Consider the following 144,179-nt stretch of genomic DNA (forward strand, 5'->3'; position numbering starts at 1 on the left):
GTCTCTAGGAAGTAGTTTTCAACCATGTAATAATTTCAGGAAGGAAATATAAATGCATGCTAAATTAATGAATAAGTGGGTAAGGATCATGATAAAATCACGCAATTAAACACAATATAAACCATAAAATAGTGGTTTATCAGGGATCCTGTGGGGTCCACAGATCCTGAGATGATCCTGTGGGGTCCACGGATCCTGAGGTGTCAAGGATTTACATCCCTGCACCCATTAGGCGTGTAAAATGTATGCAATTCTGGCGTTTAAATGCCAGAGTGATGCTTGTTTTGGGTGTTCAACACCTAATTGCACCATGTTTCTGGCGTTGAACACCAGCTCCATGCTTGTTTCTGGCGTTCAGCGCCAGCTCTCCTCAGGGTATGATTTTTCTTCTGCTATTTTTTATTCTATTTTTAATTTTAGTATTTTTTTCGTGACTCCACATGATCATGAACCTAATAAAACATAAAAGAACAATAAAATAAAAATAAAAATAAGATAAATAAAAATTGGGTTGCCTCCCAATAAGCACTTCTTTAATGTCAATAGCTTGACAGTGGGCTCTCATGGAGCCACACAGGTGATCAGGTCAATGTTGTAGACTCCCAACACCAAACTTAGAGTTTGGTTATGGGGATTCAACACCAAACTTAGAGTTTGGTTGTGGCCTCCCAACACCAAACTTGGAGCTTGATTGTGGGGGCTTTGTTTGACTCTGTACTGAGAGAAATTTTTCATGCTTTCTTTCCATGTATACAGAAGAATACCCCTGGGTCTTAAACACAAGGTAGTCCCCATTCAATTGAACGACTAATTCTCCTCTATTAACATCTATCACAACTCCTGCTGTGGCTTGGAAAGGTCTTCCAAGGATGATGCATTCATCCTCCTCCTTCCTAGTGTCTAAGATTATGAAATCAGCAGGGATGTAAAGGCCTTCAACCTTTACTAACACGTCCTCTACCAATCCATAAGCTTGTCTTATTGACTTGTCTGCCAATTGTAATGAGAATATGGCAGGTTGTACCTCAATGATCCCCAGCTTCTCCATTACAGAGAGTGGCATAAGATTTATACCTGACCCTAGGTCACACAGAGCTTTCTCAAAGGTCATGGTGCCTATGGTGCCGGGTATTGATAATTTACTAGGATCTTGACTCTTTTGAGGTAAAGTTTGCTGAACCCATGTATCTAGTTCACTAATGAGCAAGGGAGGTTCACCTTCCCAAGTCTCATTACCAAACAACTTGGCATTCAGCTTCATGATGGCTCCTAGATATTGAGCAACTTGCTCTCCAGTTACATCTTCATCCTCTTCAGAGGAAGAATACTCTTCAAAGCTCATGAATGGCAGAAGGAGTTTTAATAGGATCTCTATGGTCTCTACATAAGCCTCAGATTCCTTTGGGTCCTCAATAGGGAACTCCTTCTTGCTTGAGAGACGCCCCATGAGGTCTTCCTCATTGGAATTCACGTCCTCTCCTTCCTCTCTAGTTTCGGCCATGTTGATTATATCAATGGCCTTGCACTCTCTTTTTGGATTCTCTTCAGTATTGCTTGGGAGAGTACTAGGAGGAGTTTCAATGACTTTCTTACTTAGCTGGCCCACTTGTGCCTCCAAATTTCTTATGGAGGACCTTGTTTCACTCATGAAACTTAAAGTGACTATAGACAGATCAGAGACTAAGTTTGCTAAATTAGAAGTGCTCTGCTCAGAATTCTCTGTCAGTTGCTGAGAAGATTATGGAAAAGGCTTGCTATTGCTGAGCCTATTTCTTCCACCATTATTAAAGCCTTGTTGAGGCTTTTGTTGATCCTTCCATGAGAAATTTGGATGATTTCTCTATGATGAATTATAGGGGTTTCCATAAGGTTCACCCATGTAATTTGCCTCTGCCATGGCAGGGTTCTTAGGATCATAAGCTTCTTCTTTAGAAGATGCCTCTTTAGTACTGTTGGATGCATTTTGCCATCCATTCAGACTTTGAGAAATCATGTTGACTTGCTGAGTCAACATTTTGTTCTGAGCCAATATGACATTCAGAGCATCAATTTCAAGAACTTCCTTCCTCTGAGGCGTCCCATTATTCACGGAATTCCTCTCAGAAGTATACATGAATTGATTATTTGCAACCATGTCAATAAGTTCTTGAGCTTCTGCAGGCATTTTCTTTAGGTAAATGGATCTACCTACAAAATGGTCCAATGACATCTTGGAGAACTCAGACAAACCATAATAGAATATAATCAGAATGGTCCATTCTGAAAGCATGTCAGAAGGACACCTTTTGGTCATCTGCTTGTATCTTTCCCAAGCTTCATAGAGGGATTCACCATCTTTTTGTTTGAATGTCTGAACATCCAATCTAAGCTTTCTCAGCTTTTGAGGAGGAAAAAACTTAGCCAAGAAGGCCGTGACCAGCTTATCCCAGGAGTCCAGGCTATCTTTAGGTTGTGAGTCCAACCATGTTCTAGCTCTATCTCTTACAGCAAAAGGGAAAAGCATGAGCCTGTAGACTTCAGGATCTATTCCATTCGTCTTTACAGTCTCACAGATCTGCAAGAACTCAGTTTAAAACTGATAGGGATCTTCTGATGGAAGTCCATGGAACTTGCAGTTTTGTTGCATTAGAGCAACTAATTGAGGTTTCAGTTCAAAATTGTTTGCTCCAACGGCAGGAATTGAAATGCTTCTTCCATCAAACTTGGAAGTAGGTGTAGTATAATCACCAAGCATCCTTCTTGCATTATTGTTGTTGGGTTCGGCTGCAATCTCCTTTTCTTGTTCGAAATTTTCAGCAAGGTTGTCACTGGATTGTTGTAATTTAGCTTCTCTTAGTTTCCTCTTCAGAGTCCTTTCAGGTTCCAGGTCAGCTTCAACAATAATGCCTTTTTCCTTGTTCCTGCTCATATGAGAAAGAAGAGAACAAAAAAGGAAGAAGAATCCTCTATGTTACAGTATAGAGATTCCTTTATGTTAGTAGAAGAAGAAAGGGAATAAGAGTGAAGAAGAATGAATAATCCAAACACAAGGGTGAGGATAGGGGCAGAGATTTTAGATGAAGAGAAGTGTTAGTAAATGAATAAATAAATAAAATAAGATGAGAGAGGGAAGTTTTCGAAAAAAAAAATTTGAAAAGGAGTTAATGATTTTCGAAAATTAAAGGGGAAATAAAATTAAAATTTAAAATAATTAATTAATTAAAATAATTTTTGAAAAAAGAGGGAGATATTTTCGAAAATTAGAGAGGGAAGAGTAGTTAGCTGATTTTGAAAAAGATAAGAAACAAACAAAAAGTTAATTAGTTAGTTGAAAAAGATTTGAAAATTAATTTTGAAAAGATAAGAAGATAAGAAGTTAGAAAAGATATTTTAAAATCAAATTTTTGAAAAAGATAAAATTTTGAAAAATATATGATATAAAAGATATGATAAAAAGATATGATTAAAAAAATTTAATTTTTAAAATTAAAATTGATTACTTGACTAACAAGAAACTAAAAGATATGATTCTAGAATTTAAATATTGAACCTTTCTTAACAAGAAAGTAACAAACTTCAAATTTTTGAATCAATCATATTACTTGTTAGCATAATTTTCGAAATTTTTGAATTAAAGATAAGGAAAAGATTTTAAAATTCAAATTAAAAATTTTCGAAAAATAGTAAAAAAAAATGAAAAATATTTGATTTTTGAAAAAGTTTTGAAAAGATAAGATTTTTAAAATTGAAAATTTGACTTGACTTATAAGAAACAACTAATTTTTAAAAATTTTTGACTAAGTCAACCCAAATTTTCAAAAATTTGAGAGAAATAAGAAGATATATATATTTTTTTATTTTTGAATTTTTAATTATGAGAGAGAAAAACATAATTATGACCCACAACATGAAAATTTTGTATCAAAACACATGATGCATGCAAGAACACTATGAATGTCAAGATGAACACCAAGAACACTTTGAAGGTCATGATGAACATCAAGAACATATTTTTGAAAAATTTTTGATGTAAAGAAAATATGCAAGACATCAAACTTAGAAATCTTTAATGCTTAGACACTATGAATGCAAAAATGCACATGAAAAACAACAAAAGACACAAAACAAGAAAACATCAAGATCAAACAAGAAGACTTGTCAAGAACAACTTGAAGATCATGAAGAACACATGCATGAGCTTTTCGAAAAAAATGCATAAATTTTTAGAGAAATGCAATTGACACCAAACTTAAAAATTGACTCAAGACTCAACCAAGAAACACAAAATATTTTTTATTTTTATTCGATTTTATATTTTTTGGATTTTATTTTATATTTTTCGAAAAACATATAGGAAAAAGAAAATGAGAAATTCAAAATTTTTAAGAAGAATTCCAGGAATCTTTCAATGTTTAGCCTAAAGCTCCAATCCAGGGGTTGGACATGGCTTAATAGCCAGCCAGCTTTAGGATATAAATCAGACATACAACAGCTGATATTCCAATTAACTTGCCTCTATGTTGATGGTTGGAAGCCTCAATCCAAAAGAATTTTGGATATGGCTTTATAGCCAGCTAGGCTTCAACACGTTACCATGAAACTCTAGAATTCATTCTTTAAAAATTAAGAATAATTTTCGAAAACAAAAGGAAAAGAAAATTTTTTTTTGAAAGATTTTTGAAAATTTTTTCAAAAATTAAACAAAAAGAAAATTATCAAATCTGAGCAACAAGATGAACTGTCAGTTGTCCAAACTCGAACAATCCCCGGCAACGGCGCCAAAAACTTGGTGCATGTTGCCGAATTAAAAGCTTGGCACAGTCGTGGTCTGAAAAAAATTGTGAAATTGTTGTTCGAAATTGATTCCCCGGCAACGGCACCAAAAACTTGGTAGCGCTCTTAAACGTGAATCACACTTAGTCACAACTCCGCACAACTAACCAGGAAGTGCACTGGGTCGTCCATGTAATACCTTACGTGAGTAAGGGTCGATCCCACGGAGATTGTTGGTATGAAGCGAGCTATGGTCATCTTGTAAATCTTAGTCAGGCATATTATAAAAGGTTATGGAGTTTTCAAATAATAATAATAAATAAACAGAAAATAAATATAGAAATACTTATGTAGACCATTAGCGAGAATTTTAGATAAGTGTTTGGAGGTGCTTTGTCCCTGTTGGATCTCTGCTTTCCTACTGCCTTCCTTCAATCCTTCTTACTCCTTTCCATGGCAAGCTGCATGTAGGGCATCACCGTTGTCAATGGCTACATCCCATCCTCTCAGTGAAAATGGTCCAAATGCTCTGTCACAGCATGGCTAATCATCTGTCGATTCTCGATCATGTTGGAATAGAATCTATTGATTCTTTTGCGTTTGTCATTACGCCCAACAATTGCGAGTTTGAAGCTCGTCACAGCTATTCAATCCTTGAATCCTACTCGGAATACCACAGACAAGGTTTAGACTTTCTGGATTCTCATGAATGCTGCCATCAATTCTAGCTTATACCACGAAGATTCTGATTAAGGAATCCAAGAGATATGCGCCCGGTCTAAGGTAGAACGGAAGTGGTTGTCAGTCACGCGCGTTCATAGGTGAGAATGATGATGAGTGTCACGAATCATCACATTCATCATGTTGAAGTGCAACGAGTATCTTAGAACAGGAATAAACTGAATTGAATGGAAAATAGTAGTAATTGCATTAAAACTCGAGGTACAGCAGAGCTCCACACCCTTAATCTATGGTGTGTAGAAACTCTACCATTGAAAATACATAAGTGCTGAAGGTTCAGGCATGGCCGAATGGCCAGCCCCCAAAACGTGATCAATAGTCTCCTAAGATGAATAATAGAATAAAACTGAGACCAAAGATGTCTAATACCTTAGTAAAATATCCTATTTATACTAGACTAGCTACTAGGGTTTACAGAAGTAAGATATCCTGTTTAACTATACTATACTAGACTAGCTACTAGTAAGATATCCTGTTTATACTAGACTACACTTTTCACAACTCCGGTACAACTAACTAGCAAGTGCACTGGGTCGTCCAAGTAATAAAACCTTACGCGAGTAAGGGTCGATCCCACGGAGATTGCCGGCTTGAAGCAAGCTATGGTCATTCTGTAGATCTTAGTCAGGCGGATTCAATTGATTATGAGTTTTTATAATTGAAAGATAAATAAGATGCAAATTAAAATAAAGATACTTATGTAATTCATTGGTGGAAATTTTAGATAAGCGTTTGGAGATGCTTTGTTGCTTCTGAACCTCTGCTTTCCTATTGTCTTCATCCAATCATGTGTGCTCCCTTCCATGGCAAGCTGTATGATCCTCTCGGTGAAAATGGTCCAGGCTACGATTTCTGTACGGCTAATCAACTGCCAGATTTTTTGTCTCAGATGAAAAATACCAGGCACAGCACCGCACGGCTAATCATCTGTCAGTTCTTACTTGTGTCAGAATAGGATCTCTCTATCCTTTTGCACACTATCACTGCGCCCAACATTCGTGAGTTTGAAGTGCTTCACAGTCATTCCGTCCCAGATCCTACTCAGAATACCACAGACAAGGTTTAGACTTTTCGGATATTAGGAATGTTGTTAATTGGTTCTAGCCTATACCACGAAGGTTCTAACCTCACGAAATCGGTCCGTGGATTAGAGACCCAAGAGATTATACTCCGGCTGTCATCCAATGACTATGTTGAACATCATGTAGACCGCTTGTGGTTGTCAGGCACGCGGATCTTGGCTAAGCGAGTAACGAGGATAGTGGGTGATTGTCACGGGTCACCCCTTCATTCTGACTTAACTGAATTAAGTACGAGAGTATATCTTGGAGAAGAATTAGCGTGAATTGAAAGAAAAATAATAGTACTTGCATTAATTCATGAAGAACAGCAGAGCTCCGCACCTTAATCTATGAGGTGTAGAAACTCCACTATTGAAAATACATAAGAGAGATAGGTCTAGGCATGGCCGAATGGCCAGCCTTCCCAAATATGAAAAATGGCATAAAAGCCTAAGGTTCTAAAAGTCTTAAAAGTTGCGTGTTGAATACAATGAGAAAAGTACTATTTATACTAAAACTAGTTACTAAAGATTATAGAAAATGAGTAACTAAGTGCAGATAGTGCAGAAATCCACTTCTGGGGCCCACTTTGTGTGTGCTTGGGCTGAGCTTTGAAAATTCCACGTGCATAAACCTTTTTTGGAGTTAAACACTAGCTTGGATGCCAGTTTGGGCGTTTAACTCCAGTTTTGGTGCCAATTCTAGCGTTTTGACGCCAGAAAATGGTCTCTGACTGGCGTTTGAATGCCAGTTTGGGCTATCAATTCTCGGGTAAAGTATGAACTATTATAAATTGCTGGAAAGCCCAAGATGTTAGATTTCTAACGCAATTGAGAGCGTGCCAATTGGGCTTCTGTAGCTCCAAAAAAATGCTTTCGAGTGTAGGGAGGTCAGAATCCAATAGCATTGCAGTCTTTTCTCAGCCTCTTAGTCAGATTTTTGCCCAGGTCCCTTAATTTCAGCCAAAAAATACCTGAAATTACAAAAAAACACACAAACTCATAATAAAGTCCAGAAATGTGAATTTTTCATAAAAACTAATAAAAATATACTAAAAAGTAACTAAAACATACTAAAAAGTACCTAAAAACAATGCCAAAAAGCGTATAAATTATCCGTTCATCAAGGACCGTGCTAAATTCTAAGTGTGGGGAGGTCGTTCGACCGATCTCCATGGGTAATGATCTCTTTCTTGCAACACCATGGATTTTCTTGATTAGTTAGTAGATTGCATGTTAGTTAGTCTTGCTTGTGAATACCTCCTGCATGATAGTTAGTTTTGTATTTCTACTTGGTTGAAGTAATAATATCCTTTTCCGAGAAAATGTGTTTTTAGGGCATCCCACCAGTTTTTGAAGAAAAAATTTTTTGTGACAAACTTGCTTGAAGGATGTACTTTAGAACATGATTGTTGAGTTAAGAACACAAGCTTGTGAGACTTGAGCCTAATGGCGTGGTCACATCTTATGACCACTTATTTTCCTTCTTGTGTGCAAACATTCTCTTTCCATGATTGTAATCCTTGCTTTGTCTGATTCTATATGTCCTTTATTTGGTGTATGAATGCATTTACATGATTGAGACCATCATTTCAATAGTCACTTTCCCAAAATAGCCTTAACCCTTTTATCTACCGTTGCTAACCAACTTTGAGCCCATGACAAACCCTTTTGTTCTTAATTGTAGTGCATCAACACCCCTAAGTGAAAAACAATGAATGTCCCTGGATTTGTATACTTGATTAGTTTAGGTGAGTGAGGGTGTGTGTTATTCAATTGGGAGGGAATAAAGGTAGGTTTTTGTAATTGTAATGAAAAATTTTGGGGAGTGGGAACATACTTATGTATTGAATGCTTGGACCACATGCATTGGCACTTTTGTACATAAAATCCCCAAAAAGGAGGGGACAAGTAAAGAAAAACAAAAAGAAAGAAAAAGAAAAATGTAAAGAAAAAGAAATAGAAAAGCAAAAGAAACAAAAACATAGAAAAAAGAAACAATAAAAGGGGACAAATTTCCCCAAGGCAAAGCCAATGATCACCGATGCATGTGGGTGGTAAACTAAAGAGAAATACATGAGCATGTGAAAAAGTGGATAAATGGGTAGCTAGGTTATGTGATAGAATTGCATAGGTTGTTGTATGTGTTAGGTAAGAGTCTAAGCTAATCAAAGATGCAAATTTTAAGCTCACCTGGCCATACATGCATCCTTACCCTTACCCTAGCCCCATTACAACCAAGAATAAGATCTCATGATAATTGTATGCATGCATTAAATAATTGTTGATTGTTAGACGAAAGAAAAATTTTGGAAAGCATGATTAGGAGATAATTGAGCGACGAACCCTATACACCTGAGCAAATAGAGTGGATACACTTCCGGTGAGGGTTCGATGCTCAATTCCTTGTTCCCGACTTTCATGAGCTTTTCTTCTTGTAAGTCTATTTGTGCTTTATTTTGATATTCAAATCGGTAGGATTCATGAATCATCATACGACTTAGCCCTACATGTGCATATGTGTTCTTGGGGATCGATTTACCTTTAACCAAATAGGTAGAATCATTTTGCATTTAGCGCATTCATATAGATAGGTGCATATAGTTTATTTGCGTTGAATAAATGTTCATACCCCTTTTCTTGTCCTTCTTTATTCTTAGCATGAGGACATGCTTGGTTTAAGTGTGGGGAGGTTTGATAAACCCCAATTTTTTTGTTTATCTTGTGCTTAAATTGGGGGGGGGGGTTTATCAACTTTTCTCACATTTATCCAATGAAATAGCATGGTTTTGTAATTCTCCCTTGATTTGTGCTTAAGTGTGAAAACATATTTTTTAGGCCTTAAAAGAGCTAAATTTAATTCATTTTACTTCCATTCGATGCCTTGATATGTTTGTTAAGTGATTTCAGGTTTAGAAGGCAAAGATTGGATTGAAGGAATGAAAGAAAAGCATGCAAAGTGGGAGAACTCATGAAGAAATGAAGGAACCGTAAAGCGGTCAAGCCTGACCTCTTCACACTCAATTGACTATAACTTGAGCTACAGAAGTCCAAATGAGATGGTTCTAGTTACGTTGGAAAGATAACATCCGGGGCTTCAAAATGATATAAAATTTGCCATAGTTGCTATGCGTTTAGGGACGCGTACGCGCACTGTATGCGTACGTATTGATGTTGCACGTGATTCACTAAAAAAGCAACTCGTGACCAGTGATTTCTAGCTCATTTTGTGCCTAATCTAACTCATTTCTGATGCTATTGAACCCAAGGATTGAAGGGAAAAAGAACCAAGTAGTCATAGTGGATTTTTTATCATGTTTTAGGGTAGAATTCTAGAGAGAGAAGCTCTCCCTTCTCTCTAGAATTTAGGGTAGTTTAGGTTTAATTCTCTCAAATTCACCTTTTAATTCTTATTTTGATTTAGTTTTCTCTTTTAATTTCTTGTTGTTACATCTTTGTTCTTCTAGTTCTTGTTGTTAATTTCCCTATTTTGCCATTTTTTATGTTTATGAACCATTGTTGAATCTCAATTTATTCTCATGCAATTTTATATTTCTATGACTCTTTGATGTTCATCTTCATTGTTATTGTTGATTTCTTGCTTATGTTAGTTATGGGTTTTGTTAATTCTTGTATTTCATGATGTTTACTTATATTGCACTCTAGGTATTTGATAGAATGTTTCCTCTAGTTTTTTAGTAGTTTTCTTTACTCTTGGCCTAGGCTAAGGGAATTGAGTGACTTTGAGTCATTGGGTCTCAATGAATTGGTGATTTAAGAATCCTTGGTGATCAATTTGATATCCATTGATACCAACCCACTACTAATCTAATTAGTAGATAGGTTGGGACTTATGGGTTGATGTTGATCAAGCCATTTGACGTACTTCAAGCCTAGGAGTAGATATTACGTACTTAAGGCTTTTGGAAGTAGACTTAATGAGCTTGGTTCCTCATAATTGTCAATATATAGTTTGTAGACAAGGATGGTGATCTCAATTACCTATATCTAGCCAAGAGTACTTTTCTTTTATTTTATTAGTTCTTGTCATTCTACCTTCTTGTCATTTATTTTTCTTGTCAATTGAAAATTAAACCCCATTGCATCTTCATAGCCAATAATTGAGCACTTCATTGTAATTCCTTGTGAGACGACCCGGAGTCCAAATACTTCGGTTAATTCTTATTTGGGGTTTGTACTTGTGACAAAACCAAATTTAATTTGATGTGAGAGTTGTTTGTTGGTTTGGAGCTATGCTTACAACGAAGTTGTTTCTAGACCGACAACAATTTCCACTATCAACCAACCACATTTTGTGTCTGCTTTCCTCCAAGCTGTTCAAATGGCCGAAGTGCCAAGAGGGGTAAAATATCCAAAGATAGTCACAAAGTTTGCTGGTGAAGTTGGAGAATCCACTACTGAACATGTTGCTCGATATTTGGTCAAGATTGAAAACTTAGCCAATGATGAAAATTTGAAAATGAAGTTTTTTCCTTCTTTACTAATGAATAATGCATTTGCTTGGTTTTTAAATCTCAGACCAAATTCGATAGCAACATGGAATCAGTTGGAAACTGCTTTTCACGCTCAGTTTTACCGAGGGAAAATGAATATGGCAGTTACTGATCTAGTGGCTTTGAAACGTGAAGATGGTGAAACCATTGATGATTATTTAATACGTTTTAAAAATGCTAAGAGTAGATGCTATGTGTCATTACCTGAAAGTGAGATAGTGAAAATAGCAACCATGGGGCTAGAATTTTATATGCGTAGAAAATTGCTTAATGTGCATATTTTTGATTTAGCCCATTTGGCTGAAAAGGTTCGTCAGACCGAACTCATGAAAAAAAAGAAAGAGAAGTACAGGAGTGAGCAAAGATCGAAGAGTAAACCTTTTACTCGAAAAGAAAAGGTTGCATATGTGACCATGGAGTCTTCAGATGAGGAAGTCGATTTCGAAACAGAAGTCGATTTGGCCGAACTTAAGAAAGGCCCTCCATATGTTTGTTCTTTACTTAAAAAGCTTCCGAGTAATGAAAAGTCGAATGATTCAAAACTAAAAAGTGGAAAGAAATATAGTTTTGATATTTCAAAATTTGATTAGATTTTCAATGTGTTGCTTAAAGATAAACATTAAATTCTGCCTGAGGGTAGAACTTTACTTTCGGTGAAAGATTTAAAAGGGAAACCTTATTGTAAGTTTCACCAGGCAACAAGTCATTCGACTAACAGTTGTGTTCGTTTCAGGGACTTAATTCAGGAGGCAATAATGGAAGGACGATTGAAATTCGATGATGGCAAGAAGGAAATGAAGGTTGACGTTGATTGATAAACTATTATTTTATGGTTTATATTGTATTTAATTGTGTGGTTTTATCAAATCTTTACCCACTTATTCATTAAATTAGCATATATTTACAATTCCTTCCCAAAATTGCTCCATGGTTGAAAACTGGCTTCCTAGAGACTTTTTATTATGTATTTTAATTCTCCTTTATTCTATTCGATGCCGTGATCCGTGTGTTAAATGTTTTAGGCTTCATAGGGCATGAATGACTTGGAGATTGGAGAGGAAGCTTGAAAAAAAAATGGAAGGAACACAAGAAATCAAGGAGATGACCAGCGAGAAGTGACGCGGACGCATGGCTCACGCGACCGCGCGAAATGGAGAAATCGTAGTGACGCGCTTGCGTGCCTGACACGAACGCATGGTCTGGAAGCTGCGCAAGTGACGCGAACGCGTGGACGACACGCACGCGTGGCAAGACAAAACGCTGGATGACGCGAACGCGTGGACGACACGATCGCGTGACGTACGCGATCTGCAGAATATGCAGAATTCACTGGGGCAATTTTGGGCCATGTTTTGACCCAGTTTTTGGCTCAAAAAAGCATATTAGAGCCAGGGAACATGCAGAGACTAGAGGACAACATTCATTCCACATAATTTTAGTTTTAGATCTGATTTTGCTTCTCCTCTAGGTTTTTTTCTCTCTACACATTCATAGTTCTTAGGATTTTGTTTTCATTGATTTTTGGATTGGGATATTGAGAAGAGTTATTACCTCCGTCAAGACTTCATCATTCTAGTTAGTTCTCCTCACTTGTCACTTACTCTTTCATATCCTTAACATGTTCAAAGTTACTATTGGATTATTATTTGAATTTATTAATATAGAAATATTTTTATTTTATTATCTATCATGTCTTCCCCTATTCCCCTTGATTATTTTGTGAAGTTTACATTTATAATGAGTGAGTAGTTCCCTAACTTGATTGGGAGTTGATTGAAAGGAGGACCTTGAGTTGGAATGCTCAAGAGTAAAATTGTAATTGGGTTTATTGTTGGATCGCCCTCTAATCACTGACACTAATCCTTCCCAAGGGAGAGGATTGGAACTTGTGAATAGAAACTGACTTCCAACTTGCTTTACTTTCTTCTATCTAGTGGAGGATAACTAGGCAAAGTAACTTTCAATTATCAATTAATCTTAGAAGGACTCCAACAAGGATAGGATCTCTGACTAATCTACTCCCGATCAAGGCTTTTATTTGAATTACATAAATTCTCTGATTTAATTTCCTGTTTATCAAACTCAAACCCATTTTTGAAAAACCTCTGATTAATAAAATAGCACATCTTTATGCAACTCATTGGGAGACGACCTGGGACTCATACTCCCAGTATTTTAATTCTAATTTTTGTGACAACCCTTCTAAATTGATAAGGCGGATTCTTGGCTGGTTGAGAACTGTACTTACAACGCATCCTCTTACAATAATTTCTTAACTCACCAGTTTTCGCCGCCGTCATTGATCCCTTCGATGTTGATGCCAGTTATGTTGAGCCATGTTTTGGGGGTGAATATGGTTAGCATGTCCTATGATTTTGATGTGACTTTGGATGATTTCGAGTCACAAGTGCGATCTGTTTAACCTAGAGCAGGGGATGGTTCAACAAAAGAACAAAGACCGGGGTGTATCTCTGTGTCCACGGTGTAATGCTGTCTTTGATGCTGAAACGGTAGCAATCTTTGAGAAGGAAAGAATGAAGAAAGAATTGGCTCATAGAGAGGAGCAGGCGCGCCAAAGGCAACCGATACGGCATGTAGAGGGTCAGAGTTCTAAAACCCCTCAGCCAGGTGTAATTGCATCGTTAAGCCGTTTCGAGGCAATAGGTGTTCAGTGGATTCAGAACTGTCAGTAGTTCCAGAGATGCGATCATCTGTATCGACACAATCTACAATGGGGACATTGAGTACCTCCTCGAAACCAATACCCTTATTATCGTGGTCGGGCTAGAGCGTATCCCAGAGGCAGAGGGGGAAGGAGAGGTTTCAATCAGAATAAGAAACCTCAGCCAGAAGTATGCAAAGAAGTGAGCAAGGGAGCAACACCTTCTGTACATTCCCGAATAGTCTTTCCTTCTGATGGAGAGACTTATCCAAAGGGGATTCCATCTCTTACAAAGATGGAAAAGGCAAGGCAGTAGCCCAATCTTCAGGAGTAAAAACAAAGAGGTCAACGTTGACGAAGAGTACTTTGAAGATGGGGATGATGATATGATCGAAACTATTTTGATCATTCCTACTGAATATCTGGGTGAATATGAAGGTGACCTAGAGGAAGATTACGACATGGAGGATGAAGAATCCTTTTCCTTCATTAGAATCGAGGATGAGTCGGGGTACTTCCCTAGGCCTACTAAAAAATAAATGTCTCATTTACGTCCACTTCATGTTACTACCATTTTGAATGGGTTCAAGATAAACAAAGGCTTGATTGATGGTGGGGCAGCAATCAGTCTTCTGCTTGAGAGGATGTTAAGGAAGGTGGGAAAACACCCTGATGATTTAGTTCCCATAAATATTGCGGTAACGGACTTCAGTGGGACTTCTACGCCAGCAAAAGGACTGGTTACTTTGATTGTGAAGGTTGGGTCATCGGAGAGACATACTGTGTTTGTGGTGGTTCCTCCAAGGCAAGTTATAATGCTTTATTGGGGCGAGATTGGATCCATAGTGTGGGGGCCGTACCTTTTACTATGCATCAGAGTGTGCTTCTGTGGACTAAAGAGGGTAAACCTGAAATCGTCAAGGCAGACTCGAATTTATATGTGGAACAGCTGCATGTCGATTTCAGGATGTATAATCGAAAGTTAAAGCCCTTAAATGTTGATCGATCACTGAATCCTTATAATTGTGAAGGGTGCTACTTGTCTTTGGAAGGCCTCTCGGTGAAGCTACGTTACCCAGAGTTGGGTTTTAAGCCAACTGGTTGGGATTGTCTCTCTTAAAGACTGTGAAAAAAACTGCTCCATGGATCAGGTTGAGGAGGTTTCTGATTACCTAGTAACATTACGTAATTATTTAAGTAATTTCTATTCTGTAGAAAATAAAGATGATCTTTCTGATGAAGTTGGATCACATAGGGTTAGTAGTCTTACTAGTGATGATAATGTCAATTCGATGTCTCCAGTCGAATTTAGTTATAACTTTTCTGCTTATTATAATGCAAATAATGATGCAAGCCAGACTGCCGATTTAATAGCAGAGGCTCATTGTGTAGAAAGTCAAAGTAATGTTAATTTAATCAATGATCAGGTTTCTTCTATTTCTGATAATTCTATTGATTTCACTTTTGATTGCATCTATGATTTAGAACCATTGGGTTTTGAAAAATACTCAGTAAAAGACAATGATTGTTACAAAGGGTTTGAATCTCAAGATCCCTTAGAGGAAATTAATTTGGGAACTCTTGATGATGTTCGAATTACATACATTTGTAAAGATCTTATTGATCCTTTTCGAACTGAACTCTTTAATCTTTTACATGAGTTTAAGGATTATTTTGCTTGGGATTATCATGAGATGCTTGGTCTTGATCGTTCACTTGTGGAACATCGATTAGCGTTAAAACCAAATGCTCGACCTGTAAAGCAAACTCCAAGACGTTTCGCTCTAGAAATCAATGAGAAGATTTAAGAAGAAATAGAACACTTGATTAAAGCGAAATTTATTCGAACTGCGCGTTATGTTGAGTGGGTTTTGAATATTGTTCCTGTAATGAAGAACAATGGGAAATTAAGAGTATTCATTGATTTTCGAGATTTAAATAATGCTACTCCGAAAGATGAATATTTTATGTCAATTGCAGATATGTTAATCGATTTTGCAGCAGGAAACGAAATACTTAGTTTTATGGACGGTTATTCATGATATAACCAAATCTTCATTGCAGAAAATGATGTATCCAAGACTGCTTTTCGTTGTCCTGGGGCATTAGGCACGTATGAATGGATAGTAATGCCTTTTGGTTTGAAAAATGCTGAGGCGATGTATCAGCGGGCAATGAATGCTATTTTTCATGAGTGCATTGGAAAATTTATGGAGGTGTATATCAATGACGTTATGGTCAAATCGATTTCAGTAAGTCAGCACATTGACCATTTAAGAAAAGCGTTCATTACCATGAGGAAGAAAGGATTAAAAATGAATCCTTTGAAATGCGCCTTCGGTGTGTTTGCCAGAAATTTTTTAGGTTTTGTTATTCATAAAAAGGGGACTGCGATTGATAAAAATAAGGCTAATGAAATTTTAGCTCTGTCTGCACCTAAATCGAAAAAAGAAATACAGTCTTTTTTAGGCAAGGTAAATTGTCTTCGGAGATTCCTTTCGAATCTTTCTGATCGAACTCGAGTGTTTGCGCCCTTGGTAAAACTAAAAAATGATTCACAGTTCGAATGGACGGTTGAACATCAGTCAGCATTCGATTCGATTAAGGCTTACTTGTCTCAAGCTCCAATTATGGCAAACGTTCGTCCACATGAGCCCTTAAAATTATACATTGCAGCATCAGAGCACACAATTGGGTGTATGTTAGCCTAAGATGATGAAAACGAACATGAGCGGGCTGTTTATTACCTTAGTCGAGTCTTAACTGATATCGAAACAAGGTACTTGATAAACCACTATTTTATGGTTTATCTTGTGCTCAATTGAGTGATTTTTATCAACTCTTTACCCACTTATTCATACTAATTGCATGGTTTTACATTTTTCTTCCTAATCTTATGCTACAATTGAAAACATGTTTCTTGAGACTTTAAATTGCCAAATATTAATTCCCTTTTATACCATTCGATGCCTTGATATGTGTGTTAAGTGATTTTAGGATTTATAAGGCAGGAATGGCTTAGAGGATGGAAAGGAAGCATGCAAAAGTGGAAGGAATACAAGAAGTTGAAGAAATTGCTAAGTTGTTCAGCCTGACCTCTTCGCACTCAAACGGTCATAACTTAAGCTACAGAAGTCCAAATGAGATGGTTCGAGTTGCGTTAGGGTTTAGAGTTTATATACCAAATCGAAGCCTGGTGCACGAAATCGTGATCACTACAACTTCGCACAACTAACCAGCAAGTGCACTGGGTCGTCCAAGTAATAAACCTTACGCGAGTAAGGGTCGATCCCACGGAGATTGTTGGTATGAAGCAAGCTATGGTCACTGTTCATACCCTGACCGAGCTCTCCAAACTCGGTAATGCTGATAGAAGGCCCGACCTCGACCCAAGGCCCACGTTCGAGGTCGGACCTCGGACAAACAGGCCAAAGAAAGGCCCATCAGAAGGAACTAAGCCCAAAACCTAAAGGCCGAAAGGGCCTGGGAAAGGCGGTTCCGCAAAGATAGAGATGAATCTCCCAAAAGATAAGATAAGATAAGAATATCTTATCCAGGGATGATCGCAGCCAACTACTATAAATACACTGGAGCACCCAGGTATAACTCATACTCTAATTCTACTTGATATCTGCTTGGACCCATGCTAACTTAAGCATCGGAGTGTCATTGCAGGTACAACCCCCCGCCGTTCAGCACAACCAGCTCGGGTCACAGACCCCCCACCTCGGGCCTTGCCAGAAGACCGAGCTACACGTTTCAGGTAACCCTCGGAACATTGGCGCCGTTGCCGGGGAACCTGGAAGTCATCCCTTTACCATGGCGGACGACCCTCCCAACAATAACCACGCTACATCAGAACAAGAAGAGGAAGTTGACACCGGAGAACGGCCGGACAGCCCTCTATCACCACGCACTCCAGGAGGAAACAAACAGAATCGCCCAAAGACATCACCCCCAGACAAAGATCCACAAAATCCCGAAAGAGAAAAAAGTTCGGAGATTCTGGAAACAGTTCGGGCACAACAAAGCCGGCTGAGACAACTCGAAGAGGACGCAAAGAAGCAGAAGGAAACTGAACAGGATCTGAGAAGGGAAGCTCGCAAACGCAGAGAATTGGAAGAAAAACTGCGGAAGATAGAGGCCAACCTAAAAGATAGGACGGAACACGGCACCACTCCCGAAAGCAACCATGATCCCTTCACACAAGAGATCATGAAAGAGAAGGTACCGCGAAACTTCAAACCACCAGATATGGACCTCTACGACGGCACCACCGATCCAAGTCATCACCTCAGCAATTTCAGAAGCAGAATGTACTTAGTCGACGCCTCCGACGCGATTCGATGCAAAGCCTTCCCCACCACTCTCACTAAGTCAGCCATGAAGTGGTTCGACAACCTGCCACCAGGATCAATCTCCAGCTTTGAAGACCTGACCAAAGAATTCTTAACAAGGTTCTCTATTCAAAAGGACAAGGCAAAACATGCCCCCAGCCTACTCGGGATCAAACAAGGCAACCGAGAAACTCTCAGAGAGTACATGGAGCGATTCAACAAGGCCTGCCTGGACATACAACACTTGTCCACGGAAGCAGCCATCATGGGACTAGCAAACGGCCTAAAAGAAGGACCGTTTAGCCAATCCCTATCCAAAAGATACCCGACTTCCTTATACGAAGTACAAGAACGGGCAGGAAAGTATATCAACATGGAAGAAACCTCCCAGCTGAGAGACTCTTCCAGGAAGGAGTCAACCTACCCGCCCCGAGATCAAGATCGGGAACAGAAAAAGAAAGAAGAATCCAACTCGGACAAGCCACAAAAATACCACAGCTACATTCCCCTCCGAGTCTCCCTGGTAGACGTCTACAGAGAAGTATGCCACACCGAGAAGATCCCACCACCCAAACCTCTGAAGCACAAGAGAGCAGGAAGAGATCGGTCCGAGTACTGCGAATATCACAGACTCTACGGCCACTCTACTAACGACTGCCACGACTTAAAGAATGTTATAGAAAAGCTAGCCAGAGAGGGAAAACTCGACAGATACATAGCTGAGAAAGGAGAAGAAACCAGAAAGAGAAGACGGGGAGATAACGAAGATCGGGCCGAGCAAACACGAACCCCGCGAACTCCTGAAAGGCACATACACATGATAAACGGAGGTTTCGCAGGGGGAGGGACATCCAAATCCTCACGGAAGAGACACCTCAAAGAAGTCTACCATGTCCGAGAAGACAGCCCCTTACCCGAGTTACCTACTATCTCATTTACCCGAGAAGATGCTCTTGGAATAATACCCGGACACGACGACCCTATGGTGATCACCATCATCCTAGCCAACGCCAACTTACATCGAACCCTGATCGACCAAGGAAGCTCAGCAGATATCCTGTTCAAAGCAGCCTTCGACAAGCTCGGACTCGAAGAAAAAGAGCTAAAAGCCTATCCCACTGACCTGTTTGGACTAGGAGATACCCCGATCCGCCCCTTGGGATACATCTCATTACACACTACCTTTGGAAAAGGCGAGCAAACCAAAACACTAAGCATCGACTACATTGTAGTCGACGTCACTTCAGCATACAATGCCCTCATCGGACGACCAACCCTAAACAGACTAGCGGCTATAGTCTCGACCCCACACCTCTGTATGAAGTTCCCTACCGCAAAGGGAATCGCTACCCTAAAAGGCGACCAAAAACTAGCACGACGATGCTACAACGAAAGCCTGAGCCTAAAAGGGAAAGAGGTCAACACAATAGAACTCGGGCGAGTCCAAGCCCGAGAAGATCTTCGGCCACAACCAGAAGGAGAGACCGAAAAGATCCAGATCGGGAACACACCCGAGAAAGTAACAAACATAGGGGCAAACCTCGAGGCAGGCCTAAAGGAGGAACTCACAACCCTCTTAAGGGAGAATTCCGACCTCTTCGCCTGGGAAGCCTCCGATATACCAGGCATAAGCCCCGACCTGATGTGCCATAAGCTATCAGTATACCCGGGATCCCGACCTGTCCAACAAAGACGCAGGAAGCTCGGGCCCGAACGCATGCAAGCAATAGAAGAACAAGTGCAAGCACTACTAGATGCAGGGTTCATTAGGGAAGTAAAGTACCCCCTATGGCTCGCAAACGTGGTCCTAGTGAAGAAGCCCAATGGAAAATGGAGGATGTGCGTTGACTACACGGATCTCAACAAAGCCTGCCCCAAAGATCCATATCCACTACCGAACATCGACGCCTTAGTCGATGCCGCTTCGGGCTACAGATACCTCTCCTTCATGGATGCATACTCGGGATACAATCAAATCCCGATGTATGGACCCGACCAAGAAAAGACCTCGTTCATAACCCCAAGGGCAAACTACTGCTACGTAGTAATGCCCTTCGGGCTGAAGAACGCAGGGGCAACCTACCAGAGGCTAATGAACAAAGTGTTCTCAGAACACATCGGGCTACAGCTAGAGGTGTACGTCGACGACATGCTAGTAAAGACACAAGAAGACAGAAACTTGGTGGCCGACCTCAGCAGTATCTTCGACAACCTCCGGAAACACAACATGAGACTTAACCCGACAAAGTGCACCTTCGCCGCAGAAGCCGGGAAGTTCTTAGGCTTCATGCTGACTCAGAGAGGCATCGAACCAAACCCGGACAAATGCCAAGCAATACTCAATATGAAAAGCCCGACGTGTGTCAAAGAAGTACAACAACTAAATGGGAGACTAGCCGCCCTATCAAGATTCTTGGCAGGATCAGCGATAAGATCACTCCCTCTCTACTCACTCCTAAAGAAAGGGAAACCCTTCTCTTGGACCCCGGAATGCGAAAAGGCCTTCCAAGAATTCAAGGAATTCCTCGGGCAGCCACCAATCTTAACCCGACCTCTAAAAGGGGAAGAGCTCGTACTATACCTGTCGGTCGGACATCGGGCAGTCGCCTCGGCACTAATACGAGAAAATGAGGAGGGGCAACACCCCATATACTTCGTAAGCAAAGCACTACAAGGGGCCGAATTAAACTATCAGAAAATAGAGAAATTCGCCTATGCACTAGTGTTCACAGCTCGGAGACTCCGCCCCTACTTTCAAGCCCACACCATCAAAGTCCGGACAAACCAACCCATGAGACACATCCTACAAAAGACAGACATGGCAGGACGAATCCTACAATGGGCGGTGGAATTGTCCGAGTTCGACCTCCACTATGAAGCCCGGACTGCCATAAAATCTCAATACCTAGCCGACTTCGTCGCAGAATACACTGAGACCCCGGGAACCCCACTCTCATGGAATCTGTATGTCGACGGATCCTCAAACAAAACAGGAAGCGGGGCCGGTGTTATACTCGAAAGCGATCAAGGAACACGGATTGAGCTATCCCTAAAATTCGAGTTCCAGGCCTCAAATAACCAAGCCGAATACGAAGCCCTACTAGCGGGACTAAAACTAGCCGAAGAGGTCAGAGCAAAGAGGATCACGATCTTCAGCGACTCCCAGGTCGTCACATCACAAGTAAATGGAAGCTACCAGGCCAAAGACCCTACTATGAAAAAATACCTGGACCAAACACAGGCGCAATTACGACACTTCCCGGAAATACAAATCCAGCACATACCCCGGGAGCAAAATGCCCGGGCAGACGCCCTCTCAAAACTTGCTAGCACCAAGCCCGGAGGGAACAACAGAAGTCTCCTCCAAGAAACTCTACAATCCCCCTCCGTGTTAAGGGAGGAAGAAATACTAAATATATCCGGGCAACAACAAGGATGGATAACCCCCATACTCAACTATCTGAAATCGGGAACTCTCCCCGCCGAAAGAAAAGAAGCTAAAAGGCTTACAAAAGACGCCCAGAACTACACGATTAATCCACGACGTATTATACAGAAGAGGATTCTCAAACCCCCTCCTTAGGTGCGTCCCGACCTCAGAAACGAAGAGCGTCCTCGAAGAAGTCCACGAAGGCATGTGTGGGAACCATCTCGGAGCTCGGGCACTATCCAAAAAAGTAGTCAGAGCCGGGTTCTACTGGCCGACCTTGCAAAGAGACGCAACAGAGTTTGTGAAAATATGCCCCCCCTGCCAAAAAAACGCCAATTTTCACAAAGCACCGCCCGAAGACCTCATAAGCATCACCGCACCATGGCCCTTCGCAAAGTGGGGACTCGACCTACTCGGCCCATTCCCACAAGGACCGGGGCAAGTCAAGTACCTCATAGTAGGGGTCGACTACTTCACAAAGTGGATCGAGGCTGAACCCTTAGCCACTATTACGGCTCAGAAAAGCCGTAAATTCCTATACAAAAACATTGTCACGAGGTTCGGAGTCCCCTACTCCATCACAACAGACAATGGAACACAGTTCACAGACACAAGTTTTCAGAACTTGGTGGCCGAGCTAAAAATCAAACAGCAGTTCACATCGGTCGAACACCCGCAAGCCAATGGACAAGCAGAGGCCGCAAATAAAGTCATCTTGGCCGGGTTAAAACGAAGACTCCAAGAGGCCAAAGGGGCATGGGCCGATGAACTCCCCCAGGTATTATGGGCATATCGGACAACCCCGCACTCTACAACAGGAGAATCCCCATTCCGACTAGCCTACGGAATGGAGGCAATGATTCCCGTCGAAATAGACGAAGGATCACCCAGAACCATCTTCTACAACGAAGGAGGCAACCCTCAGGCACAAAGGGAAGAACTCGACCTCCTACCCGAGGTCCGAGAAAGAGCCCGAATCAGAGAAGAAGTCTTAAAACGACGAACGGCCCTCAGATATAACCGAAAGGTGATAAAACGAAGCTTCTCCACTCACGACCTGATTTTAATCCGAACGACATCGGAACACAAAAATCGGGAGAAGGAAAGCTAGCCGCAAATTGGAAGGGGCCCTACAAAGTAACAGAAATCTTAGGGACAGGCTACTACAAGATATCCGACCTAGAAGGCAACGAGCTGCCCAGAACCTGGCACGCCTGTAACCTAAGACGATACTACAGCTAGAATAACTTAACCCGAGGTGTACTCTTTTTCCCCACGAGGGTTTTTTAATGAGACACCCGGTTAAGTAGGACACCCGACCTAGTCAAAAGGGTAAACACTTTGTACATATTCTTCTTTTTAATACTAATCAAATTTCTTTATTTTCTCTTTCTCGTTATAAAGCATATCCTAAAAAGTACCCCACCAAGGCGCATTAATTTATGCTCGGCAAAACGCAAAAAATCATTTGCCAAAGGCCATACGAGGTCGGCAAAGATGAAGCGACGAGGTTCAAATTAATGTGAGAAGTTATAAAAGTAACTCTGAAGTGGCTCAAAAAGCCAAATAGAAAAGAAGTTACAAAAATAACTTAAAAAAGGCCGACCAAACAACGAAGTCGGACCTGACCAAAGGGGTACTCAAGGATCCCGATGTCCGAGAGTAAACTCGGACCCAAGAAAGAAGCTGGCAAAAGAACCAGGACTTCGAGAAACGCTAGCTAAAAAGTTGTTACCCAAAAACAACTAAAAAGCAAAAAGCGAGAAAGTCAAGGCGCTAGCTAAAAGTTGTTACCCAAAAACAACTAAAAAGTAAAAAGCGAGAAAGTCAAGGCGCTAGCTAAAAAGTTGTTACCCAAAAAACAACTAAAAAGCAAAAAGCGAGAAAGTCAAGGCGCTAGCTAAAAAGTTGTTACCCAAAAACAACTAAAAAGCAAAAAGCGAGAAAGTCAAGGCGCTAGCTAAAAAGTTGTTACCCAAAAACAACTAAAAAGCAAAAAGCGAGAAAGTCAAGGCGCTAGCTAAAAAGTTGTTACCCAAAAACAACTAAAAGCAAAAAGCGAGAAAGTCAAGACGCTAGCTAAAAAGTTGTTACCCAAAAACAACTAAAAAGCAAAAAGCGAGAAAGTCAAGGCGCTAGCTAAAAAGTTGTTACCCAAAAACAACTAAAAAGCAAAAAGCAAGAAAGTCAAGGCGCTAGCTAAAAAGTTGTTACCCAAAAACAACTAAAAAGCAAAAAGCGAGAAAGTCAAGGCGCTAGCTAAAAAGTTGTTACCCAAAAACAACTAAAAAGCAAAAAGCGAGAAAGTCAAGGCACTAGCTAAAAGGTTGTTACCCAAAAACAACTAAAAAGCAAAAAGCGAGAAGTCAAAGCACTAGCTAAAAAGTTGTTACCCAAAAACAACTAAAAAAGCAAAAAGCGGGAAGTCAAAACGCTAGCTAAAAAGTTGTTACCCAAAAACAACTAAAAAAGCAAAAAGCGGGAAGTCAAAACGCTAGCTAAAAAGTTGTTATCCGAGAACAACTAAAAAGCATAAAAGCGGAACAAGACAAATCGAAACACAAAGCATGGCATAATAAAGCTACAAGAGTAGCTAAAATAGCAGAACAGGTGTCCAAAATGTTTGCAGAAAACATCCAAAAAACAAAAAGCCCACAGGTCGGGCAAAAGCACAAAAAGTACAAAAAATTACAGAGGATCAAGGCCCTTTCCAGACTCCGCATCAACACCTGGCTGAAACATGGATATCGGGACTGCAGGAACAGCACCATCGCTTGGAACCTCCATACCAACTCTATCCTCGGCCAAAGGTGAAGTCGGGTTCACGACCGGAGCCTCGGGTCGGACACCGGAGCCTTGGGGTCGGACATCGGAACCTCATCCTCAACAGGGGCAGGAACAATCTTCCCCTCCACAACCATGTTATCCGTACTGAACAAACTGAGATCCAATTCGGGAGCAAGAACCCGGACCTGATCCCTCAAATTCACAAACATAGCATCCATACCCTTGGCCACATTATCTTCCAGCTCATAAAAGTCATCCCGAGCAGATTGCAGCTTCTCCTTCGTCTCCACAAGCTCAGCATACAGCTTGGTATAGTTCTCCGTCGCCACCCTCGCCATCTCCTCAGACGTCTTCGCCACCGCCACAGCCGCGGCAGCCCTAGTCTTCTCTTCCTCCAAAGACTCCTCCAGCTCGGCAATCCTAGCATCCTTCAGCTGACTAACCTTATCAAGCTCGGACCGGGCCTTCTCAAGTCGGGAGCTGGTCGCCCCAAGGGGAGCTTTCTTAAACTCCCGAGCAATGGCGCATGAAGGCTAGCCATCCGAACACAACTCCGCGCCATATACTGAAAGTGATGCTCCATGGACGCATCATCAGTAGAAATAAAAGTCTGAGGAAGAATGTGCTGCTCAACCCAACCGAGAGCATCGAAATCCTTGTCATTGAAACCAGCAGGCTCTCGGGAAGTCTTCTGTTTCTTGGGGGGAGGACCCGAGGTCGAGGTCGGGGAAAGCTGACCGGGTCCGGAGGTCGGAGGATCCTGAGTTATAGCTCGGAACTGAGGGACCGGAATGGTCTTCGACCGAGTCTGAACACCAATTGTAGTCTTCTGCGGAGAAGGTCGGGGAGAAGCTTCAGCCTCGATATTCCGAGATGCCGCAGATTTCTTCGCTCGACGGAGAAACTTCATAGAATCAGCCTGAGAAGACATCTCTGCAGAAACGAAACAAAGAGGTTATCAAACAGAAAGATCAAAACAAAGTCAAAATATGAAAATGAAATCTCAAAAAGAGGTCGGGAACTACCTAACTCGGAACGGAGAAGGCTTGGATCTCCCAACATTTTCTTCGTATCCAAGTGAGGTGCCCGACCCCATAGACTGCTCAACACACCAACGAAAGCCTGTTCCACCTCATCTAGACTCTCGAAAGTGTACTTAACCGACACCACACTCTCTTGCCAACAAAGAGGAAACGAAGGCTCCCCACTCTCATCTAAGAAAAAAGGTCGGACATCTCCAACAGCCCGGACTTTGAAGTAATAGTTTTTGAAATCGTGAAACGACTCATCATACAAAGTGCAAAATTTCCTACCCTGGTTAGCCCTAAACGAAACCCAGGACACCTTCCCAGCACCCGACCCGGCTTCGTCAGTACAACAGATAAGAAAAAGAGAAACAGAAGGGGAGACGCCTAAAATCTGACACAAAAGTTGGAAAAGCTTTAAAAACGCCCAAGAGTTCGGATGGAGTTGTGTAGGGGCAAGGTTACAAGACCAAAGGACCTCGGATTCCAGGTCGGTGAAAGGAAGACGGACACCTAGCTTGGAGAAGAAACAATCATAAGCATAGAAGAAAAGTTTCTCGGAACTCTCTAACGGCGGAAAACATACCCTCTCCTCGGACTCCGGGGCTGCTAACTCGTAATCCCGCTCAGACTCCCTGTTCTCACAAATACTACACTCCCTACGGAACCTAATCAGATACTCAGAATCTACAACAGACGGGACCCTTAAAGGAGCAGGATCTACCCAACCTAGACCACTCGGAATCTTGGTCGACATTGCTTGAAACACCTTTCGAGACATAAAAAAATCTTGCCTACAAAGAAAGAATACAACAGCAAGACAAAAATCACACAAAGGCAGAAAAACCAAATTCAACAAAAACAAAAGAAAGCAAAGTTCTTTTACAAACAAGAAGGCAGCAACTCGAATAACAAAAATGGATCGGAGAAAAAAGTTCCCCCACACACACACATACAAAGCAATAGCGGCGCCTCTTTTCGGGGCAACCCGGGCATAGAAGATATCAGAAAAAAGAAGCGTACGAAGAATAAAAGCGAAAAAAGCAAACCTGGAAAAGAAGAAAGCGACGAGCTCCGACGAAAGGAAAAACGGCGGCGCAGAAAAGAACTCTGAAAAAAACGCACAAAAAATGGAAGACGAAGAACAGAGAGAAAGAGAGAAGATGCTCGAAAAGAAGTGATGAATAAACAAAGAAAAATGAAGAAAGGGGCAAATAAATAAAGCCTCCACAGAGCGCCGCACGGAAATCGAGGAAGAAAACGGTAACAAGCAATAAATGCTGAAACGACCGTTTTCAAATTTTGAAAAACTACTATGCCCGAGCTCGACCTTCTGAAAAAAGACGAACTCGGGCAGGGGCACTGTTCATACCCTGACCGAGCTCTCCAAACTCGGTAATGCTGATAGAAGGCCCGACCTCGACCCAAGGCCCACGTTCGAGGTCGGACCTCGGACAAATAGGCCAAAGAAAGGCCCATCAGAAGGAACTAAGCCCAAAACCTAAAGGCCGAAAGGGCCTGGGAAAGGCGGTTCCGCAAAGATAGAGATGAATCTCCCAAAAGATAAGATAAGATAAGAATATCTTATCCAGGGATGATCGCAGCCAACTACTATAAATACACTGGAGCACCCAGGTATAACTCATACTCTAATTCTACTTGATATCTGCTTGGACCCATGCTAACTTAAGCATCGGAGTGTCATTGCAGGTACAACCCCCCGCCGTTCAGCACAACCAGCTCGGGTCACAGACCCCCCACCTCGGGCCTTGCCAGAAGACCGAGCTACACATTTCAGGTAACCCTCGGAACAGTCACCTTGTAAATCTTAGTCAGGCAGACTCAAATGGGTATAGATGATGAATAAAACATAAAGATAAAGATAGAGATACTTATGTATATCATTGGTGAGAGCTTCAGATAAGCGTATGAAGATGCCTTCCCTTCCGTCTCTCTGCTTTCCTACTGTCTTCATCCAATCCTTCTTACTCCTTTCCATGGCAAGCTTATGCAAGGGTTTCACCGTTGTCAGTGGCTACCTCCCATCCTCTCAGTGAAAACGTTCCTATGCTCTGTCACAGCATGGCTAATCATCTGTCGGTTCTCGGTCAGGCCGGAATAGAATCCAGTGATTCTTTTGCGTCTGTCACTAACGCCCCGCCTGCTAGGAGTTTGAAGCACGTCACAGTCATTCAATCATTGAATCCTACTCAGAATACCACAGACAAGGTTAGACCTTCCGGATTCTCTTGAATGCCGCCATCAGTTCTTGCCTATACCACAAAGATTCTGATCTCACGGAATGGTTGGCTCGGTTGTCAGGCGATCAACCATGCATCGTGTATCAGGAATCAAAGAGATATTCACTAGAGCCTTGTTGCTTGTAGAACAGAAGTGGTTGTCAGTCACTTTGTTCATAAGTGAGAATGATGATGAGTGTCACGGATCATCACATTCATCAAGTTGAAGAACAAGTGATATCTTGGACAAAGATCAAGTGGAATTGAATAGAAGAACAATAGTAATTGCATTAATACTCGAGGTACAGCAGAGCTCCACACCTTAATCTATGGTGTGTAGAAACTCCACCGTTGAAAATACATAAGAACAAGGTCTAGGCATGGCCGAATGGCCAGCCTCCCAAAGAGGGTTCAATCATAAAAACATGATCAAAAGATCCTCATATTGAAAGATGAAAATACAATAGTAAAAGGTCCTACTTATAGGGAACTAGTAGCCTAAGGATTACAAAGATGAGTAAATGACATAAAAATCCACTTCCGGGCCCACTTGGTGTGTGCTTGGGCTGAGCAATGAAGCATTTTTCGTGTAGAGACTCTTCTTGGAGTTAAACGCCAGCTTTGGTGCCAGTTTGGGCGTTTAACTCCCATTTTGGTGCCAGTTCCGGCGTTTAACGCTGGAAATTCTGTAGGTGACTTTGAACGCCGGTTTGGGCCATCAAATCTTGGGCAAAGTATGGACTATCATATATTGCTGGAAAGCCCAGGATGTCTACTTTCCAACGCCGTTGAGAGCGCGCCAATTGGGCTTCTGTAGCTCCGGAAAATCCACTTCGAGTGCAGGGAGGTCAGAATCCAACAGCATCTGCAGTCCTTTTCAGTCTCTGAATCAAATTTTTGCTCAGGTCCCTCAATTTCAGCCAGAAAATACCTGAAATCATAGAAAAACACACAAACTCATAGTAAAGTCCAGAAAAGTGAATTTTAACTAAAAACTAATAAAAATATACTAAGAACTCAACTAAAACTACTAAAAACATACTAAAAACAATGCCAAAAAGCGTACAAATTATCCGCTCATCACAACACCAAACTTAAATTGTTGCTTGTCCTCAAGCAACTGAAGATCAAATAAGATAAAAAGAAGAGAATATGTAATGAACTCCAAAAATATCTATGAAGATCAGTATTAATTAGATGAGCGGGGCTTTTAGCTTTTTGCCTCTGAACAGTTTTGGCATCTCACTCTATCCTTTGAAATTCAGAATGATTGGCTTCTTTAGGAACTCAGAATCCAGATAATGTCATTGATTCTCCTAGTTAAGTATGATGATTCTTGAACACAGCTACTTCATGAGTCTTGGCCGTGGCCCAAAGCACTCTGTCTTCCAGTATTACCACCGGATACATACATGCCACAGACACATAATTGGGTGAACCTTTTCAGATTGTGACTCAGCTTTGCTAGAGTCCCCAATTAGAGGTGTCCAGGGTTCTTAAGCACACTCTTTTTGCCTTGGATCACAACTTTATTTCTTTCTTTTTCTTTCTTTTTCTCCTTTTTTTTCGTTTTTTTTTTGTATTCACTGCTTTTTCTTGCTTCAAGAATCATTTTTATGATTTTTCAGATCCTCAGTAACATGTCTCCTTTTTCATCATTCTTTCAAGAGCCAACATTCATGAACCACAAATTCAAAAGACATATGCACTGTTCAAGCATACATTCAGAGAACAAAAGTATTGCCACCACATCAAAATAATTAAACTGTTATAAAATTCAAAATTCATGCAATTCTTATCTTTTTCAATTAAGAACATTGTTTATTCAAGAAAGGTGATGGATTCATAGGACATTCATAACTTTAAGGCATAGACACTAATGATCATAAGACACAAACATAGATAAACATAAGCACTGAAATTCGAAAAACAAGAAAATAAAGAACAAGGAGATTAAAGAACGGGTCCACCTTAGTGATGGCGGCTTGTTCTTCCTCTTGAAGGTCTTATGGAGTGCTTGAGCTCCTCAATGTCTCTTCCTTGTCTTTGTTGCTCCTCTCTCATGATTCTTTGATCTTCTCTAATTTCATAGAGGAGGATGGAATGTTCTTGGTGCTCCACCCTTAGTTGTCCCATGTTGGAACTCAATTCTCCTAGGGAGGTGTTTAGTTGCTCCCAATAGTCTTGTGGAGGAAAGTGCATCCCTTGAGGTATCTCAGGGATCTCATGATGAGAGGGGTCTCTTGTTTGCTCCATCCTTTTCTTGGTGATGGGCTTGTCCTCATCAATAAGGACGTCTCCCTCTATGTCAACTCCAACTGAATAACAGAGGTGACAAATGAGATGAGGAAAGGCTAACCTTGCTAAGGTAGAGGACTTATCCGCCACCTTATAGAGTTCTTGGGCAATAACCTCATGAACTTCCACTTCTTCTCCAATCATGATGCTATGGATCATGATGGCCCGGTCTAGAGTAACTTCGGACCGGTTGCTAGTGGGAATGATTGAGCGTTGGATAAACTCCAACCATCCTCTAGCCACGGGTTTGAGGTCATGCCTTCTCAATTGAACTGGCTTCCCTCTTGAATCTCTCTTCCATTGTGTGCCCTCTTCACATATGACTGTGAGGACTTGGTCCAACCTTTGATCAAAGTTGACCCTTCTAGTGTAAGGATGTTCATCTCCTTGCATCATGGGCAAGTTGAATGCTAACCTTACATTTTCCGGACTAAAATCCAAGTATTTCCCCCGAACCATAGTAAGCCAATTCTTTGGATCCGGGTTCACACTTTGATCATGGTTCTTGGTGATCCATGCATTGGCATAGAACTCTTGAACCATCAAGATTCCGACTTGTTGAATGGAGTTGGTAAGAACTTCCCAACCTCTTCTTCGGATCTCATGTCGGATCTCCGGATATTCACTCTTTTTGAGTGAAAAAGGGACCTCGGGGATCACCTTCTTCAAGGCCACAACTTCATAGAAGTGGTCTTGATGCACCCTTGAGATGAATCTCTCCATCTCCCATGACTCGGAGGTGGAAGCTTTTGCCTTCCCTTTCCTCTTTCTAGAGGTTTCTCCGGCCTTGGATGCCATAAATGGTTATGGAAAAACAAAAAGCAATGCTTTTACCACACCAAACTTAAAAGGTTTGCTCGTCCTCGAGCAAAAGAAGAAAGAAGAGAGTAGAAGAAGAAGAAATGAGGAAGAAGGGAGTGGCTTAGTGTTCGGCCAAAGAGGGGGAAAAGTGGTGTTTAGGTTGTGTGAAAATGAAGGGGTGAAGAAGGGTATATATAGGAGAGGGGGGCTCATGGTTCGGTCATGTATGGGTGGGTTTGGGAGGGAAAGTGGTTTGAATTTGAAGGGTGAGGTAGGTGGGGTTTTATGAAGGATGGATGTGAGTGGTGAAGAGAAAGATGGGATTTGATAGGTGAAGGGTTTTTTTGGGGAAGAGGTGTTGAGGTGATTGGTGAATGGGTGAAGAAGAGAGAGAGTGGTGGGGTAGGTGGGGGTCCTGTGGGGTCCACAGATCCTGTGGTGTCAAGGAAAAGTCATCCCTGCACCAAATGGCATGCAAAATCACGTTTTGAGCCATTTCTGGCGTTAAACGCCGGGCTGGTGCCCATTTCTGGCGTTTAACACCAGGTTCTTGCCCTTTTCTGGCGTTTAACGCCAGTCTGGTGCCCCTTTCTGGTGTTAAACGCCCAGAATGGTGCCAGACTGGGCGTTAAACGCCCACCTGCTAGCCTTACTGGCGTTTAAACGCCAGTAAGTTCTTCCTCCAGGGTGTGCTGTTTTTCTTCCTGTTTTTCATTCTGTTTTTACTTTTTCACTTGATTTTGTGACTTCTCATGATCATCAACCTACAAAAAACATAAAATAACAAAAGGAAATAGATAAAATGTAACATTGGGTTGCCTCCCAACAAGCGCTTCTTTAATGTCAGTAGCTTGACAGAGGGCTCTCATAGAGCCTCACAGATACTCAGAGCAATGTTGGAACCTCCCAACACCAAACTTAGAGTTTGAATGTGGGGGTTCAACACCAAACTTAGAGTTTGGTTGTGGCCTCCCAACACCAAACTTAGAGTTTGACTATGGGGGCTCTGTTTGACTCTGAATTGAGAGAAGCTCTTCATGCTTCCTCTCCATGGTGACAGAGGGATATCCTTGAGCCTTAAACACAAAGGATTCTTCATTCACTTGAATGATCAGTTCACCTCCATCAACATCAATCACAGCCTTAGCTGTGGCTAGGAAGGGTCTGCCAAGGATGATGGTTTCATCCATGCACTTCCCAGTCTCTAGGACTATGAAATCAGTAGGGATGTAATGGTCTTCAATCTTCACCAAAACATTCTCTACAAGTCCATGAGCTTGTTTTCTTGAATTGTCTGCCATCTCTAATGAGATTCTTGCAGCTTGCACCTCAAAGATCCCTAGCTTCTCCATTACAGAGAGAGGCATGAGGTTTGCACTTGACCCTAAGTCACACAGAGCCTTCTTGAAGGTCATGGTGCCTATGGTACAAGGTATTGAAAACTTCCCAGGATCTTGTCTCTTTTGAGGTAATTTCTGCCTAGACAAGTCATCCAGTTCTTTGGTGAGCAAAGGAGGTTCATTCTCCCAAGTCTCATTTCCAAATAACTTGTCATTTAGCTTCATGATTGCTCCAAGGTATTTAGCAACTTGCTCTTCAGTGACATACTCATCCTCTTCAGAGGAAGAATACTCATCAGAGCTCATGAATGACAGAAGTAAATCCAATGGAATCTCTATGGTCTCATTTTGAGCCTCAGATTCCCATGGTTCCTCATTTGGGAACTTAGTGGAGGTCAGTGCACGCCCACTAAGGTCCTCCTCAGTGGCGTTCACTTCCTCTCCTTCCTCTCCAAATTCGGCCATGTTGATGGCCTTGCACTCTCTATTTGGATTTTCTTCTGTGTTGCTTGGAAGAGTACTTGGAGGGAGTTCAGTAACTTTCTTGCTCAGCTGTCCCACTTGTGCCTCCAAATTTCTAATGGAGGACCTTGTTTCAGTCATGAAACTTTGAGTGGTTTTGATTAGATCAGAGACCATGGTTGCTAAGTCAGAGGGGTTCTGCTTAGAATTCTCTGTCTGTTGCTGAGAAGATGATGGAAAAGGCTTGCCATTGCTAAACCTGTTTCTTCCACCATTATTGTTGTTGAAACCTTGTTGAGGTCTCTCTTGATTCTTCCATGAGAAATTTGGGTGATTTCTCCATGAAGAATTATAGGTGTTTCCATAGGGTTCTCCTAGGTAATTCACCTCTTCCATTGAAGGGTTCTCAGGATCATAAGCTTCTTCTTCAGATGAAGCATCCTTAGTACTGCTTGGTGCATTTTGCATTCCAGACAGACTTTGAGAAATCAAATTGACTTGTTGAGTCAATATCTTGTTCTGAGCCAGAATGGCATTCAGAGTATCAATCTCAAGAACTCTTTTCTTCTGATTAGTCCCATTGTTCACAGGATTCCTTTCAGAAGTGTACATGAATTGGTTATTTGTAACCATTTCAATTAGCTCTTGAGCTTCTGTAGGCGTCTTCTTCAGATGAAGAGATCCTCCAGCAGAGCTATCCAAAGACATCTTGGATAGTTCAGAGAGACCATCATAGAAAATACCTATGATGCTCCATTCAGAAAGCATGTCAGAAGGACATTTTCTGATCAGTTGTTTGTATCTTTCCCAAGCTTCATAGAGGGATTCTCCATCCTTCTGTCTGAAGGTTTGGACTTCCACTCTAAGCTTACTCAATTTTTGAGGTGGAAAGAACTTTGCCAAGAAGGCATTGACTAGCTTTTCCCATGAGTCCAGGCTTTCTTTAGGTTGTGAGTCCAACCATATCCTAGCTCTGTCTCTTACAGCAAAAGGGAATAGCATAAGTCTGTAGACCTCAGGGTCAACCCCATTAGTCTTGACAGTGTCACAGATTTGCAAGAATTCAGCTAAGAACTGATGAGGATCTTCCAATGGAAGTCCATGGAACTTGCAATTCTGTTGCATTAGAGAAACTAATTGAGGCTTAAGCTCAAAGTTGTTTGCTCCAATGGCAGGGATAGAGATGCTTCTCCCATAGAAGTCGGGAGTAGGTGCAGTAAAGTCACCTAGCACCTTCCTTGCATTGTTGTTGATTTCGGCTGCCATGGGTTCTTCTTCTTTGAAGATTTCTGTTAGGTCCTCTACAGAGAGTTGTGCCTTAGCTTCTCTTAGCTTTCGCTTCAAGGTCCTTTCAGGTTCAGGGTCAGCTTCAACAAGAATGCCTTTGTCTTTGCTCCTGCTCATATGAAAGAGAAGAGAACAAGAAAATATGGAATCCTCTATGTCACAGTATAGAGATTCCTTGAGGTGTCAGAAGAACAGAAAAATAGAAGGAAGAAGGAGAGAATTCGAACTTAATCAGATAGAGTTCGAATTGTGCATTGAGGAGGAGTGGTACTCCATAAATAGAAGGATGTGAGAAGAGGGGAAGAGCTTTTTCGAAAATTAGTTAAAAAGATTTTAAAAACATTTTGAAAAACTTTTAATTTGATTTTCGAAAATCAAGAGTGAAAAAGAGATCAAGTAATTTTTGAAAAAGATTTTGAAATTAGAAATTAAAAAGATATGATTAAAAACTGTTTTGAAAAAGATGTGATTAAAAAAAAAAGATATGATAAAAAAAATTATGGGTTTAAAAAGATATGATTGAAAAGATATGATTTAAAAAAAACAAACAAATTAAAAAGATTTGATTTTAAAAATTAATGACTTGCCTAACAAGAAAAGATATGATTCAAACATTAAACCTTTCTCAACAGAAAAGGCAACATACTTGAAATGTTCAATCAAATCATTAATTGTTAGCAAGTATCTTTGAAAAAGGAAAGAAATTGATTTTGAAAACATTTGATTGAAAAGATATGATTTGAAAAAGATTTGATTTTGAAAAACTTTGAAAACTTGAAAAAAAAAATTGATTTGAAAACAAAATCTTCCCTCTTGTGCCATCCTGGTATCCATTCTGGCGTTTAACGCCCAAAATGCTACCTTTTTGGGCGTTAAACGCCCAACCAGGTACCCTGGCTGGCGTTTAAACGCCAGTCTGTCCTTCTTCACTGGGCGTTTTGAACGCCCAGCTTTTTCTGTGTAATTCCTCTGCAGTATGTTATGAGTCTTTAATTCTCCGTATTATTGACTTGAAAAGACACAAATGAAAAATATTTTTGGATTTTTAATGATAAGGAATAATCAAGATGCAACTAAAATCAAATAACAATGCATGCAAGACACCAAACTTAAAATTAGACACTAGACTCAGACAAGAAACATAAAATATTTTTTGGTTTTTATGATTTTGAAATTTTTTTTTGTGCTTTTTTCGAAAATTATATGAAAATGGAAAATAAAGGTTTCAGAATTCTTAATCTGGATTCCAGGAATCATTGCAATGTTAGTCTAAGACTCCGGTCCAGGAATTAGACATGGCTTCACAGCCAGCCAAGCTTTCAAAGAAAGCTTCGGTCCAAAACACTAGACATGGCCAATGGCCAGCCAAGCCTTAGCAGATCATTGCTCCAATAGCAAGATTGATAGAAATCAACAAACTATTGTGATGATTAGTTGAAACCTCGGTCCAATAAGATTAGACATGGCTTCTCAGCCAGCCAGATTTCAACAGATCATCATGAAACACTAGAATTCATTCTCAATAACTCTGAAGAAAAATACCTAATCTAAGCAACAAGATGAACCGTCAGTTGTCCATACACAAAACAATCCCCGACAATGGCGCCAAAAACTTGGTGCACGAAATCGTGATCACTACAACTTCGCACAACTAACCAGCAAGTGCACTGGGTCGTCCAAGTAATAAACCTTACGCGAGTATGGGTCGATCCCACGGAGATTGTTGGTATGAAGCAAGCTATGGTCACCTTGTAAATCTTAGTCAGGCAGACTCAAATGGGTATAGATGATGAATAAAACATAAAGATAAAGATAGAGATACTTATGTATATCATTGGTGAGAGCTTCAGATAAGCGTATGAAGATGCCTTCCCTTCCGTCTCTCTGCTTTCCTACTGTCTTCATCCAATCCTTCTTACTCCTTTCCATGGCAAGCTTATGCAAGGGTTTCACCGTTGTCAGTGGCTACCTCCCATCCTCTCAGTGAAAACGTTCCTATGCTCTGTCACAGCATGGCTAATCATCTGTCGGTTCTCGGTCAGGCCGGAATAGAATCCAGTGATTCTTTTGCGTCTGTCACTAACGCCCCGCCTGCTAGGAGTTTGAAGCACGTCACAGTCATTCAATCATTGAATCCTACTCAGAATACCACAGACAAGGTTAGACCTTCCGGATTCTCTTGAATGCCGCCATCAGTTCTTGCCTATACCACGAAGATTCTGATCTCACGGAATGGTTGGCTCGGTTGTCAGGCGAGCACTCGGTTGTCAGGCGATCAACCATGCACCGTGTATCAGGAATCAAAGAGATATTCACTAGAGCCTTGTTGCTTGTAGAACAGAAGTGGTTGTCAGTCACTTTGTTCATAAGTGAGAATGATGATGAGTGTCACGGATCATCACATTCATCAAGTTGAAGAACAAGTGATATCTTGGACAAAGATCAAGCGGAATTGAATAGAAGAACAATAGTAATTGCATTAATACTCGAGGTACAGCAGAGCTCCACACCTTAATCTATGGTGTGTAGAAACTCCACCGTTGAAAATACATAAGAACAAGGTCTAGGCATGGCCGAATGGCCAGCCTCCCAAAGAGGGTTCAATCATAAAAACATGATCAAAAGATCCTCAGATTGAAAGATGAAAATACAATAGTAAAAGGTCCTACTTATAGGGAACTAGTAGCCTAAGGATTACAAAGATGAGTAAATGACATAAAAATCCACTTCCGGGCCCACTTGGTGTGTGCTTGGGCTGAGCAATGAAGCATTTTTCGTGTAGAGACTCTTCTTGGAGTTAAACGCCAGCTTTGGTGCCAGTTTGGGCGTTTAACTCCCATTTTGGTGCCAGTTCCGGCGTTTAACGCTGGAAATTCTGTAGGTGACTTTGAACGCCGGTTTGGGCCATCAAATCTTGGGCAAAGTATGGACTATCATATATTGCTGGAAAGCCCAGGATGTCTACTTTCCAACGCCGTTAAGAGAGCGCCAATTGGGCTTCTGTAGCTCCAGAAAATCCACTTCGAGTGCAGGGAGGTCAGAATCCAACAGCATCTGCAGTCCTTTTCAGTCTCTGAATCAGATTTTTGCTCAGGTCCCTCAATTTCAGCCAGAAAATACCTGAAATCATAGAAAAACACACAAACTCATAGTAAAGTCCAGAAAAGTAAATTTTAACTAAAAACTAATAAAAATATACTAAGAACTCAACTAAAACTACTAAAAACATACTAAAAACAATGCCAAAAAGCGTACAAGTTATCCGCTCATCAAAGCCCCGGACGTTGGCTTTTCAACGCAACTGGAACCGCGTCGTTTGGACCTTTGTAGCTAAAATTATAGCCGTTTGAGTGCGAGAGGGTCAGGCTAACAGCTTTGCAGTTCCTTCAACTTCTTGTATTCCTTCCACTTTTGCATGCTTCCTTTCCATCCTCTAAGCCATTCCTGCCCTGTAATCCCTGAAATCACTTAACACACATATCAAGACATCTAATAGTAATAAGGGAGGATTAATAATTAGCAATTTGAAGCTCAAAGAAGCATGTTTTCAATCATAGCACAAAATCAGGAAGGAAAATGTAAAACATGCAAATCATATGAATAAGTGGGTGAAAAGCTTGATAAAACCCACTCAATTGAGCATAAGATAAACCATAGAATAGTGGTTTATCAACCTCCCCACACTTAAACAATAGCATGTCCTCATGCTAAGCTCAAGAGAAACTATAAAGAGATGAAGAGGAATGATAGAATGTATGAGATGTAACCTATGAATGCAACTAAATGCAAAAATGTTTCTACCTACTTGGTGAAAAAGTAAATAAATCTTTCAAGAATAAATATGAACTGGATTTCACTAATTCAAATCACAAAATACAATACAAATAACTTGCAAGAAGAAGATAGCTCATAAAAGCAGGGAACATAGAATTAAGCGCTGAACCCTTACTTGGTAGTGTATATCACTCTAACTCTCAAGTGTCTAGGGTTAATTCTCTCAATTCTCTACTAATCTTGCTTTCTCTAGCTTGCTCTTCATCTAACAATCAACAAAAATTTAATGCACCAATACACAAATCAAGAGGTCTTTTAAGGGTTATAATGGGGTTAGGGTCAAGGTAGGATTGTATTTGGCCAAGTGGACTAAAATTTGAATCCTTAATTAACATAAACTTCCCACCTAACTTAAGACAATCCATTTAATTAAAATGCAAAATCTAACTTCCCATTAACTGTGCTTTCCACATGTTCATGCATCCTAACATTGAGTTTAGTACATATGCATTAATACAAACACTTACTTTGGGGCATTTTGTCCCCTTTTATTAATTGCTCTTTTCTTTTTCTCAATGCATATGATTAAAGTATTGAATGCAATAATATGTGCTCAACTATTATTTTGCACATTTTCACTAAAATATACAACACCCAATTATTCAAACCAAATAATTTCAAATCTAACATCCCCACACTTAAATCATGAGAACTTTTACTAGTCTAAGCTAACCAAGGATTCAAATTAAGGACATTATTGTTTTCCGCTTAGAGTTAGTAATGAGCTAAAGTAAAGAACAAACGGGTATATTAGGCTCAAATTGGTTTGCAAAGGATAATGAAAGGGTAAGGCCATATGGGTATGTAAGCTTAGTGAAACAAGGCCTCAATCATATAAGTGCATGCATACATCAAATGATGGAAATATAGAATTAAGCAAGACAAAGATTACAATTTTAGAGAAAAAAAACACACATCAAAAATAAAATATTGGTTGATAGAATGCAACCAATCAAATAGGCTCAAAATCTCACTGGTTTTGTGTGTTCGAGCTCTAAGCTATGTTCCAAAATAATATTTCTTCAAATAAGTTTTTCAAAAAGTTTTATTAAAATTAGTGAAATACTATAAAAATTTCTTGAAAAAGAAAATATTACTTTAACCAAGTGGTGAAATATGCACAAAAAAATAAACATGCAATCAAACATGCAAATGCAACAATGAAAAACAAAAATTGGTGTTGAGAAGGGACTAACTAACCCGTGGAGATCGGTATCGACCTCCCCACACTTAAAGATTACACCGTCCTCGGTGCATACTGAGATGTGCAGGTGGATGGGGGTTGTAGTTCCTCAGCTAGTGCTCTTTTGTGTTTCTTTCCTTGCCGGTGGTTTGGGAGTAGCTTTCTCTCTTTACCCTTCTTGTTGGCCATCCTGAAAGGGGAAAAAGGAAAGTAACAAGTAAAGCTAGGGGATCCAGGAAGGAAGAGAGCGGGAAAGGTGGTAATCAATGCACAGTAAAGAAGAATGATGTTAACACATGGTCATGACTACATGTGAAAAGTCATCAATGGAAATATAGTAAGTGCATGTGATGACAGTTAAATGCAAGATGTTTATTGGCATGCTGGCAAAGGCATGAGTAGCATAGATCAAGCATTCAATGTCCAAGTTAGATTACCAAGTCTTTCAAACTAACAATCCTGTTTGTAATAACAATTATATTTAATTAATAAAATATAAAAAAGGGCTTTGTGAAAAGCAAGCATTTATAGTAATAGATTAAAAGAAATCTTAAAAATAGTGCACAATGCCATACGGGCATTTTCACAAACACATAGCATGCATGGTAAATAAGCTATTTGAAAGTATTAAATTGAACATGCAAGCAACCCTTTAAAAAGTAATATATAATTGTCAAATAATCCACAAAAATATAGAAAAAACAATGACCCAAATAAAATTCCAACACCAATGAAAATAATGCAATGAATGAAAGTATGCAATTAAGTAAAAGAAAATGAAAGATAAGAGAAATCAGAAGGGATAGAAGGGAAGAAGAAGTAAGTTAGAAAGGAGGGAGGAAAAATTAGGATTGAGGAAGAAAAGATAAAATATTTTGGCATATTAGGTTAAGGTGTGCGACGCTGGCGACGCGGACGCGTGGGTGACGCGGCCGCGTGGTGCGCAATAAGGTCAGGCAACGCGGACGCGTGGGTCACGCAATCGCGTCACTTGATTTGTGCTAGTGGCACGAGTGCAGCCTCGCATTCGCACAACTCTCTGTTTGAATTGCATTTTGCCAAAAATCTGGGTGACGCGGTCGCGTGGGTGACGCGGTCGCGTGGGTGACGCGATCGCGTGGATGGCAATTTTTGAAAGATGACGCGGCCGCGTGGGGCACGCGTTCGCGTGGGAGGGCTTGGGCTTCTAGCACGAGTCCAGCCCAATTCCAGCACAACTTTCGGCCATGTACCTTTTTGACGTCGATTTTCATGGCATGCGGCCGCGTGGGTGACGTGGTCGCGTGGGATGCCAAAGTTCCACATGACGCGGTCGCGTAAGCGACGCGGTCGCGTGGGGTTAAATTATGCTAATGGCGTGCCTCTAGCCACGCTTTCGCGTGACTCTCTGTTCGATTATTTTTTCCCCCAACGCACTAGTGACGCGGACGCGTCAGCGATGCTGCCGCGTCATGTGCGATTTATTTATTTATTATTTATTTATTATTTTTTTATTTTATTTTTTTATTTTTGATTATGCAGTATGCAGAGTGCAATGCTTAATATGAATGCTATGCATGATTCCAGGTTCAGTAAAAATTCAAAAACAAACAAAACATACTAGAATTAAAACTGAAAAGGGACGATCATACCGTGGTGGGTTGTCTCCCACCTAGCACTTTTAGTTAAAGTCCTTAAGTTGGACAATTGAGAAGCTTCCTGTTATGGTGGCTTGTGCTAGAACTCATCCAAAAATCCCCACCAATGTTTGGAGTTCCAGTAGCCTCCAGGGTCCCAAACTAGGCGCAGAAAGCCTTCAAGTAAGTTAAAGCACGTGACAAGGCCCCAAGAGTGTTGATTTCTAGATTGAATTCCGGGGTCCCAAATCTTGCTTTTGCACCCGTCTTCTTGTTGAGCAATATTGTTCCAGCCGGGTGGTAAACAGTCTGAATTCTCACTGAAGCAGCCAGACAACTTCCTAGACCCATTCAGTTGAGCTCTACACCAACCTTTGCGTTTAAATGTGGAGCACACAACCATGTTGAACCTTGCAGGATAAATCTTATCACTAACCATCTTCTTCTTACTCTTAATGCCACAGAGAGCTCTAAGTTGACCATCCATCTCCAGTAGCCCATATTCAAGTGGAATTAGAAAGCTAAGGGATACGAATTTTACCCACTTCAATGTTGTGAAGGATGATGGCAACTTAGGGGGAGGTGTTTCTAATGAATGTGCAAGCTCCACTCCCTTGTGCTCTTCTTTGACAACTACCACCTCTTTGCAAGCTTCTTTAATATCAACCTCTTCCTCTTGGTAGCTTTCTTCTGATTCAATTTCCTCTTCATTGTTCACCAAGGGCATGGAAGGTTGTGCTTTTTCTTCTTGAATCTCCATCTTTTGATCAACCTCTTCCAAGTCTTCAACTATAACATGCCTTGGGGGTTGTACACCCTCCTCAACAACAAATTCAAACTCCTTAGAAGAGGGTTCTGTGACTTGAGGTTCCCGTGGAGGTTTTGCATCTCCTAAATCTTCAACCACTTCTTCCTCTGCAACTATTATGGCTTCCTCCACTTGTTCCAGTACAAAGTCATGCTCCTTATTGTCCACTGGAGTCTCTAGTGTCTCCTTCATGCTACGTTCGTCATTAGATTCTCCACATGAAGCCATGGGGGTTCCTTGAGTGTCCGAACGTCCGGAAGGTAATTGACTTATTGCTTGCTCAAATTGATGAAGGGTTGCATGAAATTGATCTACTGTTTCCTTGAAATGATCCCGTGACTCTTGCTCCAGTTCAATAGCATAACTGGGATCATCTTGCTCTTCGATTGATGGATGTGGGTCCTCTTCCATGGATGGTGGTGATGGGATGGGTGGTGATGGAATGGATGGATCATTATATGGTTGAAAAGAAAGTGCACTAGAGCTTGAGGGTTGATTGTTGAAGGTATTCGGTGGTCCGATTTGGGTGACGAGAGCTTGTATAGTAGAGTTTAGATTGGTAAATGCTTTTTCCATGGAGGTTTGGGGTGGATAGGAGGGTTCATTTGTTGGGAGAAAGGGTTCATGGTAGGAAGGTGGTTCCTCTTGATAAGGATATGGAGATGGTGAATATTGAGGTGGTGGTTCTAAGTATGGCTCGTAGGGTAGTTGGTGTGGTGGATAAGGAGTAGGGTCATATGAAGGTGTTTGGTGGAAAGAGGCTTGTGAGTATGGTGGTCCAAAGTCATGTTGAGGATATCTATCTTTTTGGTATGCATTGCAGAATGGTCTTCGTCCATGATATCTTGGAAGGTGTTGTTGCCTAAAGGGTTAATCAGATCCTCTTGGCTCCGTCCATCTTTGATTACTTTGACCTTGATGCATATTTCTGTTCTCATTATAGTGTCCATTCCTAACAATAACATTGGAATCACACTACAAGATTTTTGTTTATTTGTGGAGGTTTTTTTTCTTATTTGTGGAGGATTATAACTCCCACCAAATAGTTTGTGGAGGTTTCTAAAACCCCCAAAATTTGAGGTACCACGAGGACTTTTGTGGGGGTTTTGTGAGTGTTTAGTGGGGGTTTTATTTTGGACTTTTGTGACGGTTTTAAATGACTTTTGTGGCCGTTTAAAACCCCCACAAATAGATTTTTTAATTTAACAAGAATTAACTATTTGTGTGATTTTCAAACCTCCACAAATCCTGTAATTAATTATTTATTTTTAATTTCAAATCATTCATTAATCTCATCTCATTCATATACTCTCAAATTAGAAATTTATTTTTTAATATCAATTTAAAAACTAAATGTTTTATAACACAGTTTCTCAATATAAGACATAACTCTATATATAAAAAAATTCTTAATGTCAATAGTTCCAAACATAATTCCATATGATATTATTCTACATAACTATTATTGTTTTTCTTTAAAAAATAAAATAAAACAACAACTTTAATATTTCAATATCGTCTAATTACATATAAAGTCTCAAAATAAAAACAGCATAGAAGTAGCACCATCTAATATATAAAAACAGTAGCATAGAAGTAGCACCAACACAAGGGTTTACCCATCTTGCATGAAACAGGCAATCTATCATTTACATTAAACTAAAATGGGATTACATACTTGAGGTACTGTGGAAAAACAACCTTGAGGTCATGTGGGATGTCATTTCGGTGAGCAATATCTCTAACTCGAGTCAGAGAAACAGATGCAGTGAATTCAGCCTTGAAAGATGGCAAACATGGATGAATCTTACGGATGACAAGAACTTCCTGTATATCAATGAAAAGGGATGACAAGAACTCCCTATATATCAATGAAAAGTTATGGTAAATGAAAGAAGCAAGGTCCAAATTCTATTAGACAGCAAGACACAATATGTAGCAAATAAAACCAAACATTATATTAATTTATTTGACAATTGGAAAACTTCCATAACGATTTCCAATCCTAGGAATTATGCGTAGAATGTAAATTTTCCTTAAAATTACAGAACGACATTTTAGTACAAAATTGAAGTCAGAACAACTCTAGTTGACTGAATGTGAACTGTGGAACCAAGCCTGAAATGTGGCCAGAATTCAATCACCTTCATAACTAGCATCATATCTCCACATCAAAATACATAATCATGGATAAAAGGCGGAAGAAAAAAGGTGTCACGAAAGAACTTATTGAAGTTGTAACTCAATTTTACCTCCTGCACTAGTATATGATGGAAACTTAGGGAAATGCATATTTACAATACATACACTTGCACAGAGGTTAGTACTAACCTGTTGTGATATATCATACTGGAACTCAAAGCACAAAGTAGTAGAAGGAATAACAATTATTAAAGGAAGCCATTCATAGTATACCTTACAGGATATACCTTATAGGAAATTAAATAACAAATGCATGCAGCACACAAAAAAGCTCAATAGCAACAAATAGTATTAATTAAAAAGGGTAATAGTGATAACAATACCTCTGGTAACAATTCCAACTTTAGTACAAAGCTCTGCCTCTGCTATTATTATTAGTGGTTGTTTTCCCATATGAAATCTGCTTCAATAAATAAATACTATTAATTAATAACATCATCAACATTTGGTAAAATGTCAAGCACATAATAAATAAAAAGTTTAAAATGTTACCTTTGGTAAAATTTTGTACAAATTTTCATTCAAACATATCCCTTGCCAAGTTAGTAGCTACATTATCTTCAATAGCATCGCTATCTAATAAATTGGACACGGACATATTATCTTACTATTCTCAATTGCTCCATGTTAAAATGCAAAATCCAAGAAGTTTTCTAGACCAACTATATATTTATCTGAGTTTCGTGGCTTAGCAATCCAAGATTTATTCATTGTTGCTAGTTAAACTTTAAGTAGGAAAAAATAATTACTAGACATGTGTACTACTAAATATATATGGGACTTCTAACATAATAAACTAACTATAAAGCTATAATAGACTTATAACATATTTAAAACAAAAAAAAATATAATTATTATTTTACCTCAACAAGCATTTGTTCAAAAGCAAGAGCAAGAAACTGGTGAGAGAAAAATCAGTATCCACTTTAATCCCAGAAATAGAAGAAACCCAAGCAAATGCCTAATAAAACCAGAAATTAAATCCATGAGTGAGTTTAATTTGTAAAATAAAAATAAAGAAATGAAAGAGAATAATTAATAAAGGGAAACAGCAATACCGAGCCTCCTCTGCAAATTAAACTCAAATAGCAAAACATAATAATTAAAGAGAATAATTTAGTGTATTGGTATTTTTATTTAGTGTATTGGTATACTTTACTCTCTAACCAAGTATATGCAAGCACATTTTATGCAACATATTGGATTCTATTTGCGCTTAATCTTTACCACAAGATGACTTATGATTAATAAAACCCAACACACAGTTGTATACAAAATTATTAAAAAATTTTACACGAGAGAATATGATATAGTCCCTTTTCAAATTATGAACTTGACTTAAATCTTAAGCTAATTGTAAGATATCTTTGGATACATAAGATCGAATCTTCAGTTTCAATTCAAGGAGGATTACTGAATTCAAACTCTAAAATTAGTTTTATTTAAGAGTTTGTGGTTAATTAATGAATTAATATATATATATATATATATATATATATATATATATATATATATAAAATTTAAATTCTTTTAATATTTATTTAACTGAACCAGTAAATTAAAATTATTTGACTAGCCTAAATTGATTACAATCAAATAAGACTAATTGATATATTTAACTAAAACGATGGAATTAAAATATGATTAGATAAAGGTTTCTTATTACGACACTAGCTAGGAATGCAATTAAGTAGTTTATTAGTCTTATCCCAACAAGAATATGGAGCACAGACCATAATGGTTCTAAAATAACCTTGTGGAAAATATTGGAATGTATGATCAGAGAGAGAGTTTTATGTTAGTACTTATTGGCACTTATTATGGAATAGTAAGAACAGGGAATTATTTGATTCAAACTACACTAGACCTCCTTATCAGCAATCACTAATTCTCAATCACGTCACAACATTAGAGACACTTCATAAAAGGAACATGAGCATAGTTTCTAAGGGCAAGACAGAGTAAACCTCCTCTTATTGGCAGAGTTATCAGGAACTGGAATGAAAACTGGATCACTAGATTCAAACAACTGAAACAAGAAAAAAAAGGTTGAGATATGTGACGCTATGCTAACCATAGCCACTAATCAGCAGAACAAAATTTCAATCCAATCATTAACAGGATAATGGAATTCAAAAACAAAATTTGCAAGCTAAAATGAAGACATACCTTGCAATGTTCAACACAAGTTGATGCAAGATGAAATTAAAATGCAAGTAAAAAGGAAAGAAAAAAAAAAGAAAACACAGATTCATTTACACTTGTTAAGGCTCAAAGACTTTATTTAAATATTATTGCTTATTAGTGATCCAACAAATATCATATGTACATCAGAATCTTCAGTACTTTCAAGACAAGTTTCATATGTCAATCAAAGAAGTACTCATGTTAATACTAGTAATCAAGAAGCAAAATGAATGTGAATTAATGAATGAAAAAAATAGAAACAAAAACTAACAAAAAGAAAATATTTTGAAAAAGATAAGATTTTGAAAAAGATAAGATGGGATTTTGAAAAAGATATGATTTTTTTTTTGAAAAATATTTACAATAACCAATAATAAGGCACATGTTTGCAATTCCCCGGCAACGGCGCCATTTTGACGTTAGGATTTTTGCTAGTAAAGAATTTTATAAAAATAGTCGCGTTGTAGATATAGATTCTAAACCAACAGAAATCCCTTCGTGCAAACGTTTTGGTTGTCACAAGTAACAAACCCCTTTAAAATTGATAATCGAGTATTTAAACCTCGGGTCGTCTTCTCAAGGAACTGTAGGGAGGTATGTTCTTATTATTGGCTATGAAAAAGGTAAAATTGGGGGTTTTGGAAATAAGGAGGAAGTATGACAAGTAATTCAAATGACAATTAAAATAAATAAATAACTATAAAATAAACTCTTGGCAAGATATGAGAGCTGGAAGTCCTATCCTAGTTATCCTTATCAATTGTGATGAGAATTTGATTTTTCTCCCATTTTGTTAACCTCTAACTATGAAGGTAAGTTAAGTTAATGAATTAATTCGAATCCTCAAGTCCCAGTCTTTCCTTGGGAAAAGTTAGAGTTATTAGATCTCGAATTAATTCTTGAAGAATTCCAATTTTCAGTCAACAATGAGTTTGATAACTCAAGAGTTACCAATTAATCAACCAAGGCCAAAAGGGAATAAAATCTACTTGAATGAAAATAATTTGGATAGAGCCCAAGCATCAGTGACATATAAGTCTGAAATATCTCAATTATATTAATAAAATAAAATCAATCCAAATATGAAGAGTCATAAGCCAAATAAGCAACATCAATGATCAACAATTAAGAGAAGTCGAAATAAAAAGATATTGAACCTGATAAAAAGATGAGATAAAAATATTTCTAAGTTCTAAAAATCCTAATCCTAATCCTAAGAGAGAGGAGAAAACCTCTCTCTCTAAAAACTACATCTAAAACTAGAAATTGTGAATTATCAAAGCATGATCTGAAGTGTCTCCTTCATTCCTCCACTTTGCAGCCTTTAATCTGTGTTTTCTGAGCTTGAAACTGGGCCGGAAATAGCCCAGGATTCGCTGTTTGCGAAATCTGCCACGTTGATTTTCGCAGATGCGACGTGTCCGCATGGATGACACGTTCGCGTCGCCTATCTGTATGGCCACTATGGCAAATTATATATCAAATGGAAGCCCCAAATGTTAGCTTTCCAACGCAATTGGAACCGCGTCGATTGGACCTCTGTAGCTAAAGTTATAGCCGTTTGAGTGCGAGAGGGTCAGGCTGACAGCTTTGCAGTTCCTTCAACTTCTTGTATTCCTTCCATTTTTGCATGCTTCCTTTCCATCCTCTGAGCCATTCCTGCCCTGTAATCCCTAAACTCACTTAACACACATATCAAGTCATCTAATGGTAATAGGGGAGGATTAATAATTAGCAATTTGAAGCTCAAAGAAGCATGTTTTCAATCATAGCACAAAATCAGTAAGGAAAATGTAAAACATGCAAATCATATGAATAAGTGGGTGAAAAGCTTGATAAAACCCACTCAATTGAGCATAAGATAAACCATAGAATAGTGGTTTATCATAGACATCCAGGGCTTTCCAGCTAGTCCATACTTTGCTCGAAGATAGACAACGTAAACTGGTGTTTAACGCCAGCTCCATGTTCCATTCTGGCGTTAAACGCCAGAAACAAGCTGCAAAGTAGAGTTAAACGCCAAAAACAGGTTACAATCTGGCGTTTTACCCCAGGAACAGCCCAAGCATGTGGAAGCTCAAGGCTCAGCCCAAGCACACACCAAAGTGGGCCCCGGAAGTGGATTTATGCACTTAGACTTATCTTTGTAATCCCTAGTAACTAGTTTAGTATAAATAGAACTTTTTACTATGGTGTTAGGATCTTTTGGTCTCAGTTTTAATCTATTGTTCATCTGAGGAGGCTATTGATCACGTTTATGGGGGCTGGCCATTCGGCCATGCCTGGACCCTGTTCTTATGTACTTTCAACGGTGGAGTTTCTACACACCATAGATTAAGGGCGTGGAGCTCTGCTGTACCTCAAGTTTCAATGCAATTACTACTATTTTCTATTCAATTAATCTTATTCTTATTCTAAGATATTCATTCGCACCTAAGAACATGATAAATGTGATGATTATGTGACGCTCATCATCATTCTCACTTATGAACGTGTGATTGATAACCACTTCCGTTCTACAAGCAACAAAGGCTAGAGTGTGTATCCCTTGGATCCTTTAAACAGCATCTTCGTGGTATAAGCTAGAATCCATTGGCAGCATTCCTGAGAATCCACAAAGTCTAAACCTTGTCTGTGGTATTCCGAGTAGGATTCAAGGATTGAATGACTGTGACAAGCTTCAAACTCCTGAAGGCTGGGCGTTGGTGACAGACGCAAAAGAATCATGGGATTCTATTCCAACCTGATTGAAAACCGACAGATGATTAGCCGTGCGGTGAAAGCACATTTGGAACATTTTCACTGAGAGGACAGACGGTAGCCATTGACAACGGTGATCCCCCAATATACAGCTTGCCATGGAAAGGAGTAAGAAGGATTGGATGAAAGCAGTAGAAAAGCAGAGATTCAGAAGGAACAAGCATCTCCATACGGTTATCTGAAATTCCCACCATTGATTTACATAAGTATCTCTATCCTATTTTAATTATCTTTATATTTTCGAAAACTCCATAACCATTTAAATCCGCCTGACTGAGATTTACAAGATGACTATAGCTTGCTTCATACCAACTATCTATGTGGGATCGACCCTTACTCACGTAAGGTTTATTATTTGGACGACCCAGTACACTTGCTGGTTAGTTGAGCGGAGTTGTGAAATTATTTTTAGACCATGGTATTGAGCACCAAGTTTTTGGGGCCATTACTGGGGAATCAATTTCGAACAACAATTTAAGCATAAATCACAATTTTGTCCACCAAGTTTTTGGCGCTGTTACCAGGGATTGTTTGAATCACAATTACGTGCAACAACAGCGCCAAGTTTTTCTGATCCGGCAACAACACCACGTTTTTGGCGCTGTTGCCGGGGATAGATGAGTATGGACAACTGACGGTGCATCTTGTTGCTCAGATTAGGTAATTTTATTTTAATTTTAAGTTATTTGTTCATTAATATTTTCGAAAATTAATTCTAAATTTTTAAGAATGAATTCTAGAGTTTCATGATGATATGTTGAAGTCTGGCTGGCTGTAAAGCCATGTCTAATCTTTTGTACCGAGACTTCAACCCATCATCACAAGAGCAAGCTAGCTGTTGCTAATCCATCTGCTGTTGTATGACTAATTTGTATTCTAAAGCTTGGCTGGCCATAGGCCATGTCTAGTGTTTTGAACTGAAGCTTTTACTAAAAAGCTTGGCTGGCTAGTAAGCCATGTCTAATTCCTGGACCGAAGCCTTAGATTATCAGTGTATGATTCCTGGAACTCTTCTTAAAAATTTTGAATTTCTTATTTTCTTTTTCCTTCATGTTTTCGAAAAATAATAAAAGAAAATACAAAAAAAATTAGAAAATCATAAAAACAAAAAATATTTTGTGTTTCTTGTTTGAGTCTTGTGTCAAGTCATAAGTTTGGTGTCAATTGCATGTTTTAATTTTGCATAAAATTTTCGAAAAATTCATGCATTCAGTGTTCTTCATGATCTTCAAGTTGTTCTTGATGAATTTTCTTGTTTGATCTTTATGTTTTCTTGTTTTGTGTTGTATGATGTTTTTCATATGCATTATTACATTCATAGTGTCTAAACATGAAAGATTTCTAAGTTTGTTGTCTTGCATGTTTTCTTTGCTTTGAAATTTTTTTAAAAACATGTTCTTGATGTTCATCATGATCTTCAAAGTGTTCTTGGTGTTCATCTTGAACATTCATAGTGTTCTTGCATGCATCATATGTTTGATCCAAAAGTTCCATGCATTGAGTCATTTTTTGTGTTTTTCTCTCTCATCATAAAAATTCAAAAAAAATAAAAAAATATCTTATCTTTTTAAAAATCTTATCTTTTTAAAATCTTTTTCAAAAATCATATCTTTTCCATTTTTTTATCATTTTCAAAAATTTCAAAAATCTTTTTGAAAATTTTTCAAAGTCTTTTTCTTATCTTTATCTCATATTGAAAATTACATCATCAATTAATGTTTTGATTCAAAAATTTCAAGTTTGTTACTTTCTTGTTAAGAAAGATTCAAACTTTAAATTCTAGAATCATATCTTTTTGGTTTCTTGTGAGTCAAGTCATTAATTGTGATTTTTAAAACTCAAATCTTTTCAAACTAATTTCAATCATATCTTTCAAAACCATATCTTTTAAAAATCAAATCTTTTTTTTATCATATCTTTTTTTATCTTATCTTATCTTCCTCTAATATCTTTTTCAAAACTACCTAACTACTTTTTCATTATTAATTTTCGAAAATCACTAACCTTTTTTTCAAAATTAATTTTCGAATTTTTCTCTCTCTTAACTCTCTATTTATTTATTCACTAACACTTCTTCTCCATTCATCAAAAATTCGAACCCCCTCTTCTCCTCTGTGTTCGAATTTTTCTTCTTCTCCTTCTTCATTCTTATTCTTCTTCTCTTCTACTCACATAAAGGAACCTCTATATCTGGACAAAGAGGATCCCTATTATTATTTTCCGTTCCCTTCTTTTTCATATGAGCAGGAGCAAGGACAAGAACATTCTTGTTGAAGCAGATCCTGAACCTGAAAGGACTCTGAAGAGGAAACTAAGAGAAGCTAAAACACAAAACTTCATAGACAACTTTGAGGAAATTTTCGAAAAAGAATAAGAGATGGCAGCTGAAAATAATAACAATGCTAGGAGGATGCTTGGTGACTATACTGCACCTAAACCCAACTTCCATGGAAGAAGCATCTCAATCCCTGCCATTGGAGCAAACAATTTTGAGTTGAAACCTCAATTAGTTGCTCTAATGCAACAGAACTATAAATTTTATGAATTTCCATCTAAAGATCCTTACCAGTTTTTAACTGAGTTCTTGCAGATCTGTGATACTGTTAAGACTAATGGAGTTGATCCTGAAGTCTACAGGCTTATGCTTTTCCCTTTTGCTGTAAGAGACAGAGCTAGAACATGGTTGGATTCACAACCTAAAGATAGCCTGGACTCTTGGGATAAGCTGGTCACGGCCTTCTTGGCCAAGTACTTTCCTTCTCAAAAGCTGAGCAAGCTTAGAGTGGATGTTCAAACCTTCAAACAAAAAGATGGTGAATCCCTCTATGAAGCTTGGGAAAGATACAAATAGTTAACCAAAAAGTGTCCTTCTGACATGCTTTCAGAATAGACTATTCTTGACATATTCTATGATGGTCTATCTGAATTCTCTAAGATGTCACTGGACCATTCTGCAGGTGGATCCATTCACCTAAAGAAAACGCCTGCAGAAGCTCAAGAACTCATTGACATGGTTGCAAATAACCAATTCATGTACATGAAGAGAGAATTTTTGCGTGGTCTAGAACTCAGAATAAAATCGCGTTGCAAGTATAGCTTCTAAACCAACAAAAGTCCTTTCTTACAAACGTTTTGGTTGTCACAAGTAACAAATCTCTAAATAAATTGATAACCGAGTATTTAAACCTCGGGTCGTCTTCTCAAGGAATTGCAGGGAAGTATGTTCTTATTATTTGTTATGGAGATTGTAAATTGGGGTTTTGTGAATAGGGAGCAAGTAATTTAAACGGCAATTCGAATTAAATAAATAGCTGTAAAATAAACTCTTAGCAAGATATGAGAAATTAGAAGTCCTATCCAAGTTATCCTTATCAATTGTGATGAGAATTGGATTTTTTTCCCACTTTGTTAACCTCTAACTATGAAGGTAAGTTAATTGGACGAATTAATTTTGATTCCTCATGTCCTAGTCTTTCCTTGGGAAAGGTTAGAGTTATTGGAACTCGAATTAATTCTTGAAGAATTCCAAATTTTAGTCAACAATGAGTTTGACAACTCAAGAGTTACCAATTAATCAACCAGAGCCAAAAGGTAGAAAATCTAAATTAAAACCATTTATCTGAAAACATCTCAGTAATGTATATTAAATAAGAAAATCAATCCTAACATGGAAAGTAATCATAAGCCAATTAGGCAACATAAATCAAACACAAATAAAAGTATTAAAGTATCTCAAAGTAGAACAGAAATCAAAATAAAGGAATATTGAACCTGATATGAAGAGTTGAAAATAAATCCTAATTTCTAAAAATCCTAATCCTAAATCCTAAGAGAGAGGGGAGAGCCTCTCTCTCTAAAAACTACATCTAAAATTATGAAAAGTGAATTATGAAAGCATCTTGAGTCTCTGCATGTTCCCTGACTTTAATCTGTGTTCCTGGGCCGAAAACTGGGTTGAAATGCGGCCCTGAATCTCTGCCAGCGACTTTTGTAATTCTGCAGATCGCGCACGTCACGCGTCCGCGTTGTCCACTGGTGGACGAAATTGTGATCAACAATAATGGCTCTTTGGCATGTGCCTAAAAACTAACTCAGCACTTTCTTTCCACAACTCCGTTCAACTTAACCAGCAAGTGTACTGGGTCATCCAAGTAATACCTTATGTGAGTAAGGGTCGATCCCACAGAGATTGTTGGTATGAAGCAAGCTATGGTCACCTTGTAAATCTCAGTTAAGTGGATTCATAGGGTCAAATGTAATTGGATTAGATATTTAAAAGATAAATAAAATAAAAAGGGATAGAAATACTTATGTAAATCAATAGTGGGGATTTCAGATAGGCGTGTGGAGATGCTAGAATCCTTTCGAATCTCTACTTTCTTATTACATTCATCCAATCCTTCTTACTCCTTTCCATGGCAAGCTGTATGTAGGGCATCACCATCATCAATGGCTACTTTTAATCCTCTCGGGAAAATGGTCATATGCGCTGTCACTGCACGGCTAATCGTCTGGAGGCATCACCCTTGTCGATGGCTACATCCCATCCTCTCAGTGAAAATGATCCAAATGCTCTGTCACAGCATGGCTAATCATCTGTCAGTTCTCAATCAGGATGGAGTAGAATCCCTTGATTCTTTTGCGTTTGTCATCACGCCCAGCCTTCAGGAGTTTGAAGCTCGTCACAGTCATTCAATACCGGAATCCTACTCGGAATACCACAGACAAGGTTAGACTTTCCGGATTCCCGGGATCCTACTCGGAATACCACAGACAAGGTTAGACTTTCCGGATCCCCATGAATGCTGCCATCTATCTAGCTTATACCATGAAGATTCTGTTGGGGAATCTAAGAGATATGCGCCCGGCCTAGAGTAGAACGGAAGTGGTTGTCAGTCACGCGCGTTCATAGGTGAGAATGATTATGAGTGTCACGGATCATCACATTCATCAAGTTGAAGTGCAACGTATATCTTGGAATAAGAATAAAAGAGAATTGAATATAATATAACAGTGATTGTATTGAAACTTGAGGTACAGCAGAGCTCCACACCCTTAATCTATGGTGTGTAGAAACTCCACCGTTGAAAATACATAAGTGAAAGTTTCAGGCATGGCCGAATGGCCAGCCCCCATGAAGGTCTAAGGACTAGGCGTCCAAAGATGTCTAATACACTGGTAAAAAGTCCTATTTATAATAAACTAGCTACTAGGGTTTACATGAATAAGTAATTGATGCATAAATCCACTTCCAGGGCCCACTTGGTGTATGTTTGGGTTGAGCTTGATCTATCCACGAGCTGAGGCTTTTATTGGAGTTGAACGCCAAGTTATAACGTGTTTTGGGCGTTCAACTCCGGGTCATGACGTGTTTCTGGCGTTTAACTCCAGATAGCAGCATGTACTTGGCGTTCAACGCCAATTTATGTCATTAATTTCTGGATGTCTACTTTCCAACGCCGTTGAGAGCGCGCCATTTGGAGTTCTGTAGCTCCAGAAAATCTATTTCGAGTGCAGGGAGGTCAGATTCCAACAGCATCAGCAGTCCTTTTGTCAGCCTTTTTCAGAGTTTTGCTCAAGTCCCTCAATTTCAGCCAGAAATTACCTAAAATTACAGAAAAACACACAAACTCATAGTAAAGTCCAGAAATGTGAATTTAACATAAAATTTAATGAAAACAACCCTAAAAGTAGCTTGAACTTACTAAAAACTACCTAAAAATAATGCCAAAAAGCGTATAAATTATCTGCTCATCACAACACCAAACTTAAATTGTTGCTTGTCCCCAAGCAACTGAAAATCAATTAGGATAAAAAGAAGAGAATATACTATAAATCCCAAAATATCAATGAATATTAATTCTAATTAGATGAGCGGGACTTGTAGTTTTTTGCCTCTGAACAGTTTTGGCATCTCACTTTTTCCTTTGAAGTTTAGAATGATTGGCTTCTCTAGGAACTTAGAATTTCGGATAGTGTTATTGACTTTCCTAGTTAAGTATGTTGATTCTTGAACACAGCTACTTATGAGTCTTGGCCGTGGCCCTAAGCATTTTGTTTTCGAGTATTACCACCGGATACATAAATGCCACAGACACATAACTGGGTGAACCTTTTCAGATTGTGACTCAGCTTTGCTAGAGTCCCCAGTTAGTGGTGTCCAGAGCTCTTAAGCACACTCTTTTTGCTTTGGATCACGACTTTAACCACTCAGTCTCAAGCTTTTCACTTGGACCTTCATGACACAAGCACATGGTTAGGGACAGCTTGATTTAGCCGCTTAGGCCTGGATTTTATTTCCTTGGGCCCTCCTATCCATTGATGCTCAAAACCTTGGATCCTTTTACCCTTACCTTTTGGTTTTAAGGGCTATTGGCTTTCTCTGCTTGCTTCTCTCTTTTTTTTTCGCCATTCACTGCTTTTTCTTGCTTCAAGAATTAAATTCATGATTTTTCAGATTATCAATAACATTTCTCTTTGTTCATCATTCTTTCAAGAGCCAACAATTTTAACATTCATGAACAACAAGATCAAAAATATGCACTGTTCAAGCATTCATTCAGAAAACAAAGAGTATCGTTACCACATCAATATAATTAAACTAAATTCAAGGATAAATTCGAAATTCATGTACTTCTTGTTCTTTTGAATTAAAACATTTTTCATTTAAGAGAGGTGAAGGATTAATGGAATTATTCATAACTTTAAGACATAGTTACTGACTACTAATGATCATGAAGTAGAGACAAAAAACATAGATAAACACAACATTAAAAACCGAAAAACAGAAAGAAATAAGAACAATGAATGAATCCACCTTAGTGGCGTCTTCTTCTTGAAGGACCAACAATGTCCTTAAGTTCTTCTATGTCCCTTCCTTGCCTTTGTTGCTCCTCCCTCATTGCTCTTTGATCTTTTCTTATTTCATGTAGAATGATGGAGTGCTCATGATGTTCCACCCTTAATTGTTCCACATTGTGGCTCAAATATTCTAAGGAAGTGTTGAGTTATTCCCAATAGTTGTTGAGAGGAAAGTTCATCCCTTGAGGCATCTCAGGGATTTCTTGATGATGAGCTTCCTCATGCATCTCTTGAGATCCGTGAAGGGTCTCTCTTCCTTTCTCCATCCTCTTCTTGGTGATGGGCTTATCCTCTTCAATGAGGATGTCTCCTTCTATGATAACTCCAGCTGAGTAACATAGATGGCAAATAAGATGAGGAAAAGCTAGCCTTGCCATGGTGGAGGGTTTTTCGGCTATTTTGTAGAATTCATTGGAGATGACTTCATGAACTTCTACTTCCTCTCCAATCATGATGCTATGAATTATGATGGCCCGATCCACAGTAACTTCAGATCGGTTGCTAGTGGGAATGATGGAGCGTTGAATGAACTCCAACCATCCTCTAGCTACAGGCTTGAGGTCCAGTCTTCTTAGTTGGACTGGCTTGCCTTTGGAGTCTCTCTTCCATTGAGCTCCTTCCACACATATGTCCATAAGGACTTGGTCCAACCTTTGATTAAAGTTGACCCTTCTAGTGTAGGGGCGTGCATCTCCTTGCATCATGGGCAAGTGAAACGCCAACCTCACATTCTCCGGACTAAAATCTAAGTATTTCCCCCGAACCATTGTGATATAATTCTTTGGGCTCGGGTTCATACTTTGATCATGGTTCCTAGTGATCCATGCATTGGCATAGAACTCTTGAACCATTAAGATTCTGACTTGTTGCATGGGGTTGGTTAGGACTTCCCAACCTCTTCTTCGGATCTCATGTCGGATTTCCGGATACTCATTTTTTTTGAGCTTGAAAGGGACCTCAGGGATCACCTTCTTCTTTGCCACAACATCATAGAAGTGGTCTTGATGGCTTTTGGAGATGAATCTTTCCATCTCCCATGACTCGGAGGTGGAAGCTTTTGTCTTCCCTTTTCCTTTTCTAGAGGATTCTCCGGCCTTAGGTGCCATTGATGGTAGTGGAAAACAAAAAAGATTGTGCTTTGACCACACCAAACTTAAAATATTGCTCGTCCTCGAGCAAGAGAAGAAAGAAGAGAAGAAGAAGAAGAAGAGAATATGGAGGAGAAGGGGAAGTGTAGGTGATGATTGGATTTTTGACGGTTTAGAATTTTACAAATGAAATCTCGTCGAAGTATAGTCTCTAAACCAACAATAATCCTCTCATACAAAAATTTGTTAGTCACAAGTACAAACCCCTAAAATCTATAAACCGAGTATTTAAACCTCGGGTCGTTCTCCCTAGGATTTACAATAAAGTGTCTTGTTATTGGTTGTGAGTTATTTTGGGGTTTTTGAGATTATAGACAAGAATTATAAATGGCAAAGAAAATAAACTAACAACTAACAAAACTCTTCGCAAGATATGAGAACTAGAAGTCCTATCCTAGTTATCCTTCTCAATTGTGATGAGAATTGTGTATTGCTCCCACTTAGTTAACCTCTAACCATGGAGGAAAGTCAAGTGGATGAATCAATTTGATTCCTCAAGTCCTAATCAACTCCTAAAGGAAAGACTAGCTTTAGAGGCATTCAAATCAATTAGCAACTTCTAATTATCAACCAACAAAAGAATTAGATAACTCAAGAGTCACTAATTACTCCTACCTAGGCCAAGAGGAACAAAACCTACACTAAAATCCAACCAAGCATTTCATCAAACACTTGGAAGGCACAAAAGAAAAGCAAAGCAAATTGACAATAAGAAGAGAATCTAACAACAATTATTGAAAGAAATTAACAACAACAATCAAAAGAAACACAATTATTATGAATTACCTTGAATTGAATTGAAAGAAAGTAGAAGGAACAATACTAGATCTACAACAAAATATAAGAACAACATAAAAGAGATTACACCAAAAGAATAGGAGAGGAATGAATGTAACTACAAGGAATTGAGAAGATAGAAGTAGAAGAAGATGAATCTAAATCTAGATCTAAGAACTAAACCTAATCCTAATCCTAATTCTAGAGAGAAGTGAGAGCTTCTCTCTCTAGAAACTAGTTCAAACTACTTCTAAAACTAAAACTATGACTAATGATCAAAAGTATGAAAGTATGAAAAGTATGTTGATTCCCCCTTTAATCCTTGGCTTAAATAGCATCATAAATGAGTTGGATTGGGCCCACAAGGCTTCTAAAATCGCTGGCCACGTGTTGCATTAAGTGAACCAGGTGGTAGCAACGGCGTGTGCACGTACTATGCGCGTGCGCGCCACCATACATATAGCAACTATGGCAAATCTTATATCGTTTTGAAGCCCCGGATGTTAGCTTTCCAACCCAACTAGAACCGCATCATTTGGACCTCTGTAGCTCAAGTTATGGTCGTTTAAGTGCGAAGAGGTCGGCTTGACAGCTTTCCGGTTCTTTCATTTCTTCATGAGTTCTCCAACTTTTCATGCTCTCTTTCTTCATTCCCTTGATCCAATCTTTGCCTCCTAAACCTTAAATCACTTAACAAACATATCAAGGCATCTAATGGAATCAAGATGAATTAAATTTATTTATTTTAAGATCTAAAAAGCATGTTTTCACTCTTAAGCACAATTAAAGGAGAAGTTATAAAACCATGCTATTTCAATGGATAAATGTGGGTAAAAGGTTATAAAATCCCCTAAATCAAGCACAAGATAAACCCTACTGATGAGCAGATAATTTATACGCTTTTTGGCATTGTTTTTAGGTAGTTTTTAGTAAGTTCAAGCTACTTTTAGGGATGTTTTCATTAGTTTTTATGTTAAATTCACATTTCTGGACTTTACTATGAGTTTGTGTGTTTTTCTGTGATTTAAGTTAAAACGCCACTGAAATTGAGGGATTTGAGCAAAACTCTGAAAAAGGCTGACAAAAGGACTGCTGATGTTGTTGGATTCTGACCTCCCTGCACTCGAAATGGATTTTCTGGGGCTACAGAACTCCAAATGGCGCACTCTCAACGGCGTTGGAAAGTAGACATCCAGGGCTTTCCAGCAATATATAATAGTCCATACTTTATTCGGAAATTGACGACGTAACTTGGCGTTGAACGCCAAGTTCATGCTGCTGTCTGGAGTTAAACGCCAGAAAAACGTCATGATCCGGAGTTGAACGCCCAAAACACGTCATAACTCGGAGTTCAACTCCAAGAGAAGCCTCAGCTCGTGGATTGATCAAGCTCAGCCCAAGCATACACCAAGTGGGCCCGGAAGTGGATTTATGCATCAATTACTACTCATGTAAACCCTAGGAGCTAGTTATTATAAATAGAACATTTAACTATTGTATTAAAGGTCTTTGGATCATTCGGTCTTGTGACCACATGGGGGCTGGCCATTCGGCCATGCCTGAACCTTTTACTTATGTATTTTCAACGGTGGAGTTTCTGCACACCATAGATTAAGGGTGTGGAGCTCTGCTGTACCTCAAGTTTAATACAATTACTATTACTTTCTATTCAATTCTCTTTTATTCTTATTCCAAGATATACGTTACACTTAACTTTGATGAATGTGATGATCCATGACACTCATCATCATTCTCACTTATGAACGCGCGTGATTGACAACCACTTCCGTTCTACTTTAGGCCGGGCGCATATCTCTTAGATTCCCCAACAGAATCTTCGTGGTATAAGTTAGATAGATGGCGGCATTCACGAGGATCCGGAAAGTCTAAACCTTGTCTATGGTATTCCGAGTAGGATTCTGGGATTGAGTGACTGTGACGAGCTTCAAACTCCTGAAGGCTGGGCGTGATGACAAACGCAAAAGAATCAAGGGATTCTATTCCAACCTGATTGAGAATCGACAGATGATTAGCCGTGCCGTGACAGAGCATAGGACCTTTTTCACTGAGAGGATGGGATGTAGCCATTGACAACGGTGATGCCCTCCATACAACTTGCCATGGAAAGGAGTAAGAAGGATTGGATGAAAGCAATGAGAAAGTAGAGATTCAAGAGGAGCACAGCATCTCCATACACTTATCTGAAATTCCCACTATTAATTTACATAAGTATTTCTATCCCTTTTATTTTCTTTTTATTATTAATATTCGAAAATCTATAAACCAATTTAATCTGCCTAACTGAGATTTACAAGGTGACCATAGCTTGCTTCATACCAACAATCTCTGTGGGATCGACCCTTACTCACGTAAGGTTTATTACTTGGATGACCCAGTACACTTGCTGGTTAGTTAAACGGAGTTGTGAATTCATTCCGGTGCCATAATAATGATTTCATACAAATACAAAGAACATGGATCACAATTTCGTCCACCAAGTTTTTGGCGCCGTTGCCGGGGATTGTTCGAGTATGGACAACTGACGATTCATCTTGTTGCTCAGATTAGGTAATTTTCTTTTCAAAAATCTTTTTCAAAATTTTTCTTTTTATTTTTCGTTTTTCTAAACTTTATTTTCGAAAAAAATTAATAAAAATTCAAAAAAATTCATAAAATCATAAAAATAAAAAGTATTTTGTGTTTCTTGTTTGAGCCTTGAGTCAATTTTTAAGTTTGGTGTCAATTGCATGCTTAAAAAATTTTTTCTTGCATTTTTCGAAAATTCATGCATTCATGGTGTTCTTCATGATCTTCAAGTGTTCTTGACAAGTCTTCTTGTTTGATCTTGATGTTTTCTTGATTTGTGTTGTTTGTTGTTTTTCATATGCATTTTTTTTTGTTTGTTAGAGTCCATGCATTAAAGATTTCTAAGTTTGGTGTCTTGCATGTTTTCTTTGCATCAAAAATTTTTCAAAATTATGTTCTTGATGTTCATCATGATCTTCAAAGTGTTCTTAGTGTTCATCTTGACATTCATAGCATTCTTGCATGCATTCATTGTTTTGATCTAAAAATTTCATGCATTGAGTATTTTTGTTGTTTTTCTCTCTCATAATTAAAAATTCAAAATCAAAAAAAATATATCTTTTCCTTATTTCCCTCCAATTTTCGAAATTTTGGGTTGACTTGGTCAAAAATTTTCAAAATTAGTGTTTCTTACAAGTCAAGTCAAATTTCAATTTTAAAAATCTTATCTTTTTAAAAATTTTTCAAAAATCATATCTTTTCATTTTTTTATATAATTTTCGAAAATTTCAAAAATCTTTTTCAAATTATGTTCAAAATCTTTTTCTTATCCTTATTTCGAAATTTAACAATTAGTGTGATTGGTTCAAAAATTTGAAGTTTGTTACTTTCTTGTTAAGAAAGGTTCAATCTTTAAGTTCTAGAATCTTATTTGTAGTTTCTTGTTAGTGAAGTAATAATTTTAAAATTTTTGAATTAATCTTTTATCTTTTATTTTATCTTTTTCAAAAATTTTATCTTTTTCAAAATTTGATTTCAAAATATCTCATCTAACTTCTTATTCTTATCTTTTAAAATTTTGATTTCAAATCTTTTTCAATCAACTAACTAACTTTTTGTTTGCTTTCTTATCTTTTTCAAAACCACCTAACTACTTCTCCTTCTATTTTCGAAAAATCTCTCTTTTCAAAAATTCTTTTTTAATTAATTAATTGTTTCAATTTTTAATTTCAATTACATTTATCTCTAATTTTTCGAAAATCACTAACCCCTTTTTAAAATTATTTTCGAAATTCTCTTTCTCTTTTATTTAATTATTTAATTACTAACACTTTCTTCACCTCTCTTCATCCAAAATTCCGAATCTCCTTCTTCATTCTTCTACCCCTTTCTTTTTCTACTAACATAAAGGAATCTCTATACTGTGACATAGAGGATTCCTCTTCTTTCTTGTTTTTCTTTTTCATATGAGCAGGAACAAGGATAAAGGCACTCTTGTTGAAATTGATCCAGAACCTGAAAGGACTCTGAAGAGAAAATTAAGAGAAGCTAAATTACAACAATCCAGAAACAACCTTTCAGAAATTTTCGAACAAGAGAAGGAGATGGCAGCCGAAAATAATAATAATAATGCAAGGAGAATGCTTGGTGACTTCACAAAGCCAACGTCTAAGTTTGATGGAAGAAGCATCTCCATTCCTGCCATTGGAGCCAATAACTTTGAGCTGAAACCTCAGCTAGTTGCCTTGATGCAACAAAACTGCAAGTTTTATGGACTTCCATCTGAAGATCCTTATCAGTTTTTAACTGAGTTCTTGCAGATCTGTGAGACTGTAAAGACGAATGGAGTTGATCCTGAAGTCTACAGACTCATGCTTTTCCCTTTTGCTGTAAGAGACAGAGCTAGAATATGGTTGGATTCACAACCCAAGGATAGCCTGGACTCCTGGGATAAGCTGGTCACTGCCTTCTGGGACAAATTCTTTCCTCCTCAAAAGCTGAGCAAGCTGAGAGTGGATGTTCAAACCTTCAAACAAAAAGATGGTGAATCCCTCTATGAAGCTTGGGAAAGATACAAGCAGCTGACCAAAAGATGTCCATCTGACATGTTTTCAGAATGGACCATATTAGATATATTCTATTATGGTCTCTCTAAATTTTCGAAAATGTCATTGGACCATTCTGCAGGTGGATCTATTCATCTGAAGAAAACACCTGAAGAGGCTCAAGAACTCATTGACATGGTTGCAAACAACCAATTCATGTACACTTCTGAGAGGAATTCCGTGAACAATGGGATACCTCAAAAGAAATGAGTTCTTGAAATTGATACTCTGAATGCCATATTGGCTCAGAACAAAGTGTTGACTCAACAGGTCAACATGATCTCTCAAAATCTGAATAGATTGCAACATGCATCCAACAGTACTAGAGAGGCAGCTTCTGAAGAAGCTTATGATCCTGAGAACCCTGCCATGGCAGAGGTTAATTACATAGGTGAACCTTATGGAAACACCTATAACTCATCATGGAGAAATCATCCAAATTTCTCATGGAAGGATCAACAAAAACCTCAACAAGGTTTTAACAATGGTGGACGCAACAGGCTGGGCAATAGCAAGCCATATCCATCATCTTCTCAGCAACAGACAGAGAATTCTGAACAAAACACCTCTAATTTAGCCAATGTAGTCTCTGATCTGTCAAAGGCCACTTTCAGTTTCATGAGTGAAACAAGATCCTCCATTAGAAATCTGGAGGCACAAGTGGGCCAGCTGAGTAAGAAAGTCATTGAAACTCCTCCCAGTATTCTCCCAAGCAATACAGAAGAGAATCCAAAAGGAGAGTGCAAGGCCATTGACATAGTCAATATGGCCGAATGCACAAGGGAGGAGGAGGACGAAAATCCTAGTGAGAAAGACCTCCTGGGACGTCCCTCAAGCAAGAAGGAGTTTCCTATTAAGGATCCAAAGGAATCTGAGGCTCATACAGAGACCATAGAGATTCCATTAAATCTCCTTCTGCCATTCATGAGCTCTGAAGACTATTCTTCCTCAGAAGAGGATGAAGATGTAACTGGAGTGCAAGTTGCTCAATATTTAGGAGCTATCATGAAGCTGAATGCCAAGTTGTTTGGTAATGAGACTTGGGAAAGTGAACCTCCCTTGCTCATTAATGAACTGGATACTTGGATTCAGAAAATTCTACCTCAAAAGAAACAAGATCCTGGCAAGTTCTTAATACCTTGTACCATAGGCACCATGATCTTTGAAAAAGCTCTGTGGATCTGGGGTCAGGGATAAATCTAATGCCACTCTCTGTAATGGAGAAGCTGGGGATCATTGAGGTAAACCTGCCTTGTTCTCATTACAACTGGCAGACAAATCATTGAGACAAGCTTATGGAATAGTAGAGGACGTGCTAGTAAAGGTTGAAGGCCTTTACATCCTACTGATTTCATAATCCTAGACACTAGGAAGGAAGATGATGATTGCATCATCCTTGGAAGACCTTTCCTAGCCACAGCAGCAGCTGTGATAGATGTCAACAGAGGTGAATTAGTCCTTCAATTGAATGGGGACTACCTTGTGTTTAAGGCACATGGCCATCCCTCTGTGACAGAAGAGAGTAAGCATGAAGAGCTTCTCTCAGTTCAGAGTCAAGAAGAACCCACACAGTCAAACTCTAAGTTTGGTGTTGTGAGGCCACAACCAAACTCTAAGTTTGGTATTAAGATCCCATATCCAAACTCTAAGTTTGGTGTGGACAACTATCAACATTGACCTGATCACCTTGTGGCTCCATGAGAGCCACTGTCAAGCTATTGACATTAAAGAAGCGCTTATTGGGAGGCAACCCAATTTTATTTATCTAATTTTATTTTATTCTATTTTATTGTTATTTTGTGTTTTATTAGGTACATGATCATGAGGAGTCACGAAAAAAAAATTAAAAACAGAGTCAAAAACAGAAGAAAAAAATTTTTTCACCCTGGAGGACGCACAGGCTGGCGTTCAACGCCAGTAAGATGCATCTGGCTGGCGTTCAACGCCAGAACAGAGCACCATTCTGGCGCTGAACGCCAGAAACAAGCAACATCCTGGCGCTGAACGCCAGGAATGTGCCCAGAGAGGAAAACTGGCGCTGAACGCCAGTAACAAGCATGGAACTGGCGTTCAACGCCAGAAACATGCTTTACATGGGCGTTGAACGCCCAGAATATGCACCAATGGGCGTTTAAACGCCAGAATGATGCACGAAGGCATTTTACATGCCTATTTGGTGCAGGGATGGAATTCCTTGACACCTCAGGATCTGTGGACCTCACAGGATCCCCACCTAACATATTCCCATCTTACCTTTTAATCCAAATCACACTCTCCTAATCCAAATTCACTCTTCCCCATGTCACACTTCCCAACACCTTTCACCAATCACCTCAATTCCTCTTCCCAATTACCCCATTCACCACTCACATCCACCCACTCTTCCCCATAAACCCCACCTACCTTCAAAATTCAAACCAATTTCCCTCCCATTCCCACCCAAATAGCCGAACATACCTCCCCCCCTTCTTCACCTAAACCGAACCTACCTTTCTCCCTTTCTACCATATTTTCTTCTTCTTCTTCTTCTCTTCTTTCTTTTATTGCTCGAGGGCGAGCAATATTTTAAGTTTGGTGTGGTAAAAGCATAAGCTTTTTTTTTGTTTTTCCATTACCAATGGCACCTAAGGCCGGAGTATCCTCTAGAAAAGGAAAAGGGAAGACAAAAGCTTCCACCTCCGAGTCATGGGAGATGGAAAGATTCATCTCCAAGAGCCATTAAGACCACTTCTATGATGTTGTGGCAAAGAAGAAGGTGATCCCTGAGGTCCCTTTCAAGCTCAAGAAAGATGAGTATCCGGAGATCCGACATGAAGTCCGAAGAAGAGGTTGGGAAGTCTTAACCAACCCCATGCAACAAGTCGGAATCTTAATGGTTCAAGAGTTCTATGCCAATGCATGGATCACTAGGAACCATGACCAAGGTATGAACCCAAGTCCAAAGAATTATCTCACAATGGTTAGGGGGAAATACTTGGATTTCAGTCCGGAAAATGTAAGGTTGGCATTCCACTTGCCTATGATGCAAGGTGATGAACGCCCCTACACTAGAAGGGTCAACTTTGATCAAAGGTTGGACCAAGTCCTTATGGACATTTGTGTGGAAGGAGCTCAATGGAAGAAAGACTCCAAAGGCAAGCCAGTCCAACTAAGAGACTGGACCTCAGCCTATAGCTAGAGGATGGTTGGAGTTCATTCAACGCTCCATCATTCCTACTAGCAACCGATCTGAAGTTACTGTGGATCGGGCCATCATGATTCATGGCATCATGATTGGAGAGGAAGTAGAAGTTCATGAGGTCATCTCCAATGAAATCTACAAAATAGCCGACAAGCCCTCACCTATGGCACGGCTAGCTTTTCCTCACCTTATTTGCCATCTATGTTACTCAGCTGGAGTTATCATAGAAGGAGATGTCTCCATTGAAGAGGATAAGCCCATCACAAAGAAGAGGATGGAGCAAGCAAGAGAAGCTCCTCACGGTTCTCAAGAGGTGCATGAGGAAGTTCATCATCAAGAAATCCCTGAGATGCCTCAAGGGATGCACTTTCCTCCAAACAACTATTGGGAGCAACTCAACACTTCCTTAGAAGGTTTGAACCACAATGTGGAACAATTAAGGGTGGAACATCATGAGCACTCCATCATTCTCCAAGAAATAAGAGAAGATCAAAGAGCAATGAGGGAGGAGCAACAAAGGCAAGGAAGGGACATAGAAGAGCTAAAGAACATCATTGGTCCTTCAAGAAGAAGATGCCACTAAGGTGGACTCATTCCTTGTTCTTATTTCTTTCTGCTTTTCGGTTTTTAATATTGTGTTCATCTATGTTTTGTGTCTTTATTTCATGATCATTAGTATGTAACCATGCCTTAAAGCTATGAATAAAATCCATTAATCCTTCACCTCTCTTAAATGAAAAATGTTTTAATTCAAAAGAACAAGAAGTACATAAATTTCGAAAATAGCTCTTGAATTTAGTTTAATTATTTTGATGTGGTGACAATACTTTTTGTTTTCTGAATGAATGCTTGAACAGTGTATATGTCTTTTGATCTTGTTGTTTATGAATGTTAAAATTGTTGGCTCTTGAAAGAATGATGAACAAAGAGAAATGTTATTGAGGATCTGAAAAATCATGAAATTGATTCTTGAAGCAAGAAAAAGCAGTGAACAAGAAGAAAATTGCGAAAAAAAAATGGCGAAAAAAAAATATATAGAAAAAGAAGGAGCAATAGAAAAAGCCAATAGCCCTTAAAACCAAAAGGCAAGGGTAAAAAGGATCCAAGGCTTTGAGCATCAATGGATAGGAGGGCCCAAGGAAATAAAATCCAGGCCTAAGCGGCTAAATCAAGCTGTCCCTAACCATGTGCTTGTGTCATAAAGGTCCAAGTGAAAAGCTTGAGACCAAGTGGTTAAAGTCATGATCCAAAGCAAAAAAGAGTGTGCTTAAGAGCTCTGGACACCACTAACTGGGGACTCTAGCAAAGCTGAGTCACAATCTGAAAAGGTTCACCCAGTTATGTGTCCGTGGCATTTGTGTATCCGGTGGTAATACTGGAAAACAAAGTGCTTAGGGCCACGGCCAAGACTCATAAAGTAGCTGTATTCAAGAATCAACATGCTTAACTAGGAAAGTCAATAACACCATCCGAAATTCTAAGTTCCTAGAGAAGCCAATCATTCTAAACTTCAAAGGAAAAAGTGAGATGCCAAAACTGTTCAGAAGCAAAAAGCTACAAGTCCCGCTCATCTAATTATAATTAATATTCATTAATATTCTGGAATTTATAGTATATTCTCTTCTTTTTATCCTATTTGATTTTCAGTTGCTTGGGGACAAGCAACAATTTAAGTTTGGTGTTGTGATGAGCGGATAATTTATACGCTTTTTGGCATTGTTTTTAGGTAGTTTTTAGTAAGTTCAAGCTACTTTTAGGGATGTTTTCATTAGTTTTTATGTTAAATTCACATTTATGGACTTTACTATGAGTTTGTGTGTTTTTCTGTGATTTCAGGTAAATTCTGACTGAAATTGAGGGATTTGAGCAAAACTCTGAAAAAGGCTGACAAAAGGACTGCTGATGTTGTTGGATTCTGACCTCCCTGCACTCGAAATGGATTTTCTGGAGCTACAGAACTCCAAATGGCGCACTCTCAACGGTGTTGGAAAGTAGACATCCAGGGCTTTCCATCAATATGTAATAGTCCATACTTTATTCGGAAATTGACGACGTAACTTGGCGTTGAACGCCAAGTTCATGCTGCTGTCTGGAGTTAAACGCCAGAAAAACGTCATGATCCGGAGTTGAACGCCCAAAACACGTCATAACTCGGAGTCCAACTCCAAGAGAAGCCTCAGCTCGTGGATTGATCAAGCTCAGCCCAAGCATACACCAAGTGGGCCCCGGAAGTGGATTTATGCATCAATTACTTACTCATGTAAACCCTAGGAGCTAGTTTATTATAAATAGAACATTTAACTATTGTATTAAAGGTCTTTGGATCATTCGGTCTTGTGACCACATGGGGGCTGGCCATTCGGCCATGCCTGAACCTTTTACTTATGTATTTTCAACGGTGGAGTTTCTGCACACCATAAATTAAGGGTGTGGAGCTTTGCTGTACCTCAAGTTTTAATACAATTACTATTACTTTCTATTCAATTCTCTTTTATTCTTATTCCAAGATATACGTTACACTTAACTTTGATGAATGTGATGATCCGTGACACTCATCATCATTCTCACTTATGAACGCGCGTGATTGACAACCACTTCCGTTCTACTTTAGGCCGGGCGCATATCTCTTAGATTCTCCAACAGAATCTTCGTGGTATAAGTTAGATAGATGGCGGCATTCATGAGGATCCGGAAAGTCTAAACCTTGTCTATGGTATTCCGAGTAGGATTCTGGGATTGAGTGACTGTGACGAGCTTCAAACTCCTGAAGGCTGGGCGTGATGACAAACGCAAAAGAATCAAGGGATTCTATTCCAACCTGATTAAGAACCGACAGATGATTAGCCGTGCCGTGACAGAGCATAGGACCTTTTTCACTGAGAGGATGGGATGTAGCCATTGACAACGGTGATGCCCTCCATACAACTTGCCATGGAAAGGAGTAAGAAGGATTGGATGAAAGCAATGAGAAAGTAGAGATTCAAGAGGAGCACAACATCTCCATACACTTATCTGAAATTCCCACTATTAATTTACATAAGTATTTCTATCCCTTTTATTTTCTTTTTATTATTAATATTCGAAAATATATAAACCAATTTAATCTGCCTAACTGAGATTTACAAGGTGACCATAGCTTGCTTCATACCAACAATCTCTGTGGGATCGACCCTTACTCACGTAAGGTTTATTACTTGGACGACCCAGTACACTTGCTGGTTAGTTGAACGGAGTTGTGAATTCATTCCGGTGCCATAATAATGATTTCATACAAATACAAAGAACATGGATCACAATTTCGTCCACCAAGTTTTTGGCGCCGTTGCCGGGGATTGTTCGAGTATGGACAACTGACGGTTCATCTTGTTGCTCAGATTAGGTAATTTTCTTTTCAAAAATCCTTTTCAAAATTTTTCTTTTTATTTTTCATTTTTCTAAACTTTATTTTCGAAAAAAATTAATAAAAATTCAAAAAAATTCATAAAATCATAAAAATAAAAAATATTTTGTGTTTCTTGTTTGAGCCTTGAGTCAATTTTTAAGTTTGGTGTCAATTGCATGCTTAAAAAATTTTTTCTTGCATTTTTCGAAAAATTCATGCATTCATGGTGTTCTTCATGATCTTCAAGTTATTCTTGACAAGTCTTCTTGTTTGATCTTGATGTTTTCTTGATTTGTGTTGTTTGTTGTTTTTTATATGCATTTTTTTTTGTTTGTTAGAGTCCATGCATTAAAGATTTCTAAGTTTGGTGTCTTGCATGTTTTCTTTGCATCAAAAATTTTTCAAAATTATGTTCTTGATGTTCATCATGATCTTCAATGTGTTCTTGGTGTTCATCTTGACATTCATAGCATTCTTGCATGCATTCATTGTTTTGATCTAAAAATTTCATGCATTGAGTATTTTTGTTGTTTTTCTCTCTCATAATTAAAAATTCAAAAATCAAAAAAAATATATCTTTTCCTTATTTCCCTCCAATTTTCGAAATTTTTGGTTGACTTGGTCAAAAATTTTCAAAATTAGTTGTTTCTTACAAGTCAAGTCAAAATTTCAATTTTAAAAATCTTATCTTTTTAAAAATCTTTTTCAAAAATCATATCTTTTTCATTTTTTTTATATAATTTTCGAAAATTTCAAAAATCTTTTTCAAATTATGTTCAAAATCTTTTTCTTATCCTTATTTTCGAAATTTAGCTAACAATTAATGTGATTGGTTCAAAAATTTGAAGTTTGTTACTTTCTTGTTAAGAAAGGTTCAATCTTTAAGTTCTAGAATCTTATCTTGTAGTTTCTTGTTAGTGAAGTAAATAATTTTAAAATTTTTGAATTAAATCTTTTTATCTTTTATTTTATCTTTTTCAAAAATTTTATCTTTTTCAAAATTTGATTTCAAAATATCTCATCTAACTTCTTATTTTCTTATCTTTTTAAAATTTTGATTTCAAATCTTTTTCAATCAACTAACTAACTAAATTGTGACATGGGGAAGAGTGAAATAGGATTAGGAGGTAAGGTGGGAATATGTTAGGTGGGGATCCTGTGGGGTCCACTGATCCTGAGATGATCCTGTGGGGTCCACAGATCCTGAGGTGTCAAGGAATTCCATCCCTGCACCAAATAGGCATGTAAATTGCCATTGCACACCATTCTGGCGTTTAAACGCCGAGTGATGCACATTCTGGGCGTTCAACGCCCACATGTAACATGTTTCTGGCGTTGAACGCCAGTTTCATGCTTGTTACTAGCGTTCAGCGCCAGCTTTTCCTCTAGGCACATTCCTGGTGTTCAAACGCCAGAATGTTGCTTGTTTCTGGCATTCAGCGCCAGTTTCATGCTCTGTTCTGGCGTTGAACGCCAGCCAGATGCTCCTTACTGGCGTTGAACGCCAGTCTGTCCTCCCTCCAGGGTGTGATTTTTCTTCTGCTGTTTTTGATTCTATTTTTAATTTTTATATTTTTTTCGTGACTCCTCATGATCATGTACCTAATAAAACACAAAATAACAATAAAATAAAATAAAATAAAAATTAGATAAATAAAATTGGGTGGCCTCCCAACAAGCGCTTCTTTAATGTCAATAGCTTGACAGTGGGCTCTCATGGAGCCACAAAGGTGATCAGGTCAATGTTGTATAGTCCCAACACCAAACTTAGAGTTTGGATATGGGGTCTTAACACCAAACTTAGAGTTTGGTTGTGGCCTCCCAACACCAAACTTAGAGTTTGACTGTGGGGGCTCTTCTTGACTCTGAACTGAGAGAAGCTCTTCATGCTTACTCTCTTTTGTCACAGAGTGATGGCCTTGTGCCTTAAACACAAGGTAGTTGGTGCACGAAATTGTGATCATCAATGGCGCCATCAACATGGTACGCTCATTGCAATCTCAACTCTCTATCACAACTCCGCACAACTAACCAGCAAGTGCACTGGGTCGTCCAAGTAATAAACCTTACGCGAGTAAGGGTCGATCCCACGGAGATTGTTGGTATGAAGCAAGCTATGGTCACCTTGTAAATCTTAGTCAGGCAGACTCAAATGGGTATGGGTGATATACGAATAAAACATAAAGATAAAGATAGAGATACTTATGTATATCATTGGTGAGAGCTTCAGATAAGCGTATGAAGATGCTTGGTCCCTTCCGTCTCTCTGCTTTCCTACTGTCTTCATCCAATCCTTCTTACTCCTTTCCATGGCAAGCTTATGCAAGGGTTTCACCGTTGTCAGTGGCTACCTCCCATCCTCTCAGTGGAAATGTTCAACGCACCCTGTCACGGCACGGCTATCCATCTGTCGGTTCTCAATCAGGCCGGAATAGAATCCAGTGATTCTTTTGCGTCTGTCACTAACGCCCCGCCCTCAGGAGTTTGAAGCACGTCACAGTCATCCAATCATTGAATCCTACTCAGAATACCACAGACAAGGTTAGACCTTCCGGATTCTCTTGAATGCCGCCATCAGTTCTAGCCTATACCACGAAGACTCTGATCTCACGGAATGGCTGGCTCAGTTGTCAAGCGAGCGCTCGGTTGTCAGGCGATCAACCATGCATCGTGTATCAGGAATCCAAGAGATATTCACCCAATCTAAGGTAGAACAGAGGTGGTTGTCAGTCACACGTTCATAGGTGAGAATGATGATGAGTGTCACGGATCATCACATTCATCAAGTTGAAGAACAAGTGATATCTTGGAATAAGAACAAGCGGAATTGAATAGAAGAACAATAGTAATTGCATTAATACTCGAGGTACAGCAGAGCTCCACACCTTAATCTATGGTGTGTAGAAACTCCACCGTTGAAAATACATAAGAACAAGGTCTAGGCATGGCCATGAGGCCAGCCTCCCAAAGAGGGTTCAATCATAAAAACATGATCAAAAGATTAAAATACAATAGTAAAAGGTCCTATTTATAGGGAACTAGTAGCTTAAGAATTACAAAGATGAGTAAATGACATAAAAATCCACTTTCGGGCCCACTTGGTGTGTGCTTGGGCTGAGCAATGAAGCATTTTCGTGTAGAGACTCTTCTTGGAGTTAAACGCCAGCTTTTGTGCCAGTTTGGGCGTTTAACTCCCACTTTGGTGCCAGTTCCGGCGTTTAACGCTGGGAAATCTGAAGGTGACTTTGAACGCCGGTTTGGGCCATCAAATCTTGGGCAAAGTATGAACTATCATATATTGCTGGAAAGCCCAGGATGTCTACTTTCCAACGCTATTGAGAGCGCGCCAATTGGGCCTCTGTAGCTCCAGAAAATCCACTTCGAGTGCAGGGAGGTCAGAATCCAACAGCATCTGCAGTCCTTTTCAGTCTCTGAATCAGATTTTTGCTCAGGTCCCTCAATTTCAGCCAGAAAATACCTGAAATCACAGAAAAACACACAAACTCATAGTAAAGTCCAGAAAAGTGAATTTTAACTAAAAACTAATAAAAATATACTAAAAACTAACTAGATCATACTAAAAACATACTAAAAACAATGCCAAAAAGCGTATAAATTATCCGCTCATCACAACACCAAACTTAAATTGTTGCTTGTCCTCAAGCAACTAAAAATCAAATAAGATAAAAAGAAGAGAATATGCAATGAATTCCAAAAACATCTATGAAGATCAGTATTAATTAGATGAGCGGGGCTTTTAGCTTTTTGCCTCTGAATAGTTTTGGCATCTCACTCTTTCCTTTGAAATTCAGAATGATTGGCTTCTTTAGGAACTCAGAATCCAGATAGTGTCATTGATTCTCCTAGTTACGTATGATGATTCTTGAACCCAGCTACTTATTGAGTCTTGGCCGTGGCCCAAAGCACTCTGTCTTCCAGTATTACCACCGGATACATACATGCCACAGACACATAATTGGGTGAACCTTTTTAGATTGTGACTCAGCTTTGCTAGAGTCCCCAATTAGAGGTGTCCAGGGTTCTTAAGCACACTCTTTTTGCCTTGGATCACAACTTTATTTCTTTCTTTTTCTTTCTTTTTCTCTTTCCCTTTTTTTTCGCTTTTTCTTTTTTTTTTTTGTATTCACTGCTTTTTCTTGCTTCAAGAATCATTTTTATGATTTTTCAGATCCTCAGTAACATGTCTCCTTTTTCATCATTCTTTCAAGAGCCAACATTCATGAACCACAAATTCAAAAGATATATGCATTGTTCAAGCATACATTCAGAAAACAAAAAGTATTGCCACCACATCAAAATAATTAAACTGTTATAAAATTCAAAATTCATGCAATTCTTTTTCTTTTTCAATTAAGAACATTTTTTTTTAAGAAAGGTGATGGATTCATAGGACATTCATAACTTTAAGGCATAGACACTAAGACACTAATGATCATAAGACACAAACATGGATAAACATAAGCATGAAAATTCGAAAAAACAAGAAAATAAAGAACAAGGAGATTAAAGAACGGGTCCACCTCAGTGATGGCGGCTTGTTCTTCCTCTTGAAGATCTTATGGAGTGCTTGAGCTCCTCAATGTCTCTTCCTTGTCTTTGTTGCTCCTCTCTCATGATTCTTTGATCTTCTCTAATTTCAAGGAGGAGGATGGAATGTTCTTGGTGCTCCACCCTTAGTTGTCCCATGTTGGAACTCAATTCTCCTAGGGAGGTGTTAATTTGCTCCCAATAGTCTTGTGGAGGAAAGTGCATCCCTTGAGGCATCTCAGGGATCTCATGATGAGAGGGGTCTCTTGTTTGCTCTATCCTTTTCTTAGTGATGGGCTTGTCTTCATCAATGAGGATGTCTCCTTCTATGTCAACTCCTACTGAATAACAGAGGTGACAAATGAGATGAGGAAAGGCTAACCTTGCTAAGGTAGAGGACTTGTCCGCCACCTTATAGAGTTCTTGGGCTATAACCTCATGAACTTCTACTTCTTCTCCAATCATGATGCTATGGATCATGATGGCCCGGTCTAGAGTAACTTCAGACCGGTTGCTAGTGGGAATGATTGAGCGTTGGATAAACTCCAACCATCCTCTAGCCATGGGCTTGAGGTCATGCCTTCTTAATTGAACCGGCTTCCCTCTTGAATCTCTCTTCCATTGGGCGCCCTCTTCACAAATGTCAGTGAGGACTTGGTCCAACCTTTGATCAAAGTTGACCCTTCTTGTGTAAGGATGTTCATCTCCTTGCATCATGGGCAAGTTGAATGCCAACCTCACATTTTCCGGACTAAAATCTAAGTATTTCCCCCGAACCATTGTAAGCCAATTCTTTGGGTTCGGGTTCACACTTTGATCATGGCTCTTGGTGATCCATGCATTGGCATAGAACTCTTGAACCATTAAGATTCCGACTTGTTGAATGGGGTTGGTGAGAGCTTCCCAACCTCTTCTTCGAATCTCATGTCGGATCTCCGGATATTCACTCTTTTTGAGTTTGAAAGGGACCTCGGGGATCACCTTCTTCAAGGCCACAACTTCATAGAAGTGGTCTTGATGCACCCTTGAGATGAATCTCTCCATCTCCCATGACTCGGAGGTGGAAGCTTTTGCCTTCCCTTTCCTCTTTCTAGAGGTTTCTCCGGCCTTGGATGCCATAAATGGTTATGGAAAAACGAAAAGCAACACTTTTACCACACCAAACTTAAAAGGTTTGCTCGTCCTCGAGCAAAAGAAGAAAGAATAGAGGAGAAGAAGAAGAAAATGGAGGAGATGGAGGAGGTTGTGTGGTTCGGCCAACAGGGGGAAGAAGTAGTGATTAGGGTGTGTGAAAATGAAGGAGTGAAGATGGGTTTATATAGGGGTGAAGGGAGGGGTAGGGTTCGGCCATTATGGGTGGGTTTGGGGGGGAAAGTGGTTTGAATTTGAATGGTAAGGTAGGTGGGGTTTTATGAAGGATGGATGTGAGTGGTGAAGAGAAGATGGGATTTGATGGGTGAAGGCTTTTTGGGGAAGAGGTATTGAGGTGATTGGTGAATGGGTGAAGAAAAAAGAGGGTGGTGGGGTTGGTGGGGATCCTGTGGGGTCCACAGATCCTGAAGTGTCAAGGAAAAGTCATCCCTGCACCAAATGGCATGCAAAAATGCGTTTTGAGCTAATTCTGGCGTTAAACGCCGGGCTGGTGCCCATTTCTGGCGTTTAACGCCAGGATCTTGCCCTTTCCTGGCGTTTAACGCCAGTCTGGTGCCCCTTTCTGGCGTTAAACGCCCAGAATGGTGCCAGACTGGGCGTTAAACGCCCATCTGCTAGCCTTACTGGCGTTTAAACGCCAGTAGGTTCTTTCTCCAGGGTGTGCTATTTTTCTTCCTGTTTTTCATTCTGTTTTTTGCTTTTTCAATTGATTTTGTGACTTCTCATGATCATCAACCTACAGAAAACATAAAATAACAAAGGAAAATAAATAAAATATGACATTGGGTTGCCTCCCAACAAGCGCTTCTTTAATGTCAGTAGCTTGACAGAGGGCTCTCATGGAGCCTCACAAATGCTCAGAGTAATGTTGGAACCTCCCAACACCAAACTTAGAGTTTGAATGTGGGGGTTCAACACCAAACTTAGAGTTTGGTTGTGGCCTCCCAACACCAAACTTAGAGTTTGACTGTGGGGGCTCTGTTTGACTCTGATTTGAGAGAAGCTCTTCATGCTTCCTCCCCATGGTGACAGAGGGATATCCTTGAGCCTTAAACACAAAGGATTCTTCATTCACTTGAATGATCAGTTCACCTCCATCAACATCAATCACAGCCCTTGCTGTGGCTAGGAAAGGTCTGCCAAGGATGATGTATTCATCCATGCATTTCCCAGTCTCTAGGACTATGAAATTAGTAGGGATGTAATGGTCTTCAACTTTTACCAGAACATCCTCTACAAGTCCATAAGCTTGTTTTCTTGAGTTGTCTGCCATCTCTAGTGAGATTCTTGCAGCTTGTACCTCAAAGATCCCTAGCTTCTCCATTACAGAGAGAGGCATGAGGTTTACACTTGACCCTAAGTCACACAGAGCCTTCTTGAAGGTCATGGTGCCTATGGTACAAGGTATTGAAAACTTCCCAGGATCTTGTTTCTTTTGAGGTAATTTCTGCCTAGACAAGTCATCCAGTTCTTTGGTGAGCAAAGGAGGTTCTTTCTCCCAAGTCTCATTACCAAATAACTTGTCATTTAGCTTCATGATTGCTCCAAGGTATTTAGCAACTTGCTCTTCAGTGACATACTCATCCTCTTCAGAGGAGGAATACTCATCAGAGCTCATGAATGGCAGAAGTAAATCCAATGGAATCTCTATGATCTCATTTTGAGCCTCAGATTCCCATGGTTCCTCATTAGGGAACTCATTGGAGGTCAGTGCACGCCCATTGAGGTCTTCCTCAGTGGCGTTCACTTCCTCTCCTTCCTCTCCAAATTCGGCCATGTTGATGGCCTTGCACTCTCCTTTTGGATTTTCTTCTGTATTGCTTGGAAGAGTACTAGGAGGGAGTTCAGTAACTTTCTTGCTCAGCTGTCCCACTTGTGCCTCCAAATTTCTAATGGAGGATCTTGTTTCATTCATGAAACTTTGAGTGGTTTTGATTAGATCAGAGACCATGGTTGCTAAGTCAGAGTGGTTCTGCTTAGAATTCTCTGTCTGTTGCTGAGAAGATGATGGAAAAGGCTTGCCATTGCTAAACCTGTTTCTTCCACCATTATTGTTGTTGAAACCTTGTTGAGGTCTCTGTTGATCCTTCCATGAGAGATTTGGATGATTTCTCCATGAAGAATTATAGGTGTTTCCATAGGGTTCTCCCATGTAATTCACCTCTTCCATTGAAGGGTTCTCAGGATCATAAGCTTCTTCTTCAGATGAAGCATCCTTAGTACTGCTTGGTGCATTTTGCATTTCAGACAGACTTTGAGAAATCAAATTGACTTGTTGAGTCAATATCTTGTTCTGAGCCAGAATGGCATTCAGAGTATCAATCTCAAGAACTCCTTTCTTCTGATTTGTCCCATTGTTCACAGGATTCCTTTCAGAAGTGTACATGAATTGGTTATTTGCAACCATTTCAATTAGTTCTTGAGCTTCTGTAGTCGTCTTCTTCAGATGAAGAGATCCTCCAACAGAGCTATCCAAAGACATCTTGGATAGTTTAGAGAGACCATCATAGAAAATACCTATGATGCTCCATTCAGAAAGCATGTCAGAAGGACATTTTCTGATCAATTGTTTGTATCTTTCCCAAGCTTCATAGAGGGATTCTCCATCCTTCTGTCTGAAGGTTTGGACTTCCACTCTAAGCTTACTCAATTTTTGAGGTGGAAAGAACTTTGCCAAGAAGGCATTGACTAGCTACGAAAAATAGGGGAAGTGTGCGCGCACACAATACTATGCGTACGCACAAGACTCTGTTCCTTCAACAAAAGTTATGCCTCTAAGGCACTAATCATGATATCCAAAACAGGTTTTCAAGTCCCAAAACATGTCAAACTCCAAAAACACATTATTCTATTAGAATTACCTAACGACCATCAAAATGCAACTAACAGAACTAGCAAAATACTCAATTATTTAGGCAATAAAAGCTAAAAAAAGAGAAAGTTAGAAGGATATTACCATGGTGGGTATCTCCCACCTAGTACTTTGGTTTAAAGTCTTTAAGTTGGACTTTTTGAGGAGATCCTTGTTAGGGCAGCTTATGTTTCCACTCCTCCTTGAATCTCCAACCAAGTCTGCTCTTGATTTGACCTCCGGGATCCCAAATGAATTGCATCAAACTCGTAAGAGACTCCAAGCTAGCAACTAGGATCTATAAGTGTTGACTCTTGAAATTAATGCCCGGATCCCACACTTTGGTTTCTCTATCACCCTCTTGTTGATAATTATTTGTGCCCTTGGATGAACAACCTCTTGAATCACCTTTGAAGCACCCAAATAATCCTTGGAATCCTCCTAATTGATCCTTGCACCATTTATACCTTGAATCCCTTTGGCAACCAACATCCAATCCTTCACTACTTAACGCTCTAAGAAGCACCCTAAGTTGATAATCCATTTTCAAGAAAGCAAATTGATGTGGGCCTATGAAGCTCATGGAGGAAATTGTTACCCACTCAATTTGTCCTTGAAACAAAATTGCTTTCTCATCATCTTCTTTCTCCTCTTTCCCCATTACTTAAGTCATAACACGGAGGTTGTGAGAAGTCCACCTCCATGTCTCTATTAAACTTAATGGGAAGAGGCTCATTAGGATCATCGAGGGGATTGACCAAGGAGGACAAAAAATCACCAATGATGGAATCCTCATCTTACGCAATCCCTCTCAATTCTTCCTTTCTTTCCTCTGGTTCACATACTTCTCTTTCTTCCTCTTGTTGCATAGCATGATCTAACTCTTCTTCTTTCCCTTGTGGCTCTATGTTATCTTCCTCTCTACACTCCTTCATTGCTCCTCCACATTTCTCAAGGGGAATGTCTTGATTGCTTCAGCGTAGTAAGGTCAAGCGATTCACCGCTTCGACTATGGTAGCCATGAATTCCCCTTGCTTCCTTTGAAACCCTTCTTGCTCTTGGAAGAATGCTTGAAGGGCTTGTTCTTCTTGGACAAGGGTTGGAAAATTTCACATTTGGGTGAAAATTGAGGTTCATAATTTGGGAGAAAGGTTGTATAGTTGGAAGGTGTGTCATGTGGGTGGGGATATTGAGGTGGTGTAAAAGGAGGTGATGGTTCATATGGTTGGTAATAAGGTGTATAGACATTTTAGTTCCATGGAGGTCTATAGTGTGGTGCTTGAAGGTTTGGTGATTGGGGTTTGTGTATGGGGTATCTCTCATATCTTTGGGTTTGGTATGCACATTGGGGAGGGTTTGGGAGAGGATTTAGCTCGTTGTAGTATGGAGAAGATTGCTCCTCCCTCCATTGCTTCTCCCATTCCAATATGCAATCCCAATTTGAATTCATCATACCCTACAAAATAGTCACAACCAAGCTCCAAGCAACAAGGGTGATAACTCATAAAGAAAATAGAAAATAAAAGCGAAAGGCATCAATAAAACAAGAAAACAAACACCTAAATATTAGCAAAAACAACCAAATAACCAAAGAGTAAGCTATTTATACTATTGACATATTTACAACAACCTAAGATATAACACCAATTGCGTCCCCGGCAACGGTGCCAAAAACATGACGAGTTAGGATTTGCACCGGTTCGAAAATTAGATAAAAATAATTCCGTTGTGAGTATAGTCCAAATTGAAAATTAAATCCCAAACATCAAAGAATTCAAATCAAATGTATCAACCGAGAGTAATTCAACCTCGCGTCGTCTTCCCTAGGATGCAATTGAAATGTTACACACTTTTGGTTGTGAGAACAAAACAGAGTGGTTTCCAAATCAAAGAACGGAAGATTAAAAGAACTAAGAAATAAAAGAAGTAAGGAATGATCAAAATTGATATTAGTGCAAACAAAAAGGAAAATAAGATCAAAACTAGTAAAAATACAAAGATATGCATAAAAGGGCCTTGATTGGGAAAATGAGAATCTAAGGAATCCTATCATCGTCATAATCACAACTATAATAATTATGATGAGTCAATCTCACTTAGTCTACCACTAACATCGAAGAGTAAGTCAAACAAGCATAATTGACCTTAATCCATAAGTCCTAGCCAACTTATCAAACTAGTTGATAAAAAACTAGCGCCAATAGAAACAAGAGTCAACTAACTACCCAAGAGCTACCGCTAAATGTCGGACATTATAACTCTAGTATCCTAGGAACTCAAATCCCAAGCCAAGGTGTGAAAATCTACTCAAAATCCATAATGAGCATTTTCACAAACACCTTGTGTGCATAAAAGTAAAACATGAAAAATTGCAAGGAAAAATAGAAAACTATAACCAACTATCAACAATATCAACAAGAGACAAGCAATCAAGTATAAAGAAAGCATAAGATATGAAATCCATTAATCAAAACTTCAAGAAACTCAAAATTACAATTATAAACAAGTAACTTGAACCAAAGCAAATGAAAGTAAATGTGCTATAATTAAAGAGGAAATTGAGAGTACTTACAATAAAGATGAGCAAAATCAAATATCAAAGCTTCTATAAAGTGCTACAATTGAACCCTAATTAAAATCCTAAGAGAGCTCTCCCTAATCTATACTACTCCTACTCCTACTCCTACTACTATGGAAAAAATGTAAAAAAATAAAGTTCTAAGTCCTAACTTTACCTAATGCCTTCATATGTGTTGATACTCCCTTCATATAGCACTTCAATTCAGCCTCTAGCCTTCAAAAATTAGGCCAAAAGCCCTTAGAAATCGCGCAGCACATGTTTTATTAATGAAACCACGTGCAGGGTCCTGTGCGTACGCACACATGCAAATCTCTTCTTATGCGCACGCACGCTTGCTTGTGCACATGCACACTTCGCTCAGTGTATTTTTCCTTGTTTTCTTCATGTGTTTTCCCTTGTACATGCTTTCTTCCACTTTTGCTTAGTCAATCTTGCCTCAATGACTTGAAATCACTCACAAATCATATCACGGCATCGGATGGCATGAAAATGGAATTAAAATAACTAATTTAGGCACAAAAATTCATGTTTTCACATTTAGGTTCAATTTAGGGATCAAACAGAAAAGTATGCTATTTTGGTGCTCAATTGTGAGTTTATGTGAAAAAAATTCATCTAAATTGAGTCAAAATATATCATCAAATATGGACTCGTCAACGGTGTGAGAGAAGGAAAAGGAATGGCAAAAACGAGATAGTGATCGTGATGGTGTTAGAGATAGTAGAGAAGACAATCATGGTAGCCAATAGTAATAGCGGAAATAGAAGTTATGATGATAAAAAGTTAAAAACAAAGCAAGGTGATAGTGATGGTTGTTCCTCTTGCTACTTAAAAAGTTGGAAAGGTTTAAAATCGTCACTAAACTAATCTTTTGTTAGTACTTGTTGGTAAGGGTGTAAAGTACCGAGTCGAACCGAAAAATTTCGCAAAACCGAACCGAAAATTACAACAACTGAATTAAAAATAAAAAAATCGATTTTTTATTATTTTTTTGAACTAAACCGATCAGTTTGGTTCGGTTTTTGGTTGATTTAGTAAAAACTGAACCAACTAAGATGTTCTCTAGTGGTTCTTTTTACTGGTTTACCCTTAGTTTAACTTAGGAATAAAACCCTAAATCTGAATACCCTCACTCTCTTTCCCTTTCACTCACGCAGCCCCACTCCTCACACAGACACCCACTCACCCATAGCTCACTTCCAAATTCCATTCTTCCTCCTCCATGCGGCCATGACTGAAAGAATGAGAGCTTGAGAGAGCCAGAGAGCGTCATCCACCATCAAGGAAGCCCTCCACTGTCGCTCGAAGCCGTCGTAAGTCATCCATTCATCTCCATCACAGACTCGCAGGCGTAGCAAAGAGCAACGCCGTCGTGTACCCAGAAACCCAGAAGCATCATCCAGTTTGCGCCCTCCACCGTCGCTCGAAGCTGCCGTCCAATCATAAGCCGTGGTAACAAACCCTAAGCGGAGCAGCACTCTAGTCGCCGAGCAGCACTCCGGTCGCCGAGCCCTCTCCTGCAAAAAACAACTGAACAATGTCTTCTTCGGAGGTTAGTATTTAATTTAAGAAATTTGTTCATGATATTGATAAAAGAAAAAATTACTACTAGAAACTAGAAACTCTCGTTTCAACAGATCTTATCGTAATCCATTTAGAGCTTGAGATATTTGTATGTTTTAGCAATTTTAATTTAATAAATTAAGCAGAAAAATTTTGTTTGAAGATTATGGTTTGGTGGTTGGTTATTTTGCACATGATGAACATTTGTGATATATAATCATGTAATTGTAGCTGTTTGAATCCAGAATATACATTTATTTATTTATTTATGTGGATATTTTTATGTGGTCTTGGCTTGCTACTTGCTAATCTTGTTGGATGAGTTTTGAATATTATGTAATTAATCTTGGTGTCTTTTTGCTCTTGTTTTGAATGAATGTGTGTATGTAATTGTAAACCTAAAAATATTGAAAAAAGTTACAACTCACATTGGAATTAAAGGTCATCATCGTCATTCAGAAATTTTCAATTTATATATAGAACACACATGTCTCTCATAGTCTCATTTCATTAATTTTATGTTGTTGTCTCTGATTGTTTATGGTCATTTAAATTCTGTTGATTGGCTTCAAAAATGAATTAATTATGGTTCTGTTTATGAGCTGTTTTGGTTCTGCTTATGAGCTGTTTAAAAATGAATTGTAAACCTAAATTCTGTTTATGAGCTGCTGTAGTTTTGTTTGCAGTCGCCTGCTGCATAGTTCAATAACTATGTGAGGTAGTTTATGTGGCTTATTATGATTTTTAGGGTACTTGAATTTTCGTTTACTTACTTTAGTGGCTTAAACTTCTTATCGTTTACTTGCTTACTCTCTTTGTACACAGATTGATAGATAGATAAATATATTGTATCTCTTCCAATGGTGCTTGAAGGCTGTGAATTAAAACCATTGCAATAGCTGTAGATGAATAATGAATTGTAATTAACTAATAACTATGAACCTGAGGGATTTGGATATCTTTTTCTGTCTAAGTATCTTCGTAATTTAATTTTTGGTGTTCTTTTTTCTATAAGTTATGGATTTGGGATATTTTGGTTAGTCACAAATTTATCTTTTATGCTTCAACCACTGCATTATAATTAATAATTCTCTACTCTGCACACAATTCTCTCTAACACACACTATTTTAATTTATAAATTTTAACTATTACTCTCAAAGCTAAACATATATAAGCTTTAAATGTTGAAAACAATATTTTTGAACAATTTTTAATGCTAAATTTGTGGCTGGAAACAATACTTTTAGTGATGTTTATGTTTATAATCTATATTGATTTTTTGTTTTATTTTTGTAGAAATTCCACCAACCAGAAAAGATGATGACGAATCTAGTGTGGATTCATATTAAGCATGGTGGCTGTTTGGTTTTTATTTGGTTTAAAATGACTGTTTCGATTTTTAGTATATTTTAAAGTGTGTTTGTTTTTATTGTTTTGCTAGACATTTTTAATTATCTTTGTTTTATGTTTAATTAAGTTGAATTTGTATTAAATTTGGATGTGATATACTCTTATTATTCTAGTTTATTGACGGTTTTAAACTTTATTTTATGGTAAATTTTGATTATTAGGTGTAAAAAAACTAAAAAAAAACTAACCAAATCAAACCGCTGTTGGTTCGGTTTGGTTCGACAAATAACAAACCGAATGGTTAATATCATTTTAAAACCGATCAGGTCAATTTAATTGATTTTTGTTTCGAAACTGAACCAAACCAAACCGATTACACCCCTATTTGTTGGTCCTTTTAGCACACAGGTTATGCTGTCTCAAAATAATAAAGTTATTTGACCTTATTGACTCTTTTTGTATTAAAGATCGTATTGTCCTTTATGTAAGTAGACAAGAATTGGATCAGGTGTTTATTCGCCTTTAAATAATTATACAATCCAAAATTATTGAAAGTCTGGTCAACTCACACACAAACTTCCTAAGGCTATGTTTGTATTAAGGTTTTAAAAGTCGAACCAATGATCAAATCGATAAAATTAAAAGTTCAAAAGTTTATAGCTTCAACTACAACTCAACTGAAGTAGAAATAGATATTAAAAAAATATATTTATGTATAAAATATATAAATTCCTAAAAAAATTATTTGTTTTTTGTATTTTATTATTTTAAACCATTTAACCACTAAAAAATCAAATCGATTCGCCAGTTAATCAGTTGTTTAACCGGTTTTTTTGTTTTTGACTAATTCACTACTAATTATTTTTGCACTGACCAGACTAGTGTGGTGGCCGGTTCTCAAATAACCTGGCCAGACCATCTAATTTGATCCGATTCTTATAACAATATTTTGTATTGATATTAAAGTAAAGTGAAAATTTGAAACGCAAAAGAAATAGTTTAAATTCCATTCCATTGTTTGATCATCAAGACTTCGTTCATTGCATCATAAACTAAATCTTTAATGATGCAAGGTTAAATCCACTTCATTACCAACTTTTTCTTTCAACCATATATTATTAATCCAAGCAATAGAAACTCCATTTTGCTGGACTCTGTTCTATTTCTCTAAGTACTACCAATCCAAGTATAGCCTAGAAAGCCAGCAAAGTTAACATTTTGGCTAGAAAACTCATCACATTAGCCGGGTGATCTTTTTTTCTTCTTTTTTTTTTCTTTCTTCCCCTGAATTAAGAAAGCTAATTTATTAAAATGACTCTTTCCATGTATGTTACAACCACACGAATCAAACTTTTCCTGTAACCTCAGAAGTGATTACTCAGCCTAAGTAGCTAGCTTAATCTTATTTCAATGGCAATAAACTACAGAATGGGATGACTGACCCCCAAAAGTGCACTTGAAAATTCTCACATAGAATTATTATTGCTTCTTAAGATTTCAATACACTGGAAGGATATTTAAGGGGATCCAATGGGGATTTATCATTTCTCATTTAAATAATAATTAACTAAGAATCATGAACAATGGCACAGTACTGACAATTTAAGATACAAACACCACAGTAACTTCCTATGTGAGTCGAAATCTTGACATCATGTCGTTGACTAAGGTTTGGTTTGATAAAGCTTTTTGAAGAGGTGCTTATGCTTTCGTTTTGTGTTTGGTAAATTAAAAAACTCATGTGTTTGTACTTATAGCTTTTAAAAGGTAGAGGTGGTTTTGAAAGCACCTAAAGGGGAGCTTTTCAAAGTTGACTTGTGCTTATCAAAATTAAAAAGTCTAATATAACATCATACATTAATTAAAATATCTATTATAGTATTTTTAAATTTTAAAAACTATTTTACCAAACACACTTGTTGCTTGTGCTTATTAAAAGCCATTTTTAATTTAATTTACCAAATATAGATATTACAACTTTTAAAAAAATATCTTTTAAAACTATTTTTAAAAATTAAAAGTTTTACTAAACCAAGCCTATATAGTTTAGAAGAGGATTTTTGAATTTTTCGGACTAATAAATAAGAAGTACAAATGAAGAGTGAGTATGCACAACTTCACCTTCCGCCTCATGCAAGATCCTTAATGATAACTAAGAAGTTCTAGAACCGATTTCCTATCGGGCATGCTGGGAATGGCCCCCTTCACTTGAACACACAGAGAAGCTGCAGCAGCTGTTGCACAAAATTGGCACATAAGAGTTGGGCACATTTTCCATAATAGAAAATTCTAGAAATAAAAGGGAATGCATATGGTCAAGGTCAAGCATACCGGCAAATTTGAGGCATTCCTTTTTGGATTTGCCCTCAACGAGTGCAACAGCAAAAGCAGCTGTAAAGGTATCACCAGCCCCAGTTGTATCGAGAACCTTCTTAGCAAATATGGCAGGTTGCTGAATCGGTTCTTCTCCTTCAATAAAAAGTGATGATCCTTTCTCTCCAAGCTTTACAAGTACTTGCTTAACTCCCTAAGAATAGAGACATAAAGAACACTAATGACATTAGAACTAGAATCATACAGACATAAATAAATCCAGGGCAACAACAGCCTCATTCATCTATCAATCAGCATTTTGCAATTAACAAAGACATCCTAAGAGAAATTGAGACAACTTGGAATATATGGAGCAACTAAGTTATTGAGAGGACACGTGCAATTAAAGAGGAAAAAAAGGATATGTAACTTCAACAGTTATTGAACAATTTCTGTTTATTTATGCAAGCCATGCAAATTATGAGGGTGGGTAATGAAAGCCAAAAAATTTAAACAGCTGCTGTGTGCGACCCAATTAAGGGATATAACATAACAACACTATAAAAGGATCTTAGTTTAAAGCATATGGAATATGTATATATAATGGCATATCTTAGTTAACCATTATTGCATATAACAGCAATGCAGAAAGTTATTAAATTTTCAAATTGATACCGAAAATAGTGTACTCTTCTCAAAAGATCTATAAGCAACGAATATGGTGTACGAAAAAGGTAATACAAAAAAGCATTTCATGATGACCCCAAATGTACTACAGAACTTACCCATTTATGGCATTTAGCTGCAGCCTGTGCAATATCTTCAAAACTTTCAGTTGGCATTCCCGTAAGGCGACCAAGTTCAGTTTCATTAGGGCTCAGAATATCAACATAGTTCAGTAATTCTTGTGGAATTGGAGAGTCCATGCCCCCAGCGTCAAAAATTACTGGTATGCCAGCACTCCTTGCAGCCTGTACAGCATAATACATAATGCAATAACCGCAAAACGAATCATTTTTAACCAAATATCTCACTAGAAACTTAATTAAAGGAAGAAAATGAGAAAGGGAAAATTTTGATGAAATTTGATAAAACATAGGAATCTTAAGGATGAGCCGGATATTCACATGAACCCATGCCAACAATTTCAAAAGTACACGATACGTGAAAGCAAATGAGTCTACACTTTGATGAAATAGCATTTGAATTTTGAAAATGACAAACCCTTCTGGCATTGATATTCAAAGAAACAACAACAAAAAAACATCACACTAGGTGAGATCAGATACATAGATCAAACAAGCCATTGAGCCCTATCCTATATCATATTACCTATCCTATATCATATCTACAGTGAGACTATTTATACATAGATCTCCTTTGAACACCTCATCTATAGTCTTCTTGGATCTTCCTCTACCTTTTATCTCATCTACCCTCCTAACTAGATGCTCTACCAATCTTCTTCTTATGTGTCTAAACATCCTGAGATAAGATTCTACTGTCTTCTCAGCAATAGGTGCTGTCCAACTTTTTCTCTTATATTTTCATTCTTTATTTTGTTTACATGTAGCCACTTATCCATAACAGCATCCTCATCTCTACCATAATTTATGTTCATGCTCATCTGTGATATTTGAAGAAGTGGCATACAAATACAATACAACAAACGTACTAATCAAGAGATCTCAGTTGGGGAAATAATTGAAAAGGAACCATTTTCGGATTGGTTATTTTAAATCTATAATGAACCAAATTTTGCTGAATTAAATTCGCTTTTCTCTAATAGATTCAGTCAAGGATTGGCCGAAGGAATGAGAAAGCTACAAGAAACAAAGTGTAGGACAGCTGGGATAAGATCTCAACCCCGGTCCTGCTTTTATTGGTGATGCATAGTTTGCATTTGAAGCCAATGCAAGAATGCTCTAACACATATTTCACCTAAAAGTAGGCACAAAGAGCCCAATTTTGTAAATCAGAATGCCGATCATATCTCTTTCAATCACTTTCAACTTCCGAAACAGTACGCATTCATAACACTCCCATACTCATAGATATCCCACCGGAACCGAAGAAACACAAAATGCAATTGAGAAATTAAAAGGCTTGGAAAGTGAAGAGCCAACCTTTGCGACCTGAATGTTGACAGGATCAGGAATCTCCCTCTGGAGCAATACAATGCCAGCATTCCTGACAACATCAAGATCATGCTGAGGCAGAATATCAGGCCAGCAGCTCATATTCGCACCACCAACAACAATTATGGAGTTCTGCCCATCAGACTGCAGCATCACAACAGCATGCCCAGTTGGGGTCCCACCACTAACAGTCATCACGTGATCGAGACACACTCCGTCACTCCTCAGCGCCTCAGTCACAAGCGTCCCATACGAGTCCTGCCCGACCTGCCCAAGGAAGTACGTTGGGTAGGACAGCTTCCCTCCGCAAGCCGCCTGGTTCGCGCCCTTCCCGCCCGCGAGGGTCTGCCCGGTCTTAGCTGACAGCGTTTCGCCTTCCTTCGGGAGCCTGTCGATCTCCACGTAGATGTCGGCATTGGCAGAACCGACCACCACGAGGGGTGGTTGGGGGTGGATTTTGGATGGGTTTGTTGAAGAGAGGCATAGTATTGGGGTCTTGTGTTTTTTCTTCTTGTTGTTATGCTTTGATTGGAAAGGAAGGAATCGAACTTGGTTGGGGTTGGTTGTGGTGGTGGTGGGAAAGGTTTGTGATTGGATTGTGTTGATGGTTTGTATTGGTGGTGGTGAAAGGCGTATTCCCCTCATTGTAGTTGGTTTCTTTGGTTTTTCTTTCTGAATCCCGCTCCCGAGCCAACGAGAAATCTTAAAAATATATATAATGGGTTGGTTATTTAATTCGATAAAAATAAATAATAAATTTAAAAAGTTTCATTCAATTATTTCTCCTCAAATTTTAAATTTTAAATTTTTAAAAAATTGAATTAGTTATTTTAAAAAAATAACTATCTAAAATTTTAATTTATTAAAGTATTTCACTCTAATATTTTTTTTTTTAACTGGTGGTCACCCTACTTTTATTAATAATCATCTCATTTCACCGTAGTTACTTGGCTTGCCACACGCTACACACCCTTAGTAAAAATAACCATCTACTTAAGGATAAAAATAATCATCGCATACCTAATGAATTGAACATCTAACATATTTTAATTATATATAACTAAACTCAATCCAATCAAAATAATCATCTATATAAAAATTAAAATAACCATCCACATACCTACTAAAATGACCATCCTAAATTGACCATTAAAATAGAAGAAGATGATGATGAATAAACAGAAAAAATAACTATTGTGCTGAAACATAGTTTTAAAAGACTAGGCATGACGAAAGCGACACTGTTGTAAAGTATAGGGCTCAAATCTGAAAGAACCTAACCATGCTTGGATCTGGAGAAGAAGAGCATGGTAGTATCATCGGTGAGAAGAGGCTTGAAAGAATAGGAAAAAGCGAAGCCGGTTCAGAAGAGAGGCATGCGAAAAAGCGGCAGCAACGTTAGGCTGAGTGTCGAAGGGCGAGACGCATCGGGCTAACCGGCGAAGGTGAGGACGGTGTCGGTGGGAGGATGTGGCGGCGTCGGTATGGCCGACGAGGAATTCAGTGATGCGAGGTGAGGACCGAAGAAGATGACGGTGAGTTTTGAATGTGTATTGAGAGTTATGGCAAGACTAGAAATAACCGTACGTAGTGTGATTGAGTTTAAATACTAATTCTAATTTTTTAAATTTTAAAACTTAAAATTAAATAATTAATTAATGATCTACTTTTTAATTGTAATTTTATCTTTTTTTTTTAATTCATTGTACACACTTTCTCTTTTTGAATCTCTCTTGTGCACACACTACAAAGAACTTGCTTGGACTCTATTTTTGAAAAAAAAAATTAATAATATAAAACTTTTTATAAAAATAAAAATAAATTTATATTTAAATATTTTATCTAAAATTTTTTTTTATTAATTATATTTAGATAAAATAAAATAATAATATTTTTTATTTATTTATTACGTAAGAAATATTTTTTTAAAAAAATTTTAAAAAATGTAAATTATAATTTTTAATATTATTTATTTTTTTAATATTTTTATTTTTATTATTAAAAATTTATCAAAGACATTAAAAATAAAAAAAATATTTTTTTATTAAAATTTTTTTTTAATAGCGTCCAAACAAGTAAGTTAGTAGGTACCGCGATTAGAAGTGGCAAAACAGGTTGAACCCGCCGGGTCAGAGCGCCAAAACCTCCAAAAAAGGCGGGTCAGAGTGAGATTTTGAGCCCGCCAAATTTTAAAAACCCGCCTAAATCGCACCAGCAAAACTGCAGGCCAAGGCGAGGCGGGGCGGGCTGCCATCTTTTTTTTTATGGGTATTTTTGTAAATTCACATATAATATAAATAGTTTCCTGAATAGAAGATTAGATTTTCCTTCCCACCAACAATAGCCGGCCTTAAACCTTCCCTGATCCTGAGACCCTGACCCTCGGCTTCAGCCTTCAGCAGCTCATTGTCATCGGTCTCCCTGTTGCCGGTCCCTGTCTCATCTCGATTTTCGTCGGTCCTCACCAAATCGAAGTCCCAGCGGCGCTGTTTGGTCTTGCTTCTACTCTGCCCTCTACTCATCTCTCCTCCTTTGCCTCTCGGGCCTCGGCGATTCTGTGTCCGGCGGATTCCCAGTGCGCTCCTCTCTCCTCCTCAGCTTCTCGGCGGCTGTTATTCGGTAAACGAAGATTTTTATTTTCTTTTTTTGTTAAAATAAGAAACTGTGACAACTATGGCTCTATCATATATTCATGTGTTTGTAGCTGTGGACAGCTATATTAGTTCTGCAAAATTAGTAGAAAAAATTGAAACAAATTCAGTAAATTCTTCGATTACCAATATAATGAAGATTTTAATAAAAGAATTCATTCTCCAAATAGGTGATTAGAATAGGACAGGGCAGGTGCAGGTGTTTTCCTAATCAAACATAACAAATGAAAGTGAAAATAGGAAAACCAATTGGTTTTTTTGGTTTCAGTTCTCTGCATTTTCTCCAGTTTATTTTACTTAGGGAGGAACAATAAATATCCTGGATGAAATTTTTAAATAATTTGATTTAACAGTTAACACCAATCATTTTTCCTATTCTTTCAGCATGCAAATGCCTTAATATGCGAACGAGTTCAAAGATTAAGCATTCTTCTATATCACTGTTTGTTTCAAGACATAGACAACTTTCTTTTTCCTATTTTTAAAATGCTAACTAATATAGGAATAGCTATAGGTAGCGATATTTCAAAAGCTAGCAAGATGACAACTAACTTCTAATTTATGAATGAAGTCAAACATCGAAACTAGTTTGGTGGCTTGGTAGCTTGATTGAATATACTATTGACTGTTTATTCTTAACTTTTAATTTATGTTGATATGCATTCTTTGATGATTCAGTTATGATGCTTAGCTTCTTTCATACTTTTGAAATTTTGCTGTTTCAATATTTTCTTATTGATTTATTACTTATTTAGACATTGTTATATATTTGTGTTATTTAGGTTGAGTGGTTGATTTTGCTATGGATAACTCTATCTCTACTGAAGTTGATGGTGAGAATGTAACACAAAATCCTGAAAATATAGAAAGATCTGAAATGGCATAAGATATTAAAAAGAAAAAGACGAAGGCAACAACTTCTAATGTGTGGAGATATTTCACAAAACTTGGACCTGGTGATGATGGTATAGATCGTGCTCAATGTGATGGATGCAAACAGAAGTTTAAGGCTGGTGGTAAACAATATGGGACATCGTCACTTAAGCATCATTTAGACATGTGCGTGAAAATAGACTTTGAGGATATTGGTCAAACTTTGATGGAAATGTAAAATAAAAAAGGGGCTCTCAAGATAGATAATCATGTATCGCGTTAGATGTTTGCTGCCTTTGTGATTGATTGTGATGTTCCCTTTTCTGTTGGTAATAAGAAATTTAGGAATTGGTTAAATACATCAGTCCAACTCTAGACCTGATTACTAAAAATACACTTAAGGAGGATGTGCTGGAAATTTACTCAAGAAAAAAAGAAAAGCTTAAAAGTACTTTAGTGGCCATTTCTAATAGAGTTTGTTTGACTTCTAATTTGTGGACATCCATCACTACAAAGGGTTATTTATGCTTAACTGCTCACTTTGTTGATTTAAATTGGAAATTGCAAAGTAAAATTTTGAGTTTTTGTCATATGGCTCCTCCTCACACGGGATTTGAATTGTCTTCCAAGATTTTTGAGCTTTTAAATGAGTGGGGAATTGAAAAGAAGATTATGACTATTACACTAGATAATGCATCTGCTAATAATACATGCCAAGATCATTTGAAAAGTACATCAAATATGCATGATTGATTGTTGTGTGATGGAGAGTTCTTTCATATTCGTTGTTCTACTCATATCTTGAATCTTATTGTGCAAGATTGATTAAAAATTGCTCATGATGCATTGGATAAGATTAGGGAAAGTGTGAAATATGTAAGGGAATCGAAAAGTAGAATGATAAAGTTTAAAGAATGTGTTTCTGTGATTCATGGTTTGAATTTTACAAGTGGGTTGCATCTAGATGTTACAACTCGATGGAATTCTACGTACATTATGCTTGAAAATGCTATCAAGTATCGGAAGGCCTTTGAGTATTTGAAGGCAACCGATCATGCTTATAAGTATTGTCCTTCGGTTGATGAATGGGGGAGAGCTGAAAGGATATGTGAATTTTCATACCCCTTTTATGAAACTACTAATTTGATTTCTGGCATGTTTTATCCTACTTCAAATTTGTATTTTCTACAAATCTATCATATTCAATGTGTTTTGATGAAAAGTTTGAGAAGTGAATATGAGCTTCTAAGGAGCATGGGAGAAAAGATGATAAACAAATTTAAGAAGTATTGGAAAAAGTATAGTGTCATTCTTGCATTTGGTGCTATTCTTGATCCTAGGATTAAGATTTCTACTTTAGAGCTTATGTATGAAGAGATTGATGCTGAGACTACAAAAGGGAAGGTGGAACATGTGAAAGAAATTATACAAGTTTTTTGAAAAATATGACAAGAATTCTCTTCCAACTGTTGAAGCACAAGGACCTAGTATTCAATCTTCATCCATGGCCCATACCCCTAAAAGTGCAAGTAAGAAGCGACTTGCGATTGTTGGCGTAAGTAATGTTTAACATATTTTAATTCTCTTATATTATTAATTGTCATTATTCTATCCTAACAAGATGTGATTATTTCTATTTTACTAGAAATTGATGAAACGTAACCATCAAGCTGAGGTCTCTAGTGGAAAGAATCCATTTGATACATATTTGAAGGAGCCACTTTTGTCAAAGGATTGCTTTGAAGATTTAGATGTTTTGGAATGGTGGAAATTATATGAGAGTTGTTATCTGAAGTTATCAATCATGGCACGTGAGTTATTGAGTATTCCAATTACTATGGTTGCATCGGAATCTGCCTTTAGTACTGGAGCTCATGTCATTAACAAATATAGAAGTCGAACGTTGCCAGAAAATGTTGAGGCTGTGATTTGTACTCGCAATTGGAATAAAGGCTTTGTTGATGGTAATTAGATTGTTAGTTACTAATTAATATTTATATAATATTTAAGTATTTATATCTTGTTCTAAATTTGGGTATTTTTCTAATTGTAGGTGAACGTAAAGGTGAAGATGTGAATCCTCAAGATGCTAGGCGAGGCGGTGTTTCAACTTTCGGATCAGATTCAAATTTTATTGATTTGGAAGTTGATAATTGATTTATGTCTGTTGATTTAAGAATTTTTTGGGTGTCTTATTGATTTATGAATTATGTTATGTGTTTTATTTTAATTATAGTAGGATTTATGTGTAGATTATGTGTTTGTTTTATTATTGTTATGCACTTATGTTTGAGACTTTAAGACTTATTATTTGTTATGTTTTTGTATTATTGTTAATTTCAATAAAAAAAAGTTATTATGGTTGATTATAAATTTTTATGGATTAATAATTAATTTGAGATATTATTCTATATATTAAAAATTAATTCGATGAAATAATTTTATTATAAAATAAAATAATTGTTAGTACTTAGTATGTTAAATTGAATTTTATCATAAAAAATTAATTAAAAAATATTTCAAAAAAAAGAGGCGGGCCGCCCCGTCAACCCGCTAGTCCGCCCTTTGGCGGGGCGGGATAGCAAGTTGAACTCATATTAGTTTGGCGGGGTAGGCCAGCCTGCCCCATATTTGGGTGGGCTTTGGCAGGGCGGGGCAGGGTGGGCCAGCCCACTTTGCCACCCCCTAACCGTGATGGATCTAGCTAATTCCTATGTAAAAGGGATTTTGTATCATTTGCTGCACAAACAACTCCATAGCTACCCTTCCCTATAACTTCAAGAATCTTGAATCTGTTGGCATCCCTATAGTCGGTGAAGAAGTCCAACTCTTTCATGTCCTGCAGATTGACATATAATATGTAAACTATAATCAATGAAAACCAGATAAGGAACCAAATCAAATCGAGCAGAAACATAACTAGTTAACCAAATCCCTTCAAGATTTCATATTGAATTAACAATAATTCTTTTAAAAACAAAAGTTTTCATCATAAAATCTGGAAAAATAATAATTTGAGACAAACAAGCTCTAGAATAAGGTGAAACCAAGAAAATTTCACTGCACAAAAGAAGTGACATTAGTTTCTACGAATCAAAACAGATCGAAGATCAAGGTGAAACCTCAATTTGCGGCGAATCAGCTGAAAAAAGGGACCGATTAAGCAACAAAATCTTCGAAGGTTTTGGAATTAAGGTTGCAAACGGAGATGAAAAACCCCCAAAACTGAAGGTGCATCTTAAACGGAAGACCTTCACCTCAGAGGATCTGACGAGAGAGAAGAAGAAGGGAGGAAGACAAATTCAAAATGGATTTTCTCAAATTTTTTAATTATATGTTAAAATATAATTTTTTAGGTTATATTTTTTGAAAAAGAAAAAAATATGTAAAAACATATTAAATAATAAAAAGTTTTATTTTATTAAATAACTTTAAAAAATGAGAAAATCTATTTTTTTTAAAAGAATGAAAAAGATTAGGAGAGGTGGATGAAAGTTTTCAACTTTTTAATTATAATTTTATTATTTATATTTATTATTTATAACAAGGTTCTGAAAACCAGTTCGGACCGGTCAAACCGTGAACTGCACATAAAGACGCTCGGGCAAACAGTAAAACATGGGATCTCGAAAACCAAAATTGAACTGGTGAACCAGCCAGTAACCGGTCAATCGAACTAAACTGTGACCCGGCCGGGTTTTTGGCTTGGTAGCCAAACGTTGCCGTTTCAGCTTCTGTTTAGCCCTAAATCCCTAATTCGATCCTAAATTCCCAATCTCGTCGAGCTCCAACTTCCAGAAGTGAGAACGCCTCTCTCAGACTCTCACACGACAGGGGTTCTGTGACTCATCGAGCTCGTCGTTCGGTCATCCCTCACCTCTCATGCCGCCGCCGTCGTTCCTTCGAACAGCCACCTCCATCACGCAACAGCCATCGTTCCTTTGAAGGTGCTCCACCACTGCTTGGTCACTCGGTGTCTCTGTCTCCCTGTTGCATGCTCTGTTGAAGGCGTCTTCGAGCTTCCAGGTAATTTTTTTTAGATATGATTCTTTGATTGAATAACTGTTGCATGTCTCTGTCTCCCTGATGAGTATGATTGAATAGTTGTTTGATTTTGTGAATCTTTGTGAAATGAAGTCACTGAAGTATGAACTGATGAACTATGATATACTAATATAGTGATACTGATATGTGAAATCATGCATAACATTGTTAGATTGTTACAGGTTGAAAAATGTAATGGGCAATTTGGAAGGTTCCACGGGTTTCCTCGGCTTTTCATAGGTTAGTTCCTTCCAATATATCTGCTTTTAGCAGATGACTTGCTATGGTGTCTAGTTTATCCATTAGTGGTATGTTTAAAATTGTGTTTATAGAAATTGGAAATCCTCCTGGAAGTATGGATGTGAAAGCTTTTCTTCTGCAGAAGTTCAGTTCAGTGGAGCAAAAACAGGTTATACTTCATGGCTTTCAACCTAGCATTATATGGTTTAGTTCTTTTATTGTTGCATTACACTTTTCTTCTTATATTTGTAAATACTTTGCACATTACACTCATGTTATGATGGTTAATATATTCTATCAATTTAAGAGCAGTTTAGAACTTATTTGGCTAATAAACTATAGATGGATTCTAACAAATTTGGACAGATCTAACCTACAAGATGCAGTTCGAGGAGTAAAATCCTCGAAGTTATGTGATTATTTTATTATTTGTCGCAACTTATTTTCCTTTTTTCCCTTGTTTGAATTTTGATGAAAATATATATGTTTTTGACAGATTGATAGTTCATTAGAGCAAGGAGTTGAAGCAGTGAGGACCCTAGTGTTATGGGTTTAATAACCATGTTTATAGATTCAACTTAGGGCAAAAATACAAGTACCATAAGGTTTAATTTTTCATAAATTATAGAAATGAACAAAGACAATAAACTACAATAGCTTTGATCTTTAATTTATTGATAATGTGTTATATTTTGTTAAATGAGATTGATGCTGATTTAGATGAAGGTGGTGGTGGTGGTGGTAGTAGTACATTTTATGCTGCACCATTTGCTTTTTTCTGGTCCAAGTAGTGGAAATGAAGGTGATGATATCAACAACGCAAATCTGCAGCAAGTTATGGTGGATTTTGCTGATTGATGACAAACTTGGATCATTTTGATGTTGCCATTTTATGTTTGATTGGTTGTTTTGTTATTTGACTTTTGAATTTGTATTTGAATGAGATTATAACATTCAGGTTTATATAGTACTTTTAATTTCAATGATATTTTAAAGTTTACATTATACTATAATTATATTTTAATGTGTTTATTTATATTTTATTTATTATTTTATTATAAAATAGTTTTTTAAGTTCAACTACGATCGAACCGGTTGAACTTATGAACTAATGAACTTATGAACTAATGAACCAATAACTAGAACGGTTCGATAATCAGTTCGGTTCTCAAAACCTTGATTTATAATTAAAGTTATAGTTATATATTAGTTATTCATTTGTCCGTTTATCTCTAGAAAATTTCAATAAACGAAAATGGATCATTTTAATTTTTTTTTATTTTTATAAATGATATTTTTTTATTATTTAATATCTTTTATTACATATTTTTTTGTCCTAAAAAAGTATATGATAAAATATTAAATTTTACAAAAAAATTAAGAGAAAAAAATTAAAAGAATTTATTCTCCTAACAAAATATAAAAGTATGAAATCCGTTTTAATCTCTGTACCACTATCCAATTAATTAGTTCATAAAAAAAATAACAGTAACTAGAATTTAACTAATATGTATTTTTAAAGATATATTAAAGTTTTTATTAATAAATATCTAATAAATACATTCAAAACTCAAATTTTGTATAATTTTTATAAAAGAAATTTCAGTTTATAATTTTAACGTATGACTTTAAAACACATATTAATTAAAGTTTAGTAGTTAATCAATATACAAAAGCTAATTTTTCTATTACCAATTACCAGTATATTTTTTTTAATTGGAAAAAGGTTCAAAGTGGTAGATATAACTAAGAGTTAAGAGTAAGTTTTTGGTAATTTAGTACATTATAGTGATAATAATAAATACTTGAGTAAAATATTTTTTTTCTTAATTTAATTGAGCCATTTTTTTTAATAAATTTAGTTGCACAACTTGCAAGCCTATGAGTTGTGATTACATAGTTATAAAAATTGAATTGGTGACGAATTAGTCAAACTACTGGATTAATAAATTACTGATTTAACCGGTAAATTACTAATTTAATTATTAATCCGATACTATATAAGTAAAAGTATAGAATAATAAAAAACTTAAAATATATGTCTTCATTAACACTTTAACAACAATCAAGTCTTAACAAACATCAAAACCAGATTAATATAATCACATTATCACACTATAGAGTCACAACCTATTATCTGTTGACACTATGACATAATCTTGGTCACAACACTAACATCAAAACAGATTAATATATAATAATTGAAAAAAAAAATTCAATTGACAACAATTTTCAATTACAAATTAATATACAATAAAGCATCAATCACATAACCTTAGTCACAACTCACAACCTAGCATCAAAATAGATCAAGCAGATTAATATTCAATAAAGCATTAATTACATCATCTTACTAACAAGTTACAATACCAGCATAAAAAAAACAAAATAAAAAATCTAATTGACAAAAATTGCCAATTACAAATTAATATATAATTTAAGAAGATTAATATACAATAAAGTTCACCTAGAAAAAAGAGCAAACAGATTCATACATAATAACCAAATAAATAAATAAATAAATAAAGCACACTTCGACAACCTAGCTCAGCTTGCACAATGGAAGCGAAGCAATAAGCAGAGTCAAATAAGGTTAGAAGCAGAGCGCCAAAGACAGAGGAGACATGGCATACAAAAGCAGAGGAGGTAGAGAAGGCGAGTCATGGCGGAACCAAGACGACAACTTCAACATAGACAGAGAAGGTAGGACGTCTGCTGGTGAAGAGACAAGGGAGTGACTGGTGGCAGAGAGACGAGGCACAACTTCTGGCGAGAGGCGTGGAGACGAGGCTAATGAGTGAGATACCGCTGCTGTGTGTCTATTTTTATGCTTGTGTACGACAGCGAGAGTGAGAGACTGACATATGATTAGGGAGGGGGCCGTCTGGGGTAGGAACTAAGGGTAAACGCAGATTGGCTCGGATTAGATGTGCCAATATCTCGATTGATCTACACTAAAATCATCAGATCGGCTTGGATCCAATATCCGCAGGTTTCTATGAAGCACGTACACTTTGTTTAATTGCCGTGTCGACATGTCGGACACATTTTGAACACGACCACAGAGACACTCGTCCGACAAGCGTTTCTCCCGTGTCTAAACGTGTCTTGTCCAAAAAAACAAAAAAGTCAGCCGGACACGGCCCAGACACGGACAGACACGACCCAGTAGCATTTTGGAAAGTTCTCCTCAGTTTTACGGGTTTTACCCTTTTACTTTAACAAAAGTTAAAAAACTAACTTTCCAGCTCCACCACCAAACCCATCTCTGGCTCAATGGCTCCTCACCCACTCACCCTCTCCTCATTGCCAGTCTACCGCCACCTTCATTCATCGCTGCCACCTCTGGTCGTTACCGCCGTGGATGTTCGTCGTCCCTCTCCACACCCACTCACTCTTAATCTCAGCATCTCCTTTTCACTGCCGCCACTTCTGCGGTGCTTATCATCGTTGTTCGCTGCCGTTCACTGCTTCTCCAACCACCACTTGTTGTTGTCATTGCTCCAGTTCTCGCTATCGTGTTCACCACCTCCCCGGTCGCCACTTCTACTGTGACCGTTGCCCTGCTCTTGTGCTCTTCCACTGTGCTCTTCTGCATCTTCTATTTCAAGTAAGGGAGAATGTTTATTTTTCCATTAATAAATTTCTGGTTCTGTATTTCTATTTTGCTCTGGCCTCTATGCTTCTCTTTGATTTTGATTTGTTTTGTTAGTTTTGTGCTTCCATTTGATTATGGATTTCTATTTTGTTTTGTGCATCTCCTTAGTTTGGTTTTGCTTTGTTTTGTGCTTCTGGAATTAGGCATTGTTAGAAACTTCTTTCAGAATTTTTTACTGGCTGCTATGAGAAGATTAGAAACTAGAAAGTAATATAAAGACACAGAAGAAAGACAAGAGGAGAAAAACTGGATTGATTGTTAATGTGTGTTTTAGCATATATAATAAGAAAGATGGGTCTGAAATATGTTCGAGTTCTGCCATTTCCAGCACAGGGGCATGCGAACCCTTTAATGCATTTATCACACAAACTAGTTCAACATGGCTGCAAAGTTACCTTTGTGAACATTGAGTTCAACCACAAGAGAGTTCTTAATGCAATGAACGGTAAGGTTACTCTTGATGGTTCAGAAGTGAAGCTAGTCTCACTTCCTGATGGGTTAGGAATTAGGACCTGAAGATGATAGAAGTGATGTGGTGGGTTTAATTGCTTCAATGGTGAGAACCATGCCTAGTGATCTTAAAATGCTTATAAGAGACATTAATTCCAGGGATAGTGGGAGTAACAGAATCACAAACATAGTTTGTGACACATATATGGCATGGGGCTTGGAAATAGCACAAAAGCTTGTAATAAAAAGTTAAGTGTCTTCCCAATATTGTCAAAAATGAACTTATAGAGGCATAGTTGATGCAAAGTCTTAGTGACTAATTCATGGTGGTAAAGTGAAATTTCTTCAACCAATTGCTCTTAGGCTACTAGGGCAACCATCTTCATCTTCTTATTGTGAAAGGAATTGGAGCACATATTCTTTTATCCATTCCCTAAAAAGAAACAAGTTGAAACCTAAACGTGCAGAAAATTTAGTATTTGTCCACTCTAATCTTCGTCTTCTTTCAAGAAAAACTTCACAATACAATAAAGGAGAAATTATGATGTGGGATATTGTTGGAGATACTTTTTCAACAATTGATGAAGAAAATGGTGTTCTTGAAGTTGTTCACCTTTCTCTTGATGAACCGGAGTTGGAAAGAGTGACTTTTTCTAATGATGAAGATATCAACCATATATGATGGAGAAATAATATGACTTTAGATAATTTTTTTTGTGTGTACATGTGATGTATAAAATTCTTACTATCTCTATTAAGACATAGGAGTTTAGAATTTTATCTTTTGAATACCTATACACTTTAGGAAGAAACGCATATCATATGGTTGTTTTTGAAAATATCTCTATTAAGATATATCTCTATTTAATGAATATATTATATTATTAATATATGCGTGTCCCCGTATCCGACAACTTTTTAGAATTCGCGTGTCGTGTCGTGTCCCGTGTCCGTGTCTGTGCTTCATAGGCAAGTTTTAAGCTTAGATCCGATCTGATCCGCATATTTGCGAATCGGATCGGATTGGATATCGGATATCGGATATATCCGCAAAACATAAAAATATTTTTAAAAGCTTATTTTTATTAAAAAATTAATAAAATTTCTTTTTTCTATTCTTTTAAACATGTTTACTCTTAAAATAATATTAAACATATTTTTTTAAGTAATAAAAATAAAATAATACAACATAGATGATACTTTTTAGTTAAAATAAATCATAAAAAGAATATTTACTTAATTATTTATTTATGTTTGTGGATTCGTGGATATGCGGATCGGATATACAGATACATACATAAATTTCATAATCCGACCTTATTAGTGTGTGGATCGGATTCGATTTGATAGTCTTGTGGATCATATCTATATCTGTAATTTTTGGATCGGATTCGAATAAATACCGTGGATATGCAGATCGGATCTAATCCATGAACATTGAGAACTGAAAAATTTGGAATACGGACTAGGGTTATCTTTTTTTTTATTCTAATAAACAAACGGTGTCGTTTTGGTTTCAGAAAAAAAAAATTAAGAAAAATTAACTCTAAGGACCACTAGCATGTAGCAAAAGCTAATTATTATGAAAGACTAAATTAGATCAAAGTTATTAAAAGAGACATTTAAATAAAATTAAAATTAAAAGAGAAGGATCAAATAATTATTTTGAATAGATAATAATACTCTTAATTTATTTTTGGCATTAAATGATTATTTTTAAAATCTTAAATTCCTAAATTCAGTAACTCTAAATTTTTTATTCTTCTTTTATCAAGAGGTGATATTTTTCGTGACAGCATACATGGAGGAGAGATAGAAAAATCCAAAGATTGATACATATTACAAATAACGACTACCAATAACAATATTTGTAAAATTGATATAGCTTTTTTACTTTGCTATTTCTCTATATATCAGTCTATCTATTTAACATTCAGAAAAAAACTTAAAACAAATCAAAGTCAATTAAAAACTACAAAACTGTTCTAGCCTCAAAACCTCCTGGTGTAGATTTTATGTTCAAGGGCTTATTCCCCAAAACCACCAATAAAACATCGGCGATGTTTTTATTTTCCTGGCTCAAACCCTCATAAATAACCTTAATTAGATGATCTGCATCGGTTTCATAGTTCCAATATGTCGAAAACTTCTGTTCCCCTTCCAGAGTCAACCATAAAGGATGGTGCCTCTTCGCCGGTCTCACCTTAAAATACTCATCCTTAAACCTTTGAAATGAGCCCTCAAAAAGACCAATGATCTTCCAATTCTAGACAGCCCAGAAAGCCATATATCCCTTCTTGATTTAACCCTCCCGATTCAACACGGTACGTAAAAGGAAATACCGAAAAACCTTCACCACAACCAAAATATAGAGATACTCGCACACAAGCTCGAAATACCTAATAGTTGCCTAGCTATTGGGATGGAGCTACGAGGGAGCCAGACTATACCAGTTCAAGAGGGCCATGACGAAATCTAAAAAAGAAAAGTGGACCCCTATGACATTGAATATGGGTTTGTAGACCAACATTCAATCGGGTACTTGAGGCGCTGACAGATTCAAGTAGCAAATACGCTCTTGCGGGTCAGGGAGGAAAAGTTCGTAATATTTCTCTGCCACACTACTTCCGCAAATCGTCCCGGTCTCCCGAAACTCTTGTAAATTGTCTTCATTAAGTCGTGAAAGGGTCTCCACTATATCAAAAGTGCACCGATAGTAGGTTGAAGGAACCCCCCAAATGGGTAGACAAGTCCCCAAGGCTCGTCACACCATACTTACAAATGGGGGCACCACCACCATAAGCCTAAACAAAATGTACCACAAAATGAAGAAAAACTAATATGAAGATATAAAGAAAAAGCTAGCCTAACTTTGGCAAAGAGGGTGTAGCACCCCCTTTAACCCATCAAAAGACCCCTACTAAGCACTCCTATCACACTCACCAGAGAAGCACCAAAAGCAACATAATCAACATAAAGGTAAAATGCGAAAACCAAAATGCATACCAGGAAAAAAAGTTGACAGAAGTGATCACAAAAGGCAACAAAGAGAATGGTGCAGCAAGTAGGCACAACCACCATCACCAAAATCCAAATCAAAGCACAGTCCTAGAAGTAGAAAACACAGTTCCAAGAGAAGGGAGAAGGAAGTTGATAGAGAAAGGATTTCTGCCAATTCGAAATTTAGACAAAATAGAATTTCTTCCGTTGCAAGTATAGTCCAAACCGGCAATGGATCCTCTCAATCAAAGTTTAAAATAAGAATTGTCACAATTCAACACAAATAACTGGGAGTTTTAAATCCCAGGTCGTCTTTCCTAAGAGTTGCAATGAAGTGCTCAATTATTGGCTATGGGGAAAATGGGGTTTTGATGGCAACAGACAAGAAATGTAAATAGCAAGAAAGTAAATAAGCAAACAATAACTAAATATTAAAGCAATTAAATGCAAGGCAATTAATCAAAAGGAAAGGGAGATTCAAATGCTAAGAAACCTCTTGGCAATGATTGAGAGTTAAGGTTACCTATCCTACCCATTGACCACAAACATATGATGATTATGAAGAGTAATTAGTCAACCTTAACATCGAGGATAAGTCAAATAGGCATAATTGATTTCAATCCACAAGTCCTAGCCAACTCTATTAATGGAAGACTTAGAGTTAGTGAAAACCAAATCAACTAACTACTCTAATATATCAATCATAAATGGACATCAATGACTCAAGGTCACCAAAGTCCTCAATTCCAAGCCAATAATAAGGAAAAACTAAGTAAAAACTAAGCCAAGCATTTTTATCAAACACTTGGTGTGCATGAAAATAAAAGCATATTAAATTGCAATAAAAATAAAATCTAAAATCTAAAGCTACCAAGTGCATGAAAACAATAATAACAACTCAATTAAGTAACAATAAGCAAAGAAACATTAAACTGCATCGAAGAAGCATATAATATCAAAATTACATTAAATGAAATTAAAAGTAATAAGAATGTTCATAAACTAGAAATGACAAAATTGAGAAAATAACAAAAGAAATAAAGAGGATCAAGACAAGAAAGCATAAAAACATAAATGAAACTATACTAAAATAAGAATTAAAGACTAAAATTAAAGAGAAACTAAGACAAAAACCCTAAATTTTAGAGAGAAGAGGAACTTCTCTCTCTAAAAAACTAATTAAAACATGTAAAAACCTAAACCTAATTGCTCCCCCTTGCCTCCTCTTGAATTAGGGTTGAAATAGTTTCAAAAATGAGTTGGATTGGATTCTGGAGGCCCAAAATTCACTACTAGCGAATTGTATTAATGGGGTCACGTGCTGGCACCTGTGCGTACGCACACCTTCTGATTTTTCCACTTGTGCATATGATGAGCGGATAATTTGTATGCTTTTTGGCATTATTTTTAGTATGTTTTTAGTAGTTTTAGTTTAGTTTTTAGTATATTTTTATTAGTTTTTAATTAAAATTCACTTTTCTGGACTTTACTATGAGTTTGTGTGTTTTTCTGTGATTTCAGGTATTTTCTGGCTGAAATTAAGGGACCTGAGCAAAAATCTGATTCAGAGACTGAAAAGAACTGCAGATGCTGTTGGATTCTGACCTCCCTGCATTCGAAGTGGATTTTCTGGAGCTACAGAAGCCCAATTGGCGCGCTCTCAACGGCGTTGGAAAGTAGACATCCTGGGCTTTCCAGCAATATATAATAGTCCATACTTTGCCTAAGATTTGATGGCCCAAACCGGCGTTCAAAGTCACCTCAAGAAATCCCAGCGTTAAACGCCGGAACTGGCACCTAAATGGGAGTTAAACGCCCAAACTGGATTAAAAGCTGGCGTTTAACTCCAAGAAGAGTCTCTACACGAAATTGCTTCATTGCTCAGCCCAAACACACACCAAGTGGGCCCGGAAGAGGATTTTTATGTCATTTACTCATTTCTGTACACCCTAGGCTACTAGTTTCTTATAAGTAGGACCTTTTACTATTGTATAGAGATCTTTTGATCACTTTTAGATCTCTAGATCATCTTTGGACATTTTGTTCTTAGATCATTGGGAGGCTGGCCATTCGGCCATGCCTAGACCTTATGCTTATGTATTTTCAACGGTGGAGTTTCTACACACCATAGATTAAGGTGTGGAGCTCTGCTGTACCTCGAGTATTAATGCAATTACTATTGTTCTTCCATTCAATTCCACTTGTTCTTTTACCAAGATATCACTCGTTCTTCAACATGAACAAGGTGACTGACAACCATTCTTGTTCTACAAGCATCTGAGGCTTAGTGAATATCTCTTGGATTTCTGATTGCATGATGCATGGTTGATCGCCTGACAACCGAGTGCTCGCCTGACAAACGAGCCAGCCATTCCGTGAGATCAGAGTCTTCGTGGTATAGGCAAGAACTGATGGCAGCATTCAAGAGAATCCGGAAGGTCTAACCTTGTCTGTGGTGTTCTGAGTAGGATTCAATGATTGAATGACTGTGACGTGCTTCAAACCTGTAACCTACTGGGCGTTAGTGACAGACGCAAAAGAGTTATTCTATTCCGGTAGGGGAGGGAACCATGATGACAAGTCATCATATACCCATTTTCTATGCTTTTTCATACAAGAAATTGATGATTTGTGCTTAAATATTGAATGCTTTTTGTACTTAAATGATATATTTTCTTGATATTTTAATTTTATAAATCTTGTAGGAAATAAGAAGAAAAAGAAGCAAAGAAGCACAAAAAAAAGAGGAAAAAAAGAGCTTTGGGGTACATTTTGAAGTTGGGAACACTTTGGAGCCTTAGGCCACGCTTTTAAAAGCGTGGCCCATGACAAAATCAAAGAGGAAGCAGCCAGCACGCACACGATCCTGCCCTTGCCAAGGGCAGGGCAGAATTGTGATGTATATTGAGGATTGAAAGCAAAATTTTCGCTAAGTTAAAATCTGGCCGCACACAGCATGACCATGCCTACTTCAAAGGGCTATAACTTGAGCTACAGACGTCCGATTGATGTGCTTCCAGTTGCGTTGGAAAGCTGACATTCAGAGCTTTCCAACGATATATAGAAATCCATATTTGGCGTCCAATTGAGGCAGGAACGAAAGGCATCTTTAAGGGCCAAAAACAAGCGAAAATAAACCAAAATGCTTCCACCAAGGCTCGAAGAGGGAAACACACGGGACAAGCTTTGGAAACTCTGCCCTGCCCTTGGCGCGGGCAGGGCAGCATTGTGTGTGTGGTGCATCACGCACAAAACTTGGCGCACCAAGCATTCGGTTGGCACACCAATTTCTTTCCTTGGCAGCACCATGCGCGCACCAACTCTCAAATCTGGCGCATCAACATTCTCTGCCCCGCCCTTGGCGCGGGCAGGGCAGCCTCATAACGCACCAAGCGCGCGCATCAACAACTTTGGCGCACCAATCCAAGCACCAAGCTTCATTTTTCTGCCCTGCCCTCTACAAGGGCAGGGCAGCCTCCTGGGAGTAACTTTTAATGGGCCAAAAATTCAACCAAAATTCCATTTAAATTCAATTCTTCTCCAAATTGAATCAAGGCCAACCAAACCCATTTCTCCTCAAATCCAAAGCAAGCAAAGCCCACATCATCACTCAAAGGCACATGGATCAATTAGATTAGGATTTTCATTTTAATTGTAATTTGTTTTAATTTTTCACTTTGTAAAGCCTATATAAAGGCATGAATTCCGTCTCACTAGGGGAGCTCTTTCCTTTATTTTTCTTCTGTCTTAAATTTAGGAATTGAGAGTTCTCTCTCTGAATTTCCCTTTCTGTTTGAATTTTGGATTGAGATTGAAAGGAATTCTGTTTTCATTCTCCATCCGCAACATCTCTGCTTTGTTCTTCTGCATAATTCAAGGAATTTTGAATTGAATCTAAATTCTCTTTACTGCTTTCATCTACTTTCCTTCTGCAATTGTTCTTGGTTGGATCAAGGAAGGAATTGAGATCTAGACTTGTTTTCTAGTCTCATTGATTTCCTGAGATCCTCACTTGTCATTTAGATTTCATATTTGAATTGAGCTTTCTTGCTGATTTATTTTTCTGCTGTTACTTCATCTGCATTTTTACCTTTCTGTTCCTATTGCTTCCAATTTAATTTTAAGCAATTTAATCTCCCTGCAATTGTTCTACGCTTTGCTTTACTGCTCTCTTTAATTTCCAGCACCCAACCCTCTTTACTTTTCATGCAATTTACATTTCTTGTCATTTAAGATTCTTGCAATTTTACTTTCTTGTTATTTAAGTTTCCTGCAATTTTACTTTCTGCACTTTAATTTTCCTTGCTATTTACTTTCTGTTGGTTACACTTCATCCAAATTCATTTCAATGTTAGCTTGACTAAACTAATCACCCACTAAAATTGCTTGATCCATCAATCCCTGTGGGATCGACCTCACTCTAAGTGAGTTATTACTACTTGATGCGACCCGGTACACTTGCCGGTTGGATTTGTGTGTTGGAAATTCATTTTTCCACAAAAACACCATCAAGTTTTTGGCGCCGTTGCCGGGGATTGATTAGATCAACAATGATTAAGTGGGTGAGAAGTCTAGATCAAGCTTTTTTTTGTTTTTGTTCTCTGTTTTAAATTGATAGCAAGGTGTTTGAGTTATTGCCTCACTAAGAAATTCTATCCTGTGACATGAATTTCTGATTTCATTGATGTTTATAAAATACAAATGGAGTTCAACTCATCTTATGGTCAAACAAAATTTTATGGGATATCACCCACCATCACCGATCTCTAATGGTGGTTGGGAATATCACCAAGAAATCACAGATTATGAGCGCTCCAATCCATGGAGAAATGCTTCACAGACACAAGATGAGCAAGAGAATTATGAGGGATACCAACCACCACCACAAAATGATTCATATCATTATCCTCATGGTGGATGGGAGTATCACCAAGAAATTGCAAATTCTGAGCAGTCAAATCACATGAAAAATTATCCACCCTTACTTCCTAGTTTCTCATTTCAAAATTCTTCATCATTTGATTATGCCTCAACACAAAATTCCCTCCAAGATCCATACAACTCATCTCACCAACCACAAAATTACTCTCAACCTTTATCCTTTGAGCTAGTGGCTGAGGATCCCCTTCAAAAGTCCAGAGAATTATTGGAAAGAGTAGAACAAATTATGGAAGAACAAAAACAACGCTGGACAGAACAATCTGTGAGTGAAGAAGAGGAAGAAGAGGTTCCTATATCAATTGAAATTTCAATGGAGGAAGAGCAAGATGAGGAGGCTACTGTATCAAGTGAACTTTCAATGAAGAACAAGGTGGTTGAAAATGAAATTGCCCTTGAGATGACAAGGGAACATGAAGACTCACAACTCTCACAAACTTTCCTGACCCAACAACTCTCAACACTTGAATCCATGATTGAAAGGTATGAAGAGGAGATGAAGAAAGCTTGGGAAGATCAACAAACCTCCTCCATGAAAGAGCTACTAAAGCAAATGTTGAGTGTAAAAGAGGAAGGGGAAGAACAAGCTAGTGAGGAGGACAATCAAGAACGTCCAAACTCAAGGGAAACAGAGAGGCTCATGAAGGACAAGCTCATTGAACCATCACTGCAAGGAACTCTTGATGAAGACAAAACTCCAACAATTACACAACCACCAAGATTTGGACTCAAGGAAGTGAAGGCAATTGACAAGAACACCAATTCTGTCCCTAATCCAGCAAGCAAAACCAATCAAGACATTTGCAAAAGAAAGCTTGCTGAGGAAAGACTAAGAAAGGGGACAAAAGCTGAAACTTCTCCCACCTTGAAGTCATTCCTCTTAACCAATTGGAAGAAGAGGAAGAAAGTGAAGAACAACATGTCAAGCTAATGACACTAAAAGAGCACTTGTTGGGAGGTAACCCAACCGTAGGTACATTTCTTTCTATGCTTTGTTTAAATTCAATAAATTGGCATATGATTACATTCTAAGTTTGGTGTTGCCTTGCAACAAATTGTTTTCAATCTTTTTGGATGATTGCATCAAATCAAAAATGAAAGTGACACACCAAGATTCTAAGTTTGGTATGCCACTTATTTTCTATGCAATTCATTCAAGCAACACTACTTGTTTGCATAATCATAATGCTTTTGCAATTTTATTTTTCTCTTTCGGTTTAACATTTCAGTTTCCTTTTTGTTTTATTCATTTACTTGTTTTTAATGCTTTCTTTTGTTAACTGTGTTTGTTAATACATCACCAAAAGACCTTTATTCATGACAAGATTCTTCACTTGGTGATTGTATTCAACAAATAACAGTTTCTTTTGTTTAGTTTTAGTTCAAATAAATTGACATATGGTTGCATTCTAAGTTTGGTGTTGCTATGCAACAAAATTTGGTTCCAATCCTTACAAGATACTTGCATCAATTCCAAGTGAAAGTGTCACACTAAGTTTGGTGTGCCACTTATATTTTTTATGCAATGTATCATGCACACCATCTTATGTTTGCAATCATAGTGTTTTTATTTCTCTGTGCCTTGATTATTATCTTAATCTTGCTTGCCTAAACACATATGCTACTGACATCCTTTTGTGTGAGACATTCATGATCCATTTTAGACCCCACCACCATTGTTCTAATTGTTGCTTGAGGAAGAGCAAGCATTCTAATTTGGTATGGGAAGGAGAAGAATGGGAGGAAAATGACAACAATAGAGAAGATGGATTACAAGGTTGTAAAGTTCCTTTTCCTCTCATTTGTTTCTAGCACTTTAAATTGCATGATTGTCATATTATCTTCTTTGTATGCATGTGTGGTATGAATAAGCATAGCCTAAATTTTGATTTGAAATATGTTATTGTGACATTATGACTACCAACTTGAGTTTTGTGAATCCAAAAGCAAAAAAGCATCATGATCATAAACAAACAAGGAATTAAAGAAGAATTTAGCATGTGCATACAAGTATTGGAAAGCTAGTATGATTGATTGTTGCTCAATTGCATTGGATTTTATTTAATTGAAATTTTTCATCTAGTACATTTTGTGAAATCTTTTGAAATCATGAAAACCTTGAAGAAGCAAATACAATTAAAGCAAGAAAAGAAAAAGGGAAAGAATGAGAAAGTTGAAGGCTCTGAGTACTAATGGCAATTTATTTGCTAAGTGCTTGTGGTGTTATTGTTTCAAGCCAAATGCTTGAAAACAAAACACTTAGAAGTCAAGACTAGGCTCAAGTGCAAAAGCACTCCCTCAAAGCTCAAGGTTCTGAGCATCAATGATTAGAGAGTCAAGAAAAGAAAAAAAAAATGAGCTTAATGAAGTCCTCTAATTAAATGCTTGTGGTGCTTATGTATCAAGTGGTAATACTTGAAAACAAAGCATTTAGAAGTCGTAGCTTTGTTATTAACTCATGGGGCAAAGCACCCAAAAGGAGAAAAAAAAAAATCAAAAGCTTGTTTCAAGGAAGAATTATAAGAAAAAGATTTCATAAAATAAGCTAGATAGAAGCATCAATCATTTACATCTCTTTTGTAATTGTAGCATGCATAGAAAACTAGCTTGCCATGAACATTGAGTTGCTATTCTTCTTACCTTGGATTGTCAATCTTTATTGCATGATTCTTTTCTTGCTTGGGGACAAGCAAGATTTAAGTTTGGTGTTGTGATGACAAGTCATCATATACCCATTTTCTATGCTTTTTCATACAAGAAATTGATGATTTGTGCTTAAATATTGAATGCTTTTTGTACTTAAATGATATATTTTCTTGATATTTTAATTTTATAAATCTTGTAGGAAATAAGAAGAAAAAGAAGCAAAGAAGCACAAAAAAAGAGGAAAAAAAGAGCTTTGGGGTACATTTTGAAGTTGGGAACACTTTGGAGCCTTAGGCCACGCTTTTAAAAGCGTGGCCCATGACAAAATCAAAGAGGAAGCAGCCAGCACGCACACGATCCTCCCCTTGCCAAGGGCAGGGCAGAATTGTGATGTATATTGAGGATTGAAAGCAAAATTTTCGCTAAGTTAAAATCTGGCCGCACACAGCATGACCATGCCTACTTCAAAGGGCTATAACTTGAGCTACAGACGTCCGATTGATGTGCTTCCAGTTGCGTTGGAAAGCTGACATTCAGAGCTTTCCAACGATATATAGAAATCCATATTTGGCGTCCAATTGAGGCAGGAACGAAAGGCATCTTTAAGGGCCAAAAACAAGCGAAAATAAACCAAAATGCTTCCACCAAGGCTCGAAGAGGGAAACACACGGGACAAGCTTTGGAAACTCTGCCCTGCCCTTGGCGCGGGCAGGGCAGCATTGTGTGTGTGGTGCATCACGCACAAAACTTGGCGCACCAAGCATTCGGTTGGCACACCAATTTCTTTCCTTGGCAGCACCATGCGCGCACCAACTCTCAAATCTGGCGCATCAACATTCTCTGCCCCGCCCTTGGCGCGGGCAGGGCAGCCTCATAACGCACCAAGCGCGCGCATCAACAACTTTGGCGCACCAATCCAAGCACCAAGCTTCATTTTTCTGCCCTGCCCTCTACAAGGGCAGGGCAGCCTCCTGGGAGTAACTTTTAATGGGCCAAAAATTCAACCAAAATTCCATTTAAATTCAATTCTTCTCCAAATTGAATCAAGGCCAACCAAACCCATTTCTCCTCAAATCCAAAGCAAGCAAAGCCCACATCATCACTCAAAGGCACATGGATCAATTAGATTAGGATTTTCATTTTAATTGTAATTTGTTTTAATTTTTCACTTTGTAAAGCCTATATAAAGGCATGAATTCCGTCTCACTAGGGGAGCTCTTTCCTTTATTTTTCTTCTGTCTTAAATTTAGGAATTGAGAGTTCTCTCTCTGAATTTCCCTTTCTGTTTGAATTTTGGATTGAGATTGAAAGGAATTCTGTTTTCATTCTCCATCCGCAACATCTCTGCTTTGTTCTTCTGCATAATTCAAGGAATTTTGAATTGAATCTAAATTCTCTTTACTGCTTTCATCTACTTTCCTTCTGCAATTGTTCTTGGTTGGATCAAGGAAGGAATTGAGATCTAGACTTGTTTTCTAGTCTCATTGATTTCCTGAGATCCTCACTTGTCATTTTAGATTTCATATTTGAATTGAGCTTTCTTGCTGATTTATTTTTCTGCTGTTACTTCATCTGCATTTTTACCTTTCTGTTCCTATTGCTTCCAATTTAATTTTAAGCAATTTAATCTCCCTGCAATTGTTCTACGCTTTGCTTTACTGCTCTCTTTAATTTCCAGCACCCAACCCTCTTTACTTTTCATGCAATTTACATTTCTTGTCATTTAAGATTCTTGCAATTTTACTTTCTTGTTATTTAAGTTTCCTGCAATTTTACTTTCTGCACTTTAATTTTCCTTGCTATTTACTTTCTGTTGGTTACACTTCATCCAAATTCATTTCAATGTTAGCTTGACTAAACTAATCACCCACTAAAATTGCTTGATCCATCAATCCCTGTGGGATCGACCTCACTCTAAGTGAGTTATTACTACTTGATGCGACCCGGTACACTTGCCGGTTGGATTTGTGTGTTGGAAATTTATTTTTCCACAAAAACACCATCAAACCAAACCGGTGATTGGCAGCACTGTGACAGAGTGTGTGCATTAGCTTTCACTGCGCGGATGGGAGGTAGCTGCTGACAACAGTGAGGCCCTACACGAGCTTGCCATGGAAAGGAGTAAGAAGGGTTGGATGAAGACAGTAGGAAAGCAGAGAGACGGAAGGGAAGGCATCTTCATGCGCTTATCTGAAGTTCCTACCAATGAATTACATAAGTATCACTATCTTTATCTTTTATGTTATTTTCGTTCATCATCATATACATTTGAGTTTGCCTGACTAAGATTTACAAGATGACCATAGCTTGCTTCAATACTAACAATCTCCGTGGGATCGACCCTTACTCACGTAAGGTTTATTACTTGGACGACCCAGTGCACTTGCTGGTTAGTTGTGCGAAGTTGTGTAATGCCATGGTATTGAGCGCACCAAGTTTTTGGAGCCATTACCAGGGATTATGAGAGTTGTGAAAAAGTATAGTTCACAATTTCGCGCACCAAGTTTTTGGCGCCGTTGCCGGGGATTGTTCTAGTTTTGAGCAAGTCTTTGGTAACATCAGTGCCAAGATCCGGCAGCAACATCAAATTTTTGGTGTTATTGCCCGGGATTGTTCAGGCTGGACAACTGACGGTTCATCTTGTTGCTTAGATTAGGTATTTTTTTTCGAAATTCTTGAAGATGAATTCTAGAGTTTCATGATGATTTGTTGAAATCTGGCTGGCTGAGAAGCCATGTCTAATCTGATTGGACCGAGGTTTCAACTTATCACCACAAGAGCTTGTTGATTTCGTATCAATCTTGCTTTTGGAGCAGTGATTTGCTAAGGCTTGGCTGACCTTTGGTCATGTCTAGTGTTTTGGACCGGAGCTTTCTTTGAAAGCTTGGCTGGCTGTGAAGCCATGTCTAATTCCTGGACCGGAGTCTTAGACTAGCATTGCACTGATTCCTGGAATTCTCATTAAGAATTTTGATACTTTTTTTTTTCACTTAATTTTCGAAAAATAAAAAAAAAATTGCAAAACCATAAAATCCAAAAATATTTCTTGTTTGAGTCTAGAGTCTCATCTTAAGTTTGGTGTCAAATGCATGTTTTTGTTATATTTTTCGAATCCATGCATATATTCCTTTGTTTTGATCTTTGAATTCTATTGACTTGAAGTATTTTCTGTGTCTCATATGCATTCTCATATTGTTAGTGTCAGTAGTATACAAACTGCTAAGTTTGGTGTCTTGCATGCATTGTTAATTGATTCCTTTTGCATTTTGATTATTAAAAATCCAAAAATATTTTTAATTTGTGTCTTTTCAAGTCAATAATACAAAGAATTGAAGATTCAGAACATGCTGCAGAGGAATTATACAGAAAAAGCTGAGCATTCAAAAATGCCCAGTGAAGAAGGCAGACTGGCGTTTAAACGCCAGCCAGGGTACCTGGTTGGGCGTTTAACGCCCAAAGAGGTAGCATTTTGGGCGTTAAACGCCAGAATGTATACCATTCTGGGCGTTTAACGCCAGGATGGTGCTAAGGGGAAGATTTTGTTTTTCAAATCAATTTTTTTTCAAGTTTTCAAAGTTTTTCAAAATCAAATCTTTTTCAAATCATATCTTTTCAATCAAATGTTTTCAAAATCAATTTCTTTCCTTTTTCAAAGATACTTACTAACAATTAATGATTTGATTGAACATTTTTTGCCTTTTCTGTTAAGGAAGGTTTTATGTTTGATTCATATCTCTTCTTGTTAGGCAAGTCATTAATTCTTAAAATCATATCTTTTCAAATTGTTTTCAAACCATATCTTTTAAAATTGTTTTCAAATCATATCTTCTCAATCACATCTTTTTAAAACCAATAATATCTTCTTAACTACATCTTTTTCAAAATAGTTTTCAATCAAATCTTTTTTGATTTCTAATTTAAAAATCTTTTTCAAAAATCACTTGATTTCTTTTCCACTTTCAATTTTCGAAAATTATCAACATCTTTTTGATTGAATTTTCGAAAATCCTCTTCCCTCCTTCTCACATCCTTCTATTTATGGAGTACTACTCCTTCTAAATGCACAATTCGAACCTTATCTAATTAAAGTTCGAATTCTTCTTCTCCTTCTTCTTACTATTTCTCTTTTCCTCTGACACTTCAAGGAATCTCTATACTGTGACATAGAGGATTCCACATTTTCTTTTTCTCTTCTCTTTCATATGAGCAGGAGCAGAGACAAAGGCATTCTTGTTGAAGCTGACCCTGAACCTGAGAGGACCCTGAGGAGAAAGCTAAGAGAAGCCAAAGCACAACTCTCTTTAGAGGACCTGACCGAATTCTTCAAAGAAGAAGAACCCATGGCAGCCGAAAACAACAACAATGCCAACAATGCAAGGAAGGTGCTGGGTGACTTTACTGCACCTACTCCCGACTTCTATGGGAGAAGCATCTCTATCCCTGCCATTGGAGCAAACAACTTTGAGCTTAAGCCTCAATTAGTTTCTCTAATGCAACAGAATTGCAAGTTCCATGGACTTCCAATGGAAGATCCTCATCAGTTCTTAGCTGAATTCTTGCAAATCTGTGACACAGTCAAGACTAATGGGGTTGACCCTGAGGTCTACAGACTGATGCTATTCCCTTTTGCTGTAAGAGACAGAGCTAGAATATGGTTGGACTCTCAACCTAAAGAAAGCCTGGACTCTTGGGAAAAGCTAGTCAATGCCTTCTTGGCAAAGTTCTTTCCACCACAAAGATGGAGTAAGCTTAGAGTGGAAGTCCAAACCTTCAGACAGAAGGATGGAGAATCCCTCTATGAAGCTTGGGAAAGATACAAACAATTAATCAGAAGATGTCCTTCAGACATGCTTTCTGAATGGAGCATCATAGGTATTTCTGAACTATCTAAGATGTCCTTGGATAGCTCTGCTGGAGGATCTCTTCATCTGAAGAAGACGCCTGCAGAAGCTCAAGAGCTAATTGAAATGGTTGCAAATAACCAATTCATGTACACTTCTGAAAGGAATCCTGTGAATAATGGGACTAATCAGAAGAAAGGAGTTCTTGAGATTGGCACTCTGAATGCCATTTTGGCTCAGAACAAGATATTGACTCAACAAGTCAATTTGATTTCTCAAAGTCTGTCTGGAATGCAAAATGCACCAAACAGTACTAAGGATGCTTCATCTGAGGAAGAAGCTTATGATCCTGAGAACCCTTCCATGGAAGAGGTGAATTACCTAGGAGAACCCTACGGAAATACCTACAATTCTTCATGGAGAAATCACCCAAATCTCTCATGGAAGAATCAAGAGAGACCTCAACAAGGTTTCAATAACAATAATGGTGGAAGAAACAGGTTTAGCAATAGCAAGCCTTTTCCATCATCTTCTCAGCAACAGACAGAGAGTTCTAAGCAGAATACTTCTGACTTAGCAACAATGGTCTCTGATCTAATAAAGACCACTCAAAGTTTCATGAATGAAACAAGGTCCTCCATCAGAAATTTGGAAGGACAAGTGGGTCAGCTGAGCAAGAAAGTTACTGAACTCCCTCCTAGCACTCTCCCAAGTAATACAGAAGAAAATCCAAAAGGAGAGTGCAAAGCCATAGACATGGCCGAATATGGAGAGGAAAGAGAGGAGGAGGACGCCACTGAGGAAGACCTCAGTGGGCGTGTACCAATCTCCTCTGAGTTCCTCAATGAGAAACAATGGGAATCTGAGGCTCAAAATGAGACCATAGAGATTCCATTGGAATTACTTCTGCCTTTCATGAGCTCTGATGAGTATTCTTCCTCTGAAGAGGATGAGTATGTCACTGAAGAGCAAGTTGCTAAATACCTTGGAGCAATCATGAAGCTAAATGACAAGTTATTTGGAAATGAGACTTGGGAAGATGAATCTCCCTTGCTCACCAAAGAACTAGATGACTTGTCTAGGCAGAAACTGCCTCAAAAGAGGCAGGATCCTGGGAAGTTTTCTATACCTTGTACCATAGGCACCATGACCTTCAAGAAGGCCTTGTGTGACTTAGGGTCAAGTGTAAACCTCATGCCCCTCTCTGTAATGGAGAAATTAGGGATCTTTGAGGTGCAAGCTGCAAGAATCTCATTAGAGATGGCAGACAATTCAAGAAAACAAGCTCATGGACTTGTAGAGAATGTTCTGGTAAAAGTTGAAGACCATTACATCCCTACTGATTTCATAGTCCTAGAGACTGGGAAGTGCATGGATGAATCCATCATCCTTGGCAGACCCTTCCTAGCCACAGCAAAGGCTGTGATTGATGTTGATAGAGGAGAGTTGATCATTCAAGTGAATGAAGAATCCTTGGTGTTTAAGGCCCAAGGATATCCCTCTGTCATCATGGAGAGAAAGCATGAAGAGCTTCTCTCAAAACAGAGCCAAACAGAGCCCCCACAGTCAAACTCTAAGTTTGGTGTTGGGAGGCCACAACCAAACTCTAAGTTTGGTGTTGAAACCCCACATTCAAACTCTAAGTTTGGTGTTGGGAGGTTTCAACACGGTTCTGAGCATTTCTGAGGCTCCATGAGAGTCCTCTGTCAAGCTAATGACATTAAAGAAGCGCTTGTTGGGAGGCAACCCAATGTTTTATAGTTAACTATTTTCTTTTATTATTTTATCTTTTTTGTAGGTTGATGATCATAAGAAGTCACAAAAACAATGAAAAAAGCAAAAACAAAATGAAAAACAGGAAGAAAAACAGCACACCCTGGAGGAGAAGAAGCTGGCGTTCAAACGCCAGTAATGCTAGCTGTTGGGCGTTTAACGCCCAGTCTGGCACCATTCTGGGCGTTTAACGCCAGAAAGGGGCACCAGACTGGCGTTAAACGCCAGTAAAGGGCAAGAACCTGGCGTTAAACGCCAGGAATGGGCACCAGCCCGGCGTTTAACGCCAGAAATGGCTCAAAACGTGATTTTGAGCAACATTTGGTGCAGGGATGACTTTTCCTTGACACCACAGGATCTGTGGACCCCACAGGACCCTACCATCACTCTCTCTCTTCTTCCCCCATTCTCCAATCACCTCAATACCTCTTCCCCAAAAACCCTTCACCTATCAAATCCCATATTTCTCTTCACCACTCACATCCATCCTTCATAAATCCCCACCAACCTCACCCTTCAAATTCAAACCACTTTCCCTCCCAAAACCCACCCCTCATGGCCGAACCTTTACCCCCCTCTCTCCTATAAATACCCTTCTTCAACTCTTCCTTTTCACACAACCTAAACACCCTTTCTTACCCTTCTTGGCCGAACACACTACCATCTCCCTTCTTCCTCATTTCTTCTTCTTCTACTCTCTTCTTTCTTCTTTTGCTCGAGGACGAGCAAACATTTTAAGTTTGGTGTGGTAAAAGCGTTGCTTTTTCGTTTTTCCATAACCATTATGGCATCCAAGGCCGGAGAAACCTCTAAAAAGAGGAAAGGGAAGGCAAAAGCTTCCACCTCCGAGTCATGGGAGATGGATAGATTCCTCTCAAGGGTGCATCAAGACCACTTCTATGAAGTTGTGGCCTTGAAGAAGGTGATCCCCGAAGTCCCCTTTTCACTCAAAAAGGGTGAATATCCGGAGATCCGCCATGAGATCCGAAGAAGAGGTTGGAAAGTTCTTACCAACCCCATTCAACAAGTCGGAATCTTGATGGTTCAAGAGTTCTATGCCAATGCATGGATCACAAAGAACCATGACCAAAGTGTGAACCCGAATCCAAAGAATTATCTCACTATGGTTCGGGGGAAATACTTGGATTTTAGTCCGGAGAGCGTGAGGGTGGCGTTCAACTTGCCTATGATGCAAGGAGATGAGCATCCTTACACTAGAAGGGTCAACTTTGATCAAAGGTTGGACCAAGTCCTCACAGTCATATGTGAAGAGGGCGCACAATGGAAGCAAGATTCAAGAGGAAAGCCGGTCCAATTGAGAAGGCATGACCTCAAGCCCGTGGCTAGAGGATGGTTAGAGTTCATACAACGCTCAATCATCCCCACTAGCAACCGGTCCGAAGTTACCATAGACCGGGCCATCATGATCCATAGTATCATGATTGGAGAAGAAATAGAGGTTCATGAGGTTATAGCCCAAGAACTCTATAAGGTGGCGGACAAGACCTCCACCTTGGCAAGGTTAGCCTTTCCTCACCTCATTTGTCACCTCTGTTATTCAGTTGGAGTTGACATAGAGGGAGACATCCCCATTGATGAGGACAAGCCCATCACCAAGAAGAGGATGGAGTACACAAGAGAACCCTCTCACCATGAGATCCCTGAGATTCCTCAAGGGATGGATTTTCCTCCACAAAACTATTGGGAGCAACTAAACACCTCCCTAGGAGAACTAAGTTCCAACATGGGACAACTAAGGGTGGAGCATCAAGAACACTCCATCATCCTTCATGAAATTAGAGAAGATCAAAGAATCATGAGGGAGGAACAACAAAGACAAGGAAGAAACATTGAGGAGCTCAAGCACTCCATAGGATCTTCAAGAGCAAGAAAGAGCCGCCATCACTAAGGTGGACCCGTTCCTTGATTTCCTTGTTCTTTATTCTTCTGTTTTTCGATTTTTTTTATGCTTATGGTTATCCATGTTTGTGTCTTGTGATCATTAGTGTCTTAGTGTCTATGCCTTAAAGTTATGAATGTCCTATGAATCCATCACCTTTCTTGAATAAAAACGTGCTTAATTGAAAAGGAAAGAATTGCATGAATTCTGAATTTTATAATAGTTTAATTAGTTTGATGTGGTGGCAACACTTTTGTTCTCTGAATGTATGCTTAAACAGTGCATATGTCTTTTGAATTTGTGGTTCATGAATGTTGGCTCTTGAAAGAATGATGAAAAAGGAGACATGTTACTGAGGATCTGAAAAATCAATAAAATGATTCTTGAAGCAAGAAAAAGCATTTCAAAAAAAAAAAAAAGAGAGAGAAAAAGAAAAAGAAAGAATAAAGTTGTGATCCAAGGCAAATAAGAGTGTGCTTAAGAACCCTGGACACCTCTAATTGGGGACTTTAGCAAAGCTGAGTCACAATCTGAAAAGGTTCACCCAATTATGTGTCTGTGGCATGTATGTATCCGGTGGTAATACTGGAAGACAGAGTGCTTTGGGCCACAGCCAAGACTCAATAAATAGCTATGTTCAAGAATCATCATACTTTACTAAGAGAATCATTAACACTATCTGGATTCTAAGTTCCTAAAGAAGCCAACCATTCTGGATTTCAAAGGATAGAGTGAGATGCCAAAACTGTTCAGAGGCAAAAAGTTAAAAGCCCCGCTCATCTAATTAATACTGATCTTCATAGATGTTTTTGGAGTTCATTGCATATTCTCTTCTTTTTATCTTATTTGATTTTCAGTTGCTTGGGGACAAGCAACAATTTAAGTTTGGTGTTGTGATGAGCGGATAATTTGTATGCTTTTTGGCATTATTTTTAGTATGTTTTTAGTAGTTTTAGTTTAGTTTTTAGTATATTTTTATTAGTTTTTAATTAAAATTCACTTTTCTGGACTTTACTATGAGTTTGTGTGTTTTTCTGTGATTTCAGGTATTTTCTGGCTGAAATTAAGGGACCTGAGCAAAAATCTGATTCAGAGACTGAAAAGGACTGCAGATGCTGTTGGATTCTGACCTCCCTGCATTCGAAGTGGATTTTCTGGAGCTACAGAAGCCCAATTGGCGCGCTCTCAACGGCGTTGGAAAGTAGACATCCTGGGCTTTCCAGCAATATATAATAGTCCATACTTTGCCCAAGATTTGATGGCCCAAACCGGCGTTCAAAGTCACCTCAAGAAATCCCAGCGTTAAACGCCGGAACTGGCACCTAAATGGGAGTTAAACGCCCAAACTGGATTAAAAGCTGGCGTTTAACTCCAAGAAGAGTCTCTACACGAAATTGCTTCATTGCTCAGCCCAAGCACACACCAAGTGGGCCCGGAAGAGGATTTTTATGTCATTTACTCATTTCTGTACACCCTAGGCTACTAGTTTCTTATAAGTAGGACCTTTTACTATTGTATAGAGATCTTTTGATCACTTTTAGATCTCTAGATCATCTTTGGACATTTTGTTCTTAGATCATTGGGAGGCTGGCCATTCGGCCATGCCTAGACCTTATGCTTATGTATTTTCAACGGTGGAGTTTCTACACACCATAGATTAAGGTGTGGAGCTCTGCTGTACCTCGAGTATTAATGCAATTACTATTGTTCTTCCATTCAATTCCACTTGTTCTTTTACCAAGATATCACTCGTTCTTCAACATGAACAAGGTGACTGACAACCATTCTTGTTCTACAAGCATCTGAGGCTTAGTGAATATCTCTTGGATTTCTGATTGCATGATGCATGGTTGATCGCCTGACAACCGAGTGCTCGCCTGACAAACGAGCCAGCCATTCCGTGAGATCAGAGTCTTCGTGGTATAGGCAAGAACTGATGGCAGCATTCAAGAGAATCCGGAAGGTCTAACCTTGTCTGTGGTGTTCTGAGTAGGATTCAATGATTGAATGACTGTGACGTGCTTCAAACCTGTAACCTACTGGGCGTTAGTGACAGACGCAAAAGAGTTATTCTATTCTGGTAGGGGAGGGAACCAAACCGGTGATTGGCAGCACTGTGACAGAGTGTGTGCATTAGCTTTCACTGCGCGGATGGGAGGTAGCTGCTGACAACAGTGAGACCCTACACGAGCTTGCCATGGAAAGGAGTAAGAAGGGTTGGATGAAGACAGTAGGAAAGCAGAGAGACGGAAGGGAAGGCATCTTCATGCGCTTATCTGAAGTTCCTACCAATGAATTACATAAGTATCACTATCTTTATCTTTTATGTTATTTTCGTTCATCATCATATACATTTGAGTTTGCCTGACTAAGATTTACAAGATGACCATAGCTTGCTTCAATACTAACAATCTCCGTGGGATCGACCCTTACTCACGTAAGGTTTATTACTTGGACGACCCAGTGCACTTGCTGGTTAGTTGTGCGAAGTTGTGTAATGCCATGGTATTGAGCGCACCAAGTTTTTGGAGCCATTACCAGGGATTATGAGAGTTGTGAAAAAGTATAGTTCACAATTTCGCGCACCAGCATACGCACAAAGGTTGTGCGTACGCATAACTGCATGCTTCCACCTGTGCGCACACACATATAGTTGTGCGCACGCATACTTCCTGAAAAGCTCAAAACTCCATTTCTTCATGGTTTCTCCACTTTTGCATGCTTTTTCCTCACTTCTTCAATCTATATTAGCCTTGTAAATCTGAAATCACTCATCAAACACATCAAGGCATCAAATGGAATTAAAGTGAATAAAATTTAGCAAATAAGGGCCTAAAAGGCATGTTTTCACTTTTGAGCACAATTTATGGAGAATTTACAAAACTAAGCTATTTCATTGAATAAGTGTAGGAAAAGTTGATAAAATTCACCCAATTAGAGCAAATAAATACCATGAAATGTGGATTTATCAGCAGTTTGCATGGAAAAGATGAAAATGGAAAAAAGAAAAATAAAATGGGCACGGAAGTGGTAGAACGAAGTAGGATGGGAAAAAATAAGAAAAGGAAAATGAGAATGGAGAAAATGGAATGGTTTTAAAACAGTAGCGTGATATGAGAGGACTCATGGGTAAGACAGTTAATTCACCGCAAACTGTATTTAATAACACACTCGCATTAGATTGACGTGACACCTCAAAAAGTGCACACACATCTGCACAAAGACCAAAAGCTTCTAAGCAATCAAAAATTGTGAACTTATAGCCTCAATGGTCACCGGATCCATGCATATATGACGCCGCCATCTTAGATAGGCCACGTTTGGAAGCACTATTACAGACCTGACCTTCGGCCTCAAAGACCCACTTGCAATCCAGCAAAGAGCTTTTTAGCTCCACACAAGCCCAAGGCCCAAATCTTATCGCAACCATCCTCTTCAAACACCGACCTAATGGATTTTTGAACTTCAAGTTTCCCTTAATTTTCTAACAACCCAAAAGATAAGATAACAACCTTACATATGTAAAGAGAGTTAGCCAGCTCCCTTAGTTGGAGAACATTCCAACTAACTACACACTCCAAAGTTTCAAATAAGAGGGCACCACATATTAAGAAGGGTAGACAGTTTTATGAAAGGAGTCTGGAGAAGGAATCAGTCACATTGTTCACGAAAAACATTCCACCAAGCACAACCATGGAATGGTTATGGAGAATTTTTGGAAATGAAGGGAAGGTAATTGATGTTTATCTATCAAAGGAAAAGAAAAACTCAAACCCCTTAATGTTTGTTTTTGTTAGATTTGAGAGAAGAATAGAGGCACTTATGGCAATTCAATAGATTGATAGGTGATGCGTGAGCATCATTAGCGCCAGGACCATATTTCATGTACCAGATTTTAGGGTTTTATTTAAGTTTCAAAAATCAATTTTAGATTGGACTATAAATAGGATTGAGATCCACCCATGCGGGAATTTCTTTTCTCGTAATTTTCATTCCGCACTTTTACACTTTTTTTCTGCTAGAGTTTTCTACACCATGAGAAACTAAACCTCCATTGTTAAGGTTAGGAGCTCTGTTTACTTGAATGGATCGATAATTATTTGTTCTTCTACTCTAGATTAATACATTGATTATTGTTTAAAAATTGGTTTTGTTCTTCATTCTACAGATTAGTGATTATTGGAAAATAACTCTAATCTTTTCGGGTTCCATCCAAACATCCCTCAAACCTTTCTCAACCATTTCGAAATATGAAATCATTTTTAATTATCAAATTATTTCCAAATATCAAATTCATAACTAAAATTACAACAAGAATTTAGTCTCAATAATCAGAAACAACTACAATCCAACTATTATCATAACAACTTCAAACCAAGTACAAAACCCAACTAAACAATTTCAATCGATTAATAAACCAACCAGGCAAGCAATTACATACATTCAAAGCAACTCAGTTCAATCCATAAGACTTATGAAATCATAAAAATATATTTTTTTGCATTAATACCGACTTGTAACAATTCTTGAAAGTAAAATGTGTTTAAGAAAAAAGCACTTATCTCGATCGTGACTTAACTACACGACAAACTCCCAGCCTGCAACAACGGCAGCTACAACCACAGCTCCATACTACTTCTGTAGCAATGACAGCAACTTTAATCGCGACATGCGATAACCAAAACTCAAGTCTATGCCAATAAAGTCACAAAACCTCAAAAACATATAACAAAATATCAATTTTTAAAGGTTCTGAAACAAAAACACTTACTGTAACAAAGGAGAAATGGCTGAACCAAATAGTAGTAGCTCCAATGGTGGTTCCGATGGCCAAAGTCATGTTCCCAGTGACCAGAAGGGTGGCAGAGCAAGTCAATAGTAACGGCGCATGCAGTTCAGCAATAGTAGCACGGGCTTCCTCCCCTCCATCTTGTTTTGCTCCTTCGGCGATGGTGGACGACGACGAACTTGACGGTGACAAGGTAAGGCATGACGGCGACGCAGCTGGTGACAATGGGAGGCACAAATGGCGGTGACTTCTCCCTCTGGACCACTGGCTCGTATTCTCATCTCCCTCTCTTCTTCAATGGCGACGCGACATCGACACTGGACGACAACCTGATGGTAGTAGCGGCATGCGACGACGGTGGTGGCGAGATGGACGATGGCTAGGTGCGACAGTAACGTGGTGCAGGGGTGGCGCGGGACAGCTCCCTCCTATCTTATCTCCTTCTTTCCTGAGCTCTCTCCTCTCTCCTGATAGCTACTTGACAAAGGTGATGGTGGGACTCTTCGTTGGCACCGTCCTCCCTACCCCATCTCCTTATTCCTCTAGCTCCCCCCTTCTCCCTTCTTCTCCATCTCTGTGTGTGTGTGTGGTGTTGTGTGTGTGTGTGTATTGGTGAGAGGGTGAGAGGCTGGGTAGTGTGTGTGGTGATGAGCGAATATTTTATACGCTTTTTGGCATCATTCTCATATAGTTTTTGTTATGTTTTATTTAAGTTTCATTATGTTTTTCATAGGTTTTAGTGCAAAATTCACATTTTTAAATTCTACTTTGAGTTGTTGTGTTTTATGATGATTTCAGGTAAATTCTGGCTGAAATTGAAGAGCTTTGGAAAAGTCTGATTCAGAGACAAAGAAAGGGCTGCAGATACTGTCGGATTTTGACCTCCATGCCCTCAAAGGAGCATTTCTGGAGCTACAGAAGTCCAAATGGCACACTCTCAACGGCATGAAAAGCTAACATCTAGGGCATTCCAACAATATATAATAGTCCATACTTTGCTCTAGAAATGAAGGTAAAAAACTGGCGTTCAACGCCAGTTCTTCACCTTCTTCCTGGCGTTGGACGCCCAAAAGGGAGCAGCTGGCGTCCAACGCCTAAAAAGGATTCCAAAGCTGACGTTCAATGCCTAAGAAAGGTACTAGCATGTGGAGTCTCCCCTAGCTCAGCCCAAACACTTACCAAGTGGGCCCCAAAAGTAGATTTTCGCACTAAAAGACTATTCTACCCTATTTCTGTAATCCTTAGTTATTAGATTAGTATATATAGACAAGACCTCACCATTGTTAGGAGCTCTTGGCCACATTTTATATCACTTTTCTATAAGCTATGAACAACTAAACCTCCTAGGTCAAGGTTAGGAGCTCTGCTGATTCTTATGGATTAATAATATCACTATTCTATTTCAATCTATGCTTGATTCCATTCTAAGATGTATCTTCGTTCTTCATCCTAATGAATTAGGAGTGTAACATGACCGTCATCCCTATTTCACATGGGTTCTTGTGAGTCCTTGACGGGATAGTATTAAACCACAAGCTTGATTATACATCTCTTAGGCGGCTAATCCACGACTTTGTTGGGTACTTGGAAACATCAGTGCAGCCGATGTACGGGGTAATTAGGGCCTTTGTGGTATAGGTTAAAACCAGGACGCATCATTCTCTGATATGGAAGATCCGACCTTGTCTGTGGTGCTTTGAGTAGGATCACCAAGGGAATGGGCTGCAGGAGCTTCACTTCCATTCAGATTGGATGACCGCTGACCCGGCATTTGATTTGAAGTAGAGGAGATTAATGACCGCTGACCCGGCGTTAATTATTTACAGCCAGCCATGGAATGAATCATCAGAAGTTGGAGTAGATGGTGAGAAAAGTTGATCTAGGAGGAAGAAGAATCTTCGAAGCCTCAACCATTCTCATACCATTGATTTCACACCTATCTAGTAACATTTTTTTATTTATCTGTTTTATGTGTTTTCTCGTGACAACTATATTTTCTATCTGCCTATCTAAGATCTGCAAGGTAACAATTGCTTGCTCAAACCAACAATCTCCGTGAGATCGATCTTCACTCACCTAAGGTATTACTTGGATGACCCGGTGCACTTGCCGGTCTATCTGTGCGAAACTTACGGAGTCAGTTTCACACACCAAGTTTTTGGCGCCATTGCCGGGGATTGTTCGAGTTTGAAAAACTATCGGACTATCTTGTTGCTTAGATTAGGTACTTGTTATGGTTTATTTGCTCTTTTATTTGTGTTTCTTGTTTTCTTTGTTAAAAACTTTTCAAAACCTTTTCTTTTCTTTAGTAATCTTTTTTTGTTTTGAGTCTTGTGTCAATCTTTAAGTTTGCTGTCTTTTTGAGTCTTTTCTTTTCTTTTCTAACTTTTCAAAAATTAGAGTCTTTGGTTTCAAAATTCTTAAGTTTGGTGTCTTTTTGATGTTTCTTGGTTTTTCTTTCCTTTAGTTTTTCGAAAATTGTTCTTGGTGTTCTTCCTTGTATTCGAAATTGTTCTTGCTATTTTTCTTATTTGATTTTAAAAATTTTAAGTTTGGTGTCTTGTAGTATTTTCCTTTTAAAATTTTTGAAATTAGTGTCCTTGATCTTCAAAACTTTTAAGTTTAGTACCTTTTCTTGGATTTTCGAATATTGTTCTTATTTTTCTTTCTTAGTATTCGAATTGTTCTTGGTCCTTTTCTTTATTTGATCTTAAAATTTTTAAGTTTGGTGTCTTTTTGTGTTTGTCCTCCAAAAATCTCGAAAATCTTGTCCTTAGATTTCTTAAAATTTTAAGTTTGGTGTCTTTTAGTGTTTGTCTTTTTAATTTTTTCAAATTTCAAAAATTCAAAATTTAAACTTTCTTGTTATCTTTTCAAATCTTTGTCTCATCCTTCTCTTTAAATTCAAAATTTTATCTGATCTTATTTTAAATTCAAATTTCAAAATCTTATCTTATCTTAATTCAAATTCAAAATTCAATTTTCAAATGTCAAAATTCAAAATTTTCAAAATTCAAATTTCAAATTTTAAAATCAAATCTTTTCAAATCTTTTTCAAATCTTTATCATATCTTTCTTTTTAAATTTCAAAACTTTCTTTATCTTAAATCTTTTAAACTTAATTTTTAAAATCTTTAAATTTTTTTCTTATTTTTCTTAATCTTTTTAAATCTTTATCTTATCTTTCTTTCTAAAGTTTAAGACTTACCTATCTTATCTTCTTTTTAAATTTTAAATCTTTACTTTCTTTTAAAATTGAATTTCAAAATTTTTATTTGACTTTTTCTCTCCAACTTTCAAAAATCTCTTTTTTAATTTTAAATCTTGTTAGTTAATTGGTTGTCATATCTTTTCTTAATCCTTCCTTTTTCTTATTTTTTCGAAATTTCTTAATTATTATTTATTATTTTTGAATTAGTCTTATTTTAATTATTTATTTTTGAAAAAAATATCTTTGTTTCTTCTTGGGTATCTCACTGGGAGCTCTCTATACTCTGATATAGAGACTCCCACTTTTCTTTGTCTCTTGTCTGTGTATGCAGGAATCGGAAGAGTGCACTATGGATCTAGAGGGAGAGGCACGACCAAAAAGAACCTTGGGGTCTTATACAGCCCCCATTCCCGACTTTTATGGAAGCAACATTAGTATACCTCCTACTGAAGTAGCTCACTTTGAGCTCAACCCACAACTAATCACACTAGTGCAGCATAACTACCAGTTTCAGGGATTTTCACAAGAGGAGCCCACAGAATTCCTTGCTGAATTCTTGCAGATAGCTGACACAGTAAGAACTAGCGGAGTGGACCAGGATGTCTACAGGCTATTGCTCTTTCCATTTATTGTGAAAGGTCAAGCAAAGAGGTGGTTGGATAATCAACCCAAATCAAGCTTGAAAACATGGAGTCAGCTGGTGGATAAGTTCTTGAATCAATACTTTCCCCCAAAGAAGCTAACCCAGCTAAGGCTGGATATTCAAGGTTTCAAGCAAGAAGAGAGTGAGTCACTTTATGATGCTTGGGGGAGGTACAGGATGATGTTACTGAAATGGCCTATTGAAATATTTTCAGAATGGGTAAAGTTAGACATCTTCTACTACAGACTCACAGATATGGCTAAGATGTCCTTAGACCATTCTGCTGGTGGTTCAATCCACATGAGAAAGACAATTGAGGAAGCTCAAGAACTCATTGAGATAGTTGCCAGAAATCAGCAGTTGTACTCATCTAGTGAGACTTCAATGAAGGGAGAGGTCAAGACAGTGTCCACTGAATCAGACCCTCCTAAGCAAAGTGAGTCGTTAACCTAGCAGATGCACTTTCTCACACAACAAGTGCTAAGCCTGCAAGAAGTAGTGCAAAAGATCCGAGCCTCCAGCAAGAATATGGAAGCACGGTTGAACCAGGCTAAAAAGCTCTTGTCTGAACAGATAAGAGAAGAATGCCAAGCTATCCGATTAGGGAGTACCTTGACCATCTAACCTCAGAACAGTAAGAGGCAAGGAGAGGAAGAAATGGAAGAAGATGAACAAGCCGCAGCCCAGGTACCATCAGGGGTGTTGAATGCCCAGAAAGGGATGGCATGGGCGTCCAACGCCCAGAAGGGGGCAGCCCAGGCATTGAACACCAATCCAGGGGAGGCCAAACACATGTAAGTAGTGTTGGGAACACCTTTCCTAAGCAAGCTGGTAGTCCCTCTATAGGTATTATGAACACTCACCCTGCACGACTCATGGCCCTTGAGTACAAGGCCAGCTTACCATACCCTCAAAGGCTCCAATAAGCAGAAAAGGATAGGCAATTTGCCAAATTCTTAGAAGCTTTCAAGAAGTTGGAGATCAAAATTCCCTTTGTAGAGGCTCTTGAAAAAACGTCTTCACATGCTAAGTTCATGAAGGAAATATTGAATAACAAGAGGGATTGGAGGAAAGTGGAGATAGTGATGCTTATTAAGGAGTGAAGTGTAGCCATTAAGAGTAACCTTCCTCAGAGACTTCAAAGACAACCTAACACTTTTCCCAAAGACACCAAGGTGAATCCAAGAGAAGTGTCAGGCCCTTATTATTACCAAGGAGGCCGAGCCTAAGGTGGTACACATTGTTGAGGAACTAAATTAAGAAGAGACTAGAAGCACATTGTTGCACGCCCCTCTTATGGGAAGAAAGCCTGAAGTACCACACCCTCAGATGCCCCAAAAAGAGATCAAGGACGAGCACTGCTCACAATCCTTGGAAGGCTCTAAAAAGATGCAAATCAATATTCCTTTTGCTGAGATTTTGGAGCAATAGTCTCTCTCTACTAGAAGAAACTTCTCTGATGCTGAGAGAGACGAATTGGTGCTGAGGTTATAGAAGGATTACAGGATTATCAAGGTAAAAGATGATTTTTGTGTCGGTTAAGAATCTCACACCAATAATCTCGTTGAAGTATAGTTCCCAACCAATAAACAATCCTCAATCAAAGTTTAATTTTTAGTTGTCACGAAAGCAAACCCAATAAGAATAACCGAGAGTATTCCTCCCGGGTCGTTCTTCCTAAGAATTGTAATCGAGTGCTCAATTGTTGGTCATGGGGTTCAAGGGGGTTTGCAGATAAAAAGGTAAGAAATTAAATAGCAAGAAAGTAAAGAAAACAATTAAAGATAACAAATGCTAAAAAGAGGCATTCATGGTAAGGATTGAGAATCAATGCTTTCTATCCTAGTAATTAATTATTATACAATAGTTAACAAGAGCTAATCCGATTTCGTCATCCCCAACATCGGAAGAAGGTATAATGTTATCTTCATATTGAGAGAAAGTCAAATAGGACTAGTTAATCCCAATCCATAAGTAATGTTAATGGATACAAGACTAACTATTCACTCTAGATCACCAATCTAAATTGGGTATTAATGACTCAAGATTGGCCAATTTCTCTTTCCAAGCCAAGAATGCTCAAAAACTACTATAAAGTCTGGTGCACGAAATTGTGATCTCTTATAATGGCATTCAACTTGGTGTGCGCATTTACTAACTTAGCACTTTCTTCACAACCTCGCACAACTAACCAACAAGTGCACTGGGTCGTCCAAGTAATAAACCTTACGTGAGTAAGGGTCAATCCCACGGAGATTGTTGGTATGAAGCAAGCTATGGTCATCTTGTAAATCTCAGTCAGGCGGATAATAAGTGGTTATGGAGTTTTCGAATAATAATAATAAATAAACAGAAAATAAAGATAGAAATACTTATGTAGATCATCGATGGGAATTTCAGATAGGCGTATGAAGATGCTGTGCTGCTCCTGAATCTCTGCTTTCCTACTGCCTTCATCCAATCCTTCTTACTCCTTTCCATGGCAAGCTGTATGTAGGGCATCATCGTTGTCAATGCCTACATCCCATCCTCTTAGTGAAAAAGGTCCGAATGCTCTGTCATGGCACGGCTAATCATCTATCGGTTCTTGATCATGTCGGAATAGAATCCCTTGATTTTTTTGCATTTGTCATCACGCCCAACAATCGCGAGTTTGAAGCTCGTCACAGTCATTCAATCCCGGAATCCTACTCGGAATACCACAGACAAGGTTTAGACTTTCCGGATTCTCATGAATGCCGCCATCAATTCTAGCTTATACCACGAAGACTCTGATCTCATGGAATGGAAGGCCCAGTTGTCAGGCGAGGGCAACCATGCGTCGTGCATCAGGAATCCAAGAGATACACACTCTAGCTTTCGCTTGTAGAACGGAAGTGGTTGTCAGGCACGCGTTCATAGGGACGGATGATGATGAGTGTCACGGATCATCACATCCATCAGGTTGAAGTACGAGTAGTGTTCCGAGGGTCACCTGAAACTGTAGGTCGATCTCGAACGAGACCTTCTGTGTTGGTCGGAGCCGACGTGTCCGGCAGGTGTACAGCGGCCGGAGCTGGTGTATCCGACTTGTTGGACTTGGTGATGGTGCCGATCCTTCGTCCCCGGAGGGTGGGGGGTACCTGCAAGGGACTCCGATGCTTAAGTTAGCAAGGGTATTAAGCAGGTATTAAGTAGAATCAGAGTATGAGTTATACCTGGGTGCTCCAGTGTATTTATAATGGTGAAATGTGGCCTCCTGCGGATAAGATAAGTTAGTTATCTTATCTTATCTTTAAGTGACGTCATCTTTAAGGGAACCGCCTTTATCTCTATGGGCTTGGGCTGCCCTTGGATTTGGGGCACGTTCCTCTATTTGGGCCCTTCATTTGGGCTTTCCTGTGACTTGGCCGAGCTTTTTGAGGAGAGGTCGGGTTGTCCTGACCTGAAGAGGTCGGTCGCTTTGTCTGTCGAACATCCCGGGTCGGACAGCTCGACCCAAGGTATGAAAAGTGCCCCTGCTTGAGTTCGGTCTTTCTGTTGAGGTCGAGTTTTTGACTTCGGTCCTTTCATGATGAAGCCGAACTCAAGCTTTTTGTCGATTTCTTCTTTTTGTAGAATCTTTTGAATGTAGAACGTTTCCTCTAAAGGCGCGCGCTTTTATACTGGCGTTTTGGGAATGTGCGAGGGTTTAATGCTTTCCTTAATTTTAGCATTAATTACCCCGTTTCCTTTTGGCTCTTTATTTTGATTTTTGAAAGCCCAGAAACGGTTTCTCTTCTTTTGCCCTTTTCATAACTTCTCTTCTCCGTTCTCTCCGCTCTTCTATATTTTTGTTTCGCGCTTCTCCTTTTTCTGTGTTTGCGGCGTCGTTTGGTGTTCCTGGAGCTTCTGTTTTTGCCTGGAGTTTCACGTTTCTCCCTGCGACATTGCTCTTTGTTTGCGTTTCTTTGCGAGAAGGTGTTCCCAGATTTCCATCTTCAGTTTCTTTGAAGCTCACTGCTTTTTCAGGTTGGTACTAACTTTCTTGTTTCTTTCGTGGCTTTACTTTTCATTTTTTTGGTGAAGCTTTGATTTTGCATGTTTGAAAGTTTGAACCTTTTCATGATCTTGTTTGTTTGTCGCTGTAAATGTGTTTTCCTTGGCTTTCTTTTGTGCGCTCTTTTGACATTTTCGTCGAGGCTTTCTAGGGTTTTGTTGTTGCTTCTAATAGAGAATCTACATCTTGTTCCTTGCTTTGCTTGATTGTTTTTGTTTCTGACTTTGAGAAAGTTCATACCTTTAGCAATTTCTGCTTGGCGCGTTTTGACGTTCTGGGAATGCTTTTTGTTTGGTACACAGTGATGACTTATGCTTCTGAAAATGCTTGCTTGTTTGAGGTCTTTTTCTTGTTTGAAAAATGCTGGGATGTGAACTTCACACTATTTTTCTGGAAACCTTGCCTTGTTACTGCCTCCAAAGGATGCCCCAGGACTTTAGTTTGAGTCTTGGGGTTCTCCTTTTCTTGCTTTTCATTGCCTGAGAAGTATTGACCGAGTTGTTTTCTCCTTTGTCCGAGATGTTTGTAGAAACCTCATTTTCTTTTCTTACTTGTAGGATTTAGTTGGCCTCATGTCTTCTCGCAATAACATTGTAGAGATGTCTTCCAAAGTTCCCGACGGGATGTCCGATTGGCTGGACTCCCTTGTTTTGTTGTGTGTTTCCGTTGTGGACGCTGAATTTCGCAAAGAGCTGAGGAAGCGTCATAGAATTTGTGGTAACAATGCTCGCGAGGGGAATTACGAGCTTGTTGCTCCTGATTCTGATGAGAGGGTTTGCTTTCCGACTTCCATTGAGAGGGAGCGTCCCTTCTTTTATGCCTATGAATACTTTTTCAGCCAGTTGAATGTTACTTTTCCTTTTACTGCTTTTGAAACCGACCTGTTGTGGTCGTGTAATATTGCTCCATCCCAGCTTCACCCCAATTCTTGGGGTTTTATTAAAATTTTTCAACTTCTCTGCCGTGAACTAGATGTAACACCTTCCCAGACTCTGTTTCTTTATTTGTTTGTTTCTGCTAAGCCTGGCGGTTCTTCAAAAAAGAAGGCTTCCTGGGTTTCCTTCAGGTCCGCCCAGGGCCACAAAGTTTTTGCTATGTATGATGAGTCTTTTAAGGATTTCAAGAATTACTTCTTTAAGGTTCGTGCTGTCGAGGGGGCCCGCCCCTTTTTTCTTGACGAAAATGATGAGCCTTCTTTCCCTCTAGAGTGGCAGAGGGATGTGAGAGTGTCTCGTTATACTTGGGAGATGCTTGATGATGTTGAGCGTGCTTTTGTTGTTGTTCTTGAGGATTTATGGGGGAAACCGCCCCATCTTGATACAAAAAGGTTTTTGAATGACCCATCCTTGGTTCGGACTGTTTTGGGTATTTGTCTGACTTGTTTCTGTACTTATTTCCTTTTTCTTCCTCTTTTGTAGCTTTTTGTCGTGACTGTTTTTGTGTTTTGTAGAGATGTCAAAGAATAACGACTCTATAAAGGCCTTCAAAAGGGCAAAGAAGGCAACTGCTGCTCTAAACATCTCGGCCAAGGTGGCCGGCGAGGGATCTTCATAGGTCCCCCTGAAGCCCCCGGTGCCGAGTTCCCTTGGGCCGAGGAAAGTAATTCCTACTCCCCAGTTTCATCAGGTCGATCCTCCTCAAACTTCTGCTACTGCTTCTGGTGCCCCACCTTTGAAAAAGCAAAAAACATCCGAACCCTTTAACTTGGATGCTCCGAACTTTGATGCCATTGAGTTTGTTGACCAGCAAATTGCCCCCTATGGTGGGCTTTCCATGGACGACGTGTCTCTTCTAAAGCATTTGTATTTTATTACCCAAAATAGTGTGAAGATGGCCCATATGGGTGCGGCTATTTTTCGAACAATTCAGGGGATTCCGGTTCATGCTACCAAATCTTTTATGGAGGAGGCCAAGTCAGAATTTGATCGAATTAAGGGTCTGAAGGAGGAGTTGGAGGTGAAGTTGGCCAAGGTGGAGAAGGAGCTGGAGGGTGAGAAGGCCAGCTCTATTGCCCTTGCTGCTTCTTTGAAGCTAGCCGAAGACATGGCATTGAAACATAAGGATAGCTATGTCTCGGCTTATAGGGAATTGATGCGTCTTCGGGAGGACTTGGAAACAGCTCGGGTTAATTATGGTGAGCTTCAAGGTCACCTTGTGGGTAGCGTGACTGCTGCCTCCGAGAACCTGATGGAGCAGTTCTGGGTTGTTGCTCCTGATGCCGACTTGACTCTCATTAGCTTGGACAATGTCGTGAGAGATGGTAAGATTGTCCCTGACGACCAGGATAATGATGAGACTGATCCTCCCCCCGTGCCTTCTCTTAAGGTGTCGACCTTCTCTGTTCCCCCTGTTGATCCGGAATGCCAGATTCTGAACCGGGAGGATGGGACCGTAGATGCTGTGCCCCTTCAGATTTGTCCTCCTTCTCCTCATACTGATGCTGCCGGGAAAGCTCCCGATCTTTAGCTGATCTTTTTCTGGATATTTTGTGTAAATAGCCCGGTTTGTGGGCTTTTGAACTTTGTTTTATTTGTTCTTCTTGACACTTCTAGTTGTCTGCCTTGCAACTCCTTTTGAAAAACAAAAGTAGCTTCCGAGGTTGGTTTTGTGGTGACCTCTAGAAGCTTTTATCGTATTATGCATGATATCTGTTGAAATTTTGCTGTCTGGCCTCTTTAGGTTGTTTGCGTGCTTATCGTTTGTAGCTTGGATCCTTTTGAGGCCGTGCCTGTGGGGGGTCCGACTTGTTTCTCGGTTTCCTCGCTCTTTAGCGCCTTATGACCGATTTCTTTATGTTGTTCCCCCTCAAAAGCTATTTTCGTGATCCCCTTTTCTGGGCCTTTACTCGGTCTCTTTCAGGGATTATGTTGATAACTTTTTAGTGGTAGGAGTCCGACTTGGTTATGTCGGTCTCCTTTAAGTTATTTTTCGTAGTCCTCTTTCTTGGATCTTTGTCAGATCTCTTTCAGGGACTACTTGTATAACTTTTTTAATGGTGGGAGTCCGATTTGGTTATGTCGGTCTCCTTTAAGTTATTTCTGTAATCCTCTTTCTTGGATCTTTGTCAGATCTCTTTCAGGGATTACTTTGATAACTTTTTAATGGTAGGAGTCCGATTTGGTTATGTCGGTCTCCTTTAAGTTATTCTTCGTAGTCCTCTTTCTTGGATCTTTGTCAGATCTCTTTCAAGGACTACTTGTATAAATTTTTAGTTTTGGGCTGACTTTGTTATGTCAGGCCCTTCTAAGTTAAAGTAATCCTCTTTAATAGGGTTGGCCAGACCTCTTTCCAGGGTTTACTTATAACTTGGGTTGACTTGGTCTGATTTCTGAATGTCGGCCAGTCTTTTAAGTTATTATATTAGCTATCCGTAAGACCTCGTCAGGTTCTTTTTTGGATTGCTTTCGATAACTTCTTACATTATTCTGTGTTCATCTTTGCCAATTTGTAGAAAATGGTTGGCATCTTTAGATCGTCCTTTGGGTGAATCGCGTTTTCACCTTTATCGGACGATTGTCTTTATCGTGGTCGCGCAGTGAATTTGTTTTTCACTTTCTGCCGACCTGTTGCTTTATAATCGGACGATGAATACTTCAGATTAATGTGTCTTGGAATCGTGTAGAATATCTAAATAAACTTTATTCAAAGAAAAAAATGCAAATATATACATGTGGGAATTCCCTTGTTCCTAGGTCTCGACATGGTGCCTCATTAAAAAACCTTTTCAGAAAAAAGAGCGCATCCATTTAGTGAGATCCTTTACCTTTCCTAACTGTAGTACCTTCTTAGGTTGCAGGCGTGCCATGATCGAGGAAGCTCCCGTCCATCAAGCTCGGACAGTCTGTAGTAGCCCTTCCCCAGTACTTCAATGACTTGGTAAGGTCCTTTCCAGTTTGCTGCCAGCTTTCCTTCTCCGGGTCGAGTTATTCCAATATCATTTCTGATTAGGATGAGATCATTCTCTGCGAAACTTCTCGGTACTACCTTTTGATTATATCTGGAGGCCATTCATCACTTTAGAGCTTCTTCCCTGATCCGAGCTCTTTCTTGGATTTCGGGTAACAAGTCGAGCTCTTCTCTCTGAAGTTGGGAGTTTGCTTGTTCATTGTAGTGGACTACTCGGGGAGATCCTTCTTCGATTTCTATTGGAATCATTGCCTCCACTCCGTATGCTAGTCGGAATGGTGATTCGTTTGTAGTAGAATGGGGTGTTGTTCGATATGCCCATAGGACTTGTGGTAGTTCCTCGGCCCCTTTGCTTCTTGTAGCCTCCGCTTTAATCCGGCCAATATGACTTTGTTGGCCGCTTCGGCTTGTCCATTGTCTTGGGGATGTTCGACAGAGGTGAACTGGTGTTTTATGTTCAAGTTGGCCACCAGTTTTTTGAAGCCTGCCTCTATAAATTGGGTACCGTTGTCCGTGGTGATGGAGTATGGTACCCCGAATCTCGTAATAATGTTCATATATAGGAATTTTCGGCTTCTTTGAGCGGTGGCGTTGGCCAGGGGTTCTGCCTCGATCCATTTTGTGAAATAGTCTACTCCTACTATGAGGAATTTGACTTGTCCCGATCCCTGTGGGAAGGGTCCGAGTAGGTCGAGTCCCCATTTCGCAAATGGCCAGGGTGAGGTCACGCTGATGAGCTTTTCTGGTGGGGCAATGTGAAAGTTGGCATGCTTCTGGCATGGTGGACATGTCCTTACAAATTCTATAGCCTCCTTTTGTAGAGTTGGCCAATAGAATCCCGCTCGGAGTACCTTTTTGGTGAGAGCTTGTGCTCCAAGATGATTTCCACAAATGCCACTGTGTACTTCCTCCAAGACTTCCTTTGTATTGGAAGTTGGTACGCATTTTAGTAAAGGTGTTGATATCCCTCTTTTGTACAGCGTGTTGTTTATGATAGTGTAGTACTGTGCCTCCCTTTTCAGCCTCTTTGCCTCCTTTTCATCTGTAGGGAGTTCTTCTGTTTTGAGGTAGTTTATTATGGGGGTCATCCATCCTTGATCCCGACCTATTATGGCTAGGATTCTTTCTTCTTCCGCTATTGACGGGTTATGTAATACCTCCTGGATGAGGCTTCTGTTGTTGCCCCCTGGTTTGGTGCTGGCTAATTTTGAAAGGGCGTCAGCTCGGGCATTTTGTTCACGAGGTATGTGGTGGATCCTATATTCCCCGAGTTGTCCGAGCTGTTCTTTAGTTTTATCCAAATATTTTTTCATGGTCAGATCTTTGGCTTGGTAGCTTCCTGTTATTTGTGAGGTGATGACTTGTGAGTCACTGTAGATGTTGAGTTTCCGAGCTCCAACCTCCCTAGCCAGCTTCAGACCAGCTAATAGTGCTTCGTATTCTGCCTGGTTGTTTGAGACCGGGAATCCGAATTTAAGGGAGAGCTCAAGTTGAGTTCCTTGGTTGCTCTCAATTATCACACCCGCACCGCTTCCTGTTTTATTCAAGGATCCGTCTACGTATATGTTCCATTCTATGGGGATTTCCGGGATGTCTGTAAATTCTGCGATGAAGTCGGCCAGGTGTTGCGATTTGATTACTGTACGTGCCTCGTATTGGAGATCGAATTTAGACAACTCAATTGCCCATTGTAGGATTCTTCCTGCTAGATCTATTTTCTGCAATATCCCTTTTATGGGTTGGTTGGTTCGAACTTTAATGGTATGCGCTGGGAAATATGGGCGAAGCCGCCGGGATGTGAGGATCAGAGCGTAGACAAACTTTTCTATTTTCTGGTAGTTCAGCTCAGATCCCTGTAGTGCTTTGCTAATGAAGTAGACGGGTTTTTGCCCATGTTCGTCTTCTCTAACTAGTGCTGAGGCTATTGCCCGGCTCCCTACTGCGAGATATAATATGAGCGGTTCTCCTTCTCGTGGCCGAGATAGGATAGGTGGCTGTCCTAAGAACTCCTTGAAGTCTAGGAAGGCTTGCTCACATTCTGTCGTCCATTCAAACTGTTTTCCCTTTCTTAAAGTAGCATAGAAGGGAAGAGATCTTATCACAGCCCCTGCTAAGAATCGGGATAGAGCGGCCAACCTTCCGTTGAGTTGTTGTACTTCTTTGATACAGGTTGGGCTCTTCATGTTGAGTATGGCTCGACACTTGTTTGGATTTGCTTCAATCTTCCTTTGTGTGAGCATGAAGCCCAAGAATTTGCCGGCTTCTACTGCGAAGGTGCATTTTGCGGGATTGAGCCGCATGTTGTGTTTCCTGATAGTAGAAAACACTTGAGTCAGGTCAGATAACAATGTATCTTCGCTTTGTGTCTTTATCAACATATCGTTTACATAAACTTCCATGATTTTTCCGATGTGATCTGCGAAAACTTTATTCATTAGCCTTTGATAAGTAGCTCCTGCGTTCTTGAGACCAAAAGGCATCACGATGTAACAGTAGTTTGCTTTTGGTGTTAGGAACGAGGTTTTTTCTTGATCTGGTGGATACATGGGGATTTGGTTGTACCCTGAATATGCGTCCATGAATGAGAGATACTTATATCCTGATGAAGCATCCACTAGAGCGTCGATGCTTGGGAGTGGATAGGGGTCTTTTGGGCAGGCTTTGTTGAGGTCGGTGTAGTCGGTGCACATTCGCCACTTCCCATTTGACTTTTTCACTAAGACGACGTTTGCTAGCCATAGTGGATATTTGACTTCCCTTATGAACCCGGCCTCAAGTAGCGCTTGTACTTGTTCTTCTACAGCCTGAGTTCGTTCTGATCCAAGTTTTCTTCGTCTTTGTTGTACCGGCCGAGATCCCGGATAGACTGCCAATTTGTGGCTCATTAGTTTGGGATCAATACCTGGCATGTCGGCAGCTTTCCATGCGAAGAGATCAACATTATCTCGTAGGAACCGTATTAGTGATTCCTTCATGTCTCCTTTCAGGATCGTGCCAATATTAGTTGTTTTATCCGAGGTGTCTCCGATCTGGATTCTTTCTATTTCTCCTTCGGGTTGTGGTCGGAGTTCTTCTCGCCTCTGAACTCCACCGAGCTCGATTGTGTGAAACTCTCCTCCTTCACCTCGGAGGTTTAGGCTTTCGTTGTAACAGCGACGTGCCATTTTTTGATTTGCCTTTATTGTAGCTATCCCTTCCGCAGTTGGGAATTTCATACATAGATGTGGGGTTGAAACTATTGCTCCGAGTTGATTTAACGTTGTCCGACCTATTAAGGCATTGTAGGCTGAGCTTACGTCGACCACGATGTAATCTATCTTGAGTGTTCGGGACTGGTTCCCCTTTCCGAAGGTTGTATGCAGCAAGACGTATCCCAGCGGTTGAACTGGGGCATCTCCTAGTCCGAACAGGCTGTTTGGGTATGCTCTTAGCTCTTTTTCATCTAGACCTAGTTTGTCGAAGGCAGTTTTGAACAAGATGTCTGCAGAGCTTCCCTAGTCAATTAATGTACGGTGAAGGTTGGCGTTGGCCAGTATGATCGTAATGACCATGGGGTCGTCGTGTCCCGAGATGATTCCGGATGCGTCTTCCTTGGTAAATGTGATTGCTGGGATGTCCGGGACTTCCTTTTTTCCTTCGACGTGGTATACTTCTTTGAGGTGTCACTTTCGGGATGATTTGGAGATTCCTCCTCCGGCAAATCCGCCGTGTATTACGTGAACATGTCTTTCCGGTGTGCGAGGTGATCGTTCAGATCGTCCAACATCCTCATCCCTTCTTCTTTTTCTTGGTTCGTCATCCCGATTGGCCAAAAATCGATATAGCTTTCCTTCTCTTACTAGTTTTTCTATGACGTTTTTCAAGTCGAAGCATTCGTTGGTGGAATGCCCTCGAAGTCGGTGATACTCGCAGTATTCATTCCGATTTCCTCCTCCTCTTTTGCCTTTAAGTGGCCGAGCTGGAGGGATTTTCTCTGTATGGCAGACTTCTTTGTAAACATCTACCAAGGATACCCTAAGAGGAGTATAGTTATGATATTTTTTGATTTTTTCTCCGAAGCGATCTTCCTTTTTCTTGGATTCTTTATCTCGGTAGGTAGAGCCGAACCTTGAGGCTTCGACAAGTTGAGAGTTTTCCTCCATGTTGATGTATTTTTGTGCCTCATGAGCGGATAATTTATACGCTTTTTGGCATTGTTTTTAGTATGTTTTTAGTATGATTTAGTTAGTTTTTAGTATATTTTTATTAGTTTTTAGCTAAAATTCACTTTTCTGGACTTTACTATGAGTTTGTGTGTTTTTCTGTGATTTCAGGTATTTTCTGGCTGAAATTGAGGGACCTGAGCAAAAATCTGATTCAGAGACTGAAAAGGACTGCAGATGCTGTTGGATTCTGACCTCCCTGCACTCGAAGTAGATTTTCTGGAGCTACAGAAGCCCAATTGGCGCGCTCTCAACGGCGTTGGAAATTAGACATCCTGGGCTTTCCAGAAATATAAGATAGTCCATACTTTGCCCAAGATTTGATGGTCCAAACCGGCGTTCAAAGTCACCCTCAGAATTCCCAGCGTTAAACGCCGGAACTGGCACAAGAATGGGAGTTAAACGCCCAAACTGGCACCAAAGCTGGCGTTTAACTCCAAGAAGAGTCTCTACACGAAAATGCTTCATTGCTCAGCCCAAGCACACACCAAGTGGGCCCAAAAGTGGATTTTTATGTCATTTACTCATCTTTGTAAACCTTAGGCTACTAGTTCTCTATAAGTAGGACCTTTTACTATTGTATTTGACATCTTCTGATCTTTGGAATCTTTTGTTCTTTAGATCTTTTGATCACTTTGGGAGGCTGGCCATTCGGCCATGCCTAGACCTTGTTCTTATGTATTTTCAACGGTGGAGTTTCTACACACCATAGATTAAGGTGTGGAGCTCTGCTGTACCTCGAGTATTAATGCGATTACTATTGTTCTTCTATTCAATTCCGCTTGTTCTTGTTCCAAGATATCACTTGTTCTTCAACTTGATGAATGTGATGATCCGTGACACTCATCATCATTCTCACCTATGAACGTGTGACTGACAACCACCTCCGTTCTACCTTAGATTGGGTGAATATCTCTTGGATTCCTAATACACGACGCATGGTTGATCGCCTGACAACCGAGTGCTCGCCTGACAACCGAGCCAGCCATTCCGTGAGATCAGAGTCTTCGTGGTATAGGCAAGAACTGATGGCGGCATTCAAGAGAATCCGGAAGGTCTAACCTTGTCTGTGGTATTCTGAGTAGGATTCAATGATTGAATGACTGTGACGTGCTTCAAACTCCTGAGGGCGGGGCGTTAGTGACAGACGCAAAAGAATTACTGGATTCTATTCCGGCCTGATCGAGAACCGACAGATGGATAGCCGTGCCGTGACAGGGTGCGTTGAACATTTCCACTGAGAGGATGGGAGGTAGCCACTGACAACGGTGAAACCCTTGCATAAGCTTGCCATGGAAAGGAGTAAGAAGAATTGGATGAAGACAGTAGGAAAGCAGAGAGACGGAAGGGACAAAGCATCTTCATACGCTTATCTGAAGTTCTCACCAATGATATACATAAGTATCTCTATCTTTATCTTTATCTTTATGTTTCATTCGTATATCACCCATACCCATTTGAGTCTGCCTGACTAAGATTTACAAGGTGACCATAGCTTGCTTCATACCAACAATCTCCCTGGGATCGACCCTTACTCGCGTAAGGTTTATTACTTGGACGACCCAGTGCACTTACTGGTTAGTTGTGCGGAGTTGTAGTGATCACAATTTCGCCCACCAAGTTTTTGGCGCCGTTGCCGGGGATTGTTTCGTGTATGGACAACTGACGGTTCATCTTGTTGCTTAGATTAGGTATTTTTCAGAGTTCTTAAGAATGAGTTCTAGAGTTTCATGATGATCTGTTGAAATCTGGCTGGCTGAGAAGCCATGTCTAATTTTATTGGACCGAGGTTTCAACTTATCATCACAAGAGCTTGTTGATTTCTATCAATCTTGCTATTGGAGCAATGATCTGCTAAGGCTTGGCTGGCCATTGGCCATGTCTAGTGTTTTGGACCGAAGCTTTCTTTGAAAGCTTGGCTGGCTGTGAAGCCATGTCTAATTCCTGGACTGGAGTCTTAGACTAGCATTGCAATGATTCCTGGAATTCAAATTGAGAATTCTGAAACCTTTATTTTCTATTTTCATATAATTTTCGAAAAAGCACAAAAAAAGTACAAAATCATAAAAAAAAAACCCAAAAATATTTTATGTTTCTTGTTTGAGTCTAGTGTCTAATTTTAAGTTTGGTGTCTTGCATGCATTGTTTATTTGATCTTGGTTCTATTTTCAAGTCAATAGTACAGGGAACTGAAGATTCAGAACATGCAGTAGAGGGATTACACAGAAAAAGCTGGGCGTTCAAAACGCCCAGTGAAGAAGGACAGACTGGCGTTTAAACGCCAGCCAGGGTGCCTGGTTGGGCGTTTAACGCCCAAAAAGGTAGTGCATTGGGCGTTAAACGCCAGAATGTGCACCATTCTGGGCGTTTAACGCCAGGATGGCACAAGAGGGAAGATTCTGTTTTTAATTCAGATTTTTTTTCAAGTTTTCAAAGTTTTTCAAAATCAAATCTTTTTCAAATCAAATCTTTTCAATCAAATGTTTTCAAAATCAATTTCTTTCCTTTTTCAAAGATACTTGCTATCAATTAATGATTTGATTCAACATTTCAAGTATGTTGCCTTTTCTGTTGAGAAAGGTTTAATGTTTGAATCATATCTTTTCTTGTTAGGCAAGTCATTAATTTTTAAAATCAAATCTTTTTAAATTGTTTTTCAAATCATATCTTTTCAATCATATCTTTTAATCACATCTTTTTCAAAAATAGTTTTCAATCATATCTTTTTGATTTCTAATTTCAAAATCTTTTTCAAAAATTACTTGGTTTCTTTCCCACTCTTGGTTTTCGAAAATCAATTAAAGTTTTTCAAAATGTTTTTTAAAATCTTTTTAATTAATTTTCGAATTTTCTTCCCCTCTTCGTACATCCTTCTATTCATGGAGTATCACTCCTCCTCAATGCACAATTCGAACTCTATCTCACTAAGTTCGAATTCTTCTACCTCTTCCTTCTAATTTTCTTCTTCTCTGACACCTCAAGGAATCTCTATACTTTGACATAGAGGATTCCACATTTTCTTGTTCTCTTCTCTTTCATATGAGCAGGAACAAAGACAAAGGCATCCTTGTTGAAGCTGACCCTGAACTTGAAAGGACCTTGAAGCGAAAGCTAAGAGAAGCTAAAGCACAATTCTCTATAGAGGACCTGACAGAAATCTTCAAAGAAGAAGAACCCATGGCAGCCGAAAACAACAACAATGCCAACAATGCAAGGAAGGTGCTGGGTGACTTTACTGCACCTACTCCCGACTTCTATGGGAGAAGCATCTCTATCCCTGCCATTGGAGCAAACAACTTTGAGCTTAAGCCTCAATTAGTTTCTCTAATGCAACAGAATTGCAAGTTCCATGGACTTCCATTGGAAGATCCTCATCAGTTCTTAGCTGAATTCTTGCAAATCTGTGACACTGTCAAGACTAATGGGGTTGACCCTGAGGTCTACAGACTTATGCTATTCCCTTTTGCTGTAAGAGACAGAGCTAGGACATGGTTGGACTCACAACCTAAAGAAAGCCTGGACTCATGGGAAAAGCTAGTCAATGCCTTATTGGCAAAGTTCTTTCCACCTCAAAAATTGAGTAAGCTTAGAGTGGAAGTCCAAACCTTCAGACAGAAGGATGGAGAATCCCTCTATGAAGCTTGGGAAAGATACAAACAATTGATCAGAAAGTGTCCATCTGATATGCTTTCTGAATGGAGCATCATAGGTATTTTCTATGATGGTCTCTCTGAACTATCCAAGATGTCTTTGGATAGCTCTGCTGGAGGATCTCTTCATCTGAAGAAGACGCCTACAGAAGCTCAAGAACTAATTGAAATGGTTGCAAATAACCAATTCATGTACACTTCTGAAAGGAATCCTGTGAACAATAGGACAAATCAGAAGAAAGGAGTTCTTGAGATTGATACTCTGAATGCCATTCTAGCTCAGAACAAGATATTGACTCAACAAGTCAATTTGATTTCTCAAAGTCTGTCTGGAATGCAAAATGCACCAAGCAGTACTAAGGATGCTTCATCTGAAGAAGAAGCCTATGATCCTGAGAACCCTTCAATGGAAGAGGTGAATTACATGGGAGAACCCTATGGAAACACCTATAACTCTTCATGGAAAAATCACCCAAATTTCTCATGGAAGGATCAACAGAGACCTCAACAAGGTTTCAACAACAATAATGGTGGAAGAAACAGGTTTAGCAATGGCAAGCCTTTTCCATCATCTTCTCAGCAACAGACAGAGAATTCTAAGCAGAACAACTCTGACTTAGCAACCATGGTCTCTGATCTAATCAAAACCACTCAAAGTTTCATGACTGAAACAAGGTCCTCCATTAGAAATTTGGAGGCACAAGTGGGACAGCTGAGTAAGAAAGTCACTGAACTCCCTCCTAGTACTCTTCCAAGCAATACAGAAGAAAATCCAAAAGGAGAGTGCAAGGCCATCAACATGGCCGAATTTGGAGAGGAAGGAGAGGAAGTGAACGCCACTGAGGAAGACTTCAATGGGCGTGCACTAGCCTCCACTGAGTTCCCCAATGAGGAACCATGGGAATCTGAGGCTCAAAATGAGACCATAGAGATTTCATTGGACTTGCTTCTGCCTTTCATGAGCTCTGATGAGTATTCTTCCTCTGAAGAGGATGAGTATGTCACTGAAGAGCAAGTTGCTAAATACCTTGGAGCAATCATGAAGCTAAATGACAAGTTATCTGGAAATGAGACTTGGGAGAACAAACCTCCTTTGCTCACCAAAGAACTGGATGACTTGTCTAGGCAGAAATTACCTCAAAAGAGACAAGATCCTGGGAAGTTCTCAATACCTTGTACCATAGGCACCATGACCTTCAAGAAGGCTCTGTGTGACTTAGGGTCAAGTGTGAACCTCATGCCTCTCTCTGTAATGGAGAAGCTAGGGATCTCTGAGGTACAAGCTGCAAGAATCTCACTAGAGATGGCAAACAATTCAAAGAAACAAGCTTATGGACTTGTAGAGGATGTTTTGGTAAAGATTGAAGACCATTACATCCCTACTGATTTCATAGTCCTAGAGACTGGGAAGTGCATGGATGAATCTATCATCCTTGGCAGACCCTTCCTAGCCACAGCAAAGGCTGTGATTGATGTTGATGGAGGTGAACTGATCATTCAAGTGAATGAAGAATCCTTTGTGTTTAAGGCTCAAGGATATCCCTCTGTCACCATGGAGAGGAAGCATGAAGAGCTTCTCTCAAATCAGAGTCAAACAGAGCCCCCACAGTCAAACTCTAAGTTTGGTGTTGGGAGGCCACAACCAAACTCTAAGTTTGGTGTTGAACCCCCACATTCAAACTCTAAGTTTGGTGTTGGGAGGTTCCAACATTGCTCTGAGAAAATGTGAGGCTCCATGAGAGCCCTCTATCAAGCTACTGACATTAAAGAAGCGCTTGTTGGGAGGCAACCCAATGTCATATTTTATCTATTTTCCTTTGTTATTTTATGTTTTCTGTAGGTTGATGATCATGAGAAGTCACAAAATCAATTGAAAAAGCAAAAACAGAATGAAAAACAGGAAGAAAAACAGCACACCCTGGAGGAAGAACCTACTGGCGTTT

General features: G+C 38.7%; 3 protein-coding genes and 6 non-coding genes across 9 annotated transcripts; 5 read left to right on the forward strand and 4 right to left on the reverse strand.

Annotated features, from left to right (window-relative positions):
* The first annotated feature begins 2,263 nt into the window (after positions 1-2,263).
* Positions 2,264-2,371, forward strand: LOC130949755 (small nucleolar RNA R71). The gene has a single exon (XR_009073454.1). It is a non-coding gene; the product is annotated as a small nucleolar RNA R71 (small nucleolar RNA).
* Positions 2,372-10,895: 8,524 nt separating this feature from the next.
* Positions 10,896-11,882, forward strand: LOC130979966 (uncharacterized). Its single transcript, XM_057903546.1, has 2 exons — positions 10,896-11,555; positions 11,703-11,882. Exons 1-2 carry the CDS (start codon positions 10,896-10,898, stop codon positions 11,880-11,882), a joined length of 840 nt encoding a protein of 279 aa, XP_057759529.1.
* A 21,329-nt stretch (positions 11,883-33,211) lies between these two features.
* On the forward strand, positions 33,212-33,319 carry LOC130950485 (small nucleolar RNA R71). The gene has a single exon (XR_009073608.1). It is a non-coding gene; the product is annotated as a small nucleolar RNA R71 (small nucleolar RNA).
* A 17,780-nt stretch (positions 33,320-51,099) lies between these two features.
* On the reverse strand, positions 51,100-51,207 carry LOC130954901 (small nucleolar RNA R71). The gene has a single exon (XR_009076478.1). It is a non-coding gene; the product is annotated as a small nucleolar RNA R71 (small nucleolar RNA).
* Positions 51,208-76,542: 25,335 nt separating this feature from the next.
* On the forward strand, positions 76,543-76,650 carry LOC130955947 (small nucleolar RNA R71). The gene has a single exon (XR_009076949.1). It is a non-coding gene; the product is annotated as a small nucleolar RNA R71 (small nucleolar RNA).
* A 7,007-nt stretch (positions 76,651-83,657) lies between these two features.
* On the reverse strand, positions 83,658-87,475 carry LOC130942000 (ribokinase-like). Its single transcript, XM_057870666.1, has 4 exons — positions 86,792-87,475; positions 85,451-85,636; positions 84,684-84,879; positions 83,658-84,586 (listed from the first exon to the last, which is right to left on the reverse strand). The coding sequence occupies exons 1-4, from the start codon at positions 87,446-87,448 to the stop codon at positions 84,495-84,497; spliced, it is 1,131 nt and encodes a 376-aa protein (XP_057726649.1). The 5' UTR covers positions 87,449-87,475; the 3' UTR covers positions 83,658-84,494.
* A 3,749-nt stretch (positions 87,476-91,224) lies between these two features.
* LOC130979974 (zinc finger BED domain-containing protein RICESLEEPER 3-like) lies at positions 91,225-92,484 on the forward strand. The gene is made up of 3 exons (XM_057903556.1): positions 91,225-91,758; positions 91,973-92,291; positions 92,381-92,484. Exons 1-3 carry the CDS (start codon positions 91,225-91,227, stop codon positions 92,482-92,484), a joined length of 957 nt encoding a protein of 318 aa, XP_057759539.1.
* A 21,564-nt stretch (positions 92,485-114,048) lies between these two features.
* LOC130951230 (small nucleolar RNA R71) lies at positions 114,049-114,156 on the reverse strand. Its single transcript, XR_009073884.1, has one exon. It is a non-coding gene; the product is annotated as a small nucleolar RNA R71 (small nucleolar RNA).
* A 28,012-nt stretch (positions 114,157-142,168) lies between these two features.
* LOC130956935 (small nucleolar RNA R71) lies at positions 142,169-142,276 on the reverse strand. The gene has a single exon (XR_009077233.1). It is a non-coding gene; the product is annotated as a small nucleolar RNA R71 (small nucleolar RNA).
* Positions 142,277-144,179: the final 1,903 nt, after the last annotated feature.

The sequence above is a fragment of the Arachis stenosperma genome, chromosome 1 (assembly GCF_014773155.1).
Source record: "Arachis stenosperma cultivar V10309 chromosome 1, arast.V10309.gnm1.PFL2, whole genome shotgun sequence".
Taxonomy (NCBI): domain Eukaryota; kingdom Viridiplantae; phylum Streptophyta; class Magnoliopsida; order Fabales; family Fabaceae; genus Arachis; species Arachis stenosperma.

Excerpts from the sequence above, each read along its gene's own strand:
- LOC130979966 (XM_057903546.1), top strand. The coding sequence starts at position 10,896 with ATGGCCGAAGTGCCAAGAGGGGTAAAATATCCAAAGATAGTCACAAAG. Across the intron at positions 11,556-11,702 it reads TTAAGAAAGGCCCTCCATAT|GGTAGAACTTTACTTTCGGT; the intron begins GTTTGTTCTTTA and ends ATTCTGCCTGAG.
- LOC130942000 (XM_057870666.1), bottom strand. The coding sequence starts at position 87,448 with ATGAGGGGAATACGCCTTTCACCACCACCAATACAAACCATCAACACA. Across the intron at positions 85,637-86,791 it reads TCAACATTCAGGTCGCAAAG|GCTGCAAGGAGTGCTGGCAT; the intron begins GTTGGCTCTTCA and ends TATGCTGTACAG. Across the intron at positions 84,587-84,683 it reads GGAATGCCTCAAATTTGCCG|CTGCTGCAGCTTCTCTGTGT; the intron begins GTATGCTTGACC and ends TTTGTGCAACAG.
- LOC130979974 (XM_057903556.1), top strand. The coding sequence starts at position 91,225 with ATGATAAAGTTTAAAGAATGTGTTTCTGTGATTCATGGTTTGAATTTT. Across the intron at positions 91,759-91,972 it reads ATGTGAAAGAAATTATACAA|AAATTGATGAAACGTAACCA; the intron begins GTTTTTTGAAAA and ends CTATTTTACTAG. Across the intron at positions 92,292-92,380 it reads GAATAAAGGCTTTGTTGATG|GTGAACGTAAAGGTGAAGAT; the intron begins GTAATTAGATTG and ends TTCTAATTGTAG.